At 48.6% G+C, this 124,673-nt stretch overlaps 4 protein-coding genes, 1 long non-coding RNA gene and 1 pseudogene across 8 annotated transcripts in view; 1 reads left to right on the top strand and 5 right to left on the bottom strand.

Annotated features, from left to right (window-relative positions):
* Nucleotides 1-3,265, bottom strand: part of SCGB1A1 (secretoglobin family 1A member 1) — a 3,677-nt gene extending 412 nt beyond the window's left edge. Inside the window, exons 1-2 of the mRNA XM_029209410.1 lie at nt 3,242-3,265; nt 1,029-1,286 (exon numbers count right to left, since the gene is read on the bottom strand). Of these exons, the coding sequence (XP_029065243.1) occupies nt 1,029-1,286; nt 3,242-3,265 (282 nt within the window). The remainder of the gene's footprint in view (nt 1-1,028; nt 1,287-3,241) is intronic.
* A 21,527-nt stretch (nt 3,266-24,792) lies between these two features.
* Nucleotides 24,793-47,419, bottom strand: ASRGL1 (asparaginase like 1). Its single transcript, XM_029207551.1, has 7 exons — nt 46,650-47,419; nt 45,870-46,073; nt 36,498-36,640; nt 35,606-35,751; nt 27,605-27,723; nt 26,697-26,807; nt 24,793-26,296 (listed from the first exon to the last, which is right to left on the bottom strand). Exons 2-7 carry the CDS (start codon nt 46,060-46,062, stop codon nt 26,091-26,093), a joined length of 918 nt encoding a protein of 305 aa, XP_029063384.1. The 5' UTR covers nt 46,063-46,073; nt 46,650-47,419; the 3' UTR covers nt 24,793-26,090.
* A 6,306-nt stretch (nt 47,420-53,725) lies between these two features.
* On the top strand, nt 53,726-79,903 carry LOC114886699. 2 transcript variants are annotated; one of them, XR_003791391.1, is made up of 3 exons: nt 53,726-53,776; nt 71,555-71,660; nt 78,937-79,903. It is a non-coding gene; the product is annotated as an uncharacterized LOC114886699 (long non-coding RNA). The 2 variants fall into 2 exon arrangements; XR_003791390.1 differs by lacking the exon at nt 78,937-79,903 and adding an exon at nt 74,623-74,873.
* On the bottom strand, nt 55,044-55,949 carry LOC114886697 (protein Tob1-like). The gene has a single exon (XM_029207552.1). It carries the CDS (start codon nt 55,927-55,929, stop codon nt 55,312-55,314), a length of 618 nt encoding a protein of 205 aa, XP_029063385.1. The 5' UTR covers nt 55,930-55,949; the 3' UTR covers nt 55,044-55,311.
* On the bottom strand, nt 75,496-78,941 carry LOC114886698 (annotated as a pseudogene).
* An 11,240-nt stretch (nt 79,904-91,143) lies between the features above and the next one.
* Nucleotides 91,144-119,856, bottom strand: INCENP (inner centromere protein). Of its 3 annotated transcripts, none has more exons than XM_029209114.1 (18): nt 119,725-119,856; nt 116,459-116,605; nt 115,946-116,059; nt 114,336-115,132; nt 110,113-110,164; nt 109,219-109,276; nt 109,024-109,141; nt 107,902-107,953; nt 107,342-107,459; nt 107,141-107,272; nt 100,074-100,183; nt 99,883-100,003; nt 99,386-99,508; nt 97,984-98,114; nt 96,279-96,357; nt 95,990-96,097; nt 94,573-94,723; nt 91,144-93,077 (listed from the first exon to the last, which is right to left on the bottom strand). In XM_029209114.1, exons 2-18 carry the CDS (start codon nt 116,596-116,598, stop codon nt 92,863-92,865), a joined length of 2,619 nt encoding a protein of 872 aa, XP_029064947.1. In that variant the 5' UTR covers nt 116,599-116,605; nt 119,725-119,856; the 3' UTR covers nt 91,144-92,862. The 3 variants fall into 3 exon arrangements, with proteins under 3 accessions (XP_029064947.1, XP_029064948.1, XP_029064949.1); XM_029209115.1 differs by having other exon boundaries at nt 114,336-115,129; XM_029209116.1 differs by lacking the exons at nt 91,144-93,077; nt 94,573-94,723; nt 95,990-96,097; nt 96,279-96,357; nt 97,984-98,114 and having other exon boundaries at nt 98,576-99,508.
* Between the last annotated feature and the right edge of the window lie 4,817 nt (nt 119,857-124,673).

The following is a 124,673-nucleotide window of genomic DNA, read 5'->3' as shown; positions in this document are numbered from 1 at the left end:
TAGTGAATGAACGTCAAGGTCAAAAACCCAATACAATAGTGAATGAATGTCAAGGTCAAAAACCCAATACAATAGTGAATGAACGTCAAAGTCAGACCCAGAAACTTTAATGTCACCTAAGAGGTTCAGTGTTTCTTTGAGGAGCTAAGCTTAGACTATTTCTCAGAAGCTTCTTTACTTTTATTTTCTTATTTTCTTTCTTTATTTATTTATTTTTTAACTTTTTGGCCGCACGGCATGCAGGATCTTAATTCCCTGACCAGGGATCGAACCCACACCGCCTGCAGTGAAAACGCCGAGTCTTAACCACTGGGCCGCCAGGAAAGTCCCTCAGTAGCTTCTTTAAAAAAGGTAAGATAGGGCTTCCCTGGTGGCGCAGTGGTTGAGAGTCCACCTGCCGATGCAGGGGACACAGGTTCGTGCCCCAGTCCGGGAAGATCCCACATGCTGCGGAGCGGCTGGGCCCGTGAGCCATGGCCGCTGAGCCTGCGCGTCTGGAGCCTGCGCATCCGGAGCCTGTGCTCTGCAACGGGAGAGGCCACAACAGTGAGAGGCCCCGCGTACGGCAAAAAAATAAATAAACAAAAAACAAAAAAAAAAGGTAAGATGGGGCTTCCCTGGTGGCGCAGTGGTTGAGAATCTGCCTGCTAATGCAGGGGACACGGGTTCGAGCCCTGGTCTGGGAAGATCCCACATGCCACGGAGCAACTAGGCCCGTGAGCCACAACTACTGAGCCTGCGCGTCTGGAGCCTGTGCTCCGCAACAAGAGAGGCCGCGATAGTGAGAGGCCCGCGCACCGCGATGAAGAGTGGTCCCCGCTTGTCACAACTAGAGAAAGCCCTCGCACAGAAACGAAGACCCAACACAGCCAAAAAAAAGGTAAGATGGCTGTGCCTGCTCCCTGGGGATATTTGCACTGTGACTCTCCTCTCTGGATTAGAAAAGGGTCCCCAAAGGGAGTTGACACTGCAGCTGAGGGATGTGGGAAATCCTCCACTGGGCAGTGGGAGTGGAGGGAGCCGTGTACCGTGAGCGTTATCATGCTGTCCTGGGCCTTTTGGGGGAGGGTGTCCACCAGTATCTTCAACTGGGCCCCTGCATTTTTCATGTCTTCCTCAGGGCTGAAGGGTTCAAGGGCAGCCTCATAGCTGGGAAGCGTGCCCATGAAGAGGTTTTCAATGACATGTAGAAAGTTCAGGCAGACCTCTGTAGATCCTGGAGCACAGAAAAGAGAGAGTGTGTGTATCCAGGCCCTTGTCTTCACTGGCCAGCTTCCTGCCTGGGCCTGGCCCAGATGCACACAGCTGGGCCTGTCAGCAAGACATAGCGGCCCTTTCGTTGACGGCCTTGAATGGGAGACCTGGTGGCGCTCCAAGCAGTCGGCTCTTTGACGCCATGTGGATGCCTTCTGGGTTGTGGCCAGCTTTTCGTGGCTTGCCTGAGCCTCCCTTATACTTCCTGGGTTGCGGCGGCAAGGTGCTACTAGCTCTTTCTGATAGAGCTCTAGGCAGGGCACTGAGAATAGAAGCTGCTGATATGATTTGTTTGGTGTGCCGTGCGGGGGCCGGGAAGAGGCCGTCGAGGGTTTTGGCTCCCACTGGAAATATGCCTCTTACCGATGGTTAGTGATGGTCTGAGCCACAGGTGACAAAGTCAGGCTCTGGCAGGAGGAGGCACTTGTACCAGCCAAGCATGAGCCCCAGAGCCTGGCCCAGAAGAGGAATCCACTGTGGGCGCCTGGCCTTGTGGGCTCATCCACACACAGACACATCTCTGCCTCTATTCCTGGCCCCGCCGTGTTCCCTTCACCAGAGTTCTCCCTACCCCGCCTCCGGTTGTGCTCCTTTTTAGGTCCCTGCCCCCAGGAACGTGGGGAGAGTCACCATCCCCTACTCCCTGCTTGCCCATCTTCCTACTGAGTCTCAAATCCCCGTCCTTGAATTTGCTGCCTGGTGTGCAAACTCCCCTGCCTTGGCTCCAGGGCCCCACTCAAAGTGGCCACTCCAAGTCAGACCCTCTCCAGAACTTAGATCCCTGCTTTGCAACTTACTATGTCACCAGCCAAGTTACTTTATCTTTCTTTAGCTCAGTTTTCTCATCTGTAAAATGGGGATAATGTCCCCACTTCATAGGGTTGTGAACGGGGTTCAGCACGGTGATGGGCACATTGTAAGTGCTAAATAAATGTTAGACCTTATTATTGGTATTATCATATGTGCACACACAGGAACATACCAACACATCCCGGCCCCACCTCCTAACGTATTTCAGTCCTGTCTTGCTGAACCACCCCCCTCTGTACCTGGCATTGAGATCTTCTAATTAACATACGTTTCAGTCCAAATGATGTTATTTCCCCTTTAAAATAGACATCTCTGCACCATAGTTGTTCCCACTGCCTGTTGGTCTTGGTTTTCTAACTAATTCCCCTGCCTCGCCAAGGTCATAAAACTTATCTCCATGGTTGTCAGGAAACTTTGAAAGTGAACTATAGGGAATTTGTTTAAAATTTTTTGTTGTAGAAGGAGTAGAAGAGGCTGATATAGAGTAAAAAACAGTTCAGTAACCCAGCTCCCAAGAGATCAGGGGGTTTCCGGGGAGGTGTGATTCACCCCACCCCCATTCTTCTTAGTGACAGCTGCAACTCTTCAGAGACTCCTAACCCTTTTTTTGCAGAGGACAGAAAATGTTTAGAAATCTCCGTTCTGAGTTGGCAGTTTCCCAAAGGGAAGAGCCCTTTCTAGAATATTCCTCTCTGTGCAGAATGGGGGACCTTGCCCTGGGTTGGGTTTTTTTGGAACCCATGAGGCTCTTTCCAGCCCCTTTGGCTGCCAGAGTGGTGTGTTGACCCCAAATCTGGAGGCAGCACCCAGGTCTCTTGGCATCTCGGGGTCTGTCCAGCCCTGGGCTTTGAGAAGCTTGTTTGTTACTCTTATTCTGCCGGTCATTGCATCTAGGTGGGATATTCTCCATCCCTTCCTCCAGTCTGTTCCATTCCCTGCACTTCTGAGGTCGTTGGATATGGAAGATGGGGTCCTTTTCAGGTTTCCCCACAGCCTCGGGGCTCTCCCCAAGTTCCCAAGATGAGATTGCTCGCTAGACCCAGCTTCCTGGCTGGGAGTCAGCTTTCCCAGCCTCTCCCGGCAGCTAAACAGAGGGCATGGACAGCCGTCCCCTCTCCCGAGCAGCACTGGGAGAGTTCTTGAGCTCGGCTTGGGGCAGAGGGCTCTGGACACTCACCAGGGCTGCCAGGGCAAGCTTCATGGTGGGAGGGAGGCTGGTGAGGGAGGCTCTGTCCCTGTCTCTGGATCTGGTGGTCTTGTGGGAGATATGCCCATCCGGGTATTTTCTTATATGCTCCTGGAGCGGGGAGGGCAGGGCGAGGGCTCCACTTATGGGACCACACTGTTTACATGGGCATCAGCTCAGTGGAAAAAATAAACATTCTTCTTTCTCAACCCGGTTTCTGTCCCCATGGAAACTGAGCTCACACAATAGGCCACTTGGGAGGGGGGAACCCAGGGTCTGGTGTGGAGGCAGCAAGGGTTCCCAAGTCAGAGGGTCTGAAGAGCTGGCCGCCTGTGCCACTCGCTCTGAACCTGAGCACTGGGCAGTCCAGATCGACAGACAGAAGCAATTGTAGAGCCCACCTGGGCCCATCACCCTGGGAGAAACTGAGGCTTAAGGCCCCATAGCAGTGGCAGCAACAGGACTAGGACTCGGGACTTCTGATACTTCAATGGGCTCCTCTCCAAGGAAATGGCTGGACCTTAAGCTTCCAGGGTCCCACGGTCCAGAGCATCTCGTGGTCAGACTTGGGGGAGACCCTGGACTGAAGCATGTTGACAGGTGAAGGAGTTCTCCAGAAGGTCCCTGAAACCCAAGCCCCAGGTCAGGCTGGAGGACGCACTGCACCAGCTGTGTCTGGAGTCCTGCCTTCCTGACGGCAAATCTACGGGCACTTTGGGCCTTATTGCACTTGACCTCTTAATGGCCTTTGACCCTCTTGCCGTTTCCTTCTTGAACCGTTCTCTCGCCTGCGCTCCCACGACCCAGTCCTTTGCTGTTTTCCTCCCTGACCGACCTTCTTGTTCTATAGACGTTGATTCTTCACTGATCGAGCTTACGTATTGGTGGTTCCAGGCTGTGGCCGTGGCCCCTTCTGGCCTCCTGACGCTACGTCAGAGGCTGCCTGCTTCTCTCTCCAGCGTCCGTGCCTTAGAACACAGGCCTGCCCGGGTCAAAGTCACCTCCTAAACGGGCTTCTGCCTCCTAACTCGTCCTCCTTGGCCATCCTGGGAAAGGCCACCAGAAGGATCTTTCTAAGCCTGCTGATCACATCCTCCTCCTTCTTGAAACCCTTTTAAAGCTTCCTTGGGCGGATGGGATAAAATTCAAGTGTGATTTATTACAAGGCCCTTGTCCACTGGCCTTTGCTTACCCTTTGAGCCTTATTCCTCTGCTCCCCTGAGTGGGGATTTAACCCTTAGTACTTTTTTTTTTTTTTTTTTTGCGGTACGCGGGCCTCTCACTGCTGTGGCCTCTCCCCTTGAGGAGCACAGGCTCCGGACGCGCAGGCTCAGCGGCCACGGCTCACGGGCCCAGCCGCCCCGCGGCATGTGGGATCTTCCCGGACCGGGGCACGAACCCGTGTCCCCTGCATCGGCAGGCGGACTCTCAACCACTGCGCCACCAGGGAAGCCCTAACCCTTAGTATTTGCCGATTTGGGAACATGCCTCGTTTTTCTTCATGCCTTTTTACCTTTGTACAAGCTGTGCCTCATGCCTGGAACACACATCTGCCTTGTCTCCTCCAAATCCTATCTGTACTTCAAGATTCAATCAAATGTTCATTCATTCATTCATTCAATAAGTGCTGACCACCTGCTAGGAGTTTCAGGCACTGTGCTAGGAGTTAGGCGTTGGCTTAGACATGGAGCAGCCCTGCTCTGGAGCCCCTTCAAGATGAAATTGCCGCTGGGCTTCGAGGAGTGAGGTCAGCAGAGAGCAGCCAGTGACCAGTGCCGGGGGTCTGCCCAGTCCCTGGGGGTCTGCCGCAGCTGCAGGGAGCTACTTGCTCAAGGTCACACCCTCCCCGGGACAGCTCTAGCAGGTGGTCCTTTTACTCCAGAGCGCTGTGCCTGGCTGGCCAAGTCTTTGTCGGGCCTGCGTGGCCTGCAGGCCGGTTTTCCCCTCTGCCCAGCCCAGGTTTTGCCCATTTCCCTTCACAGTTATTGATCCCTAGTAATGATCTTGTCCCCCAGACTCCAACTCAGTATCTACTGTCAGGGCAGCATCAACACACAACAGGGATGCGGGAATGAACCAGGCGGGCCCAGGCCCCTGCTGCCGTGGAACTTCACTCTGGTGGGGAGACAGCAAGCGGCCGGTGAAACAAATGAAGCACTCGCAGGTGTGCCAAGCGCTACGGGAGAACGAAGCGGGGACCCTATGGTGGAAAAGGAGAGTGAGACTAAGTGGGGGGATGGGGCGGTCCTCTCTGAGCAGGTGACTCGGTGCTGAGATCTACAGGGGAGGGGCCTGCGCAGAGGGGGTGCCCAGCACTGAGGGCCCTCAGGTGGGAAGGACCTGGGCTTGTCCGGAGCACTGAGGGGCATTGTGCCTGGATTGGGGAGTGGGGACCAGATCCCGAAGGGCCTCCAATTAAGGTCTTTATGCTCTGGAAGGGGGTTTCCTTTTTCATTGCTTTAAAAAAATTGTGTTACAATGCACATAACGTAAAATTTACTGTCTGAGCCGTTTTTAAGTGTCCTGCTCAGTGGTATTAAATACTTTCACATTGATGGGCACCCATCACCACCATCCACCCCCATAACTCTTTTCATCTTGTAAAACTGAAACTCTATACCTGCTAAACACCAACTCCGCACCCCGCTTCCTTCAGCCCCTGGCAACCACCGTTCTACTGTCCATCTCCATGATTCTGACAAGTCTAAGAACCTTATAAAAGTGGAATCGTGCCATAATTGTCCCTTTGTGACTGGCTCATTTCGCTCAGCATAATGTCCTCAAGGTTCATCCATGTAGCATATTGCAGGATTCTTTCCTCTTTAAGGCAGAGTAAGATTCCATTTTATGTCTAGATCACATTTTTCTTATCCATTCATCCGTTGATGGACACTACAGTCGTGTCTGCATTTTCGCTATCGTGAATGATGCTGCTGTGAACAGGGGTGTACAGCCTGGAAGGTGTTGATAGGGAGTGATGGGGTCTGATTTCCCTTTTGATGAGATGTCTCTGACTACTGCTCTGAGGGGAAAGGATGGGGTGGGGTGGGAGTGACTGAGCGGCTCAGCAGAAGGGATAGTGGGTTTGGACCAGCTGATGGCAGTGGGGTGAGGATGTGAGAGACCCAGGGACAGGCTTGACGTTGGATAGAATAAGACGGGCTGGGGAGGGAAGCATCAGGCTGGGGCAGCCAGGGGCCTGGGGTGCTATTTCCTGACCTAGAAAAGACTCAGGGGCTTCCCTGGTGGTGCAGTGGTTGAGAGTCCGCCTGCCGATGCAGTGGACACGGGTTCGTGCCCCGGTCCGGGAAGATCCCACATGCCGCGGAGCGGCTGGGCCTGTGGGCCATGGCCGCTGAGCCTGCACGTCCGGAGCCTGTGCTCCTCAAGGGGAGAGGCCGCAACAGTGAGAGCCCTCGTACGCAAAAAAAAAAAAAAGAAAAGACTCGGGAGGAATAGGATGGGGGTGGGATCAGAGCGAAGCGTTCTTCAACCTGCGGTGCCCGTCAGCCATCGCTCTCGCTGTCAGCCTCTACGGCCCTCTGTTTCGTGCTTTAACTTTGCAATTCTTTAATTGTTCTAACCTCTTACATAATGTTTGCTAAAAAGGAATCTGTGTGGCATTAATCGATGAATGTGAGAGTTGGATGCTCAGAGCCGCCTTAACACGGTTAAAAGCACAGGTTCTGAAGTTGCCATCGTGTGGACTCATGGAGTAAATTACTGTGTAGCTGAAAGATCAGGAGAGGAAGGTCTTCTGAACTGATCATGAAACGATCTCCGAGGCAGGCTGCAAAGGGGGAAAACAAACAAACAAACAGACAGACAAACAGGGGACTTCCCTGGTGGCTCAGTGGTTAAGAATCCGCCTGCCAGTGCAGGGGATACAAGTTGAAGTCCTGGTCCGAGAAGATCGCAGCTAAGCCCGTGTGCCACAACTACTGAGCCCGCGTGCCACAGCTACTGACGTCCGTGCACCTAGAGCCCGTGCTCCACAACAAGAGAAGCCACCACAATGAGAAGCCCACGCACCGCAACAAAGAGTAGCCCCTGCTCGCCACAACTAGAGAAAGCCCGCGCACAGCAACGAAGACCCAATGCAGCCAGAAATAAATAAAATAAGATAAAAGAAAGAAAGAAACAAAAAAAAAAAAGAAAATGCATGGTATTAAAAAATTTTTTTTGAGTTTCCTTTTTCAAATGCACACACGTGACTCCGGGGGATGCAGAGGATCTTGGGTAAACTACGCTGCTTTCACGCTGGGCCTGGGCCCCCAGGATGAGGGTTTCCTTTGTTCCTTCTACACTGCTGTGTCCGTCACATACACCTGTGAGCTTAGCTGACTCCCACGTTCCTGACCTGACCCCAGGGCAGGGCTTGATAGGCAGGGTTACATGAACAAAGAGTAGTTCTGAGGTCCCCCGGTAGGTAAGCCACGTAAAGAGGCTTAGTTCCCTCTTATCCTCATCCTGAGTCATAGAACTAGGGTGTCTCCATGAAGCCTCCCCCAAACTGGCTGTCAGACAGGGAGGGCCTTCTGGGCACATGGCCTGTCTCCTTAGTGACACCACCCAGGGGCTGTGCAGAGAAGGGCCCTATGAGTGTCATCAAGACAGTTCATCAGGTCAAAAACCTTCAGCCTTCATGAAGAACCTTGGGCTAATCCCCCCAGAGCGGTCTGTGTGCTGTTCTCCAGGGCTGTGTCGTGCGGAATCGTGAATGTACTGTTCCTGCTTCTGTTCCTCTCTCTGGATACTCCATTCCTGGTTCCAAGTGTCCCAAGACGGGCTCTTCCATCCTGGCCCTTGGTGGGATGGTGGGAGGGGCATTTCTCTCCCCCGCCCGGGAGTCTGCAGAGCAGCTGCTTCTCTGCCTTGTCCTGTGGGCAGTTAGGCAAAAAGGGTCAGTCAAGGCTCAGAGCCCAGAGCTTCTTAGACCCTAACAACTGCTCCTCAAACCTTAAACACCCCCGCACTGCGAATTCCAGGCCAGCACCTGCAGCCCACTGTAGCACATGGTGAGAGCCGGGAGCCACTGATTCTGGCCGCATGTGGGCAGTCACCTGGTCACTGTGCAAAGACAAACTGTCTGCAGGAAGATAAGACTCTTGGTTATTAGCACCATGGGTGTGGCAGTGAGTTGGCACAGTTCCTGCTGGGTCCTCCTAGCAAAAAACTGTACCCTGTGTTTCCTGGGCCTGGCTCTGGAGCTTCAGGGAGAGGGCCTGGCCACAGCTAGGGCAGTGGCCAAGGAGCCTGTCCTGGGCGCAACCTTCCCCAGGCTCCAGCTCGGAGGGTGAGAGCACCTTGTGCCTGGCTCCAGCATCCGCTGGGGCCCGAGGGTGGGAGGGACCCAGGGGATCTAGAAGCCCTGCTTGGGGATCTGGATTTTAAGGTGTGCCTATCCCTCTCGCCTGCATGCGGCGTGTGTGTGTGTGTGTGTGTGTGCACGTGGCTGCCAGCTTGATGAGCTCTGTTCAATGCCCCCTGGGGAGCCTGCCCAGGTCCCCACTTAGAGGGCCGGTAGGGATGGTGGTGGGAAAGCCTGGGCCAGAGGCAGCCCAGGGAAGGTATTGACTGAGACCTGCTGTTGGCCCCTGGGCTTGGTGTCGACTCTGAGCCAGAGGCTGGGGTGCAGCCTGGGCTGGCATCTGGCCTATTGCAAGTCCCAGCCTGGCCCAGAAAACAGGTTGGAGGCTGTGGGAGGGCCATGCTGATCCTATCCATCTGGCTGGGCCAGCAGACTGGGGTTGGTCAGGCCATAGGCTCGCGGGGTCAGCTCATGGGGCAAGCTGTAGAGTGTTCAGCCTCCTCCCTCCCCCCTCGGCTTCTGGCTCCATGCCCGTTCAGGAAACGGCCCCTGAGCAGAGCAGAATTTCCCTTGTGGGTTTGCTTCATTCTTTTCTGCCTCAGTGGCTCCTGGGGATGGCCCCTGCTTTGACCCAGCCCTACCAGGTGGGGTCTGGCAACTTCTGGACATTTCAGCCAGAATGAGCAAAACTCCACTGGCCGTGATGCCTGGGGCCTGTGAGCTTTCAGAAGACCTAAAAATTTGTCATGTATCTGTTGGATTCCAAGTATAAAAAGAAAATCAAAATTGTAATTAATGAATATTTATCTAGGTAACATTATTTCCACTGGTTTACTGGGACTCTGTTCAACTATGATATAGTTATATGTGGACGCAGTAAAGTTTAAGTTGTATGAACCCAATGCATAATCTATTCTTAGGGTCAGAATTATTAAATTTATACAAGCCTCTTTCAACAGTTTATGGCCCAAATTATATTTATTGTGGGAAGCGTATGTATTTGAATGTGTTTGATATGATATGGGATAGAAACATCAAAACTCATAGGCCCTCACAATATCTCCAGCTGTGGCCATAGCAGAACACAGCCACCATCCAAACAGGCAGGGAGGGACCAGAGAGAAGAAATACCCCAGCTTCTCTCTTGTCCTGTCCTCTGATCTATAGCCAGAGCCTTCCATTGGCCTAACCAAGTGGCATCAGCCAGCAAGGAAGCCCCGGTTTTGTGGCCCTTAGAGGTCAGCTTCCAGGGACACGGAGTAGATCATGAAAAGGTGGAGAATGAATGGGGGGAGGGGGTGAGTGTCAAATATAAGAAAACCAGCCTTGGGACTTCTCTGGGGGACCAGTGGTTAAGAATCCATGCTTCCAATGCGGGGGGCTTAGGTTCGACCCCTGGTCAGGTAACTAAGATCCTGCATGCCATGCGGCGTGGCAAAAAAAAAAGAAAAAAGAAAGAAAGAAAAACGAGCCCATAATAGTATCATTCTACATACGCAGCTCTGGATCTCTCTTTTCCCACTTAATATATGTCTTGGATGTCTTTCTAAACCTTGGCACTTACAGATTTTGATTTTTTTCATACTGCAGAGTACGCATTTGCAGGATGTAATAAAATTTAAGTTACCAGTACCTTTTTGATGGACACTTGTATTGTTTCCAGTTTTTCTGCCATTATAAACCACTCGGCAACTACATACCTCTTTCTGCCCAACGCCTGGATAAGATGTGCTTCTCTCCCCACCGGTATTGACGTTCTCTGCGGAGGGGTTGTTGTTGGTGAATGACAGGGCTGGGGAGGTGGGAGTGGGAGGGCGTCGGGGTGGGTGAGAAATGGGGGATCTGATTTGTGCAGGGATCTTGATCACCTTCCCAGGGGCAAGTTGTCCCTCAACCCGCAGAAGAGGGCAGTAGCCAACCGAGATGCTCACGTGGGCTGCCGAGCGGCATCCTGTGAGCGCGTTACCCATCCATCAGTTGGGGGTTGTACCCAGGTATAAAGTGACCTGGCTTTTGCTGTTTCTGGAGTTTCAGGGAGGGGTAGGCTGCGGCAGGTTTCAACCCGCTGAGGATCTGAGCCTTTTCTTGGCTCCCCAGCCAGGCAGGCTCCTGGAGCTGAAACCTGGGGGCTGGGAGCTGGGGATGGGCCTTCCTGAGACCGGGGGCCTGGCAGCACCAGCAGGTTCTTGGCTCTGGGGGAAGCTCCCTCCAAGGGTGGGGACAATAAAGGTGATGGAAGGCCCTGTTCTGCAGGGTGGAAACTGGTTTCCCCTCCGTTTTACTGGCAGCTCTGGGGATTTGGGTAGCAGATTTGCGTTGACAGCATGTGACACGATTCACTTCCTGACCTTTCCCAGGGAGCTTGTGCACTTGGTTGCTGAATTCTGCAGGCTCTCTGTTCTGCAGTGAGTCACCAGGTCCTGCCCTCCACGTCTGTCCTGCCCTGGGCTTCTGCCCACTGTGGACTTGGCAGGTCACTGCCAAGGTCCCTCTGCCCAGCGCCTGACGGCCCTGCCCTCACCCATCAGGGGGGACATAAGCCCACGTGGTCAGCAGACGGGGGTCAGGGCCCAGCTCTGCTGCTGGCCGGCCGAGAGGCTCTGCAGGGCTGCGGTGGTCCCACAAGCACAGGGAAGGGGAGAGAAGACCACCACGGGCTCCTTCAGGCTCGTAGTCTGAGACCCAGCGATGTCTCACCCAGAGGAGCCTGGTGAGCCCCTGGCCTGCGTCCTCCACCCACGGCCTACGCTGTCCCCTCTGGGACCCACATCACTTTCCGTCCATCAGGGTGATGCAGCGTCCTCAAACACAGGTGTTCACGAAACGAACTAGAACTTTATTTATCATCTATCTCTATTTTTATAACTAAAATAGTTACAGTTTATATCTATATATTTTACATGTAATGTGTTTTATCACATATACATATAAACATACATAATACATATGATAATAATATATAATATTTATATGATAACTAAAATAACGAAAATAAAATGTAATTTCAGTCTCAAGCCTTCACTCTGCTAAGGGGGTGGAAACCTAGTCTCAGCCCCCTTGGGGCTTCTCCTGTCCAGAGCTGTGCCTAACTTCCAGGGGGGCTTGTTCAGAACCAAGGCTTTGGTGGGGTTTGTGTGGTGAGAGCGTCTGGTGCTTGATGTCACCTGTCACCAGCTCATCTCTTGTTGCTGGCCGTCAGCCTGTGCAGGCCTCCAGTTCACTGGCTTTCTCTGCCACCTCGGGGCCACTCCTGGGTGCACAGAATCCCACTGCTGCTCCCACGTGGTGCGGGGCTGGGAGATTCTGCTGTGACACCACCTCAGATGTTATCACACAACCATTTCTTCTTTGGGGGGTTTTGCTCTCTGCTCTCAGATTCTTCAGACCCACCTGAGCACTTTGCCATCTCACTAAGGCTTGGTCTCTCCGGTGGCTTACCTGGTGGATTTGATAACCAGAGAGGATCCGTTTTTAACGCCTCCCTACTATAGACAACAAAACTTATTCTCATTAATAATTGTGAAATGAAGTGAAGAAAAGAAATGAAACACAGAAAAGAAATGCAGACAGTGATCACTGATTTATTTATCTGTCAAGATCATTTTCTTTTATTGAAATACACACACGCTGCTGGCAAATATAAATATAAGAGCACACAAATATTCACACATTAAAACACAGCTCTTCAGCACTATTTACAATAGCCAAGCAACCTAAATGTCCATCGACAGATGAATGGATAAAGAAGACGTGGTACATATACACAACAAAATATTACTTAGCCATAAAAAAGAATGAAACAATGCCATTTGCAGCAACATGGACTAGCCTAGAGATTATCATACTAAGTGAAGTAAGTCAGAAAGAGAGACAAATACCATAGGATATCACTTACATGTGGAATCTAAAATATGACACAAATGAACTTATTTATGAAGCAGAAACAGACTCATAGACATAGAAAACAAACTTATGGGGACTTCCCTTGTGGTCCAGCGGTAAAGAATCCACTTTCCAATGCAGGGGACACACGTTCGATCCCTGGTCGGGGAACTAAGATCCCACATGCTGAGGGGCAACTAAACCCACACGCCACAACTACTGAGCCTGCACGCCTCAAGTAGAGAGCCTGCGTGCCGCAAACCACAGAGCCCGCGCGCCACAGTTACAGAGAGGAAAACCCGCACTCCACAACTAGAGAGAAGCCCCCGCGCCGCAACGAAAGATCCCACATGCTGCAACAAAGATCCCGCGTGCCACAACTAAGACCAGATACACCCCCCGCCAAAAAAGAAAACAAACGTATGGTTACCAAAGGGAAAAGGGGGTGGGGGAGGAATAAATTAGGAGTTTGGAATTAGCAGATACAAACTACTATATATAAAATAGATAAACAACAAGGCCCTACTGTATAGCCCAGGGAACTACATTCCATATCCTGTGATAAACTATAATGGTAAAGAATATGAAAAAGAATATATATGTGTATATATCTGAATCACTTTGCTGTACACCAAAAACTAACACAACATTGTAAATCAACTATAATAGAAAAAAAACCCACAAAAAAACAAAAGCACAGCTATTTATTCAATAGTTTGTATATTTACCTAATGAACTCTGATCCTTTGGTTATAATCTGCTATATTAATTTCTTATGTAAATAATTATCCAATTAAAATTTAGCCAGAAGTAAAGTTTTATAAAACTGAAATATGTACCTGCAAAAGGTAAAATGAGGCAACTACTAAATTGTACCACTGATGTACTGTTTTATTTATTTGATTTGTTCTTTAGTTTTAAAACAATCAGCAGTTGAAAAAAGAATACATTTCAACTTTAAAGATATTAAAATTCAGTCCAATATTTCATGTATGAACGAAAATGTTCACTTCCTAAACAAAAAGATTATACCTTACACTGTTTTACTGTTTAAAATTTTAAACCCAAAGAAAAGCTCAAGTGGCCTAAGATGACAGAAATGAAGCAATTCAAGTTCTCTTTCTTGCTTTTTACAAGCACAGCACTTTGGTTGTTTACTTTGAATTTGCTGTTTGGGCACAGCAGTACGTAGCACACAGGAGCTGGAGATGAACTGAATCTGAAGCCAGCTCCAAGGATTCTGCCCCTTCACAAACTTACTCTTTTTTTTTTGAGCCACTGATAAAATAATGTTCTTTATTACAACAGAATATAGCATACAGATTTATAGCAAAACAATATAAAAAAACTAGATAAATGAAAGAAAACAAACTGTAAAATTGACTCAAGTAAACTTAAAGATATGCTAGCACAGTAACCAAAGAAATCATAGAACCCTAAGAATCAGAAGGTCCAGTTGATTTTACAGGCAAGTTTTACTAAACTTTTAGGTAATAATAATAGGAATAGGAATAGTAGATAATGTATATTGAGCTGTATCTATGTTCCAGACAGTTTGAAGTGCTTTACGTAGTAAATCTAAGGGATAGTCAGTGGCTTCTATGTGAAAACTTTCAACGATGGCAAGCTTTCTACTTTGTACTTAGCCTGTTCTTTAGTTGAATAGCTTTAACCAACAATTTTCTTTTTACATATATGCAAATATCCTCTATTATTCCCACCTATTAGCTCTAGTTCTGCCTTTTAGAGCTATATGACATAAGTGAACCTCTTTTTTCACGTGGCAATCCTCTTTATCCTGGAAAGCCATTATCATGTCTGCTTTCTCTTGTTTAAGAGACTTCATTTAAGATCTGTACAGGGACTTCCCTGGCAGTCCAGTGGTTAAGACTCTGTGCTTCCACTGCAGGGGGTACAGGTTTGGTCCCTGGTTGGGGAACTAAGATCCTGCATGCCACGTGATGTGGCCAGAAAAGAAAACAAAAGAAACGTTTTGGGTTTCCCTGGTGGTGCAGTGGATAAGAATCTGCCTGCCAATGCAGAGGACACGGGTTCGATCCCTGGTCCGGGAAGATCCCACATGCCATGGAGCAACTAAGCCCGTGCGCCACAACTACTGAGCCTGCGCTCTAGGGCCCACGAGCCACAACTACCGAGGCCGCGTGCCACAACTACTGAAGCCTGCACACCTAGAGCCCGTGCTCCGCAATAAGAGGCACGCATGCAGCAATGAAGAGTAGCCCCCGCTCGCCACAACTAGAGAAAGCCCGCGTGCAGCAACAAAGACCCAACGCAGCCAAAAATAAATAAATAAAAAGAAACGTTTTGCATAAATTATTTAATATCCATATTTTCCCACTTTCTAGTCCTGTAGCCCTCCTAATTTCCTGCATAGGTTTACAAAGATTGCTATTAGTAGTTTTGTGTTCCTGTCTTCACGACAAACTTACTCTTGACATGAGCCCATTGGAGACCACTGTATAACTGGGAGTTCTTAGAAATAATTTCCACATAGAATACAATGCCTGTTAAAAGATAAGCAATAAACATGTGCTAATTTGGAGCTTACGTATATATTATGAAAACTCTACATTACCTGTATCAGATGCTTGCAACTTGGACTTAGGAGAATATTCCAGGTAGGAGGATTTTATCACTGACATTGTTTAGAATTGCTGGTGCATGGTGTTAGTATATAGACATAGAGAATGGACTTGAGGACCCGGGGTGGGAGGGGGAAGCTGGGGCAAAGTGAGAGTAGCATCGACATATATACACTACCGAATGTTCAATAGCTAGCGGGAAGCAGCCGCATAGCGCACCTTCCTCCCTGCAGGGCACATGGAGGGCAAGCCCACCTCTGGGGCTTCGCTTTCGCTCTCCCTCTGCCTGGATGCTTCATCCCAGATTATTTCCTGATTGCGGCTCTCACAGCCCCTCTGTGGATAAGCCTTCCCTGATCACTGCGGCCCCTCTCCCCAGTCGCTCTGGATTTCGGAATCCGGCTTTCTTTCCTTTAGAGCCTTCATTACCATCTGAAATGATCTCATTTACGTGTTTGTCTATTATTTGCCTTCCCCTCCCTCCCCCAACGTAAGCTCCATGCTCGCCCATGATTCTCCAGGGCCGTGCACATTGTAGGTGCTTATTTAGTATTTGTTGAATGAATGGATGGGGCTCTTAGCCTCTCACCGCCCCAGCCTCAGGACCGGGTGTTCTGTGAGCGTCGGTGGTGAGGAGGACGAGGATGGCACTCAGAGCAGGGCCTGGCACATACTAAATACCAAAATACTCAGTGTTTTCTGGGACAGTTATTGCACCCAGGCCCTGGGGCTTGGCCTCAGTAATTTCCCCATTTCCTGAGATGTCCCCATGTTTACCTGCTGAGATCTCCCTGCGTACACCGACCTTCCATTCCCATCTCCACTTGCTGAAATCCTTCTCACCTTCGAGACTCAGGCCAAAGGCAACCTTCCACTAAGACTTCTCTCACCTCTTCAGGGAGAATGTGGCATCAGCAGTGACGACAGCAGCAATAACTCCCACCCGCCCTCTGCCCGGCACCGCGCTCAACTCCACCTCTCATTTTGGCCTTACAACAGTCCTACGAGGTAGGTTCTGCTCCCATCCCCATTTCAAAGATGGAGAAACTGAGGCTCAGGAAGTTGCCGGAAGTCTTGCAGTCACAAGTAAAGGAAGGAGTGAGTCAGACAGAGAAAGACAAGTATCATGTGATATTGCTTATGTGTGAATCTAAAAAAAAATGGTGAAAATGGACTTATTTACACAACAGAAATAGAGTCACAGATGTAGAAAACAAACCTATAGTTACCAGGGAGGAAACAGGGGAGGGAGGGATAAATTGAAAGATTGGGATTGACATATACACACTACTATATATAAAATAGATAACTAATAAGGACCTACTGTGTAGCACAGGGAACTCTACTCAACACTCTGTAAGGACCTATATGGGAAAGAATCTAAAAAAAGAGTGGATTCATGTATATGTATAACTGAATCGCTTTGCTGTACACCTGAAACTAACACAACATTGTAAATCAACTATACTCTAATAAAAATTTTTAAAAAAATCAAAGTTTAAACAAAACAAAACAAGTAGAGGAGGGAGGATCTAAACCCTGGGATGCTGACCCTGGCCACGATCTCCAGCCCTTGTGCTGAGGGTCCCCACCCTGCCCCCGCCATTGACCATCCCATCTCCAGCCCTGTGTTCTGGAACCTGGGACATCGCTGGGCGGGGGGGCGGGGATTAAACCTAATTCTGGCCCTTCATCCCTCACCCCAAGCACCTGCTGTTTTTGTTGCCAAGAAAAATTGGTTCCATAGAACTATTGTGAAAATTTTGAAGGAAAAGAAGTTCAGGTGCGGGGAAGGGACTAACGGAACTTGGCAAATAGAAGGTAATTACTGTAAATCGCATTTTAAAATTTTTGTGTAATTACATACTTCTCTGTGGTTCAAACTGCTCAAGAGTTAGTTTTAAAATACAATCCTGGGACTTCCCTGGCGGTCCAATGGTTAAGACCCGGCACTCCCAATGCAGGGGGGCTGGGGTTGATCCCTGGTCAGGGAACTAGATCCCACATGCTGCAACGAAGATCCTGGATGCCGCAACTAAGACCCGGCGCAGCCAAATAAATAAATGAGTAAATAAATAAATATTTTAAAAATAAAATAAAATAAAATACAATGCTGACTGAAGTAATTAAGTTCTCCCCCCCTGCCCCCATCTCCCCTCTGGAAGGCTGGGCCTCTGTGAGGAAAGGCCCATGACCTGAAGCTGGCCGTCCTCCCAACAGGCGACACAGCGCCCAGCACAGGGATGTTTGGAGCGATGCAGGACTTTGAGTTTTTTTTCTCTTAGCCTCAGAGGTGTCATCTGTAAATTGGGGTCAGTGGAGGCCGCCAGCCGTCCCTCTCAGAGGGGCTGTCAGAGTTCAGCAAGTGACGGGAGGAAGTCCATGCATTCCAGAGGCCTCGGCTTGAGTGGTTTGAGGGGAGCGTGTGGGGAAGAGACAGTGGTTGGCCGGGGCCCAGGGCTTGGCCCTGCTTCAAGGGTCTCATAAGCATATGGGGAGGCAGACGGACAAGGTGACCATGGTTCATGGACTGTTCCCTAGGAGCTGCTCAGAGGAGGAAAAGACAGAAAGGCTTCCTGGAGGAGGTGTCTTTGAGTTGGGTGGGTGGGTGGGTGGGAGCTGGAAGGAAGCGAGGTCAGAGCTGGGAGAGGCCGGCCCCTCCATCGGCTGTTCTCCACATGCCGAGCCTGGGGCTGGTACTGAGGGACACCGTTTAGAGTGGGAGACAGATGCTAATCGCAACAGTGACGGTTTCCATGAAGGAGAGATTCCGGCATGGAGGAGGGATCACTGGACCTGGGTGTTGGAGCAAGGGTCCCTTGGGTGGGCTCTGAGACCAGCAGGCGCTGTCTAGTGGGGGGAGGAAAGGGGGCTCTGAGCAGAGGGAAGAGTGTGTGAAGCTTGGTGGCCGGAGGGAGCGGGGCCCTGTAAGAAGCCGGCATGGCCGAGGCCCACGAGCTCGATGAGCTGGAGACCTCTGGGCAGGGGCCTGTGCACACAGAGCCTAGAGTGACAAAGGGGCATTTGCGTTTAACTTGGTCACAGGACACCTAGAAAGGTACTAAAGTGGGGTGCAGGGCACGCTGGAGCAGGGGCAGGGGGCACAGGCGGGGGACGTGCATCTGGTGGATGGAGGAGAATGGGACTTGTTGGGGTGGGGGAGGGCAGGTGCGCACAGCTCAGTTCATGGAGTCTTCTAGAAGCACCACTCTGGAGGGCGGGCTGGGATTGGGGTGGAGTTTGAGTTCATTGTTATTTCGACTCTGTGGTCATGGCTGTTATGTTTGTTAAATGAATGTAAACAATCCCCCTGATTGGGCTCATGAACTTGGATACAGAGAGGGACACTGCCCACACATCCACACCCACGCAGGCCTGGGGCTGGGCCTGAGCCTGACTCTGCCCTCAGCCCCACAAGCAGTCCTATCAGGCAGATGGGGAGTTGGCTGTAGAAATGGCCCTCCAGGGGCGATTCCAGGCTGGTGACCTGGGCGCCCTAGCCGTGGACCCGCGTTCTGCCTGTTCCCTGCCCCTCTCACGTTCTCATGGAGCCCAGCCCCACTTCCCCACCCAGGCCCTGACCTGCTGGAGCCACTGCCAATAGGGCCTTCACCTCACCTGGGAGCTGACATCTCTCCTGCAACAGCAAGGGGGCCCGTGACCCTGAGCCCACGGACGGTGGGGCCTGGGACCTCGTGGTGGGCCCGCCTCTGGGCTGGGGTTAGGGGGGGTGATGGGCAGCGCTGGCTCTGTTTCCCCAAGTCTTGGGTGGGTTTGCCCCTGCCGGGTGCCGTTGTGACTAGGGCTGAGGCTTGGGCTGTCATCCAGCCTCCTCAGGCATCCCTGCTTGCTTGCCTGGGCAGTCCCATCTCCCCTGGCCTCGCTTTTCCCATCTGAAAAATGGGCATAGCACCAGGTGGGCAAGGTTGTTGGGGTTAGGGAGGGTGAGTGGCATCACGGGTGGCCTTGGACATTTCTTGTTCCAACCCCGGAGATGAGCGGCCCTGCAGTCTGGCCCAGCTCTGGGGAGAGGCTTTCTCAGGCCCGGGGGGCTCCAGGCCCTTTCTCAGGGAGGCTCCCTCTGCCAGGAGATGAGCTCACAGGGCGGGCCGGGCCTTGGGGGCCACACATCCGTTGTCCTCCCTTTCCTGGGAGTTGGTCCAGAGACAAGGGGCAGGGCGTCTGGTTTCCATCGGGTGCCTGTTTCTAATTCCTTTGGCCTCTGAGCTCCTTTTCAGAAGGAGGAAGATGCACTTAACTGATTGTGACCCAGCACGGTGCTGAGGAAAATGTGCTGGGCTTGGCATCAAGGAGAACAGGATCCGGGGCCTAACCGGGCCACTTACTGGTGTGTGGCCTCGGTGAGGTGTTCACTACCCCTCGGCATCGGGGGCCCCATTTGGAAAATGGGGATAATGATTTCTGCCCTGTCTACTCCACAAAGTAGAGAGAGATGGGAAAGTGCTTTGTAAACTGCAAAATATGAAACTTCCCCTCTGCGGCGGCATGGTTGTAGGTGGGGTCCTGCCCAGGGGCCTTGCCCCACACGGGGGCAGCCAGGCCTGCTGGCCGAGCCCCGGGTCTGTGTCTCCAAAAGGTCAAAGCAACTTTAGGTTCAAGGAATGGAGACCCATTTTAGGAGCTGCTGGCTGGGGACCCTAAGCATGGCAGGGGCTCAGAAAAGGAAGAGTTCAGTCTGGTTGGCGTGGCCTGGGAACAAAGTAACACACTAAGGAGAGCTAACGCTTACTGAGTGCCCGGCACACTTCTACGACTTTTCTGTGTATTAATTGATTAAGCATCACAACCGCCCTCAGAGGGAGGTTACTGTTTTCCTCCCCGTAAACCCTTCAAGGGCGGAAAGGCATTTTGGGAGAGGGAAAGGGGTGGGCAGAGGCTGGGGAGCCCCTCGCACGCAGGGGCAGCGGAAGGAGAGGGCCCAGGGGTAGGGGTCTGACACCACAGCAGCAGGAACCCTCGGAGGCTCCTGGGTGACCTAATCCTTGAGGGTGGGCAGGAGGGGGCTCTTGGGAGGACTGGCTGTGGGCCTTCCTTATTCCTCTGGCTTCACACTTGAGCACAGGTCCAGCGGCCACCCATGCGGCCCCTCCGGGAATCCTCGACACCAAGAAGGGCCGAGAAACCGGGCAGTGCTGGCGCACGGGCTGAGGCTCTCGGAGCCGGGTTGGCTAGCGTGGTGGCCAAGGGGCCTGCAGAAGGGCCTGCGGGTGCCAGGCCGCACCCCATCCTGGGATCTGACCCCGGGAAGGGCAGGGCAGCACCGCCTGCCGGGTTTTAGAGGAGCCACGAGCACTCCGCCCACGCGGACAGGACAATGGTGCCCTCCCGGTCTGAGCCCCACATGCAGCCTGGTCAGGGGACTGGCCCAGCTAGGGAGGGGGTGGTAGGGCCATGGCCCCAGTGGTCAGAGACAGGAGACAGCGCTGGAATCTTTCCTCTCAAAGAAAATGAAACCCCTTCCAAGGGAGGCCACCCCGGAGTGCCAGTGTGGAGGCCCTCGGCCTGAGACCTGGGGTGCAACAAGGTAGGCGCATCGCCCTCCCCAGGACAGCCGCCCACTTGCTGCCGTGCATCCACGTAAGGCCTTGGGGCTGGGAGTGGGGAGTGTGTGTGGGGAGGTTGGCTCTGCAGGGCACCCCGCCCTGGGTCCCAACCATTTCTGCTTGAGAGCAGTTGACAAACATGCAGAAATTTAAGACAAAGAAGGGGACAGGGTGTGAAAGGGCTTGGCGGGGAGCGGCAGAGTCTTGAGTCTGAGGCATCCAGGGTGTGTTATCTGTGCAAGAGCCAGAGATAAGATGAGCAGAGATGGATGGGAAGATTGGGGAAGCGCAAGGCAGAAAGGCTGGATCCAGGGCGGGGTCACCAGGGAAGCAGGGGCCACAGTGAGCTGTGTGGGCTGAGTGGGCCCAGGGAAGGGAGGGGGCGGACAGGCGGGAAGGAGGGAGGGACTCGCCTGGGTCTTCCTTACTTTTTCAAAGATTTAAATACTCGGCGTCTCAATAGAACATTGGGAGGCAGCGTCCAAGTTCAAAGCCCCAGGGATTTGGCACCAGTGGACAGGAGAGTGTTGTTCTCAAGGCAAGAGCAGCCCAGCCTTTGTTCTCATCCCACAGAAATATTCCTGCCTTTGGTGAGACGGCACCCAGCGGGGCCCATCCTTAAAGACTTCGGAGGATGCCCTTTGCCCAAGAGGCACTTGGCGCAGCTCCTGCTTACTGTGTGGACGGCAGGCCAGGCCTTCCCCGGGGGCTGCATGGGGCGAACCCGCTCCCCACCTGCTCGACCCACTCCAAGTCACTCTTGGTCACATTTCTGGGTGGGGCCCTGTGCCCTGGCACAACCCACGCTTCCCTTTCCAAACCTTAAGCCCGGTCCTGTTCCCACAGCCCAGCACTGAGGGCTTCCACTGCAGAAGCAGAGGAGGGAACCTGAACGGCCGGGCAGGTGTGGCGGGGCTCCTGACTACCCAACGAGCCAGAGCCGTTAAGACGGGGTAGGACCTGTGAGGAGAGACCGAGGGCACAGTCACCCATCCAGGCTAGGGACAGGCTTTGGACACAACTGCTGTTGGTGACGTTTTCTGAGTAAACTGGAGTCATCTGAATGTTGACTGAGTATTATAAAAGGTGAAAGTTTATTGACATGGAAAGGTGGATTGTTAACTGAAAGAAACATTTAAAAAGCACATGGAGTGGCCTCATCTTGGACAAAATACTAATGAATACACAGTAGGTGTTAATAGTGATACTGACTGGGGTGCTAAGAAGTTTTTCCCCTTATTTTTTTCTTATTTTTGTGGATCTATGTTTTCTCACCCTTAAAATTTTTTTTGTCAATTTTTTCCAACTTCTACAATGAACATATACCCCCTTTTATTATATTAATTTATTATATAATAATATTATTATTATATTAAAAGGTTATTTTTAACTAAAAAGTGTTTGGTAAAAATTGCTACCCTGAAAAATAACAACCCTGGGGCTGCCTGAGTCATGGATGGAGCCACGGCCTACAGGACAGGAAGAACTAACCTCTCTGCTCCTTTGCTCCCAGCCAGAGCTTAGAACCCAAACCCCATCTGAGTTCGGCCTAGGATCCAGAAAGTACTGATAATTGCAGAGCAAAAAACAGACTTGACTCTGAGATGATCTGTGATTTAAAAAAAAAAAAGGATCCCAGCCTGGTCTCCTTTACCAACCCAGTCCAGGCCTGGCCCAAACGTCTCTTTGTATGAAAATCCAAGTCCATTTTAATCGTGGGTTGGGGAAGAAAAGCAGAATTTGAAAGATAAAGTTGTTACGTGTGCTGTTCTTTTCTGCTCGTCACCCGGAGCGCTCATGGGACGGCCCCTACTTGCATCTGGGGGCGCTGGGTGCCGCGCACGACGTGAGAAGTCCATCGTCACCCAGGGACAGAGGGTTTGGGACCAGGGAGGCCAATACAAACCGCGGTTTAACTGGAATGCAACGAACGCCCCGGGAAACCTGTTTCTCTGGGCCTTACTTCATCTGTCAGCAGAGCCCTGTCGTCCCTGAGCCTCCCCTGGCACGCTAACCCCTCACAAGAGACGAGCTGCATGCCTGTGGCCCAGCTCTTCTGGGTCACACGTGTTGGGTGGATGAGCTGGACGGGCGGCCTGCCTCTCTAATGGCACATGTGCCCCAGAGGGAACCACCGCTGGGCACCGCGCCCACCACCAGCCCAGCCCCGTCCCAGCCCCATTCCTTCCTGGGTCCCTCGCACACAGTGCAAGAGGGGGCGGAGGGCACCACACGCCCTTCAGCTGGCCGCCCTGCGGGCTGCCCCCCGCCCCCTCAGAGCTGCCACCGCCTGTCCAAACGCAGCCACGGTTCTGGGCGAGGGTGAAGGCAGAGGTGGGGCAGGAGGGCCGGTGTCCCCGCGGGCTCCCCACGCCTCCCACTTCTCAGGAGAGGACGACACAGCCCGCTCCCTCCCCCTCTGCCCTCAGAGTCCATAATCTCTCATGCTAGAGAGGAACACGGCTGGAACGGACATTACTTGAAAGAAACATTTATTGTCCAACAGCTCCACAGTTAAGGCCCTTCCTTCCCTGGACGGGGGCCCAGCTGCCCCCCGCAGACACCCACCCGCTCCGGGCTCCCATATTCTCCTTATGACCGTGTAACCCTCTTCCTGGCTGGAAGGGGCGGCCGGCCGCGGCAGCAGGTGCAGAGCAGGCTTCACTGATTTAAGAGTCAGAGACGTGTCGATGCGTTCTGTGGGGCATTTGCTAGCATTTGTTTTTCTGGACAACTGTGCTCTAAAATAATAGTATTTAGATGAAATGAAGGTCAGAACAGGAACCCCCTCGCGGTTCCAAAATTTCTGAGTAGATTGATTTGATTCAGAGTGGAGATGAGTTTTCTCCCCTTTGGGCTGAAAGCGGTGGACAGTGTGTGGTTTGCTGCCCTCCTGTGGCAGAGAAGGGGTAAAAGGCTGTCGTTCCCCTTCAGACGCTACGGTGAGCCTACATTTGTTGGACAGTTAGGGAGCTGCCCCCTGGCAACGTGGGGGGCGGGAGAGACCCACGGTGGTCTCCACATATGGGATCCCAGGCTAGTGGAGTGACCGTTCACTGAACCGAGGTCCGAGGGCAACAACACGCACCTGGGCTCACACAGAGGGGCTGGGGACCCTTCCCTAAGTGGGTTGCCCGACCAAAGAGGGCAGGTGGCCCGAGCTGAGGCCCCAGCGGCCCCTGGTGACTAGATCCACTTCCCTCGTGAACAGAAACGAGAAGCGCAAAACCAGCCTCTGCTCCCCGCTCCTCCCTTCTCCCTTCTCCACTCCCCTCAGAATCCCTATGTTGAAGCCCTAAGCCCCAGGTATTTGGTGACAGGGCCTTTGAAGAGGTGAAAGTGAGACCATTAGGTGGCCCTGATCCCATGTGGCTGGTGTCCTTAGAAGAGGAGGAGATTTGGCCACAGACTCGTATAAAGAACAGGCTGCGTGCAAGCCAGAGAGAGCGACCTCAGAAGAAGCTACCCTGCTGACACCTGCACCTGGGGCTTCCCGCCTCTGAAACGTCTGTCGTGTGAGCCACCGCATGTGCAGCCCTAGCAAACGAATACACCTGCTAACAAAGTACTTATTTCTAAAGGACGATTGCTGCATCTGAGGCGTTCAAGGATGGAACCACATGGACTCCCTCCTGGGCCTGGCCACATGTCCTCTATTTGTCCAGAGGATCTGGAGATAAACACTGAGCAGCTGTCCTTTGTTTTCATTTAATCTTCATAGTGACCTATTCTATAGATGACAAAATTCTCAGAAGTTAACCTGCCCCGGGTCACCCAGGTCGTGGGGAGAAGCAGGATCCATCCTGCCTCCAAGCGCCACCTCTCTCTCCCTCTCTCAGGCTCAGGGCAGCTGACACGGGCACGGGGAAGGTCAGGGGACAGGGGCCCGGACTGCGTGACTGTCTCGTGCAATGGACGGCCAGCGCGAGAAGCTGGATCCATAAGCTGTGCTGATTCCTGCAACGGTGGTTTGGCTTCTTCCTTAACCCATCCCGAAAAAACTCAATTCCTCTGAAAACTCTCGAGTATTCTCCATGAGGCAGGCAGTCTTATCACATCCACACACCACACTTTTATGCTGAAAGCTCTCTTTAACGAGTTTACCTGTCTGAACTGACAGACCAAGGGAGTTACTGTACATTCTGGTCTTTGTCAACAGTGACTCCTAACCACGCTGTTATTCTTTCAAAATACATTTTATTAGTGGCACATGGAATTTAAAGTGAAGCAATTTCTTTCCAGAGAGAAGGTAAGCCCTGACAGACTAAAAAATTGAGCAGATATGTCACAGCAAAAATACCATTTCCAGCGTAAAGAGGTTAGTAGGAATACTCTCCACCAAGGAAATGCCTTTCTTCACTGTGCTGACCACAGTGGACACTTGGTTCAGCTGGGGGAACCCACAGCACTGGACAGTCATGGACGCCATTAAGTCAGGGTCATCTCGACACTGACTGGCCCTTCCCTGTCGTAGCAGAGGCGGAGAGGTCACGACCCCCATCGCTCATCATGGGGACCCGGGGGTCTGGGAGGTGGAGGATGGCTGGGGGGAAACACGAGGTGAGCAGGCTCGTGTGTGAGCCTGAGAAAACCCTCAGACTTGGAGGGCCTCCAGAGTCTCCATGACGACCCTTCATCAGCAGATTAGAGCCAGGGGTTACCAGAGGGTCCTTTTAAAGCATCTGGAAACACGCCTATGTTAGTAAGTCAGAGAAGATCTGCACTTTCTTAAAAAAATCAGTTTCTCGGGGCTTCCCTGGTGGCGCAGTGGTTGAGAGTCCGCCTGCGCGATGCAGGGGACACGGGTTCGTGCCCCGGTCCGGGAAGATCCCACATGTCGCAGAGCGGCCGGGCCCGTGAGCCATGGCCGCTGAGCCTGCGCGTCCGGAGCCTGTGCTCTGCAAGGGGAGGGGCCCCGACGGTGAGAGGCCCGCGTACCGCAAAAAAAAAAAAAAAAAAAAATCAGTTTCTCTCTCAGAGATTCTTTTACCTAATGTTCTTCTGGCTCAGAACGAGCTCTGCAATGTTCACGTGCATCACTCACCAATCCGTTAGCTCTGCTGCCCTGTCTCCCCTTCACTGTCCCCCCACCTCATCCCAGCACTGGGTCCTGCCCCAGAGCGCTGCTCTCCTCCGGGCCCCCCGCACCCTCGCGCCTACAGCCTCTGTCACTGCAGTGGGTCCCCCAATTCCAAAAGGCACTCCCTGCACTGAGGCTGTTTCTGTCCTGTTAAGATCATGCTGTTTCTTCTTTCTAACCTCAGATGATGGGGAGTATTCACGAGGAAGGCTCAGCGGGTTTGTCATCTTCACTAGTCTTATTTGATCCTAACATGGGCATGTCGCACATCACTTCGGAATCTGTCCCCAACCAAACACTGATCAAGGCAACAAAACGAGTGACAGACTGCAGAATTTTCCATTTCTAGATCTAATTGATTAAGCTAAGTCTTAGCTTCTAGAATACAGCTTCCGGGGACTTAGGGCAGGTCAGTGATGCTGGTGTCGCCAAGATCAATTCCAGAGTACAGCTTGCCGTCCTTTGCGGCCCCCCAGGGCATGGATGTGGAGGTCCACTTCACCGCCCAGTCTCCTGCTTTGTTGACCAAGATGACGCCACCTACACCTTTGACCTTTGACTTCATATAACCCAACGACGCGTCAGCGGCCTCTTCTAACGTCTTTCCTGAAAACAATGAGAGGTTGAGAAACAACACAAGTTACTGAAAGGAATCTGATGGGAAAATTATTTACAGTATGAAAAACCAAAGCGTCTTAACGAAGATTCCTAGTAAGTGATTTCTACTTCAACGTCTCAAACAAGGACTCTCACCCTACAAGGCCCTCCCTGTGCTGGATGAAGCTGCCTTTTCTCCCACACGCAGGCTCAGAGTCTCTCTACCGCCCCCAGGAGGCAGAAGGCAACCAGTATTCCAAATGCTCTTCTTTCCTGACCCTAACAGAAGGGGCGTTAACCTGAAAGCAACGTCTGCAGCAAACAAGAAAGGGTTTCCCAACCCTCTCCGTCGATTTATAAACAGCTCCTATCCCCTCACAGTCAGACGGCACGGCCTTGTTCCACGTACCCTGTTCCATGTGGAAGAGGGTGAGTCTGGCCAGATTCACCTTCAGGATGCTCTCTCCGTGCCCTGTTGTTGAAACGGCTCCAATATCATTGTCAGCATAACCTCCAGATCCTGCTCAAGGAAGGGAATTGTTTCTAACTGAGCGGCAACCGTCAAGAAATTCAAACACTTATTACGAGTCTAACGCTACATAAATATTAAAGGCCAAGGTGCACTGGTGAGCGCCGTGTGAATAAGACGCTGAGATGGGGATGGAGGGCATGTTGGGGAGGCAGGCCTAGCCTTCCCAGGGCAGCGACACCAGGGCAGCCCCTCCTCTGCCCCCAGCACATCCACCCAGGGTAAGACATATACACCCCTCCCCTCCCCCCACCACCGGGAATTAAGCCAATGTGCTCCGAGGTTAACGCGAAGAACACTTTGACGTGCAGGTGCAGTATCTCGTAGCGGTGGTGTGTCACCCTCATGCCACTCAGTTCTAACAACTGCAAACTTAAATTCTCAGCTTTCTTAGTTTGCTCATTGGAGCCCATGCCTGGGAAAAGGTTTCGTGTACTTAACCCTTTGGGAATAGTCTGCAGCTCCTGAAACGGATCAGAGAGAAGACAGAGGCACCGGGGGTGCTGCGGCGGCTTCAGTACCCCAGCTCCACCTCCCTCCCGAGTCCTCCACGCCCTCCCCAAAAACACAGCATCTAGGAAACAGGTGCCTGCTGGACACGCCACCTTCTGCACATGCCCTGGGCGACCCCCTCCGACCCACCGCCACTCCCAGAAATTCTAAAGCTGCCACCAGGAGGAGGAGGAAAGGAAGGAAGAAAGAAGTGGGTGTGGGGGTGAGGCGAAGACCAGAGAAAGAGGACGAGAGGACGGGGGAGGGCAGGGGCAGTGATCATCCGTCCATCCCACCTATACACGGCGTGTCCCCGACGCGGCCCAGCATCTTGTTGACGATGCCCCCCGTCGAGGTCGCATAAGCCACATTTCCTCGGCAGTCCACGGCAACGGCACCCACGGTCCCCAAGTTTCTGCCAAAAAACCAACAAAGAGTGGCTGAAGATGAGAGACACTCCCACAGGTGACAGGGTAGCTTAATACATTTCTATATTAATGGCACATGGGACACGCTTTGATTCCAGCATTCCCCACTCACGGAAACGGCAAAGAAAGCCTGTTCGCATTACATTCTACATGTCCGTTAGACTGCTGGACATACCTTTAGCCCTCAGCTCTAAGGGTCCATCCAATCCCAGCACCACCATTTTCTAGCTGGGTGATTGAGTTAAGTTTGATCGTGCCTCATTTTTCCCATCTATAAAATGGGGATACAAATAACTGAGTGCATCTCAGACTTCCGTGTGCATCAGCATCCCTTGGATCCTCAGCACCTCCATCCAGAGACCCCGAGTTGGCAGGTACAGGATGGGACCCAACATCGTGTACTTCTGACAACCACCCGGGTGACGCTGCTGCTGCCTGTCCGCACACCCCTTTGCCCGTTTCATGGGGCTTGCTATGAAGATGAAATAAGTTGACTTTTTCTCTAACATTTTATTATAAATTTGCAAGTAAAAAAAGTTGAAGCAATTGTACGCTAACAGCCGTATACCCACCACCCCGGTTCTACAGTGAACTATATCTCAGGCACTGTTCTAAATGCTGGGACACAGCAGAGAACTAAATGGACAAAGTACCTTCTCCCACGGAGCTTGCATTTGGGGCACAGGGTGACAGAGCAATAAAGAATGTCAGGCTTTACTGAACAGCAATAAACTATAGCCTATAGCAGCACGTGGGACACGTGATGGTGGAGAGGTGCTGCTTTCTAAGGGCCTCTCTGAAGGACTGAGGGTAAGCCATGCTGATTGCTGGGGAAGAACATTCCTGAAGCAGGACATGCTTGCCAAGTTCAAGGAACTTCAAGGAGGCCACTGTGGTTGGAGAGAATAAAGCCAGGGAGAGTGTGCAGCAGGGTCAGAGGGACGGCCAGCAGGCAGACCATGAGGCTTTGACAAGTGGGGTGACTACACATCCTGGTTTCCCAGGACCGTCCTGACTTATGCCTGTTGTCCCGGCTTAACTAATAGAGCCCCTTTCACTCTCAAAACGAAGTTCCAGTTTGAATACTGAATCACATGGTCATCCTACTTACAGGCCATTGGAAGGGCGTTTAGTCTGAGTGAGGTGGGAAGACGCTGGAGAGCTTGAACCGAGAAGTGTCACGAGATGAGTTGAGTTTAAAAAATAACCATTCTTACCACCACGCCCATCACCGGCACGGCTAACATGAAACAGACACGGTATCGAGGATGGGCACAGAGGTGCGGGCACCACGACCCTCACCCGCTGCTGCTGGGCATGTGGACTGGCAAGGCCACTTTGGGAGGCCACCCACGGGGTCTCCTAAAGCCGACTCAGCCATTTTATGCCCACATTTCTGTCCAACAGAAACGTGGAGGTAAGTTCACCACGAAGGTGTACAGAATGTTCACAGCACCACTACTTGTAATAACAGCGAACTGCAAATGACACAAACATCTACCCAAGTAAATGACTTGTGATACATTATGCTTCAGTGAAGGCGGACTCTGCTACACACGACAGACAGATCTCAGAAACGTAAGGAGAGGCACCCAGAAAAGCACGTACTGCACAGTCCCACTCAGATAAAGTTCCAAAACAGGCACCACTAGCCCACGGTGCTGGAAGCCGGGCAGGCGGTTTCCTTGCGGGGAGGGCAGTGACGGAGGGGGGGGGTGTGTGTCGGGCTTTGTGCCGATTACATGTGTGTCCACCCCGTGAAAGCGCATCCAGGGCTCCAGATAGGATCTATGCACCCGGAATGTGTGCTATACTTCTACAGAGAGTCATCTTAGGGAAACCGTTCCGGCCATTGTGTGTGGACTGAGGGAGATGAGAGAGGAAACAGAGACCCCTTAAGAGGCTTGAGAGGCAGTGGTTTGTGTCGGGGTGTTTCCAGAGGAGAGGGTGGGAAGGAGGCTGGACCTGGGACATTTTGAAGGCAGAGCTGACAGAATTTGCAGGTGGACCGGATGTGAGAGAGAGAAATCTAAGGCAGAAACTGAAAGGATGCAAGAAACACTTATTGAAAGGTGGAAGACTGGGAAGACGTTTTTTGCTTTGTGGTGTGTGTGGTGTGTGGGGTTGGGTAGGGAAACAAGTTTAGTTTTGGACAAAAGCTTGAGGTATCTGTTGGGCAATCACATGGAGAGGCTAAATTGTAGCTAGAGATGTAGCCTGGCATTCAAAGGACTAGAAAGAGAAAGCTGGTATCCTATTAGAAGGAAACGGGAACCCTATCTCCTATCACTCACAAAAGCCAACCCAGATAGCTAAGGACCTAAATATAAAACACAAAATTCTTCAAGGAAATCTAGGCAGCTGTATGTCTCAGGGCGGGGATGGCTCCTAAGTTTCTGGTCTTACAAACTACACAAGGAGAGGGAGAGTACTACTAATTACAAAAAACGTTCAAATGACAAAAATACCATAAGCAAAGTAAAAGCAAATAAAAACAACAGATTTGGGAATTTTGTTTTTAGCAGAGAAGACAGCCTTAAGATTGATAAGAAGAGGACAAAACAACTAAAGAGAAAAAATGATCACAGGACAAATATAGGCAAATTCCCGGAAAAGAATGACCCATAAACAAATGCAAAGTATCCAAGCTGGTGGTTGTCAGGGAGGAGCAACGGCAGTGACGCGAGCCCCTCCCGCCACATAAGGCAAGAGGTACCCTGTCACTGCTGGTGGCAGCCCCCCAACACATACAAGGAAGGGGTTGAGGCAAAAATACAAAGGCAAATGGAGGCCCACACACATGCAATATTTAGAAATAATAAAGATGTTCTATCCTCTTACCGTGATAAATGTATCTTGAGAAATACTGTAAAGCTATGGTTTTCATTTGACTGGAAGCTGACAAACTACCAACGATGACAATTTATTAACATGCACATTTGTATCCTTTGTTGATCAGCTGGTGATGGCTGGATGAGTGGGGAACAAACCACACACAGACACATATACAATCATAAATTATTATGTATTTATTCCATAAAATTAATTTTCATTGCCTTCATCTCAAGGGGCATTGATCACGTTCTTATGATCAACATTTCCATGTAGCATGCATTCTACTGGCAATGTGACAAATAACACAACTTTTCTTTTCTTTTCTTTTTTTTTTTGCGGTACGCGGGCCTCTCACTGTTGCGGCCTCTCCCGTTGCGGAGCACAGGCTCCGGACGCGCAGGCTCAGTGGCCATGGCCCACGGGCCCAGCCGCTCCGTGGCATGTGGGATCCTCCCGGACCGGGGCACGAACCCGTGTCCCCTTCATCGGCAGGCGGACTCTCAACCACTGCGCCACCAGGGAAGCCCAACACAACTTTTCTTGAGTGATGTAGTTCTTAGGAAGTTTTTAATTAATTTTAACTTGGAGAAGTTTCACTCTGCTGAGGCAGTAACATTGGAACTATATATAAAACTCTTAAAGCAATACTTAGATTTGGAAATGAATCTTGATTTTTACATTACCACACTCAAATGTTACACGGGGTTACGTTTGATAAATTGTTATCACAGAAGATTTTACTAAATATTTTAATTTGATCATTTAAATCACAATCACTTACTATAGTCATTTTTGTCATCTCTTAAGCAGTGTTTAAATCAATGCAGAGTATCTTAAATTCTTCTTTCAAATTTCATTGCTGGTATATTACAAAGAAAATGGAAGATAGCAGTACGTTGCTCGATTTTGTTCAAATCTCTCTACAAATGATACTTATACTTCGATTTATAATGAACAGAAAAACAGCCTCTAAAGAAACTGGTTTCAGGATCATCTGTACATGACTCTTGTCCTTCAAGTCAGGCAAATCTTTTTGTTTCCTTTGTTTCAATTTCCTTATATTTTCTGCAGATGTCACTTTTCTTGCGTATTTCCCATGCACTTTTGGCTTTGTTTCTCTAAATTAAAAAAAAACATTTTTAATCCTTTAAAAAATGTTAATAGCCAAACTTAGATTTTTTTTAAAGCTTCTGTTAAGCTTATCAATGGAGAGGAATAGTTCAGACTAAGTAACTGTAAATAGTGCAAATTCAAAATTAATGTCACTTTCTGTCAAAGTCCGTGATTTGTTCTTTAAGGAACTTCTGCGATTTTTGCTGAACTCTTCTTATCTAAATTCGATTTCATTACTTCAACAGCATTTAGTTGGAATTCCCCCCCCCGTCTCTCTGAGGTCTGTGATAAGGTCAGATGTGAGTCTAATTAAGCTGTTCCACCTTCGGCCACATCTAGAGTATCTTGCAGTGGACCCTCTACTGTCTCACAGCATCATCAGTATTGGCGCAGCTGAGGGCATGTCTCCTCGAAACAAACTCACGGTGAGCTGGCCGTGTCACACAGGATACTTCTGGACTCTTGGCCAAAGATCGTGCTTACATACCTTTTATTTACCTACCATGTTAGCTCCATTATCAAGGGCTTCCCTTTTAAATGTTAGTTTTTCAACATGTTTTCTGATCATGGTACACTCTAGCTGAACTGAGTTTTTTAAACTTCATTATGATTGCACGTCTTGCTTTATTACCCATTAAACTAACCTATTTGAATTCTCTCTCCTAGATACTTATCATTAGGTTTTTTTCCTAATTACGTTTTGGCATTTTATCAAAACTTGAAATAATTTTTATTAACCCTAGAAATTTCCCATTGTTTTCCGTAAACATTGTGTTGATGGGGTCATGAAAAGTACCATTACACTTGTCCAAATGTTATTATTCTTTCAAGAACATTACATCTACGTTTTCTACCTGTGTCTTTTCTGGTTATCAACTGTTGATTGTTTATTCAGCCTTTTCCCAGCGCTTCTAATAATTGCACGTGTCCTTTTTTTGGTGTATGGTTACACAAAATTGCTTTATGATTAGCAATTAAATCTTCCTTTAGTAAAGAACATGAAGTTGTCGGGATTTCATCTGAATTGTTCAAGTTGTGGATTTGGTGAGAATACTATTCCTACTAATTTTCATTGTTTTGATAAGTAATTAAATCTTCATTGAACAAAGAATCTGTAATGTTCTCTTTGTGAATTTTATGTGGGTCATCCTGGAAGAAGACTGCTTACTTTTTTTTTTCTCTAATTTTTATTCATTTATTTATTTTTTGGCTGCATTGGGTCTTTGTTGTTGCTCGTGGGCTTTCTTAGTTGTAGCGAGCAGGGCTTCTCTTCATTTCGGCGCACAGGCTTCTCATTGTGGTGGCTTCTCTCGGTCTGGAGCACAGGCTCTAGGCGCATGGGCTTTGGTAGTTGTGGCGTGCGGGTTCGGCAGGTGTGGCTCGCGGGCTCTAGAGCTCAGGCTCAGTAGTTGTGGCACATGGGCTTAGTTGCTCCGCGGCATGTGGGATCTTCCCGGACCAGGGATTGAACCTGTGTCCCCTGCGTTGGCAGGTGGATTCTTTACCACTGAGCCACCAGGGAAGTCTAAGAGTGCTTACTTTTAAAGCAGACTGTTTCTTTGAAGATCTTTTACTTCTTTTCTTCCTTTTAGCTTTTTTTTCTTTTGTGAATTCCACTTTAGTATTCTTTTTCTATCAAAATCTTGACTTGTACACATTTTCAGTAATCTAGGAATTAGAAAGTGAAATGTAACTATACTGAGAGTGTACAAAATTAGAATATATTTTCATCAAAGTTAAGGGCAAATCCCCCCAAAAAGAATAAAAGTAATTTGCAGTTATAATTTCAAAAGTTAGTTTTTTCCTAAAATTTACAAAACTATTAATATTAAAGTCTAAACATCAACTATAATTAATGAATATAACATTTTAAATAAAAATTACTTAAAAATTTCAACATTTAAAAAAATTTAACTCAACCTTAAGTATTTTTATGAGAATAAAACCATTCATAAGTCTGATATTCAGTGTCCATTTAGTTGCCAGCATAAAAAATTGGTTCCTCATGCAGGTTCTGTCTATACCTGTGATGTCCAATACAGCAGCCACTGTCTGCATGTGGCTGAGCACTGGAAATGCAGGCAGTCTACAGTGAGACGTGCGGTCAGTGTAAAATACACGGCAGATTTGGAAGATCTAGCATGAAAAGATGTAAAGTATCTCATAAATAAATTCTTACATTGATTACATGTTGAAATGATAATATTTGGGGTATACTGGGTTAAATATATTATTAATTTCACTCATTTCTTTTTACTTTTTTTTTAATGTGGCTACTAGAAAATGTTGAATTACATATATGGCTCTCAGATTTCTATTGGACAGTGCTGGTCTAGACCTACATATCTACAAATTTAAGAGTAACAGGAATCAGCCCTCATGTGCAAGTCTTGCAGATATCGTACTAATTCATGAATAACTCTAGAACCACAAACTGAAACATGCAGAAAGAAAAAGGACACTGTGCACTACTGGGAAACAACACTTCGTTATGCAAGAATTTGTTTGACAAATTATTGTCTTTTTCTCTTACCTAAGTCCTTCTGCTGTTCAAGTCTTCCCCACACTCCAAAACAGGGTCTATTTCTGACGTCAGCAGTGGCATATTCCACAAACCTTTTGACTCAGGTGGTCTTTACTTCCAAGACATAGAGCAAGAGATGCAGAGAAGCACTTCCCTGGGGGCTGAATGATATTTGTCACAAGAGTGGATGATGAGGGCTATGGGTAATGCTGTGTCACTGCTGAGTGACAGAGATGCCCCATGGATCTGCAATAAGCCAACTGTTTTGTGTAACTGTGATATGAGGGTCATCTAAAGTGCAGGGCCCAGGGCAGGAGCCCCTCTTGCTTATATCGAAGAGCAGTACTGGCTGGTGGAGATGTGTGTTGTTGCAGAATTTTTGGAAAGCAATGTGGCAACATCTATTAAAATGTACATGAACCACTGATAAAGCAACCCCATTCCTGTGACTTTAGCCTATAGACACAACAGCACACTCTGTAAAGATCATCAACAGCTACCAACATATGGCCAATCTCGTAAAACAGATTCCTAACCTGGGGACACACTAGAATTACCTGGGGAACTTTTTTCTAATGGACTTGCCTGGCCTCTCCACCTCAGCTCTACTCAATTAGATTTTTTTTTTTGGCCATGCCATGCGTCATGCGGGATCTTCGTTCCTCAACCAGGGATCGAACCCACGCCCCCTGCAGTGGAAGCCTGGAGTCTTAACCGCTGGACCACGCGGGAAGTCCCTAAATTAGATTCTGTAGGGAAGGGGCTCAGACATGTAGATTTTGAAAAAGCTCCCTAAGTGATACGAAAGTATACCTCTGGTTAAACATTACAAATCTAAAAGGGTATGTGGAGTTAATAGATTATATTCCATTATAAACCTCCAGGCCACATTCAAATTTTATTTTTCAAATTTTGCTTTAAATTAAGGTCCTTTTATTTGGTATTTTTGAATTGGTAACACAGAAAACCATAATTCAGAACACATGATGAATTCACTTATAAGGGCTGTACTGATTTCTCTGCCCTGTGAAAGGGCGCCTAAGGAAGTTCATAGGGTGGTCTACATCACAGAGAACCTGTGCAGTGTACCGAAGATAACAAACTGATCAAGAAGTATGCAGGTAATTAATACCTTTACACACGGCATTCATCTATTAAATCATGTTGGAGAAGGAACTCTTAGCTGAATTTGAGTTACTATTCATAGGAGTAATAAGGGAGGTTAAATTTCAGAGTCAAAAGAGCAGTTTTTCCATTACTTAGTGTGAACTATTTTGTACAAAAACTGAAACGACCAAGTGATATTTGACTTATTTAAGAAACGTGGATAAGCAGACATGAGTCCCACCTTCACATCTGAATAACTCGCAAAAATATGAGCCACAGATGATACTTACTTTTGGTAGTCTGATTTCTGAAGCTTTTCGTTCTCTAGACGCTTTTTGTTTCTTTCTGTAACCAGCTGTTCTCCAGGAATTGTTGGAATCCCACTGGCTGCTGCAAATTTTGCTGCGCCCTGGTCAGTCAGAAAGCAGTGCGGTGTCTTGAGCCAAAAAGAAATGGGAAAATAGTTAGTTTCGTGAAAAAGTTCAAATCTTTTCAACGGTTCCTACTGTGTGGAAATCATTATTCTCTCCGGGTACAAAGCCTCAAAAATGCAAATTCCACTGGCTTGCTTTTCTGAATGATGAGAAAAGCCGAGCTCTCCGAGTTTTTGTATTTTCAGAAAAACCCAGATGATGGAATATTACTAGGAATTCAACTTACATAGGATCTTAAATTTAGAGAATTTAATCCATTTTTATTTCGTACATGCTATTTATTTATCTACATATCTATGTATGTAGGTATATATGTATTTGCTGCACCACACAGCTTGCAGGATCTTAGTTTCCCAGCCAGGGATCAAACCTGGGCCCCCTGCAGTGGAAGCGTGGAGTCCTAACCACTGGATCGCCAGGGAATTCCCCCATACATGCTATTTAAACAGTTGGTCTGTTCAGTGTGTATGTGTTGTGTTACATGTGTTGAAAGCAGGCTGAAGAAAATACAGGAAGATAACATGAAGATAACGTGAAATGTAATCACTGGTTAAGTGATCATGAGTCAAATTACATCAACAGAGTCAGAATCTTGGTTTCCTTGAGACACTTAAATAACATTGTTTTTGTTCTTTCAATTTCAGGAGAACAGTGATCTCAAGTATTTCCCTACAAGTCAGAGCCCTTTTAGTCACTGAAGTGCAGCAGTGACAATTCCTTAGGAAAACGGTGCTTTAGTCCCACATACCTTTTCCATAACAAGGCGCGCAACTTTAATGGGATTTGCGACACAGCGGACTGCAGACACCGCTCCTGCAGACAGGTCTTTCCCATTCATGATACTTGCATCCATTTCAACTTCACCATTTTCGTTCAAGACAGATCCACAACCTAAAATCAAAAAGAAGCCGAAAAGCAAGAATTAAGAATTTAGAAATGGCTTCAGAGTTTCCCCTAAGCTGCCTACTTTAATTCATCCTCTACTCCATTGTCAAAGGAACGTTTTTAAAAACACAGATCTGACTTGATACCCCATGACCTACACAATAAACGGTATGAAGCCCTTCCTGATCTGGCCTCTGACTTACTTTTCCAGCTTCATCTCTTCTCCTTGGCAACATTTTACTGAAATATTAGGTTTCCCTGAATGTACCATTACCTCTCATTACTCTGTTCTCTTTACCACTAGCAACTTTTCTCCAACTTTCTCTGCCTAGATAATACTTGTAAGCCTAGCTATTGTTTTTTTTTTTCTTTTTTTTGCGGTACGCGGGCCTCTCACTGTTACGGCCTCTCCCGTTGCGGAGCACAGGCTCCGGACGCGCAGGCTCAGCGGCCATGGCTCATGGGCCCAGCCGCTCCGTGGCATGTGGGATCTTCCCGGACCGGGACACGAACCCGCGTCCCCTGCATCGGCAGGCGGACTCTCAACCACTGCGCCACCAGGGAAGCCCCCTAGCTATTCTTAAACTCTATGTGACTCAGTTTCCTCAGAGGGATAAGAACAAAGGGATAAGAAGAAAACTCAAGAATATTTAAAGGAGTATAAAAATATCCAGCAACTAACAAGTGTTTGGTATCTAATAAGAAATTATCAGGCTCACGAAGAAACAGGAAAATATGACCCATAATGAGGAGGAACAACAACAAAAAAATCAATTAATAGCAACAGACTCAGAAATGACATAAATGATAGAATTATTAGACAAAAATGTTAAAACGCCTGTCATATGTACCAGAACATGGAAGAAAATATGATAAGGACCCAGAGAGAACTTCTAGAAACGAAAAAAGAAGTCTGAAATGAAAAATACACCGGATAGGATTAACACCAAAGTAGACACTGCACAAAAGATGAATGAACTTGAAGACACAGCAAACAAAAAGACTGAAAAAAAAATTGAACAGAGTTTATCACTGAGCTCAGGGACAGTTTCAAGCAGCCAGTATATGTGTAATTGGAGTCCCCAAAAGGAGAGGTGAGATAGAGGTACAAAAAAAATATTTAAGGAAATGATGAATTTTCAAATTTGGTGAATACTATAAATTCACAGATCCGAAAAGCACAGCAAACTCCAAGGAAAAGAAACATGAACAAAGCTACACTCAGGCACATCATGATCAAACAGCTTAGTGCTAATGAGAAAGAGAAAATCTTAAAAGCAGCCAGAGAAAGACACATTAGGTACAGAGGAAAAAAGAAAAACGATAGCATACTTCTTGTCAGAAACAATGCAAACCGGAAGACAGAGGAGCAAGATCTTTGAAGCCCTCAAAGAAAAAAAACCCGTCAAGTTGGAATTCTACACCCAGTGAAAGCATCTTTCAAAAACCCAAAACAAAGACGTTTATAGACATAACAAAAGTTAAAAAAAAGTCATCAATAGCAGATGTGCAATATAAGAAATGTTAAAGGAAGTCTTTCAGGCAGAAGGAAAATGATAGCAAAGAGCAATCAGGATTCCCCCAAAGAATGAACACTGGATATGGCTAATATGTGGATAAACAGAAATACCTTTTCCCTTTATTTTTACAATATCTTTAAAATATAACTGTTTAAAGGAAAAATAATAACAATGCATTAGGCAACTTATACACATAAGTAAAACATATGACGACAGTAGTACAAAGGCTAGGAAAGGGGAAACAGGTGTATGCTGTAAAAGGTTCTTATATTATGCATGAAGCGTGATATTACTTAAGGTAGACTGTGACAAGTGAGAGGTATATACTATAAACCCTAAAACAACCTTTAAAAAAAGAAGTCGAGCTACTAGGCCAACAAAGGAGATAACATGGAATTATGAACATTCAATTGTTCCAAAAGAAGGCAGAAAAAAGCAGAAAAAGAGGAAACAGGGAACAATGAATAGACTGGACAAATAGAAAACAAACAGCAAGATGACAAAGTTATGCCTAACCATATTAATGATCACATTAAATGTAAATGGTCTAAACACCCCAATAAAAAGCAGAGATTGTCAGGACTTCCCTGGTGGTCCAGTGGTAAAGAATCTGCCTTACAATGCAGGGGACACGGTTCGATCCCTGGTCAGGGAACTAAGATCCCTGAGAAGAGAAAACCCACAAGCCACAACTAGAGAGAAGCCTGCACACCACGACGACGAGCCCGCACGCTGCAACGAAAGATCCTGCATGCCTCAGTGAAGATCCTGAGTGCCGCAACTAAGACCCGATGCAGCCAAAAATAAATAACAAAATAAATAAATAAAAAATAAATAAATCTTAAAAAAAGCAGAGATTGTCAAATTGCACAAAAAGATAGGACACAATTACATGCTGCCAATTAAAAAAAATCCACTTTAAATATAAAGATGCAAATAGGTTAAAAGTAAAAATGGACAAATTATACCATGCCAAAATGAATCAAATGAAAACTGGAGGCAAAGTATACTTCACAATAAGGAACATTAAATAATAATAAGGACATTAAGTAATGATATAGGGGTCAGTTCACCAGAAGACAACAATCTATATTGTAAACAACAGTTTCGAAATACATGAAGCAAACACTGACAGAACCCAAAGGAGAGATAGACGAATCCAGTTACAATTAAAGACTTCAATACTCCTCTCTCATTAATTAGAAATGGACAATCAAGATACAGAAGGTATGAACATTAACAATGAACTTGAGCTTATTGAGATTTATAGATCTTTCCATCCAACAAGAGCAGAGTACATAGTCTTTTTAAGTGCAAATGGCCAAGGTAGAACACATTCTGAGCCAAAAACCAAACCTTACGAAGTTTAAAAGAATACAAATCACACAAAGTATGTCCTCTGATCATAACAGAATTAAACTAAAAATCATTAACAGAGAGGTATTTAGAAAATCCACAAATATTTGGAAATTAAGCATCACACTTCTAACTAACCCATGATTCAGTGAGGAAGTCACAAGGAAAATGAGAACACATTTTGAACAGAATGAAAATTAAGGCAACCTGTAAAAACATGTAAAAATCAAAGCAGTGCTAGAGTAAAATTTTAAACATTAAATGCTTGTATTAGAAAAGAATAGTCTCAAATTAATGATCTAACAGGAAAAGAACAGTAAATTATTTCCAAAGCAAGCTGAATGAATAAAGGAAACAATAAAGATAAGTCAATAAAATTCAGAACAGAAAAAGAACAAAAGAAAAAACAGAAAAAGGGACCTCCCTGGTGGCACAGTGGTTAAGAATCTGCCTGCCAATGCAGAGGACGTGGGTTCGATCCCTGGTCCGGGAAGATCCCACATACCGCAGAGCAACTAAGCCCGTGTACCACAGCTACTGAGCCTGTGCTCTAGAGCCTGCGAGCCACAACTACTGAGCCCATGTGCTGCAACTACTGAAGCCCAAGTGCCTAGAGCCCATGCTCTGCAACAAGAGAAGCCGCCGCAACGAAAAGCCTGCGTACTGCAACAAAGAGTAGCCCCTGCTTGCTGCAACTAGAGAAAGCCCATGCAGCAACAAAGACCCAACGCAGCCGCAAACAAACAAATAAATAAGAAAAGAAAAAAACAGAAAAATTCACCAAATCCACCCCCCGAAACTAAAACTAGTTCTCTGAAAAGAACAATAAACTTGATAAACTCTAGACTGACAAAGAAAAAAAAGACACGTTACAAAAATCAGGAATGAAAGAGGGGACCTCTCTACAGACCACAGAGACATCAAAAGCATAACACAGAAATGTTGCAAATTCAGCAACTTAAACCAAATAGAAACATTTCTTGAAGGACAACTGACAAAACTCACTCAAAGAAGAAACAGATAACCTGAATAGTGCCATGCCTATTAAAGAATTTCATTTCTTAAAAACTTTCCATCAAAACAAACAAAAAAACCAATCTACCAAATATTTACAAAGAAATAATAGCAACCTTATATAAACTTCGAGAAAAACAGAAGAGGGAACACTTGCCAATTCATCATATGAAGCCAGCATCACCTTCATTACAAAACCAGACAGGTGTTATGAGAAAATAAAACTATAGACCCGTATCTCTCATGAACATTGATGCAAAATCCTCAAGAAAACACCATCGAATCAAACCCAGCATTCACATATGTAAAAAATAACATGTCACAACAAAGTGGTGTTAATCCCAGAGAAGAAAACCTGGTTCAAAATTCAAAAATCAATCAATCAATATTCACCATATCAAAAGACAAAAGAAAAACCACATGGTCATCTCAATAGATGCAGCAAAAGGATTTGATAAAACTCAACATGCACAGGTGATTAAAAATCTCAAAAAACAAAGAATAAGGGAACTTCTCAACCTGGTAAAGGGCACCTATAAAACCCTACCACCAACATCATACCTAACGGTGAAAGACAGTGCCTTCCCCCTAAGACTGGGAAAAATGCAAGAATTTCTGCTCTAACCACCCCTATTCAACATAATATTCGATGGCCCAGCCAATGTTAGAAAAGAAAGAAGAGGCATAAAGTTTGGAAAAGAAGAAATAAAATAGTCTCTATTTGCAGCTGACATTACTAAAAGTTACAGTAAGCAAGACAGTGTGGTGTTGGTGAAAGAATTTGACAAATAGATCAATGGAACAGAATAAAAAGTCCAAAACAGATCCACATAAATATATAAACTGATCTTTGACAAAGGAGGTGTGATACTTTGATTTATCATAATTACATATTTTGGTCTTCATCCAGGTACGGTTCACAGCTGCCAAACCCTTTGGAATTTCCTAAGGGATTAGAACAATGGGAGCATCTTTTGTTATAATATTTGGTCTTTTGCCCTCAGTTCCTGAAACCACTTCAGATCCATACAGGTGACCTGGGTGTCCTGTTACTCATAACAAGCAGTTTTCAACCAAAACCAAATTTATGTTAATGAGGTAACTTTTGAAAACCCCCTAAAGGTGGGGGGGGGGGCTGGTTGCCACCGGAACCAACCAGGATTAAAGGGCTGGAACTTTTAGTCCCACCCCCTGATTTCTGGGGAGGGGAGGACTGGAACTTTTAGTCCCACCCCCTGATTTCTGGAGTTGGAGATTGAATCAATCACCAACTGCCAAGGATTTAATCGATGATGCCTAAGTAATGAAGCCACATTTTGTGTAAGTGTTGAAGAGCACAGAACAGAGGCAAGGGGACAGAACAATTACTAAATACCTGCTGACTAACTGGTTAAGATTTCCCGAAATTCTTTTCTCTGACAGATGTCAGGTAGGTGGTGTAATTCCCTAGAAGCGTCTTAATCCCTAGATCTTAGGTTTTCTACTTCAAAATAAAAAGGAAATGAGTGTCTTCCAGCACGTTAAACTTTTTGTGCCTTAGTTTTCTCATCTGAGAAATGAGCGTAATAATAATTACACCTAACTCATAGGACTATGGTGCAGATTAAATGAGTTAATCATGCAAGTTTCTTAGACCACTGTTTGGTACATAGTAGACACTCGTGGTAGCTATGATGATTATTACTCTACAAACGGACTGATTTGAGTGAAAGAAGCCAAACACAAAAGAATACACTCTTTGTGACTGCATTTATATGAAATTCTAGAGAATGCAAATTTATGACAAAAACAGATCAGTGGATGCCTGGTGCTGGGGCTGGGAGGGGGGATTAACTGCAAAGTGGCAGGAAGGAATGTTTGGGGGTGATGGAAATTTATTTTTTTATTTATTTTTATTTATTTATTTTTTGCGGTACGCGGGCCTCTCACTGTTGCAGCCTCCCCCGTTGCGGAGCACAGGCTCCGGACGCGCAGGCCCAGCGGCCATGGCTCACGGGCCCAGCCGCTCCGCGGCATGTGGGATCTTCCCGGACCGGGGCACGAACCTGCGTCCCCTGCATCGGCAGGCGGACTCTCAGCCACTGCGCCACCAGGGGAGCCCCCGGGTGGTGGAAATTTTAACATCTTGGTTGCAGTGTGGTTACACAGGTGTGTACATTTCCAAAACTTAAAATGGGTACGGTTTTTGGTGCGTCGTAAAGAAAGGGCATGTGTGGGACTGGGGATCAGAGTAGCAAGCTGCCTTTGAGAAGGCAAAAGCACTAGTGAAGCACATTGCAGCTCTGGGCGTCTCCCAAGCAGGGCTACCATTTGAGTTAGATGTGTCTGTGACCCTGGTAGGTATAGGGCAGGCGCTGTGGCAGAGAAAACAGAAGGGGAGAGTGCTCCTGGGATTTGGTCTCAGCTCTGGAAGGGGGCAGGAACCCCACGTACTTCCCCGAGAGCAACAGCTCCTAGCAGTGGTATACACAGAGCTCCAGGTGGAGCCTCTCAGGAGGGATGAACTGCAGCGGTCAGCGGGCTGAACTCAGAGCCCTTTGGCTGGTTACTACTCCTGGTCCCTGGCCGTTAACCCCTTGCACTGACAGCTGGGCTGTTCTAAAGAGATTAACCCTATGGCTCTGACAACAGGAAGCTGAAGGGTGGATGATTAACGAGCGGGCCTTTGTGGGGTCAGGATGTGTGGAGGTGACATTTGGGTTTGCCTGCAAGAGCCTGAGGCAATCCTCACTGTCGTCCATGTCCTGGCTCATGAGGCACTGACACCCCCTGGCAATCAGGGAGCTGATGCCCTAGCTTGGGTTCAATCCCTAGCAACTGACCCTTCAGTAGATTCAGCGGATTGGATGCATGGAAAGAGTGGCCACCACAGAGCTCGGGTGGGATGGCATATTGCCCAAGATGTCGCATTGCCCTTGAAACACAGTGACTGGGTTAATGCAATCACAGCATGTCCTGTGTGTTCTAAACAATGCCCATGGCAACTGCCAAAGGAGTCTGAGGCCACCCACCAGAGCTCCTAACTGGTAAGGGATTGGCAAACCGACTATACTGGCCTCCTCCCTCTGAGACAGGGCTCTAACGTTCCCTGGTTTGTGTGGTCTCCACATCCGGCTTAACCCAAGCTTTCCCCTGTCCCCATGCAAACCAGGCCGCCACTGTTAGGGGATTAGAGAAGCTAAGTACCATGTAGGGGTACACTCATCAAATAGATAGTGACTGGGGTCACATTTCAAAGACTGTGGATTGTGATATGCAAGACTGGGCAAAAGAACATGGCACTGAATGCAGGTTCCATCTCCTCTATAACCCACAAGCAGCAGGGCTGAGAGAAAGGAAAAATGGAATATTAAAGCAGTACCTTAAATTACTAACAGATAAAGCCACTGTGGCTGGGTGTACTAAAGTACTGTCCAAGGCTTTCACACATCTGAATGATCAACGAGTAGGGCTGTTGCCCCATGTCCCAGACTGGGGACCCCTACGGAAGCACCGATACCAAAAAGGTATGTCAGGAAACAGCCGTTGCCCTGACTTTCACCATGGATCAACGTGCTACGTGCTACCAAACTGCATCACACCTGGGAAAGGAGATTATCTACTGGAATTTGCACTGGGACACTCTACCAGGATGGGTGAGGGGGAACTACTCCATCTCCACTGGGTTCCTGTTGTCCTGCCACAAGCTGGGCCTGTTGAAATGCATTATACCTGGAATGGAATGCGCACCACTGGAAAAGAGGAGAAGGTGAGGGTTCTGGTCTCATGTATCCTGCCACCAGTCCACCTCCTCAAGCCTGACAGCACTACCTCCCCTGGCTAACATGTACGGTATATAAAACCAGGTCAAATTCCTAAGGCTGCTGACCTCCCTCTCCTCAAGGCCAGGTGGGCATGTTCTGTTTCCCACTGGAATGATCTTTTGGCTGCTGTCTTTGAGCCCTCCATTGGCCTGCAGCACATGACCGCACACACAGAGCCTCCTACTAAATGCACTCACCAAGCCTTGAATGACAGCCAACAAAGCCTGTTCTTCCAGGACACTGAAATGTCTCTAATGAGACAAGCTCTCCTCCAAAACAGAAAGACCTTGGCCATTATTACTGCCTTGCAAAGAGGCACCTAGGCCATTATCCAAACAGGATGTTGTGTGCTCATACCCGATGAGTCTGTTAATGTGTTGCCTTTATTAAATCATAGGACACAAGTGAACGCTCTTGAGTGATCTGGCTCCCAGCCTAGGGGACTTAGTAACAATGGTCTGAATCATGAGGCTCTCAGTGGAGAAAGGTATCCGTGGTCTGGGGAATTATTGTCTTAACCCGTGTTTTCTTCTGTATGTGCCTGATGCTGTGGCATCTGCCTCCAATGCAGCCAGACAGCCGCCAAATGAGCCACCCGTTATTGCCCGCTCAGGGCACACTGTGGAAGAGAAAGTGTGTGAGACGGTAAGAGCCGGTCGCGAGGGGTGGAGCGCTGGGGCAATCGGAGTCCCCTCACCCCTTCCTCTTTCCTTGGAGTGCGCTCTCCGCTTGTCTTCTTGCACCAGAAGCTGCCCAGGACACAGCCTTGAGATGTAGTGTTGAGACCATCTGGATGGTATATGTGACTGAGCCCAGATAAGGCCACTATATAAACTTTTAAGATTCTGGTGGGCATGGACAGAGGTCTATTTATCCTGCAAGGCAAGCCTCTTGTGTAAGTTCCCATGCTTATTAAACCTGCCACCTACCAATCTGGAGAGATCTGCCTTTTTCCTGTGGTCTCTCCCTGCCCTCCCTGTATGGGGGACCGATTCAAATTACACCCTGAAGCTCCCAAGGTTGCCACCCAACAGTAGTCTACCCTTTTCCCCCACAAAAGGATGTAATTAAAAAAAAGCCTCTTGGGGCTTCCCTGGTGGCACAGTGGTTGAGAGTCCGCCTGTCGATGCAGGGGACGCGGGTCTGTGCCCAGGTCCGGGAAGATCCCACATGCCGCGGAGCGGCTGGGCCCGTGAGCCAAGGCCAATGAGCCTGCGCGTCCGGAGCCTGTGCTCCGCAACGGGAGAGGCCACAACAGTGACAGGCCCGCATACCACAAAAAAAACACAGAAAACCAAAAAAAGCCTCTTGGTATGTGAATTCTAGAAAGCAGATTAAAGAAAAAAGGGGGAATAATGAATTTTAAAATTCTTTAGAGCAGCTTGGTCAACAGGTAAAGAGAGAAAAACTAAATCTTTTCAGCATATTAGATTTTACCATAAAGCTGAAGAGATTCATTGACACTTTAGAGAGGTTCTATTTATCTGGGGGTAGAAGCTTAACCCGGTTTGGCATCAGTTACCAGCTGCAGTGCAAATTTACCTGCGTTGAACTCGGGATCATCTTCCAGGACGGTCACGGCTCCTTCCACAGCGTCAACTGCGCTCCCTCCCTCCTTGAGGATGTTGTAACCCACGGTGGCGGCTTTGACGATGCCCTGGCGCACCCGCTCCTTGCGGTCCTTGGAGATATTGCTGGCTCCGCCACCGTGGACCACGACGACGGCGGGGTTCATGGCGACGGATTCTAGGGATCAGGAAGACGAAAGCGCCCTTTCGAGCGGGTCCAAGAAAACCGCACGGGGCTTAAGTCTCCCGTTGGGGACAAAGTCCAGTTTCTACGCAGGGAGGGAAAAGCCCTCAGAGTTTACAGCCTCAGGCAAATTCCTGAGACCCAGGGAGTAAGGAGGACAGAGGCGGCTGGGTTTGAACTTTGCAAGTAAAGCCCAGAGCGCCCGCCCCCGGCCCGGGGCACCTGCTGACTTCGCGGGGCCGGTGGGATGCTCTGCACCCCAGAGCCCGCGCCCCCTCCTCGCCCACTGACATCAGGCTTCCGTTTCCCTGGGGAACCCCGGTTCCTGTCCCGTGCTGAGCCCCCGGCCGGGATGGCATCTGGGGTCGCAGCTCCAGCCTTCCTCCCCGGCCCCACGTCGGGCCTCGGTTTCCCTGGGACTTGTTCCCGGCTCCCACCCCCACCGCGGGGCCAGGGGCGGCCTGAGTGAGGGCTGGATCTCGCCAGTGCCCTCCCGCCTCCAGTCCCCGGCACCGGGGAGTGTGCCTTTCGGGGTCTCGGGTGGCGACTCCCTCAGGACCGTCGACTTACCGAGGATGCCGCAGGAGGCGGACGCCGGGGCTTCGGGCTTGGCCGAGCCTCCCGGTCGGCCTCGGAACCTGCACAGTCCAGTCTCTCCGGTCGAAGCCACTCTGGAAACCGCTGTGCCCGCAACCTCTCTGCCAGCAACGGCTCCGCGCCTGCGCACGAGGGCGGGGCAGCGCGCCGCGGAGAATTACCGTAAAGCCCCAACGCACCACCGCGGCGCAACCCCTCTACCGGCTTCGCCACTGCGGATCCGACTCTCGCTGCCCGGCTCCTAGGACAGGGCCTATGCTGGCCTTCTGTGCACGCGAGCTTCCTCGTGGGATGCGGGGAACTCCTCCTCCTCCTCACGAGGCGGAGGGGTGGTGTTGATGGCGACATGCAAGAAGGGATGTAACGCGGTTTTGTAACTGAAAATTGAAAAGCACCGCTGCACGCACTGAAGTCCTTCCTCTGCCCGAGATGTTTCGCAGACTTGCTAGTTATTCTCTTCCTTTTAATTGTGTCTCCCCGTAACGTTTGGTAAAGAACAGAAAGATAACCTCCGTAATCGGTCTGGTTCTGTGCCTGGGGCGCACTGAAGGGTCTGAAAACCCCTCCTCTGAGTCTCAGGATCTCAGCTCTAAATTCCTTCAACCACAAGTGACCTAATTTTTTTGTGACAATTTTCCTCCTCCCTGCCCCAGAGCCTGAAAGGCTCTGAACCCCCTAGATGATTGATTGTATTCCCCCGGAGCTGCCCTAGATTACTGTTACCATAGTGACCTTCAAATAGAAGTTTGCACTTCTACCCAGTAAAACAACTGCAAGATACTAGATTAGTGACATGAACCAAAGGATATATTATTCTGTTATGTAGAATAGCGGCAAAAACTCACGGGGCCTGAAGCTTTGAATTAGAGGAAATAAGCAGCGGGCATTGTGCAGAGAGAACTCAGTCCTTTTCTAAGTCCTGCCTTTTCTCCGAGACCACAGAGATGCGGGCCAGAAGACATCAGCAACCAAAGTTATCTCACTGACTTTCTGACCGCTCTGACTAACACAGCCCTACATCCGGCAATCGCTATTTATGAAATTTCCCCTAGACAGCTATTAAGCTACGAAAGTTCTCTCAACACTGGACTGTTGTACACAAAAGTCACTCTAGAAACATCTTCCTATCTCTTCTCCGGGTAGTAGAATGTGTGTGTCATATTCAAGCTGTGTTCACTGCAGCTACTTTTTTTTTTTTTTTTTTTTGTGGTACGCGGGCCTTTCACTGTTGTGGCCTCTCCCGTTGTGGAGCACAGGCTCCGGACACACAGGCTCAGTGGCCATGGCTCACGGGCCCAGCCGCTCCACGGCATGTGGGATCTTCCCGGACCGGGGCACGAACCCGTGTCCCCTGCATCAGCAGGCGGACTCTCAACCACTGCGCCACCAGGGAAGCCCAAGAATTTGCATTTCTAATGAGTTCTTAGGTGATGCTGCTGTTGCTCCTCTGGGGACCACTCGTTGAGAGCCACTTATCTAGAAGGAGCTATTGAGATCTTGTCCTTTGAAAACTCATCCAAACCGACGTTTGTGACAGTCTTCTTCATGGGATCTAGAGTAGGGGATTAGGAGGTTGGGAAATTTGTGCCAGTTTTGGTTTTCCTTTTTTTCCATTCAAGTGTTGCATGAATGATGAATGAGCTTTTGTTTCAGTGCCCAGTGTTAGAGTGCTCTTGGCTCAGTCCATCTGGGAGGGTAGGCTGGGGGGGAACTGAATTTGCAGCACTGATAGCAGTTCTTGGTGAAGAGGCAGCTATTCCAAGAGGTGTCTATCAGCCAAGCTTCCTGCCGCAGCACCACCCACATCTTTCCCAGGGAAATTCCCAGTGCTGATTATAGCCCTTTGGTGGGCTTTTCTGTCCACAGACTAAGTGATGAGCATCTTACGGGCAGGAACCTTGACAGTTCTATTTGCAACACAAGGCCAGACCAGTGCCTGGCTCTCTGAAGATTTTCATAAATGTTTGTTGGATAAAGAACAAATGGTTCAGAAACTCAAAAAAGCAAATTCCCGGAAGTCTGGGGCAATAGCTCTTGGGAAGAATGAAACTGGAGTGGCCTGGATGTTTGTGAGCTGATCAGTGAGCACAACGTATTGCTACGGGAGAAAAACCCTGGATTTCAGATAGAGGTGCCTGGAATCCATTTTCCTGGCAGAGTCACATTGGTGCCTACTTGAGGGTTGTGGCTTAGAGGGTGGCAACAGCCCCATGATGGGCACCATCTGGGCTGTGGTGTTCAGTGCTTTATGCTCTGGGCCTGGCACAGAGCCTGGTACACAGTAACTGCTCAAAATGTTTTTTTTTTTTACTTTAAAAAAATTATTTAATTTACTTTTGGCTGAGTTGGTGTGCGTGGGCTTTCTTTAGTTGCAGCGAGCGCGGGCTACTCTTCGTTGCAACGTGCGGGCTTCTCATTGCGGTAGCTTCTCTTGTTGTGGAGCACAGGCTCTAGGTGCACAAGCTTCAGTAGCTGTGGCTCGCGGGCTCTAGAGCGCAGGCTCAGTAGTTGTGGCGCACGGGCTTAGTTGCTCCGCGGCCTGAGGGATCTTCCGGGAACAGGGCTAACCCGTGTCCCCTGAATTGGCAGCCGTATTCTTAACCACTGTGCCACCAAGGAAGCCCTCAAAATGCTTATTGAATAAAAAATGGACGAACTTCATTCAGATGGGGGAGCTTCAGCATCGGACAGGGGTTGGGCTGAAGTTTGGGGGTCCTGAGGATACTGATGGATAGTAATTATAATTCAAAGCTCAACATCTGAATAAGAGAACATACTTATATAAGGAAAGATCCTTCTCTAGATTAATCAACCCTAAGAAGTCTAAGCTGGATACATTTTCAGCTGAAAAATACATTTTCAGGTAAGGGGTGTATTTGTTATAGACAAAGCATGGCAAAGTATAAAGGACAAAATAAAAATGGCTATAATTCTGCCATTGGAGATACTCACAGCTAAATTTTTTGGTATATTTCTCCCTTTCACTATTAAGATGCTCTATTTCTTACTTTTTCACCCCAGGTAGCATTATTTGTGAGCATTTCCATGCTATTAAATGTTGTACTACTAGAAATAATACTTCAGGGAACATTTTTATACATAAGTCCTTATTTGCATTTTTTGATTAATCCTCTAAGAAAAATCCATAAAGTAGATTTTTTAGGTCAAAGTTTATGCATGATATATGTTGGAGGTGGAGCAGGAAATAAGTTATGTTTCAAGAGTATCGATGAATTATGACTTTCCTCCTACCAAGAGTTCACAAAAAATATGAGAATTGTTTCTAAAATAGTTTCGGAGAGCCACAGATTTTTAATGGAGTCGATCGCTGTGTTACTGCCTTGGACAGGATTCCAGTCATCGGTCCCTTTGAAATGTTTCCCTGCATAATAAGCACATAGCATGCAAATTTCTAAATCCAGAAAGGAAAGAGCAAATAAATAAGCTTCTAAAATGTGAGGCCCTTTAAGAAACCAAGTAAGCTACACAATGCTTACTGGAATTAGGCAACTCTGCAAGGCAGGCTGGGTAAATTCTCAAGATGACAGGCCACTAAACTGTTTCTCTAGGGACAATAAGGGACCCTGCTTGGCACCCATTTTGGGAGAAGTGGAGAAAGCACATAGGCAGCCAGCCAAAAGCTTTAGTGCCTCATTGGAATTCATCTGGGGTCCGGTGGGCATCTGTCTTTGGACTGTTTTGTTCACTGTTTGTCCCTGTGCCTGGCAAGGAGCCACAACACCACACTGTAGGCTTCACAACCACACACTCTCCCCTGAATATGTTTCCCTAATTTCACTGGGCACAACCTGATGTAGCATTGTCGTGCTGGGAGGTGCTTAGAGGAATATGAAAGCTCTCAAAAATCCAAGGTGACTGTAGGGAGATTATCAACTAGCTGTAGACACCGGACAGATTGTATTAGTCAGAGTTTCTGGTTGCATACATTGGTACCCATCTGGCTAGATGAGGCTTGTGAAATAAAAAATAATATATATATATATATATATATATGTGTGTGTGTGTGTGTGTGTTCCTGACACAGGGCTCCTAAAACCCTTGTAAATCCCTAAGTGATAAGAACACTAGGAACATCTTTTGTTCCAATGAGGTGACTCTAGGTGGGCTCCTGGGTGAACCCTGGATGGGGGCTGCTCACCAGAAAGACCAAGCCGTGATTTGAAGTGTGGAATTTTCAGCCCCATCCATCATCCTCCAGAGAGGGGAGAGGGGTGGGAAATGGAGCTAATAATTGATCATGCCTACAAGAGGAAGCCTCCATAAAATCCCAATAGTATGGGGTTCAGTGAGCTTTCAAGTTGGTGAATACATCCACATACTGGGAGGGTGGCGCACCCCAACTCCACAAGGACAGAAGCCCCTGCACTCGGGACCCCTCCCCACCCCCCAGACCTCGCCCTATGTACTCTTCATCTGTCTCTTCATCTATATCCTTTATCGTATCCTTTAATAAACTGGTAAATACATTTCCCTGAGTTCTATGAGCCACTCTAGCAAAGTAATTGAACCTTATGGCGGCGGGGGTGGGGGGAGGGTGTGTGGATCATGGGAACCCCTGATTTGTCCCCATGTTTGACAGAAGTTGTGGGTAACCTGGGGTCCTACACCTGCGATTGGCATTGGAAGTGGGGTGGGAGCAGTCTTGTGGGACTGAGCCCTTAACCTGTGGCAGAGTGTCAGAACTGAGTTAAATTGTAGGACACCCAGCTGGTGTTGTGGAGAATGGCTTGGGGCAGGGACCATCCCTCCACACACACATCTGGTATAGAAGTATTGTGAAAGTGGTAATAGTATGAGAGCAAAGGAGACATACAGGAGCAAAGGACAGAAGGAGACATACAGAGCAAAGACCTGTAGGTTTTTCCAATACAAAGGTGCAAAAGGACTTATCAGAGAATATTAAGAACCTCTGGGATGCTCTAAATCCACGCAGATGGGAAAAATAACCAACCACGTGATGGGGCTTACTCTAGGCTCCAGAGAATATACCTTCACCAACTTGCTAGGCACCCTCAGTCACCTTCCCTTGGGACTGGACACCTGTCTCTCCAGCTCTGCTCCCCCTGGCCACCAGGGACCTTGGCTACTTGGCTACCAGGAGCACATTCCCCCCGCCACTTCTTCACCTTGCTCATTTGTGAAGCCACAACTCACGTGGATGCATCTGGTTGGTGGAACCCAGGTCATGGGCCCCCACCTTAGCTGCAAGGAAGTCTAGGAATGCCCAGTTTGGAGTTTCTACTGTGGGAAGGCATGCTTCATATAAAAATATTGCCAAGGGCTTCCCTGGTGGCACGGTGGTTGAGAGCCCGCCTGCCGATGCAGGGGACAAGGTTTGTGCCCTGCTCCGGGAAGATCCCACATGCCGCGGAGCGGCTGGGCCCGTGAGCCGTGGCTGCTGAGCTGCGCGTCCGGAGCCTGTGCTCCGCAACGGAAGAGGCCACAACAGTGAGAGGCCCACGTACCGCAAAAAAAAAAAAAAAAAAAAAAAATATTGCCAAAATGTAGGGGGAATCTTGAAAAGATTGGGTAGCTGCAAATGACAAATATCCATTATCCAATGAATGAAAACTACTGGGGCAAAAAAAAGCAACACAGTCAAAGATTTTGTGGCATAAATTATTTGGGTATTAGAGGATTTCAGAGAAAGGAAAGGAACTTGTGAGCAGTGGTTTGGCACAGACAATCTTGAATTTGGTACAAAGGAAATAAAGGATTTGAATTGGAAGAGGAAACAGAAACAGAGGGCATTTCAGGTGGGAAATTCAGCTTGGGCAAAGGCATGGAGAAGGAGGGGGCTGTATAATTTGTTGTCCAAACCAGCACACTTGAGGGTAAAAGTGTAACTGAGCAGGACCCTATGAGGCCTTCCCAGGACAGATCCCCCCATGTCCTGTGCCTGCCTTTTGTTTTCATAAAAACTTTAGATTCCTAGGTCTTCCCGAGTTCCAAAGAATAGATTTAATCAAAGTGTGAAAATGCAGAAACAAAGGAAAACATTCAAGCAAGACAAAAAAATAATAGTTTAACCATTAAACAAAGTCGGGGACCTTTGGTTCCTCCTCAAGGGCTAAGATAATATTCTGAGCCATGTCCTTTGAGCTGTTTTGCAAATACAGAAACCCCCACCAGGTGGAAGAAGTTAACTGTATGCTGACCATGAACACGTGGACCCCAGACTGGTTGGAACCAGAAGGTTGATGATGTTGACTCCTGATTGCCTCACCACCAACCAATCGGAAGAATGTCCAGGAGCCGATTGTGTACCCTGCAACCCTCTCCCTCACCCAGTCTTTAAAAACCTTTCTCTGAAAGCCATTGGATAGTTCAGGCCTTTTGAGTGTTAGCTGCCTGGACTCCTTGCTTGGCGTCCTGCAATAAACCTTACACTTTCCTTCACCACAACCCAGTGTCAGTAGATTGGCTTTACTGCAAGTGGATGAGTGGACCCAAGTTTTGTTTGCTAACAAAATAAGGCACTCTAAAAAATTATACTGGGACAGGGCTTCCCTGGTGGCGCAGTGGTTGAGAGTCAGCCTGCCGATGCAGGGGACACGGGTTCGTGCCCTGGTCCGGGAAGATCCCATATGCCAAGGAGCGGCTAGGCCCATGAGCCATGGCCACTGAGCCTGCGCGTCCGGAGCCTGTGCTCCGCAACGGGAGAGGCCACAACAGTGAGAGGCCTGTGTATCGCAAAAAAAAAAAAAGGGGGGAACAAGCCAAAAGGAGCAGAACAATAGCAAAGTATAAGATAAAATTAGAAAAATAAAAGATTAGAAAAAATATATATAAATGAATCAGCAACAACAAGGTAAAACAAAACCCCAACCTAAAAGAAGAAAAAAGAAAAAAAAAAGGCCTTGGCTATGGGGGGAGGAGTTTGGGGGGGTGGAACTTAGGCAGGGGTGGGGTTTAGGGTGGGGCAGGGCCTGGGTAGGGTGACGCTAGAACGTAGGGCGGGGCCTAGGCTCGGCGGGGGGGGGGGGGGGGCGTTCAAGTGTGGGGCGGGGCCTCTGCTTAGGACCTGCGTGGAAGGGGAGAGGCAGCACCTATGGAGTGTGGAGTTCCGGAGTTTGGAGGTAAGCCCTGGGTGAGGGTGTGTGGGTGGGGTTTTGCCCAGCGGTTGGAGGGAGTCTCAGAAGGGGTCTCCGAGTGTAGAGGTGGGGCCCTGGGTGGTGTGTAGGGGCGGGGCTTGGGCTCTGCACTGTAGGAGGGAGGCTCTGAGGGCAGAGGATTAGGACCAGGAGCCCAAGAGGCTCCCCGGTGCCTGAGTGGACAGGGAAAGCACTGCCATGTTCCCTTCCTGTCCTCTGCGCCACCCCCTCTTGGTCTCCCCCAGGGTCTCCCCTGTCATCGCTGGACCCCTAACTGTGGGTGGGTCCCCCTGGGTGCAGGAACTCCTCCCCTCCCCCAGCCGCCCTTCAGGGGTGCTGGTCCCGTCCTGCCTCCACTTCTCCTCCCCCCCTCACTCTCCCCCACACCCCACGTCCTACCCAGTCGCTGGGGGTTCCTCCCGTCCCCTTAGGTGTCCGTGGTCCCCCACCGGTGCCTGGTTGGTACCCTAGTTGTGCGGAGACGTTAATTCTGCGTCCTCCTAGTCCGCCATCTTGACTCCACCCCCTATACTCATTCTTTTTTTTTTTAATTTTAAAGAATTTTAATACATACTTAATATGAACTATTTCAGTCCCTCTTAACATGTAAGACCCTGACTCAAAGTACTTTTATACCGTTATTTTCAAGTATTGCACAATATTGGTACAAAATTAATATTTATGATTACATTTTCTTCCACAATATATAGCAAAAATCTTTAAACCTTTAACAGAAAATACATTTTTTCAAAAAGCAAATATTCATACATTTTAATTCCACCACTAAAGGAATATCCTGTACACAATTTAGAATAGTTGATGTCTTTAAAATGGGTATTTTACAATTTCAGTAAAAACAATACAGCATGAAGCTGCTGCTGTCACGGATCCCTGTAGTAAAAAGATATAAATGCAATACCATGTCGTAGAAACAATATATATATAACCTTAGATATTTTACAAACTTTGTACTAAAGTAAATTATACAATTAGAAGAGACCAATAAACCCACTTATTAGTGCCAATTTTTTTTTTTCTTTTTTTTGCGGTACACGGGCCTCTCACTGTTGTGGCCTCTCCCGTTGCAGAGCACAGGCTCCGGACGCGCAGGCTCAGCGGCCATGGCTCACGGGCCCAGCCGCTCCGCGGCACGTGGGATCCTCCCGGACCGGGGCACGAACCCGTGTCCCCTGCATCGGCAGGCGGACTCTCAACCACTGCGCCACCAGGGAAGCCCTGTGCCAATTTTTTATAAAGGAAAAAAAATCAGCCATATCCTTGCTATATCTTAAATACTATAAGAGGCCATATCTGAGAGTATAATTTAAAATATACAGTCAGTATAAAATAACTTTGTGCTTGGTTCGCAGTGAAAAATGATGCATGTTTTATTTTTGTAACCAAGCTTGAATGTATCCTTACTATAAGCTTAAAAAAAAAATCTCAAGGAGGTTATAAAAAAGAAAAATCCCCCTTGGGCCTGAGCATTTTAACTTGTACGATACATCTTTTCTTTTTTTTTAGTTAGCCATAACAGGCTGGAATGGCTGGTTGGAATACTGCATGTTATTTAAGCTAAAATTCAAGCCATCTACAAAAGACTTCTCATGGAGGCCTCCATAGGCCATAAACACATCAAAGGCATTACTGTACTGGAGAGGGCTGAGGTTAAGGGGGCTGTCACCTGGGGACATTATATTGGTACTACTACCTTGAGCCTTTATATTAGGAAAAATAAATTCCTTGGCCTTAGGAGAAAGAGCGGAGGTTTTCTGCTGTTGCTGCTGCTGCGGTGGTGGTGACGGCGGTGGCTGGGATGGCTGTTGCTGTGGCCGTGGCTTCTGCTGGCTACCCGGGCCAAGCCCATGCCAAGAGTGCACTGAGGAAGAGATGGCTTTCTGCTTCAAGAGGTCATTCACGTTCAAGCCGAGGTTGATAGGGGAAGTACGTGCAACCTTGTTGATTCGGCCACTATTCTTCATTTTGGTAGAGCCGAACTTGGTGGCAGCAAAAGTGGCAGTGGTAGAGGTTAAAGGCTGAGTGGACCGGGGCATGAAGGGAGGGCTTACAGCAGCAGAGTGACCAAAGGGAGGAGACGGAGAGCTGGACGCTGATGAGGCTGGGTCACTTGTGGGCATAAAAACCGGGACCTGGGCTTCCCTGGTGGCGCAGCGGTTGAGAGGCCGCCTGCCGATGCAGGGGACACGGGTTCGTGCCCTGGTCCGGGAAGATCCCACATGCCGCGGAGCGGCTGGGCCCGTGAGCCATGGCCGCTGAGCCTGCGCGTCCGGAGCCTGTGCTCCGCAAAGGGAGAGGCCACAACAGTGAGAGGCCCGCGTACCGCAAAAACAACAACAACAACAACAAAAAACCCGGGGCCTCTGGGTTAAAGCTGTTTTTGAGCTCCTTTTCCAACTCACATCCATTTTCATTATTATCATCCACATAAAACACCTTCACTGGTCCCTTTTCACCAGTTTGGTAGGAAACCTCAAATGGGTCGATCCAAACACTAGGATCCTACGGCAGATTGCCACGAACACCATCAGTGCCCAAACCACTCTCTTTGGAGGCTTGTTCAATCACTGGGTCCACTTTCTCCCCTGCGTGTATACATCTAAACCCTGATCCTTCGTATGGCTTTTCAGGATACCAGTGCCCTTCATATTTCTTCTTAAGAAATCTTCCAAGCTCTTCACCAAAACTGTTGACACGTCTCCTGGGAGGGGGCTGCTTCCACCACAGACCCGGCAGCTGGGCAGGGGCACGGGAGGGTAGGCGGCGGTGAGCCGGCCGGGCCGAGGGCACGCCGACGCTGCCAGACGGCGCTCGCCCCTTCTGGCTTGGGGTGGCGAGGACGAGGTCAGGGGAGCGCGCTCACTTCTCCGCACAGCCCGGTGCCTGGCCCAGCGTCCCCGTAGAGCGCCCACTCCGCGCCGCGCCGGGGCTTTCCTCCTTCTCCCCTACACTCATTCTTTAAAGACTAAACTTCTGGCCTCTGAGGAGGGGGAGGAAGGGGCTTTTTGTCTGACTGTGGGATCAGAGAAGCGATGTAGCTGTTTAACTTGGTATATAATGGTCAACCAACAACAATTGCTTGGGTTACGGATTGGGTTCAAAAGCCCCCAACAAAACCTGACCAAGTGGTTTCGCAGGGTAAGTGTTGATCTTTAAAAAGAGTATAACACGAAATCTAGTGGGAGTGATCCAGGCTGGTGCAGCGGTGGTGCCCCCCATTTTCTGCCGTTCTCAGCATGTGACTTTCCTGTTTCTGGCATCCTTCTGGGCACTTTGATCACTACTGGGCAGGAGGAATGGGGAAGGGCAAAGGGGAAAGCTCATGCCTACTAGGTTTGTCCCCTTAATTCAAGAAGGCATCCTTAGAAGTCCCCAAGTGGACTTTTCATTGGCCAGAAATGGGTCCCATGGCTGCCCCTAGTGGCAAGAGTCTCAGGGTGGAGTTTTTGTTTGTTTGTTTGTTTTCAGATGGCCTTTATTTAATTCAAAAAGGAGTTTTTATTTTTAACAGGGCACCCTGTATCCCTGAATAAAACCAAGTTCTCTGGGTAGGAAAGAAGGGTGACAGGATACTAGGTAGACAGCCTGAAGCTGCTGTCACCCCTGTCTCCCCACCTTTGGTAATTCCTGTGCTCCAAGTACGGAGCTTCTCAGGGCTTCACCTGAGTAAATTGATTCACCTCTAGGTAGATTGTAACTTCCTTTCATCTGCCGTTTGCTTTCCATCTTCCAAAGTGACCTTTTTTACCTGCCAGGGCCTTCTCTCCCTTTCTCCCTGTCCTTGTGGCTAATATACTTTTTAACATCGTCTGTTATCATTTTAGTAGGATTCGGAAGGGAGGGACGACCAATTTGTGTGACTGATAACACCATTTAAAATCAGAGGTTGTCTAGAGCTCCAAGGAGGTGATTCTAAACACAGTGGCTCTTGGTTTTCTAGGAGGAGAGGAAGTGGGAGGGCTCCCAGGGGCAGAGTGAGGAGGTGGGACCAGAGCAGGAGGAAGTGGGCGGGGCAGGGTGGGGCGAGTTAGCAGGACAGAGGAAGGGATTGAAGGGGAGGGAGGGAAGGAGGAAGAGAAGAAGAAACGGAAGGAACAACTAACATTTCCTGAAGGTTCACGAGGAGGAGCCACCAGCGCACTGCTTTACAGCCTTCATCTCTTCTAACCTCAGCCACTCTGCGGATAACCCAACTCCCCCCTGGTCTTTGGCCGTAGTGGCCAGAGTGTGTCTGTTTCATCCTCTTGTCTATGGCTTTAGGTCCTCCCAGGGTCACTGGGTAGCAACTCCCCAGCTCCACCACTCTCAGCCACGTGGGGAAAAGGCTTTCCCACAGGTCCCACTGGGGCAGAGTGGGAATCGGTGAGCTCCCTCCAGACCTTCTAGGGTGTGCAGAAGTCTTGGGGGGGACTTCCCTAGTGGTCCAGTGGCTAAGACTCTGTGCTCCCAATGCAGGGAGCCTGGGTTAGATCCCTGCTCGGGAAACTAGGTCCCGCATGCCACAACTAAAGGTCCTGCATGCCGCAATGAAGATTCCACACGCAGCAATGAGATCCTGTGTGCCACAACTGAGAACTGGTGCAGCCAATAAAAACAAAACAAAACACAAAAACGTCTTGGGGTTGCTGCCCCCCCTCCCCCCAGGACTTTCATACAAGAAATGGGACTCAGACCTCTCTATTCTGAGATTCCCGAACTCATTTAGGAGTTCGAGTACCCCTGACTCCAGGAGATGAATTTGTTGAGAAACAGGTCATGAGGCAGTTTTTTGGACCTCCACATAAACATGTCCCGTGATTGTTCTTAGAAGATCTTAGATCCAGCTTTCTCCTCTTCCCTGCTGACCAGAGGATTTTTAATCAGTCAGGATGGGAAATGTGTGAGTGCAGATAGATTCTGCCTGCGGTTGGATTCCTAGAAATAGTTATTTATATCTGGACTGTGGTTTTTAAACTCAAAAGCCAAAAATTTGAGGTCTGCAAGTCTCATTGGTAGTGCAGTCATGCTATAAAGAGAAATACGGGAGAGGGAAAGAAGGCACATAAATTTATTCCACGCTGTACAGTTAAAAAAAAAAGATACAGAAGAATTTAAAGTGAAAAGTAATAGTCTTCTGTCCCCCTGCCCCCTCCACTTCTCCAGTCCCTGGCATTACTGCCAGGAGGCAACCCTTTAAAATTTTTCTTTATTTTACTTTATTTTTATTGAAGTGTAGTTGATTCAAAATATTATGCTAGTTTCAGATGTACAGCAAAGCGATTCCATTATATATAATACATATATATGTAAATTCTTCAGATTCTTTTCCATTATAGGTTATTACAAGATATTGGATATAGTTTCCTGTGCTATGCAGTAGGACCTTGTTGTTTATCTAATTTATATCTGTTTTGTGTCTGTTAATCCCATACTCCTAATTTATCCCTCTCTCCCCTTCCCCCTTTGGTAACCATAAATTTGTTCTCCATGTCAGTGAGCCTGTTTCTGTTTTGTAAATAAGTTCACTTGTATTGTACCCTGGATTCCACATGTAAGTGATATCATATAATATTTGCCTTTTCTGACTTAGTTCACTTAGTATGATAATCTCTATGTCCATCCAAGTTGCTGCAAATGGCATTATTTCATTCTTTTTTTTTTTTTTTTGCGGTACGCGGGCCTCTCACTGTTGTGGCCTCACCCGTTGCGGAGCACAGGCTCCGGACGCGCAGGCTCAGCGGCCATGGCTCACGGGCCCAGCCGCTCCACGGCATGTGGGATCTTCCCGGACTGGGGCACGAACCCGTGTGCCCTGCGTCGGCAGGCGGACTCTCAACCACTGTGCCACCAGGGAAGCCCTATTTCATTCTTTTTTAATGGTTGAGTAATATTCCATTCTATATGTATATATCACATTTTCTTTATCCATTGCTCTGTTGATGGACATTTAGGTTGCTTCCATGTCTTGGCTATTGTAAACAGTGCTGCAGTGAACATTGGGGGTATGTGTGTATCCTTTCGGACCATGTTTTTCTCTGGGTATATGCCCAGGCATGGGATTGCAGGATGATACAATAGGTAACTCTATTTTTAGTTTTCTAAGGCACCTCCATACTGTTCTCCACAGTGGCTATACCAATTTACATTCCCACCAACAGTGTTCCCTTTTCTCCACACCCTCTCCAGCATTTATTGTTTGTAGATTTTTTGATGATGGCCATTCTGACTGGTATGAGGTGATATCGTATTATAGTTTTGATTTACATTTCTCTAATAATTAACGATGTTGAACATCTTTTCATGTGCCCCTTGCCATCTGTATGTCTTTGGAGAAATGTCTATTTTAGGTCTGCTGCCCATTTTTTGATTGGGTTGTTTGTTTCTATGATATTAAGCTGCATGAGCTGTTTGTAAATTTTGGAGATTAATCCCTTGTCAGTCTCATCGTTTGCAAATATTTTCTCCCATTCTGTGGGTTGTCTTTTTGGTTTGTTTATGGTTTCCTTTGCTGTGCAAAACCTTTTGAGTTTAATTAGGTCCCATTTGTTTATTTTTGTTTTTGTTTCCATTACTCTGGGAGACGGATCGAAAAAGATATTGCTGCAATTCATGTCAGAGAGTGTTCTGCCTATGTTTTCCTCTAAGAGTTTTATAGTGTCCAGTCTTACATTTAGGTCTTTAATCCATTTTGAGGTTATTTTTGTGTATGGTGTTAAAGAGTGTTCTAATTTCATTTTTTTACATGTAGCTGTATCAGAGTGGCTGCGGGTGGAGAAAGCTCCCCCCAGTGGCCAACATTATAATCGCAAGTCCTCTACCAGGGGATCCTTAAGGGAACAGTGCCGGATTGTGGCCGTAACCGCGTCCTGTACCTCTGGACTGGGGTGGATGGCAGAAGCTGGCCTGGAGGACACCTGCTTAATTTCATCTACCCCTGGGAAGGGCAGTGAGAAATGATGCCTCTCTGAAAGAAGTCCTTTCAGCCTAGGCTGTAAATTCCCAGCCAAAGGAGTGTCTCATTTATCCCATTAGAAAAGGCTGAGATTCAAACCCTGCTATCACCATGTTCCTCACCCTCCTTTATCAGCCACGGCACAAACGTTATTAATAAACTGCTTGGCAAAAAGCCTGCGACAAAGAGGGAGGGGGTGCCAGACACAATCGCTGCGCCTGGAGAACTACAGTCTAGGATGAGAAGATGGTAGATAAAAAGATATTGATATTGACAAATTTAAAGCATAGGGTTAGTAATACATTAATAGAACAAACAGTTCAAATGGCATAGAAATTATCTGATCCTTGCAGGTTAGTGAAAATTATTTAGTAAATCCATCTGGTCTGGGGGCTTTTTGTGAGTTAGATCAGGGGTCAGGAAGTCATGGCCCATGGGTCACATCTGGCCCTACACCTGTTTTTGCATGGCCTGAAAGCTAAGAATAGATTATACATTTTTTAAATGATTGAAAAAATCAAAGGAGGAATAATATTATTCATTTATTTATCTTGGAAAACTATTTTTTTATTGAAGTATATCTGATGTATAACATTGTGTAAATTTAAGGTGTACAACAGGTTAATTTGATACATTTATATGTTGTAATATGATCGCCAGTGTAGCAATAATTAGCATGTCTGTCACGTCATATAATTATCATTTCTTTTTAGTGGTTGGAATGGTTAAGTTCTAGTCTCTTAGCAGGTCTGATTATTACAATATAATATTGTTGTCTATATTCATTATACTGTGCATTAGATCTCTAGGGCTTATTTACTACTTGTTGCAAGTTTGTGCCCTTAAACAACATCTGTCTTATACCCCCATCCCCCATCCCCTGGTAGCCACCATTTTACTTTCTGTTTCTACACGTTTGACTTTTTTAGATTTAGCGTATGAAGATATCATACAGTATTTGTTTCTCTCTGTCTGACTGATCTCACTCAGCATACTGTCTCAAGCTCCATTCACGTTGTCGCAAATGGCAGGATGTCCTTTCTCATGACTGAATAATATTCTGTGGTATATAAATATGTACCACATCTCCTTTCTCCAGTCGTCCACTGATGGGCACTTAGGTTGTTTCCATAGCTTGGCTCTTGTGAATGATGCTGCAATGAACCATGGGAGTGCAGATATTTCCAAAAGAAGAAGAATACATTGTGACACTTGGAGATTATGTGAAAATCCAATTTCAGTGTCCATAAATAAAGATTCACTGGGAGATGACCATGCTCATTTGTTACAGACTGTTTTCACGTTACAATGGCCGAGTTGAGGAGTTGCAGCAGAGACCTATGTGTCCCATCAAGCCTAGAATATTTACTACCTGGCCCCTTACGGAAGAAGTTTGCTGACCCTGAGGCAGACGACTGACACCTTTTAATTTCTTCTATGCTTATTATCCTATTCGGAAACATAGTAAGAGTAAGAGAGGAGGATTTTCTCCTTTGCCATGTTGAGCAGACAGTGCTGATGGCATAGCCAATGAGAGATGGTATGTAGATAGCAAATATCTCAATGAGATTGTCATTAGATTCCCATTAATGGAGAGCAGGAAAATCTTAAAATGAAGCCTGAGTTTTCCATTGCTGTGCGTTACAAGGTCAAGGGCCCGCACTGAAATCCCGTAGTGTGTGTCTGCTTAGGGCAATCCTGGCAACCTTACTTGTTTCTTCTGAGCTGGACTATTGCCTCCCTCTGCTCAAATAAATCCAGACCATTCTCTTCCAGGAGCCACTTCAGAATATGTTCCTTGTCATCGATCAATGGAAAGAAATGATGTATGTGAGAGTATTGTGTGAAATGTGGACTAGAATAAAATGTTGACTATTGTTATTTTACACAAATGCGATTGTCTGGGTTTGTCTGGTTTGCTTGATCAACCCTGGCACAGCCTTTCCTGCTGCTTGCTGAAGTCCTATTTCTGGTTATCCTGGGTTTCATCTCTGCTGCTGATGTCGGGTTCTGTCCTTTGGGTGGAGGAGAGGATGCCTGCAGACCCAGAGCTGCTGTTTATAATCAACATTACTGTTGTTTTATTTTTGTTAACAGAGCTCATCCTCTTTGTCTGATGGAACTCAGCTACCTTCCATCAATGTACAATGACCAAGGACATTGTGATGCCTTTGGGAAAGGGTTGATAGGGGGACGCAACAGCAACTAGGGTGTCAACGACAAAGTCCCAGGTTCCCATCCTCCTATATCCAGGCTAACTGCCAAGCCTCCGGGTAAATGTCTAAGTGTCCTAGACAAGGCATCCTGTATTTCCCTTTTGGTTTTGGATTCTGTCATCGCTGCTCCAGGCAATTCTGTTAATCATTTCCTTTGTCAAGTTTACCCAGGGTTGGGCAGATCCCATGAGCAGATTCCCTTAAACTCACACGCCCCTGACTTGTAAGCCAGAACCATCAACTTTCAGTGGGAACTGTGCAGGCTGGAGTGCCTCAAACCAGCGGACACTCTCCGTAGCTGTATGGTCTAGTGGGAGTTTAACACTGGCCTATTTTATGCTTGGGCAATGAGGCTTTGTGCCCAAATTCATAATTTTATATTATCCCTATGTCTGTCATTGTGGGGGGACCCAGAAGTTATAGTAACAATCTCTAAAGGCAACACCCTGATAAAGTCCAGAGAATTTGCCAACGATGTTCTCTCCTTCTGCCCCATTCCGTCACCCACTCACTCCTCCACGCACTCCATTCCAGCCACTGCCACAGTCGACCACTGGAACTCTTCTCTCCAAGGTCGACAGTGTCCACTCAACCACTAAGTTTAAAAGACAGTTTTTCATTCTTACCTTGCATTTCATATCTGTCCTCAAAACCTCCTCTTCCTTACCTCCTGTGATCTTGCACCCGGGAGGATTAGAACACCCATCTCCAGATGCTGCAGGGTCAGTGTTAGGTGTGACCCTCACTCTGGAATTCTGGTGTGTCTGAAGCAACCTCCACATTAGCCAACGGAAGGAGTAATACTCAGTAGAAACCCCACCGCCAGATCCTGTAGGAAGGAAGGCAGAGGAGCTGAAGCCTTTGTGATGTGGCCTTGGTTAGTTAGTCAGATTACAACCTGAACTCACACCTGCATGAGAATGCCTGCCCTCTCTCTCAGCAGACATGTTCACTTCCTGTTTCAGAGGAGACAGAAGCCACAGGCTGGATTCCAAGCGGTCACGTCTAATGAGCCCTTTTCCTGCTTTATCTTGCTTTACTCTGCAGATTTTACTTCACCCCTCCTTTCCACTGTGACCCCTCTTGTGTCTCTGCCCTTATTTATTTATTTAAAGAAGATGTTGTGGGTAGGAATTTACTAATTAATTAGTTTATTTTTGCTGTGTTGTGTCTTCGCTTCTGTGCAAGGGCTTTCTCTAGTTGCGGCGAGCGGGGGCCACTCTTCATCACGGTGCGTGGGCCTCTCACTATGGCGGCCTCTCTTGTTGCGGAGCACAGGCTCCAGACGCGCAGGCTCAGGAGCTGTGGCTCACGGGCCCAGCTGCTCCGCGCCATGTGGGATCCTCCCAGACCAGGGCTCGAACCCGTGTCCCCTGCATTAGCAGGCACATTCTCAACCACTGCGCCACCAGGGAAGCCCTCCGCCCTTATTTTATAAGTCTTCTTGGTGGCTTCCCTTCCTTCTGTTTGTCTAGACTTTTCTGACAGTCAGTTCTCTTCTCTCTTCATGAGCTTGGTAATTTAAACCATACTCATGGCTTCACTTACAACTTTTATGATCACCAAAGCCCTGTCTCCAGCCCAGCCCTCTCTTGATAGCTCCACATCTGCTTGTTGGATGTTCACGGGCCTATTCTAGGTGCTTCCAGCTTGACAGATGGAACTCTGGTTCCTTCCTCCAGGCATCTTGTAGCACTCTGCCCCAGGCCCGACGTTTGTGCAGACACACGGTACTACCTGCAGCTCCCAGACACGTCATTCTCACCACTCCCTAGTGGCAATTATGCTGCTGCGTGTTTCCTCCACCTGGACCTCCCTTCTCTTCCTTATTCCCCATCCCCCAGTCTTCTCAAGATTAAGTTCAGAAGTCATTCCATCCAGGGTCGCCTTCCTTGAGTCCCTTTGCTGTTACCCTGTGTGCACACCAGTGTGGAACTCATTACACAGAATTCTAACTGTGTGCTTCTCTTCTTCTTTCCTTGCTGGCTTGTGGTGAGCTCTCTGGGGACAGAATCCCAACGATAGCACAGCCCCACTCTCTTGCCATTCTGCTGTTGACTGAAGGAAAAACGCACAACATAAGAGCTGTGAGTTTGGGTTTTATTTGGGCACCTTACTGAGGACTCTAGCCTCTCAGGAGCTCTGAGAGAACCGCTCTGAAGAGGCAGGGGAGAAGCCAGTATACATATATGATTTTTGGCTGTGGAATACGTGCAGGCAAGCATACATCTCGGTAAGAGATTACGCGTAGTCACAAGGATCAGATATCTCAGTTAATGGTTTGGTATTTTTGTGTGTGTGTGTATGGGAAGGTGCAGGAATCTGGGTTCATTAAAATTCTTCCCGAGATGTCTCTATCTAAGGGGACTGCTTCTCCAAAGCACAGAGTATCCTGTTATTGTTCTAATTTCCTCAGTGACTTAATCCTTGTAGGACTGGGTGGTGAGCAACACCCTTTGTTCCTCTTTGTTTACATTGCTCTGTGTGAGGGAGAAGCTTTTTTATTTTATTTTTAATTTTTTTGCGGTACGCGGGCCTCTCACTGTTGTGGCCTCTCCCGTTGCGGAGCACAGGCTCCAGATGCGCAGGCTCAGCGGCCATGGCTCACAGGCCCAGCCGCTTCACGGCATGTGGGATCTTCCCAGACCGGGGCACGAACCCGCGCCCCCCGCATCGGCAGGCGGACTCTCAACCACTGCGCCACCAGGGAAGCCCGAGAAGCTTTTTTAAAATCACAAATTATCCACTGATGTTAAAGTATATTTGAGAGTTCTGGCCAGAGGTTTGCTGTCTTGCTTGTGCAATCAAATCACTCGGGAGCATTTAAAGAAATACAGATTCCCCATGCTCCCCTTTCTGGAGATTTTGACTCAATAGATCTGAGGTAAATCCCAGACACTTGGACTAGTTAAACTCCACTAGTGACTCTGTGGGGCAGCAGGACCGGGAACCACCGAGAAGGTCCTTTACTAACGAGGGACACATTTATGAACTGCATTATCAGTGAGCACATTGGCAGGGTTTGGTAAGTCCCAACCAGAGGGCGGCAGTGGTGCTCTCCTCAATCCCACAGGATGCTGGGGAGGTCCTGCGGCCAGCTCCCCCTCCGTCCCCAGGGAGCGGCGGGCACAGTAATGAGAACCATGGAGACCTGGGTTCATATTGTTTGCAGTCTCATATCGTACGACAGTTACTCTGTCTATATAAGTTAATGCAGTTTTCTCATTTGTAAAAGATGGCTAATAAAAGTGCCACACCATAGGTTTTATATGATGAATAAATTGTGTGTGTTTGTGTGTAAAATTTACCAGTCTGACACAAACTTAACTCTCAGTAAAAGTTGACTACTATTTTCTTGTCCTTTTTGTCAAAAAACGTGTCATAGGCTCTTCCTAGTTTAGAGCACTGATGAAAGCCACATAATCACCAATTTTCAGAACTAGAAGGAAACCTAGATTCACTTCCTCTCTCTGAACTAGATGGAGAAGCAAACACAGCTCATGGTTTCTGAGTCTGTAGACCCATGGACCCAAGTATGCAGTCAAATCTCTCTTACAGCACTTGGAGCTGTGAGGAATTCTGCTGAACAGAGCTTGTGCTGGTGCAAGTATATTCCGTTACGAGGACGGGTATCTCTCAAAGAGGACTGTGTCCACACATTTTTATTACTCCAAAAGCTTTTCCCACCGGCTCGGGGTTTTTTCAGCTCATAGCTTATCCTTTCTCGTGTCTGCCTTCCTCCTTGCCTAGCTGGCTCTCCATTTCAGTTCAGCCTTCCCATCCTTGGGGAATTGGTCCCTCACTCCCAATGACTTGGTCAGTGTTCTCTTTTATGGCTGGGCTGGTACCATGCGTATCTTTGGCAGCAAAGACGAGGTTGTGGTTTACAAAAGTAAACTCAGTTAATGGATGCGAGCCCCGTTGGACTTTAGCTCCGTAACTGCAGGGGCAAGATCTGGTTTTCTCTTCCTTGCTTAGAACAGTGCCTGGCCCAGAGAAGAGGAACAGCAGACATTCTTTGCTGGAAACATACAGTTGTCACCTTCCATACATGCTCTTGGATTGCAAAGATATCTGCAGCCAATAACAATGGTGGTAATAGAAAGAGTAGCAACATTTGATTGCTAACCATGGCCAGACACTGTAGAAACACAGTTTATTACATTTAATCCTTGCTACAAATGTATAAGCTATAAACGATTACAATTTCCATTGTATAGTTGAGGCAGCCGAGTGTAGAAAGCAAGAAACTTGCTCAAAATTGTACATTTTCAAAGCCAGAAAGTCCACCTCCAGCACTGATGATCTGTGCATTGTAAAGAAAGTGGTACTTTCAGGTTGGATGTCTAGTAGCGGTGACATGTCAGATGGACTGGAGGTGGATGCAAGTTAATTTCCATCTCAGTTGCCCCTTGCGCCTCAGTTTCTGATCAAATAAATTTTTCTAGTGGAGGACTCCTCACTGTAGTTCCTTCATCTGTCCCTCTTTAATTCTTTTTTCCTTCTTTTGTTTTTTAGACAAGATTATATATTAACAACAGCAAACACCGGCATGGATGTAGGCACCAGAAATTCTCATTCAGTGGGAATGCAAAACAGCACAGCCACCTTCGAAGGCACTTCGTTAGTCTCTAAAAAATGAAACATACTCTCACCATATAAGCCAGCAATTAGGCTCTCTGCTATTTACCCCAAAGAGTTGACAACCTATGTCCACATGAAAACCAGACAAGGATGTTTGTACCTGCTTTATTCATAGTTGCCCAACTTGGAAACAATCAAGATTTTTAAGTAAGTGAGTGGATAAATAAACCACGGCACATCAGACAATGGACTGTTATTCAGTACTAAAAAGAAATGAGCTATCAAACCTTGAAAAGACACGGAGGAATCTAAATGCATATCACTAAGTGAAAGAAGCCCATCTGGAAAAGGATGCATGCTGTATGATCCCCACTGTATGATATCCTGTAAAGGGTAAAACTGTGGAGACAGTAAAAAGATCAGTGGTTTCCACAGGTTAAGAAGGAGGAAGAGAGGGTTTCCCTGGTGGCGCAGTGGTTGAGAGTCCGCCTGCCGATGCAGGGGACACGGGTTCGTGCCCCGGTCCGGGAAGATCCCACATGCCGCGGAGCGGCTGGCCCGTGAGCCGTGACCGCTGAGCCTGCCTGTCCGGAGCCTGTGCTCCGCAGCGGGAGAGGCCGCAACAGTGAGAGGCCTGCGTACCGCAAAAAAAAAAAAAAGAAAAAAAGGGGGTCTACCATGAGGTTTTTGTATAGCAGTCTAAATATATATATACACACACACACATATAATATATATATGATTGTTTTAAGTTGCTGATCTCCTAATTTCAAATGGATTTTAAAAACCCTGCATCTGTACTCTCCTCCCATTACAATTACTGCTTTTTGACGTCATATTTTACATCTAATTGTTTTGCGTATCCCTTAACGGCTTATTGCGGATACAGACGATTTTACTACTTCTGTCTTGTAACCTCCCTACTAGCCTTGTGTGTGGATGGTTTCCTACCTTTACTGTATGTTGCCTTCACTGGTGAGCTTTCTCACTTCATAATTTTGTTTCTAGTTGTAGCCAAGAAAGGGGTCTAAATAAATGGAGGCACCCACCTTACTTTCAAGGAAATACGAAAGCATTTAATGATATCAACTGTTCTCAAACTACTCTATCAGTGCAGCCCCCATTAGAATCCTAATATGGTAGCTGTGGGCTTATTTTAAATTCTAAAGTGCTGTTTGGATGTCTCAAAATTAGCACGTACTCACTTACGGGGTTGAGAGGAGGAGCCCGACTTTGGTCCCACGTTCAAGCCCAGCTCTGGTACTTTCTACTTGTGGGGACACCAGCAAGGTGCTCACCCTCCCAGCCTCAGTTTCCCCATCTGTAAAATAAGGTGACATAATCCTGCCTACTTCATGGGATTTGTCTTAGGATAAATAAATTAATACAGGAAAAAATGTCCAGCACAGTATCTGGCAGTAAAAGTAGCTATGACACTTAAGTAACCAAAAGGAAAAGAATACAAGTACTAAGTCAAACAAAGTAAATCACCTCTCTCCCAAAGTCAAATAACAAACTGAGTCTGCCTGACTTTGCCTATGAGGAATGTTTATTTATCCTAAATGCTAACAAATTGTGCTTCAAAATTTGACTCTGGTTCCATTGGGATTTCTCTCAGTTAAGAAGAGACCATTCCTTTTTCAATCACTTTGTTTTATGGCGAGTTCTAAGTGACTGTTATTGTGGTTTTAATATTCTTAGTACTGACTATAGGAACGAGGGTATAGGAAGGTGGTGGGTGGAGATAGATATTATTTATCCCAAGACAGACAGGGACTCTGGGGACTCATGTCTTCAGCGGGATGCTCTGGTCACTCGTGTCCTTTTGGCTGAGGCTGGAAATCCCAGAGATTCTTTAGGTCTTGCAACTGATGAACATATGTCCCACCTCCCCTTTCATAATCCCTCTTGTTCCAATTTACCAAAGACAGTAGGTTTCTGCGTCATCCACCAGAATCTTAACACAGAGCCTTGACTCTGCGTTTAGAAATCCCTGGACCTCAAAGAAACAGTTTAAAGTCTTATTTGGTGATACAGAAAAATTTTTCTATATCAAGTGATTTCTACTTCTTTCCTCTAATAAAATCAAAAGAGGACCTAATTTAGCTGACTGATAAATTATTAAAAATCATTTTGAGTGATAAATTACGATGCCATTTTTAGCCTGTAGTTCAGAATGATTGAAAAAATTGAATGGCATCGCTATCACAAAACTCATTCTGCAACCGCAAATTCATGTGACAAGTGTTTTCAGAGTTTACATCCATGAAGATGAAAAACATGAATAAAAGTACCTCATTTTAGCAATAATTCACAGTATCCATGTATATGTAAAATCAAGAGTCCTCATTCAGTTCATGAAGAGATACATTTATCAATAACGTTTTACATCATGTGTTTAAAAAGAATCAACAATTGAAATAAATGTCTGGTCTTCATGCAAAGTTGCAAGCATCTCTGCTGGTGCCCAAATCACCAATACACCTTATCTTACAAACTCCTTGAAGCCATTTTATCCCTTCTTCCCATGCCTTTCTGCATTGTGGAACCTATGAGATTTATGCCCTGAGGTTCCTCAGGGAAACGTGTGAGTGATGTAGCCACTCCTTACTACTCCCACAGACCACCTGCCAGCCCCACTCCTACCCCTAATGCAGCTCAGACTTTGGGCCAAGGATGTGAGCTGCAGAGGGAGGTATATAACATGGAAAAATCCACTGGGCATCAGAGGTTGTTTCCTTCACCTTGTTCACCAACTCTTGCCGTGAAGTGATGGCCTTGTGATGTTTAAATCTCTTTTCTGTGTCATACCTTAGGCAGAAGGAGGTAAGAAAATATCAGAAATGCTTGATTTGCTCCGGAATTCTCCATAACAGTTACTCATTGTGTGCACTGGGCTACCTGTGCTGTTCATAGTGCTGGGGATCCAGCCCAGGTACCAGTTGAGACACAACCTACAGTTTGGGGACCATCATCCACTTGTAAATTGACTTCATCCACCATGTGGCATCAGTGGGGTACTCCCATGAGCCAGTGCTATCAGGTACACTATTTGGATGGCCCAAGGCCTCCTCTCCTGAGAAGGCAGAGCTGTGTTCATCACAATACATTTTGCCTCAATAATACAATTTTTAACTTTGTATTTGGGATTAACTTCAAACGCGCGGAAACACTCTAATGATATGTGTAGTAGAACACCATCATGCCGTTACCCAGACGCACTTTCTTAAAATTGAAGTATAGTTGGTGTACAATATTTTATAAGTTGCAAGTGTACAATAGATTCAAAATTTTTAAAGATTTTATTCCATTTAAAGTTATTATAAAATATTGGATATATTCCCTGTGTTGTACAATATATCCCTTGTAGCTTATACATAATAGTTTTAATTCCCTACCCCTATATTTACCCTCCCACCCTCCCTATCCCCACTGGTAACCGCTAGTTTGTTCTCTGTACCTGTGAGTCTGTTTGTTTTTTGTTATATTCACTAATTTGTCGTATTTTTAAGATTCCACATATAAGTGATACCATACAATATCTGTCTTTCTCTGTCTGACTTATTTCACTGAGCATAATACCCTCCAAGTCCATACATGGGGTTGCAAATGGCAAAATGTCATTCTTTTCTATGGCTGAGTAGTATTCCATTATATAGATATACACCAGATGCACTTATTGTTGATGCATTGCTTGATTTACTTTATATACGTTCTTTTGGAGACTTCTTCTCACAGAGACACAGGCCAAACATTTCAATACATGGAAGAAAAATTCCAACAGACACGCATAGCCTTTAACATGAAATTATACCCATATATTCCACTGGCCCCAAAGCTGTGGCAAGGCCATACATACATAAGGTCAGGGATGATGTAGGGACTAAAGAAACTACAATAAGCAGATCTTTTGTGGATGCGAACCCTCCCATGTCAAGAAGAACATGTAGGCTGCATTTGAAAGATTGGAGGAGCACTGCATTAATGAAACTGTCATGGGCTCCTGATTTCCAGGCAGTGTTCCAGAGGTTTCCCTTACCATGCAGAAGACACTTGAATGTCAAGGACTCTCCCTCCATCCGAAGCCCTTTTCTGCAGGAGTCAAGACTGCCAGACCAAGGTGAGGCACTGTTCCAATACGTCTGTTCTACCTGGGGAACGGATGTTACCGAAAGCAATTCCGAGGGAGAGCTGCCTTGTAGCAGTGAAGCCAGGTGTTAACAACTCTTCCTGCCCCTCCCACAGTAAGGTGAGCTGGCGTGTCCTTGAGATACACGTTCTCATTGTAGGGCAGCCCCACAGGTGCAGGAGACCCCTGAGGACAGCAAGTCACAACCCCTTCACTGGTCCTTTCCTGAATAGGGGAGTTTGAGTCCTCTGCAAACACAAGTGCCACTTATAATAATGGAAATAGCAGATTTTCGCCACCTTTCCCCTTGAGAAGAAAGGAGTAACTCTATGGTGTCCATGACAGGTTGAATGAAAATGAAGGTTTTAAAAAAATTTTACTTATTTATTTGTTTGTTTTGGCTGTGTTGGGTCTTCGTTGCTGTGTGCGGGCTTTCTCTAGTTGCGGTGAGCAGGGGCTACTCTTCGGTACGTGGGCTCCTCATTGCAGGAGAAGCAGTGGGCTCAGTAGTTATGGTTCGTGGGCTCTAGAGCTCAGGCTCAGTAGTTGTGGAGCACGGGCTTAGTTGCTCCACGGCATATGGGGTCTTCCCGGACCAGGGATTGAACCCGTGTCCCCTGCATTGGCAGGCGGATTCTTAACCACTTCGCCAGAGGGAAGTCCCAATCTCAGAGTCTCTTGCCAGCTGCCTTCTCATTAAGTTCTCTAACGGAAGGCACTGATGAAGATAGGAAGGTGGGAAGAGGGCAGTAGTCATGTGCTGCAGTATTGTTTAAGGGAGAAAAGCTTTCTAGAATCCAGTTTAGAATTTGTCTATCTGTGGCAGACCACTAATTGGGGACCTGATGCCTTCCCACGATCAACAGAGAGAGAGGCAGAGAAACCAATCAATAAAATAAAGAATTTGAGGTGTGGCCCTGACTTGCCAGCCCTGGGCTATATGGACTATGTCAGCGTGAGAGAACCAATTCATCTTAAGTCCCAGTAAATGGAGATGCACTTCCTTCTTTACATGAGAGTCCGTATTGTGCTCATCTGGTGTATTGAAACTTTTTAACGGGAATCTGGACCTCTCATAAAGGTGTTTTGGTCCATGTATCGTTGTTTTTTTTTGTTTTTTAAAAAATATTTATTTATTTATCTTTGGCTGCATTGGGTCTTCGTTGCTGTGCGCGGGCTTTCTCTATTTGCAGTGAGCGGGGGCTACTCTTCGTTGCAGTGGCTTCTCTTGTTGTGGAGCACGGGCTCTAGGCGTGCAGGCTTCAGTAGTTATGGCACGTGGGCTCAGTAATTGTGGCTCTCCCGGCTCTAGAGTGCAGACTCAGTAGTTGTGGTGCACGGGCTTAGTTGCTCCGCGGCATGTGGGATCTTCCCGGACCAGGGATCGAACCCGTATCCCCTGCATTGGAAGGCGGATTTTTAACCACTGTGCCACCAGGGAAGCCCCATGTATCATTATTAAATCAGTCTTTCTGTGAGGGAATAAAGGCTGGGACTTCGCCATCTTGCTGATTTCACTCTGGGGATATCCTAGTTCCTCTCTAATTTCCAGCAGCTATCACGGAGAGCATATAAAAGCTGCTGTATTTTTACATATTGTTGATACATCTAGCCACCTTACAAAGTATCTCATCTTACTATCTTAATACTGCTTGTTGCATTTCAAGAGCCTGTCTCATGTTTCCTGGCAAAACAATCATGCTCTCTGCAAATGAATGCGTTTTCTGTCTTCTTTGGAAATATTTAGGATTGGTCCATTTTATTATTTTTGTCGCTACTTAGGGGGTTGACACAAAGCAAGGTTGACTGACTGCATGTCACAGGCATATTTTTGTTTATCTTGGATTTTAATGGAAATGTCATTAGCATCCATTATTTTATTTTATTTTAATTTTTTTAAATGATTTTCTTTGTTTTGGCCGTGCCACGCGGCTTGTGGGATCTTAGTTCCCCAAACAGGGATGGAACCCAGGCTCTCGGCAGTGACATCAGCAAGTCCTAACCACTGGACCGCCAGGGAATTCCTGCAGCCATTATTTTAGAACTGCACTTGCTCTTGGCATTGTAAATTATTTTTTTGTACCTAAATAGTTTCTTCTGTACTTATTTTACTTTAAATTTTTATTAAGAATGGTCATTGAGTTTCATTAAATAACCTTCATCTAGTCGTATAATAGGGAGATTTCTTTTTTTCAGTTGTTGAGATGTGTATGATATTGAACTGCACCCTTGGTTTTGGAATCCCCTGTGTATGTTTCACATTTTAATCCAAGGCCACCTCTGGCCTATATTTAATGATTTCAGAGGAGAACTTTTATACACACACACACACACACACACACACATTGACATAATACTGTGGTTCTCAAAGCATGGTCCATGGGCCACTGTGGAGCTCTGAGATTCTTACAAGGGGTCCTGGGAGATCAAACTCTTTTAATAATAATACTAAGTTATTATTTTTCAGGTCACTCTCATTCTCTTACAATTGTTCTTTAGAGTTTTCCAGAGGCTATGTGATATGTGACACAGCAACAGATTTAATGCAGAAGAAAATATATTTCAGCAGTTTTCTATCAGTCATATGTTAAAGAGACTTGCAAAAATCTAAACATTGGTAATCCCAATGCAACGCAATTTTTTTTGTCCTTTTGGAAAATATAAACTTTTTAATAAAGATATGCTATATATTAAAATATATGAATTTATTATTATGATTAAATAAAAAATAAATATTTTATAAATGTCTCCATTTTAAACTCTGTGTAAATGTAGATATTATAAGCCACTTAAACAGAAGCTCTTTTTTGTGGTCCTTAATCGTTTTTACAGTTATAATGGATTCCCTTTTCTGAGAACCATTGACATAATATAACCACAGACATGTAAGTACATTTTATATACGTATCATTTAAATAATACTAAGTACCCTACTTATTATTTTCACTCCTAGCTATCAATACTCATAAAAACAAGGAAGGTTGAGGGACCTCCCTAGTGGTCCAATGGTAAAGAATCCACCTTTCAAGATCCCACATGCCTCAGGGCAACTAAGCCCCCGCACCACAACTACTGAGCTCACGCCTCAACTAGAGATCCTGCGTGCCGCAAACTACTGAGCCCAAGCACTCTGGAACCCACGCACTGCAACTAGAGAAGAGAAAACCTACACTCTGCAACTAGAGAGAAGCCTGCGCGCCACAACGAAGAGCCTGCATGCCTCGGTGAAGATCCCGTGTGCCGCAACTAAGACCTGACACAGACAAAAATAATAATAATAATAATAATTATAATAATAATATAATATAATATAATAATAATATAATAATATAATATAATAATAATATATTATATATATAATATATTATATATAATATATAATATATATAATATATAATAATATATAATATATAATAATATTATTAAAATAATAATTTTAAAAAAAACAACAAGGACGGTTGAGAAGAAGTGGAAGTTGACAAAAGGATGATCAAGGAAGATCTCACTGAGAAGGAGACATTTGAGTAGAGACCAAGGAAACAAGAGAAATTGAAATGAGATTAAAACAGGATTGGTGTGCACTGCATATTCCTATATGTGTTCAAAGGCAAATAATAATAATAATAAATTTTAAAATAGTATTCAGTTGTTAGATTGTGTATATTTGGCAAATACACTGCTCAGAGACAGGACTAAGTGGGCAATTAATAGATATTTTTTAAGATTTTTTTTTTGGATGTGGACCATTTTTTAAAGTCTTTGTTGAATTTGTTACAATATTGCTTCTGTTTTATGTTTTGTTTTGTTTTTCTTGCTGCGAGGCACGTGGGATCTTAGCTCCGTGACCAGGGATGGAACCCGTACCCCCCGCATTGGAAGGTGAAGTCTAAACCACTGGATCACCAGGGAAGTCCCAATAGATCTGAATCCAGTAATTCTTTCAGTCTCTGATATTCTTTCTTTACCTCCAAAACACATATATATCTTCATCCTTCTACTTATTTATTTATTTATTTTTTGCGGTACGCGGGCCTCTCACTGTCGTGGCCTCTCCCGCTGCGGAGCACAGGCTCCGGACGCGCGGGCTCAGCGGCCACGGCTCACGGGCCCAGCCGCTCCGCGGCATGTGGGATCTTCCCGGACCGGGGCACGAACCCGCGTCCCCTGCATCGGCAGGTGGACTCCCAACCACTGCGCCACCAGGGAAGCCCCCTTCTACTTATTCTTATATTATCTCAGTGGCTTCTCTAAAAATGGTTATTACTGTTACATATGAGTCCAAGCTGGGGCACTGGAGCTGGGGGTGCTCCTCAGAACCCAGTGGATGCTGAGAGTGGGCGGTGGGAGTATTTGCACTGGGCGTGGGCGTAAAGAGATGCAGTGCCTGTGGAGCATTTGAAAGTGATGAGTGAAAGTGAAGCTTCCCCGGAACCTACTTTTCTAAATAACATCAGTGATAAAGTCCACCTCCCTGAAGAGATATCAGTATAAGTTTTAATACTCGTTCTACCTTCCATTGCCCTGGAACAGACCACTCCCAGAGCCCTGTCCTCGATACTCCCCCGACTCCATGCGGTCAGTCAGGCACCCAGGCTGTTCTGATGAAGGCCTCAAGCATCTCTTAGGGCCTCAGGACTCTACTGGATCTTGGCGTTAGGTGGCAGATGAGGGAATAGGGAAGGGACTTTCTGAGACATGTCTGGAGGTGGTTTCCCATGACTCCCCCATTCCATTGACCTGAACTCAGGGACGTGGCCACACCCCAGGGAAACAAAGCCAGCTGTGTGTCCTGGCGGCAGAGGAAAATGGCTTGGTAAATAGCTCTCTAGTATCTGTTTGTTTTGCTTTTTTAAACTGCTTTATTGACTTCACAATATATAATGAACATCTCTCCATGCAACAGGTAAAACTCTCCTGCTGATAGAAACTTACAGATTGGGTCAGAAACACAACATTCAATTAGAAGCTGGTAATAGGAGACCCACAAGAAACAAGTAACACCAAAAGGTTTACAACAAAGGTACATCACAAACATGTAAGTTTAGGAAACGGTGTGTCTCCCTACTACCTTCAGAGAAGACATCAGGATTCAAGGCATAAGGCAAAACTCATCATGATGGTCCTGGTGAGGGGGGTCAGGGCTAACTGCCCGCAGACTATGACTCACTGCTTTTCCCTCAGCTGCCTCACCTCCTCCTCAATCCTTTCCATATTCTCTTCTCTCATCCTTAGCTGTGGCTCTCTAAGACTCTGAGTCATGCCCCATCTACACTGCAGGATGGGCTGCCTAATGCAGAACCGCCTACGATTTCCTCTAGGTACACAATATTCACCAGCCTCCAAAGGGCCACGGGCTCTCCTTTATCAGCATCTCGCCCCTTTTCATCCTTGTTTTCATTCTCCTGGTTGGCATGTTCCATGTTGAGAATGTTACTGCCTGTTCCTCTTTGGACGCCATTGCTCCTGGGCCTGTCCTCGCTGTCTCCTGCTTCTCCCGATTCTTGCTGCATGTGCGCCGCCGCCACACTTCGACTCGCAGACCGTTTTCTGTGGCCAAACGCCATGCCACGGGGGGCATGGGGGCTGCCGTCTCTGCCCCAGGACCCCTGGGGAGGGGTCCACAGGCCGTGTCCGCTTGCCCACGCCGTCTCTGGGGACCCCCCTCCGGGTCCCTTACCTGTTCTCCCTGCACCTCCTACTCTTGGGGGCCGACCCCGGCCCGCACCCCCTCAGGGCCACCAGGAGCAGGGAGCGGAGAAGTGAGCGAGCGTCGGCCGGGCTGATATCTGTTTTTAATATCCTTACTGTCTAGAGCATAAACTATTTTGTAAATTGTTGATCTTGGTAGGCAAACACTATATTTCATTTCTTTTCCTTAAATTCTGTTTTTAAAAATAATATTTTAAAAATTTATTTTTATGTATTTTATTTTTTGGCCCTGTTGCGCAGCATGTGGGATCTTAGTGCCCCGACCAGGGATGGAACCTGTGCTCCCTGCATTGGAAGCGTGAAGTCTTAACCACTGGACTGCCAGGGAGGTCCCAATATTTCACTTCTAATCCTGTCACCCTCAGCAAGATCTATAAACAAAACACATTTTTTCAACAGCTTTATTGAGATATAACTCACATATCATAGAATGCATGCATTTAAAGGGTACATTTCAGTGGTTTTCAATATATTCAGGGTTGTGCAATCATCCCCACAGTCCATTGTAGAACATTTTTCATAACCCCCCAAAAGAACCCCCCAGACAGCAGACATTCCCCATTCCCAATAACTCCCTCAGCCTTAGGCAATAAGTAATCTACTTTCTGTCTCCATTCTCTTTTAATGCTGCCGATGAAAAGTCTGTTGTGAATTCTAGTTATTTTGTGGGAAAAGTTTAGAGTTTTCTTTTCAACGTTGATTTTCTGAAAGTTCACGGAAACTAGGATTTATTCAGACATCAGTCTTTTTCACTCATCTATCTTAGCCCTCACTGAGCCCTTTTAGTCAGAAACTGACGAAACACATTTATCTTTACTACCATCCCCAGGCAATTGCCATCCTGTTCTTTTTTTTTTTTTTTAACTGAAATATAGTTAATTTACAATATTGTGTTAGTTTCAGGTGTACAGCAAAGTGATTCAGTTATATATACATATTTTTTTTTCAGATTATTTTCCATTCTGTTCATGTATTTTGTGAGAAGTGTTTTAACTTGAGTGTTTACTTCCAGGAGACACAATATTTGCTTTAGTCTAAGACACGTGTTAGAAGTGCAGCTAGAACGATGCACTTCTGCCTGGACAGATGTTACTATCCTGTCTCCAACTCCAAGTAATAAGAGTCCTACAGAGTGTACTTAGAAGGAAAACTACGAGCAATATTTCCATGAGGTCTTTTTCTCCATCCTCATTTCGCCATAAACTTCTAACACGACACTAAGGATTCTAGCCTCCTCCCTGGTCTGTGATTCCTGTTTCTTTCCATCCGAGTTTGTTACCAGTGCATTTTCCGCAGGGCATGTAGCCCTCACGTACCTACCGTCTGCTCTCCGTTCCCTATCCCCTGAGTGCTGAAGCTACTTATTAGGTAATGAGGATGCCAGGTTGAACCCTTTTCCGCTCCACAGAGCGACAGCCCAGTGCTGGAGAAAGACACCTAAAATAAATACATTGGGTATGTATTTGACAATTCATTGATTTATATTTTCTAGGAGCGTGGTGTTCTTTTACCGAGTGATTGGAGATTTTCCTATGATCATTCTCTTCTTGATTTTCAGTTTGATTCCACGATGGTCAGAGAACATACTTTGTACGATTGCACTTATTTTGCCATTGTCAAGGTTAGTCGAATGACGTGTTGGCGTGGACATCCTTTGCTCCCGTCTCCAGTGTTCCTGCTACACTCCCATCCTCTGGACATCTGGTAGTTGCTGGCGCTGTTGGCACGGTCCACTGTCATTCTCTTGAACTCCGCGTGGATTTCCAGGCACAAGTCCCTTGAACAGACACTCTTCGGCTATATCATTGGCCAGGTGGTGCGCCTGGCAAACACGTGACCATGGAGAATGGGTACCCTCACTCCACTGGGGCAGCTCTGTGATGTCCTGAGGCAGATGGAGGCCCAAGCTGTCCAGGTGCTGAGACTGGGGCTAGGAAGGGGCTTTCTGGGCCTGCCCTGTCTAGAGGCTGACATCAGGTTCTGCAGTCCTAGGAGGGTACCTCCTGGGAGCTGCCATTGCTCGGAATCCTGAGACCTCCTCCCTTCCAAGCCGGTCACCGGTCTGACTGGGAGATGGGAATTTCACTGACTACAGTCCCATTTGGTCTTCTGGCACCGCAGGGCAGGACCTTCTCTTGTGTTTCATTCCTGTCCGTGTTACACCTGACAGAAGAGTTGAACCTGGTGGGAGCTGAATTGTCCTGAGAAAGGGCCAGAGGTCTACCTGGTGGAGGGGATGGCCCAGGAAGGAAGAGGGACCCTCGGAGGTGTGAGCAGAAGTGGCAATAACTTATCCCTTGTTACAGGATTGTGGGGACTGGTAAAAGTAAGGGGAGCTAAGGTTTGATTTAAAAATCTCTTGCTTTGGGACTTCCCTGGTGGTCCAGTGGGTAAGACTCTGCACTCCCAATGCAGGGGGCCCAGATTCGAGCCCTGGTCAGGGAACTAGATCCCGCGTGCATGTGGCAACTAAGAAGTCCATATGCCGCAACTAAGAAGTCCACATGCCGCAACAAAGACCCGGCGCAGCCTAAATAAATAAATAAATATTTTTAAAAAATCTCTTGCTTTGCTTTATTCCGATGTAGTGCACACTTTTCCCTTGACCTTCCTGACTTTGTAGGTCATTGTGTGAATGAGCGGATGGACCATGTTGCCACTCGAGGGACACGACTAGGGAGATTCACACAATTGAAGGGGGCACCAAACATCTCAGGAAGTGGGATAAATAATACTTTTGTGAACTATTTTTAAAAGTCAAGATCAGTGCCATAAATCAAATTTTAAAATCAAGACAGGATTCACCCTGGCTTTTGCCTGAGTCACCTGTCTCACTGGCTCTGTTCCCAGCCCTGCACACTTGGGGCAGAGACAGAGAGAGCTGAGAAAAGTGCCCGGCCGTGGCCAGCAGAGGTCAGAATGAAGATGAAGACTGTGGCGGATCAGGGAATTGGGGCAGGACCCAACTGCCAGAACCTCCCCTCTGGTTCCTGGGGAGATGGGGGTGGGTGGGGAGGGGAGGAAAACCAGTTTCCAGACAAGGGATTAATTTTTTTTTGTTAATATCTTTACTGGAGTATAATTGCTTTACAATGGTGTGTTAGTTTCTGCTGTATCACGAAGTGAATCAGCTATACGTATACATATATCCCCTCCCTCTTGCGCCTCCCTCCCTCCCACCCTCCCTATCCCACCCCTCTAGGTGGTCACAAAGCACCGAGCTGATTTCCCTGTGCTATGCGGCTGCTTCCCACTAGCTATCTCACCCATGAGTTCTTTAATGAATAATTGTGTGTGTGTGAGAGAGAGAGAGATATGAAGCTCTCTGAAGCCTCTATTTTAATCAGACAACAAAAAAGAACTTCAGGTTTGCAGATACTTTGTTGAAATGAAAATGTATTTGAGGTTTCAACAATTGTGTTGCAGTGTGTAGATCAAAAGACAAAGACAAACACACACACACACACACACACACACACACACACAAAGAAAGACAGCTTGTGGTTTATACTCATCGCCAGTCGACGTCTTCTGAGTCAAAGATCTTATGGAAAGTTAAAATGGTTCACAGAAATTACTATTATATATGATTTCCTGGAAAACAAAAATAAACATCACTTAGATTTTCAACTCTTTCTTGTAAAGTAAAATCTTGCAGAATAAACATTTCTTATTGTTTTCCTGAATCTGTCCACACACATCTGTCATGCAAGAGAATTAGTGCTGGGAGTAAAATCAGAATGATCTCATCATTTATTTGATCATTCAGGAGACATTTATTAATGTCAAAGAAGTTCTGGTATTTCCAGATCTTTTCTCCACCAGGGATCCCTTGAGTAAGTTTTTTTCTGCACATTTCTTGTTCCTTGAAATAACTTATCCGTAACTCTGCTGCATGTATTATCATTTTTCCACACAGAATTGTGAAAATCTCAGCTCCATGACATTTTTGAGTTCCTGTATGGCCTTACTGTCAGAAATATAGAAAGTAGCCTGCTGCCTTTTACCTTTGACTTTGTGGCCTACAAAATCTTGAGGCTGTGCACTAAGAATGATTTGTCTGAGCTACGTTTTTAAAGGAAAAAACCCCATCATCCTTAATTGTAAGGATTATTCAGTAAATTTTTTAAAAATTTTAGTAAATACATATAACATCTAATTTACCATTTTAAATATGCCTAACACCATATTCACTCTGCAGTCAGTGCAACCAATCTCCAGACTGTCTTCATCTTGCAAAAAAGAAACTCTATAGCTGTTAAATAACTCCCATTTTCCTCACCATCCAACCCCTGGAAACCGCGATTCTACCTTCTACTGCTATTCTACACCAAAACCTGTACAGGAATGTCCATAGCAGCGTTACTCATAATAGCCCCAAATTGGAAACAACCCAATTGTCCACCAGCTTATGAGTAAGATTAAAAATATGGTATGTCCATACAGTGGAATATTGATACAGGCTATCACATGGATGAATCTTGAAAACATTACATAGGTGAGAGAAGTTGGACACGAGAGGCCACATATTGTGTGACTGCACTGATGTCCAGAACAGGCAAATTCATAGAGACAGAAAGCGAAGTAGTGGTTGCCAGAGCTTGAGGGCAGAGGGAAGTGGAGAGAGACTGCTTAATGAGGTTTCTTTTGGGGGTGATGAAAATGTTTTGAAACTAGAGAGTGGCGATGGTTGCACAACATTGTAATAAATGTACTAAAAGCGGCCGAATTGCACAATTTTGATGGGTTAATTGTGGAGCGTGTGATTTGTATCTTCCCCCAAATAAGCTGTTTAAAAAGAAAGAAAAAGGGAACTCGTGAAGGGGAGGGAGGACTAGGTTTAACATGCCGGAACAAGCGAGGCCGGGCAGATCTGGGATCCAGCCACAGGAACCATCTTCTTAGGATGTGCCCCTGGGGCTGGCACCTTCAGATGCTGGTGGCCACACCAGTGGAGTCTGTGGGCACTGGGTTCCCATGTTCACCCTGGCTGCCGTGATTAATCATGATTGCTCTGGAACATTCTTGTCATTCCCTCAAAATTGAAAGTCTTGGATACGAACACGCCTTTGGTCAACCCGGGCCGCCTGCTGCACGTCCAAGCTCTCTGTGCCGGAGAGCTGGAAATGTGACTGTGTCCCCTCTCAGCCTCTACAGTGTGAGGTGGGGTCCTGTCTCCCACCTGCCTTCAGATTCCCATCAAATAGGAAGGGTCCAGATGCTGAGCAGCCAAAAGGGGACAATGGTCCATGACACATGGCAGCTCTTCTGAGAACCTGGAGATGCTCCAGTCCCAGCAAGCCCAAGCCCGGGCTCCTCAGATGGAGACAGGCTGGGACCTGGGACACTTTGCCGCAGCGTTTGCACCTGGATAAACGTCTCCTCGAGCAACAAAATACAAAGAAACTATAAGGGACTAAAAATAACTGCATGCAGTTGGGGCAAATTATGGACAAGATACAAAGAGACCAAAAACCCAAATGCCACTTCTGAAGAACCGGGAGCAAAAGCAGGGGGTCGGGAGAAAAGCTGGGTACCGCGCATGCCCCCTGCACACAGCACCACCAAAGGGGTGGGCAAAACACCTAAGCCACCCCTCCGGCCCGACCCCTGGACACACCCCTACCCTCACCCCATAGAAGGAACCAGCTTGCCCCCCTTGGGAAGCAAGCAGGCAAGCAAGCCCTAACTAGAATCCCCTCGGGAACTCTTAAAGCTCCTGTGATCCAGCGGTATCCCATGCTGACATCAGAATGCCCGGGGTGCCACTGGGCAGCAGAGTTTGGGAACCTCTAGCACACAGCATCTGGCACGGGGCTCCCATAAGGTTGGCAGGACGGTGTGCTCACAGCAACATAGCAGATGAAGAACCCGGGGTCAAAGAGGGAAATGTCATCTTGCAGGTTGACGGCCAGGCTGAGGCAGGACCGGCCCCCTGACCACTGGAATCTCCACACGCAGTGGACACATGTCTGCGGGGATGAGCTCTGCTCTGAGCCTCGGATCTGCATCAGGCTTCCCCACCTGACCACGCTCCCCCAGCACAGCCCCTTTCCTCCCAGCCAGACTCCCACACGGAAGGGAGGAGTGACCACCAGATTCCGGATGTCACAGGCCCAGGGCCCAATGGCCATCGGGAAAATATCTGTGACTTCCGTCTAGAAGGCTTGGAACCCACACAAAAGCCTCAGCTGCCTCAGTACAGGGATCTGGTCCAAGGGAAATAGACTTGCCTCACAAAACACTGTCTCGTTAATGATTTCTTACTATAAAGGCTTTTTGCTATAATGGCTTTTTGCTACATTGCCACTTTTTGAAAAATTACTTTTTTAATAAATTAATTTGCTTATTTTTGGCTGTGTTGGGTCTTCATTGCTGCCCGCGGGCTTTCTCTAGTTGTGGCGAGTGGGGGCTACTCTCCCTTGCGGTGTGCAGACTTCTCATTGTGGTGGCTTCTCTTGTTGCGGAGCACGGGCTCTAGGCGCGGGGGCTTCAATAATTGTGGCGTGTGGGCTCAATCCCACGAGGCACGTGGGATCTTCCCGGACCAGGGCTCGAACCCATGTCCCCTGCATTGGCAGGCGGATTCTTAACCACTGCGCCACCAGGGAAGCCCCGCAGCACTATTTACAATAGCCAGGACATGGAAGCAACCTAAATGCCCACTGACAGACGAATGGATAAAGAAGATGTGGTACATATATACAATGGAATATCACTCAGCCATAAAAAGGAACGAAATTGGGTCCTTTGTAGAGACATGGATGGACCTAGAGACCGTCATACAGAGTGAAGTAAGCCAGAAAGAGAAAAACAAGTATTGTATATTAACGCATATATGTGGAATCTGAAAAAATTGGTATAGACGATCTTATTTACAAAGCAGAAATAGAGACACAGAGAACAAACATATGGATACCAAGGGGGAAAGGGAGGTGGGTGGGATGAACTGGGAGGTTGGGATGGACATATATACACTATTGATACTATGTATAAACTAGATAACTAATGAGAACCTACTGTATAGCACAGGGAACTCTACTCAGTGCTCTGTGGTGACCTAAATGGGAAGGAAATCCAAAAAAGAGGGGATATATGTATACATACGGCTGATTCACTTTGCTGTACGGTAGAAACGAACACAATATTGTAAAACAACTATACTCCAGTGGGTGCACAGGTACACACTGCTCTGTTTAGAAAGGAAAACCAACAAGGACTTACTGTACAGCACAGGGAACTCTGCTCAGTGTCATGCGGCAGCCTGGATGGGAGGGGAGTCTGGGGGAGAACGGATACATGCATACGTACGGCTGAGGCCCTTGGCTGTGCACCTGAAGCCCTCACATCATTGTTAATCAGCTGTACTCCAACGTCAGATGAAAAGTAAAAGAAATCCAGCCCGGCAAGTCTTCACGTCCCCGCACTTCCAGGCTATGTCATCTGCCAGCCCTGTGGGTGACACCAGATACCACGCCCTGCTGCCCACGGGCGTCAGGAAGTCTGGGTGAGCCACAGCAGCCTGGGGCCAGGGCTCAACACTGCTGGGCGAGGACTGGGCGGTCGGCAGCGGCATCAGAAAAGTCTGGGTGCCAACTAGAGGCCATGGGGGGGCCTCCCCTTACCTTCCTTCCTCATGTCTGCACAGCGGTGCAGCAGAGCTGACCTAGAGCAACACCTTCTGAGTCAGATTCCGACCTAACTGCACACCCTACATGACCTTGGGTAATGACTTTGAGGCTCACTTTCCATAAACTTAAAACGAAGATGAAAATAACACCACCGCCACCCCCTCCCCTGGCACAGAGAGCCGGTGTGATTGAGAAGCACAGCCAAGGCAGAGACCTTGCACGGTGCCTCGCACACAGTAGGTGATTTGTAATTGACAGTTAACATCCCTGTTTCCAACTAGTTCCCCGGGGAGCAGTTATCTGGGGCTGGATACAAAGCCCACACCCTTGACCCTGACACAGTAAGAGTTTACTGCCCTGTTGTGGTATCTGCCTGAGTCAGTCTTCTTGATCTGTTTCAGCAAAACACAAGACACAACTGCCAAAGGGCCAGCGGCACGTGGTCCTGAGGACGGCAGCGCAAGAGACAGTGCTCTTCCCGGTGCAGCCCGCTGGGCTGGGCCAGAGAGGGGACGGGTTCCTGCTCCCAGGAGTGTAACCAGATGCATCTGGACTCTCCCCCCTCCTGGCGCTGCCACCTCGTCTTGGCCCCTCTCAATAAAATCACTGCAACTGCCTTCGTGGTGAGGGTCCTCCCTGCTGGGGTCTCCTGCAGAGCTGGATGCTGCAGAGGCAGACCCAGCAAGGGCTGGGTGCTGGGGGTGGAAGAGGGTGGCATGGCAGCCAGGGGTAAGGGGCACCGGGTAAGAGGGACAGGTTTGGGGGCCACAAAAGGTGTCCATCCAGGAAGCGTGATGGTCACCTAGATCAAACCAGGGCTTCTCAAGTGGCTACTGTCAGGTCCTTTTCAGCCCTGAAGGGATCTCTGATGAAACGCTGACCACACAGAACTACCGTCTCTGCCCTGAGCTTATATTTTTCCTGCATCGTCTCAAATCTCTGTCTCCCTCTCTCTGCCATTGTGTCTGCTCTCAATCAATTTAGTCCAGTGGGATCACAAACATTCTAATAACATCATGACCAAGATACCTGGGGCAGGAATCTTCTAGGCTGGCGTGTTTCCCTGCCATTCCTGCAGTGCTGACTGCACCCTCCCAAGCCCTTCCTGCTGCTCCCAGCACCCCCATGAGGTTTCTGAGTACAAGCAATCCCTTACAGGAGGTGATCCTGTACTTGTTTTTGGGGTTTTTTTTTGCGGTACGCAGGCCTCTCACTGCTGTGGCCTCTCCCGTTGCGGAGCACAGGCTCCGGACGCGCAGGCTTAGCGGCCATGGCTCACGGGCCCAGCCGCTCCGCGGCATGTGGGATCTTCCCAGACCGGGGCACGAACCCGTGTCCCCTGCATCGGCAGGCGGACTCTCAACCACTGCGCCACCAAGGAAGCCCCTGTACTTGTTTTGTTACAGAATCCCGGGGGCCCCTACCTCTGTTATTCTCAAATCACAATTCAAAGACACAAATATACCCCTCAAATTCTCCTGCTCTGATTCTGTGGGATGAATCCCCATCCCTCACCAATCCCTCCAGGCCAGAGGCAGGGCTGGCAGGGACAACAGAGGCCCAAAGAAATGTTACAGCTCTCATGGGTTATTATCTCCTCTCCCTTGACATGTAACCCTAGACTCGTTATCTTGAAATTAATCTGATAGGATCAGCTTTCCTATATCTTAATAGCAGAGGAATGGGGAATGTTTAAAGAGGAAAGTAATGTAGGCAGTTGTGTGTTTGTGTGTGTGTGTGTGTGTATCTGTAGGCAAATAAGATTAAAGGCTCGTGGATTTAGGCAACTAAATCTGAATGAAAGTGTTGGACCTTCATGTCCCCTTTTCTAGGCTTAATAAATTGCAATCAAGGCAAGTACCAAACAAAGGTGTGACGGTTTTCAAAGCTCCCCATTATAAGAAAATGAGTTCACTTCCTCTTTGCAGCATGCAGGACAGATGGCTTTGGTCGAGAAAGTTCAAAGTTATTGGCAGGAGTGGAGCTTTGGTTGGGGCGGGCCATGGAACTTATTTTCTGCTTTGCTGATTGGGGGCAACCAAGGTTGCATTCCTCAGTAAGGATACAAAGCAGGTGCCTCAGGCCTCGAGTAACTCAGCTTCTCTAGTTCTGGCTGCTGCTGCCTGCTCTATATGTATCCACGAGAAGCTCAGAATTGAGCTCCAAAAGGACAGACAGGACAGTAACCTGAGATCAAGTTTGCAAACCTTTGGAACACAGGCTATGGCCAGTTTCCCTTCTGATGCCTGCTCTTCCTTCTTTCCCGAAGCTTCTGGGGGGAGCCCAGAGGGAGCAGAGGCTGCTGTGGCTCTTCCCCAAGCAGAGCTTACCCAGCGTTCACTGCTGCTCGGCGGACTGAGCTGCAGGGGCACCCGTGGCATCGCCATCCTGGATGGAGCCAGAAAGCAGCTGTGCCTTAGTCTACCTGAGGGAGATGGGGAAAGTCTCACAGGGCAGGGAACCACATGGGGCCAGACCAGAGGAAGAGTGTCAAGGAGGTGAGATGGAGGGCTCCAACGAGGGGTGGGATTGGCACGCATGGATGGGTCCTACGGAAGCAAGTGAGAGCCTAGATAAACCTGTTCTGTTCATCTTTACTCTGACTAGGTGTTGAGGACCTTTCCCAGCTCTGTTCCTGGGAATATGGTAGGATAGGCTATTTGCACCACCTCACGCATGGGGGCAGGGGAATGGTTAGCAGCAGTGACTTTTAAAAGGCAAAAAGTTTGAAATTTTGACTTTTTTTATAGTTCATACTTTTTGTGTCGTGTAAGAAATCTGTGCCAAATACAAAGATAATAAGATTTTGTCCCATTTTTTTCCTAGTTTTATATTTTTAGTTTTTACATTTAGGCCTATGATCCATCAAGAATTAACCTGATAGATGGTATGAGAAGGGTGGGAGATTTTTAAATATATCCAATTGTTCCAAGACAATTTTTTGAAAAACATTATCCTTCCCACACTGAAGTGCCTTTCCACCTTTGTCAAAAACCAAGTGACTATACATATGTAGTTCTATTTCTGGACTCTATACAGTTCCACGGATCTACTCCATGGATCTATGTGTCTATCTTTACACTAATACAATACTATCCTGATTACTGCAGCTTTGTAATAGTCTCGAAGTTATGCAGTGTAGCCCCGTCAAATTTGTTCTTATTGACATCTTAAGAACATTGGGTTTCCAGTTCATGAACATTGTATATACATATCCCTTTTAGGTCTTCATTAGTTTCTCTCAGCAATTTTTTTTTTTACTATACAGGTCTTTCACATCTTTTGTCAAATTTACTAAGATTTTGATAATTTTGGACATTATCCATTGCATTGTTTTTTAATTTCAACTTCTGATTGTGCAAGGCAGGTGTATAGAAATACAATCGGTTTTCCTATATTAATCTTGTACCCTGCATCCATGCTAAACTCACTTATTAATCCTTTTGTAGACACTGTGAGATTTTCTACAAGTCACCTCTGAATATAATTTTAATTCTTTCTTTCTCATACCTTTTTTCCTTACTGCCCTCTTGCACTGGCTAGAACCTCCAGTAAAATGTTCAGAAGTAATGACAGTGGGCATCCTTGCAGTGGACCTGTTAGTAGGAGGAATGCATCCAGACATTCACCATGCTTGCTGAAGATTTTTTGGTAGAAGGGCTTTTTCAAACTGGGGAAATTCCCTTAAGATTCTTACTTGCTTAAAGCTTTTATCATGAATCAGTGTTAAACTGTCCAGCTCACTTTCTGTATCTATCAATTTAATCACACGATTTTCCCCCTGTATTAATATGGTGAATTACATTGACTTTCAAATGTTAAACCTACTTTGCAATGCTGGGATAAACCCTATTTGGTTAAGATATATTATGCTCTTTATATGAGTCATTTGTTGGATTTCATTTGCTAAAACTCGAAGAACCTTGATGTTCATGGCAGGTTATCTTCTAGCTTTCCTTTTTTGCAACATCTTTTGTCTGGTTTGGGGATCAGAGCAATGTTGGCCACATAGATGGAGCAGGAAAATATTTTTTCCTCTGATTTCTTGGGAGAGGTTGTGTAGAATTGGTGTTATTTCCTCCTTGAACATTTACCGCTAAAATGATCTAAGCCTAGAGGGTTCTTTGTGAAATTTTATTTATTTTTAAAATTTATTTATTTTTGTCTGCACTGGGTCTTTGTTGCTGTGCGCAGGCTTTCTCTAGTTGTGGCGAGCGGGGTCTACTCTTCGTTGTGGTGCGAGGGCTCCTCATTTTGGTGGCGTCTCTTGTTGCAGAGCACGGGCTCTAGGCGCACGGGCTTCAGTAGTTGTGGTGCGCGGGCTCAGTAGTTGTGGCACATGGGCTTAGTTGCTCCGCGGCATGTGAGATCTTCCCGGACTGGGGATCGAACCCATGTCCCCTGAGTTGGCAGGTGGATTCTTAACCACTGTACCACCAGGGAAGACCCTTTTTGTGAGATTTTAAACTACAAATTAAACTTCTGTCATAGATAGGGCTGTTTAGATTTTATATTTTTTCTTGAGTGAACTAATTTTTATCTTCCAAGGAATTTGTGTCCATGTCATTTAAATTGTCAAATTACCATAAGTTGTTCATAATATTCTCTTTTAGTTTTAGTATCTGTAGAATCTGTGGTGGTGTTTCCTCTCATTCCTGACACAGGTCATTTGTTTACTCTTTTTCTCCTTATCAGTCTCAACAGAGGTTTACATTTTCTTTTTTTTTGAGCTTCTTCAAGAACCAGCTTTGGATTTAATAAAATTTTCTCTATCATTTTTCTCTTTCCAGTGTCACTGACTTCTGCTCTACCTTTGTTATTTCCCTTATTCTGTTTATATTTTTGTTTGCTCTTCTTTTTCTAGTTTATTAAAGTGGAAGCTAGGGTCATTGATTTGACACTGTTTTTCTAACATAGGCATTTTAGTGCTGTAAATTTCCCTCTAAGTACTGCTTTAGTTGCATCACAAGGTCAATACATCAAAGTATAGAAACTGCATTTCTATATACTAGCAATGAACAAGTAGAAACCAAAATTAGAAGGACAATACCATTTATAACAGTTCCAAGAAAATAAATACTTAGCTTTAAATCTAACAAATCTTATACAGGATCTGCATGCTGAAACTGCAAAATGCTGATAAAAGAAACCAAAGATGTAAATAAATGAGGAGAGATGTCATGTTCATGGATTAGTAGACTCGCTAGCATAAACATGTGAATTCTCCCCAAACTTATAATATATAGATTTAATGTAATTTCAATCAAAATCCCAGCAGTGTTTTTGTATAGATAAGCTGATTCTAAAATTTATACAGAAAGGCAAAATTGATAGAAAAGCCAAAATAATTTTGCAAAGAATAAAGATGGAGAAATCACACTACCAGATTTTTAAGACTTATAAAAGCTACAGTAATCTTGACCATGTGGTACTGGTAAAAGGACAGACACATAGATCAACGAAAGAGAATACAAAGTCTGGAAATAGACCCATACAAATATGGCTGATTGACTCTTGACAAAGATACAAAAGAAATTCAGTGAAAAAGAATAGTCTTTTAAACAAATGGTTCTAGAACAACTGGACATCCATCTATATGCTCCCCAAAACAAAAAACATAAACCTCACATTAAAAAAAAATTAACTCAAAACAGATCATAAGCCTAAATGTAATATATAAATCTACAAACTATTTAGAAGAAAATATAGGAGAAAATCTTTGAGAACTGGGGCTAGACAAAGATTTCTTAGACATGAAGCCAAAAAAGCACAATCCATAAAAAGGAAAAAAAGCTGATAAACTGGATTTCATCAAAATTAAAATTTTTGCTCTATGAAAAATACTGTTAAGTGAATGAAAAGACAAGTTGCAGACTAGGAGAAAATACTGCAAAGCACGTATCTGACATCACATTTGTACCCATAATATGTAGAGATTCTAAACACAACAGTAAGAAAACTAACAACTCAATTTAAAAATGAACAAATGAGGGACTTCCCTGGTGGCCCAGTGGTTAAGACTGTGCTTCCACTGCAGGGGGGCATGGGTTTGATACCTGGTCCCCTGGTTGAGGAACTAAAATCTCACATGCCATGTGGCATGGCAAAAAAAAAAAAAAAAAAAAACCCCACAAGGCACATGAAGAAAGAAATCGTGGCCCAGTAAAAAAGGAACCAAAAAAAAAAAAAGAACAAATGAGTTGAACAAACACTTTGCCAGAGAAGATACACAGATGGCAAGTAAGCATGTGAGCAGATGTTCACCATCACCAGCTATTATGGAAATGCAAATTAAAACCACAATGAGAATTCACTACGCGTCTATTAGGATGGCTAAAATAAGAAGCACTGACAATATCAAGTACTAGTGAAGACGCAGTGCAACCTGTAACTACCTTTTGGCTGAATAACAATTTTTTTCTCAAACACACTATGTAAATATGCTTTTATAAGAGGTAATATTTTGACATTGTGGTTTCAGGCAAAGACACATTCACCAGTTGACTCAACACAACAGTTTCTCATCAGAGAACATATGGAACAAATTTAAATTCGCACCGTATTTGAATGAACTGTAAAATGTTTTTCTTTGCGTGGTGGAATCTTCTAGATTTCATTCTGTTGTGTGCATTCACTCTTTACTCATTTTAAAAAGCTCTCATATTCAGCCTTGATTTTGTCCTAAAGCAGGGTCAGCAAACATCTTCTGTAAAGGTTCATAGTAAATATTCTCAGCTTTGCGAACCATAAGTCCTCTGTTGTAACTACTTAACTCTGCCCTCAGCAGAGCAGCCGGAGACAAGAGGCATTCATTTCTACTGGGCGGGTTCCAATGAAACTTTACAAAAATGGACTGCAACTTGATTTGGCCCATAGGCCTAAATTCACCAACCCCCATCCCAGGGGCTGGAGTAGGAGATGATGAAGCTGTGGCACGTTTAGAACATGGTTGGCAGTGATGGGGCAGGGCCAGCTTCCATGGACACTAAGCATTTAATTAGCAGCTGCCTGGATTTGTTGGAGAAACATCTCAACTACTTGCACGTACTGGTCCCGAGGTAGTTTCAAGAGACGGCCCCTTCCTAACCCAGATCTCCTGCTTCAGCAGCACGTCCACGTTCTCAAGTCCTTTCACCATCCGTGCAGCAAGGGTGGGTGGAGCCTGAGGCGTGGAGGGGCTGAGGGCCTCTCTTAAGCGGCGGAGCTGTGTCAAGAGCCCAATTCCCCCGACCTCAACTCCAGGTCTTACCCACTGAATGAGCCCCCCTCTACAGGCAGGGCGCTCCCCAGAAAAACAGGAAGTAGCGTCACCTGCCCCAACATGAAAATAACTGAAGTGTTTCTCAGGGTTGTCCAGGGTGGCATCAGAATCACCCACTCCGTCGGCATCTCTGGGGGTGGGACCCAGGTGGCCTTGACGCACACCCCAGGAGAAAAAGCAGGTCCTATTCCTCCAGCCCATCCAGCGGCCCGAGACGGGGCCAGGGTCCGGGGCTTTCTGCAGAGAAGCGCAGTCTTCATGATACTCACAGCAGGCATGAAGGAACAGACTTTATTAATCTAGCTCTGAAACACTAGAGGCTAAAATTCAGTTGAACTCTAACAATCTATTTACAGAGTGCTGTCAGCAGACCAGGCAAGGCTGGCCCTGGGTCTTCCCCGAACACCCAACAAGTTCGGCCTCCCAACAGGCCTGAGCCGCCTTCCCCCTGTAGCCCACAGAGGACGTCTATATACACTTGACCGAACCCTCAGCGACAGGATACAAGGCAGGATGGCACCAGACCAACAGAGACACAGACATACAGACACAGATGAAGGCTGAGGCTGCCGAGCAGGCCCGAGGGCCTGGCTCAGTGCTTCTTCAGGCTGTAGGCCAGGCTGCCAGGGACCCTGGTGCCCTGCAGGGGCGGCGAGTTCCACACGGCGGAGCTGGTGCGCTTATGGTAGCGGGGCTTGCTTTTCTTGAAGATGTCCTCCAAGTCCAGTGGCAGAATGGTTCCGAAGAGTTCCAGAAGGTTCGGGGGGTGGTAGTACTGGTGGATGATGGCCTGGCTAAGCTGGGTGCCTGCAGGAGGACACCAAGGGCTGGGTCACTACCCTGGGGCTCCCCCTGCCCCCCACAAAGAGCCCTCGGCACCCTCTCCACCTCAGCATTCCTTCACCTCCTGTCAAATCAGCTCCTCTCAGGGCCCTCCTCCAGCCGCCGCCCCCCCCCCCAACCAAACACGGATAACCTCTCACTGCGCGCTCCTACAGCTGCTCTCCAGCAACTCACGTGAGCCAGGCGCTCGGCTGAGGTCACTGCATGACCCCCTCATCCCCACAGCCACCTCGGAGGCAGGCCCTCTACCCGCCCCTGTTTACAAGGGTGAGATCTGCCCAGAGGCACACAGCTAGAGACTGGCAGAGCCAGGATTTGAAGACAAGTCCAGCTCCAGAGCCAAAGCATCTGATGCCATCCTCGGCTGCCTTGCTTGGCTACTCATCTCGTCAGCACCACAGCCCCGCGATGCCTGGTGCAGGCTGACACTGCTGGTGGCTCAGAGCCTGGCCAGCGAGGCTGAGGAGGACCCCGGGGGGGTCAGGAAGCAGAATGTGTGCCCGGCACTTGCCCTGCACCAGGCCTTCCTACGCTAACTCACTTCATCCTCGATAGCCCTTCTAAGCTGGGTGCTCTAAGCACCCCAATTCCACAGATGGGAAAACTAAGTGAGAGTTTAAGTAGGCTGGTAAAGGTCAAGGGCTCCCCGGCCACGCTGACCCCTGCCCGCTGCCACCTCTGGAATGACTGGACGTTAAGGAGACGAAGTCGGATTCCAGTCACTGTGGGGTTCAGATGAGGTGAAACTCACAAAGCAAGCTCTCTTCTGTACAGCGCTGATCCCCTCCAGGGTTCTGGCCCTTCCTCCAGGGAGTGAGACTGCAGCCCGCCCCGACCCCAGCTCGGCCAACTCTGTAAGGCAGCCGCTGCATGCACTGGCCCTGCTCACTCCCCGCAGGCCTTCCACCCAGGCCTGAGGTGGCACCTTCACACTTACCCACACTCCTGTTTAGAGGCCTGTAAACTCAGCGTCCCATCCTGCTGGGCCTCAAGTACCCCCATCCCCATCTCCAACTCCCCCAGCTGGCTGGAACCCCTTGCTCCAGCTCTGTGCGCTGCTGAAACCCCACTACCCTTAGCTCTATTCCCACCCCCAGGCAGCATATTTGGGTCCCTGTGGCCTGCTGCGCGGGACTCCAAAGGGGCAGCCAGATAGAGTCTGAGGTGGAACACCCAGCACCACGCCTGCCAGCAGCCAGCTGAAATCTAATGTATCTGTTGAGAATGGAAGCGCCCAACGTCCAGGTCTGGTCCTCAGATGAGCCCGCTGGCCACAGGGCGCCCACCCTTTCCCAGGCGCATCCCGAGGCCCGATGCAGACTTGTCGGCCAACAACTCAAGCTGCCAGCCCATGGGTACAACGGGCTCCTGAACCCCGCAGCCGCTGAGCCACCCCCTCCAGGGCTCGAAGTCACAAGTGGGGACCCAGCTCTCCTGGGGAGCTCCGGGCCCTGCACACCTCTGGCCCAGTTGGGGATGGGTTTCCGGGGATGGGCCTCGTCATCGGTGGAGTCATCGCTGTTCAGATCCATCCCGTAGTTATCTGGGTTGATCTTGGGGGGCGCCCTGTGTCCCTGTGGGGTCATTTGATACGAGGTACAAGCTGGAGACTGGAAAAGATGAACAAGGCCTTCAGCTGCCTGCCCTGCAGGCTGGCACCTCCCGCCACTGAGGAGCATGGGGCCCTGGCCACCTCCCCTCATTTCACGGGAAAAAAGAAAAAGGTTCAGGGGTCGCTTTTTAATTTAAAAAAAAAAAAAAAAAAAAAATCACACCATATACATGGCTCCATGTCTTCCTTTTTCATGTGAAAGTATGTTGTAAACATCCTTCTAGGTTAGTGCGTCAGTGTGTGTCCTGTGACCCGCAGCAGGGCACTTCGCTGGGAACCCCACGATTTGTAATTTAACCATGTGGTTCAGCTAACTTCCAAGTTTTCAACGTCTTAAATGGTGTTGCAATGAAAACCTTATATTACATTTTGTTTGTAACAGCATTAACAGGCTAAATGCTTGTCATTAGGGACTGGTTAAAGACCTTCTGGTACCACTAACTGGAACACAGCGGTCAAAAGTAAGAGATTTACAAGCGGTGAAACAGACAGACGTCTAGGATACATTAAATGAAAGGAAAAAAAATGAGAAAAAATCAAACTGTCAAATGGTATGTGTTGTGGACTAAATGTATTCCCCCCCAAATTCCCATGTTAAATCCTAACCCACGATGTGATGGTATTTGGAGGTGGGGCCTTTGGGAGGTACTCAGGTCATGAGGGCAGAGCCCTCAAAAATGGGATTAGTTCCCTTAGAAAAGAGAGCTCCCTCTCCCCTTTGGCCATGTGGGGACACAGCGAGAAGACGGCCATCTGTGAACCAGAGGAGGGCTCTCATCAGACACTGGATCTGCCAGCGCCTTGACCCTGGACTTCCCAGTGTGTCTGTCATTTAAGCCACCCAGTCTAGGGTAATTTGTTGTAGCAGCACGAACAGACTAAGACAGTATGGATAGTCTGTGCCCATTTAAAACTATGTATATGTGTGTGTGAGAGAAAGTGTGTGTATAAAATGTATTTACACATAAAATATAGAAAGATATACACCAGACTTAGACTTTCCCTCTGGGGGTACCTTTCTTTTGCTTTATATCCTTTTATAAAGTTTAGTTTCTTTTCTTTTTTCTTTTTTTTTTTTACAACAAATTCTTCTTTCAGAATAAGGAAGAAGATATATTTCAAATATAGTAAAAAAACAATTGGGCCAACTGTATCCTTCCACTTTCTTATGGTCCTAATACATACAACAGCCTGTGCCTCCGGCTACCGGGAAGAGAATAATGAGAGCCAGGGGGCCCTCTCCACCCTGATGCCCGGGCCTCACCTGCACGTCCACGGTCACGTTCAGGCTTTTGCTGGCCGCCGCGGCCTCCCTGGCTTTCTTCTCCTGCTCCTCCTGCAGCCGCTGCTCAGCCAGGCGCTGCTGTTCTTCCTGGGACCCCGGCGGAGGGCGGGATGTCACAGACCACGTGTGCGTTCTCCCCTCCCCCCCCCACCAACGCCGCGCAGCGAGGCAGGCAGGGCGGCTCCTGCACCAGGGCCCCTGGACCAGGCCTCCCAGCCCAAAGCTCAGGGCAGACCCCGTGGGAGCCACAGGCCCGGCTCCCCTTTACCTTTTTCTTCTTCTCCTCCAGCTCCCTCTGCAGCCGCTCCTTCTGTAGCCGCAGGGCCTTCTCCCTCTCCTGCAGCTCCCTGAGGACCGAGCAAGAGCCTGTCAGGGTAGGAAGCCGAGGCCCGGCCCCGTTCCACCCTTGCCAGGGAAGCCAGAGCCCTGGCACACGCCGCAGAAGAGGGAATGGCAGGACGGTCACGCCAGCGAAGAGCCAGCAGCTGTGTTCGCGCCCAAGGGGCTAGGAGCGCTCAGCCGAGGGTCTGGGAGCACTCAGCCCCGAGGCCCGCCAAACTGGGCCCCGCACCTCCACACCACTTAGACCTCCGTGCCTCAGTCTTGCCTGCTGAACAATGGGGAACATAACACCTTTCCTCCAGAGCTACCACGAGAACAAAATGAGGTCATCTGAGCTACCGCCACTCGTCCTGACCCACAGGCCAACACCCGGCCCCAAGCCTGACACGAAGCAGGGAGGGGCCGTTCACGGCTCAGAGCCACCTGCACTCACTCGCTCATGACCCTGAACAAGTCACGGAACCTCTCTGGACCTGTGTCCCCCTCCGGGAAGTGGAGCAGCTGGTACCCACGCTGCAGGTGTCTTCAGGTGAGGATTAAACAAGGAAATGTGTGGAAAGCGTGTGGCTCGGTACCCGCCCAAGCTGCCAAAACGTCATGACGGTCGCCGCCCGCTGAAGCCCCTGGCGCTGCCCGGCACACGTCCAATTCTAAAGCTACATCAGATGCCGCCCTCTGTGCCCTCCCAGACTCCCGTCTCCGACTCTGCCCACAGGGCCAGGGACCCCTTTGTGCCAAACGACACGATGGCCCTGACGCAGTCAGCCCCCTGGTTGTGACCCACCTCCTTCTGCACTGGGCCTGTAGCCACCCACAAAGACGGGCACGGAAGGAAGTGCTGCCTGGTGTTTCCCAGCGGGTAGAAGCAGGAGAGAAGCCAGGCCTGGGCCTGGGCCCACCCGAGAGTCTACACGCACACGGGCGGAGTCTGCGTCTGCACCCAGGCATAGGATCCCACATATCTCCTGGCCAGTGGTGACGGAGGCTTATCCTCCTCGGCATCCCCAGGACCCAGCACAACCTGGCACAGGGACTGGCCTTGGATAAATGCTTGTGGAACTAAACGCTTGTGGAACCACTGCCTCTGCGAGGGCTCATCTGCCACGATCCCCAGTTGGAGGGAGGCGGGACAGTAGGGAAATGTTGGTGGGGGGGCAGCCCGAGTCATCACCAGCCCCAGAGGAGCACGAGCGGTGGGCACGAGCCAGGGGTGCCGAAGGCCCTGCAGTGAATCACAGCACGTGGTGGCCTGACTCTGCCACCCAAAGGCCCTCAGTGGCTGCTGAGAAATGCTGGCTCGTCCTGCGGTCCCCCATCCCCCTTATGTCAGCTGAGAAAAGAACAAACTCAGCTCATCCGGTTGGAAGCAGAACAGAGACACAATCCCGAGCGACCCTGCCCGTTACTCCTTGAATCTCCAGCAGCCAACACACCACGTTCGGGGGGTTCGCCTTGTCTGGAGCCAGGAAGAAAGCCTGTCCTTCTTTTCCAAACTCCCGAGCGAAGGCGGGAGCTGCCTCTAGGTGACGGCTACATCTGTGTGGCAGCCACACATGTGCACAGGAGGACGGCTGACGTGACGGCAAGGCGCCGCAAGGTCACCTGGGCGCCGGGCCTCCGCGACGCCTCACCTCTCGGCCTGCAGCCGCTCCAGCTCGCGCTGCTCCGCCAGCCTCTTGGCCTCGGCCGCCTTCCGCAGCCGCTCCTGCTCTTCCTCCCTCCTCCTCTGCAGCAGCTCCTGGTGGCGCCTCTCCTCCTCCTCCTGTGACCAGAGAGCAAGGTCAGGGTTCGCAGGCCAGCCCGGGCTGGAGAGGCAAGAGCGGGTCTGGGAGGAAGGGGGGGTGGGGGGAGGAGCGGCTGGCCGGAGGGCCTGTCCTTCCCAGAAGCTCCTCTCGTGTCAAGAACAGCAGGGGCCGACTTCCCTGGTGGCGCAGTGGTTGAGAATCCGTCTGCCAATGCAGGGGACACGGGTTCGAGCCCTGGTCCGGGAAGATCCCACATGCACGGAGCAACTAAAGCCTGTGCAGCAAAACTACTGAGCCCACACGCCACAACTACTGAGGCTGTGTGCCACAACTACTGAAGCCCGTGCACCTAGACCCCGGGCTCCGCAACAAGAGAAGCCACCGCAATGAGAAGCCCGTGCACTGCAACGAAGAGTAGCCCCCAATCGCCGCAACTAGAGAAAGCCCGTGCAGCAAGAAGACCCAACGCAGCCCAAAATTTAAAGAAATAAATATAAATAAATAAATTTAAAAAAAGAACAGCAGGGGCTGAGCGCAGGGACACCCCATACGAGGCTCCATCCACGAGGACCACTGCAGCCGGCTTGAGGAGTGTCTTGCGACAACTCCTTTTGCCGCAGCAGCAGATTTAGTAGTTAAGGGTACAGACCGGACGGAGCCAAACTCATGAGCTGGGTGACACGAGGCGAGTCACAGAAGCCTTCTGGCCTCGGTTTTACCCTCATTGATAAAATGGGGACAACAGTCACGCCCACGCCTCCTAAGACTGCTGAGTTTATACACATGACGCACTTAGAACAGTGCCTGGCACAATGTAAATACTCCATAAATTTTAGCCATTAGTCTTATAACCCCCTCATGCCAGATTTGTGCTCCCTAGAGTCATAAGACCGACAGTTCCCAGGAAGAGGTGGGCCCGTAATCTTAAGAGGCAGAACGTTTAATCCTCGCAACAACCCTATCGAGTAGATACCACTGCTACCTGAAGGAACCAAAGCACAGAGAGGTCAAATAACCCACCCAGGGTCACACAGCTAATAGATGGCAGAACTGAGATTGGAAGTCTGGCTCCAGAGTCCATGCACTTAACCCTCAAACTGCTGCCTCTACAGAAAACACAAGGCGGGTCACCGTCCCCGTCCCCACCTCCATGACCTTTGTTAAACCTCCTTGTGAGCTCAAGGCAGCAAGACCCACCAAGATCAACCCGACACAGGGGGGTGAGCCCAGCGCTCCAGGGGCACGGAGGCAGTGCCGTCCTCCTGCTGCGTGAGCCCGGCGTGCATACCTGCTGTAGCCACCTGAGCCTCCGCGCCTCGTCCTCCTGCCTCCTGCGCGCCTCCACCTCCCCCATCTTCTTGGCCGCCGCCTTCTTCTTGGCCTTCTCCTCGGCCAGCCGCTCCTCCTTGGCCTGCGGAGCCCACCCACAGACGCCCATTGGAGCAGCCCCCCGCCACTCAGCCGTACAGGGTGGGGCCCAGTACGCAGCAGGGCAGATACTCCATGTCCCTGGGGCCCCGGCTAGCTCCCCACAGCCCGGGGGAGGGGGTACCCGGGAGTCAGACCTGCCAGGAGCGCAGGGCTGTGCTCGGTCCCGGGCAGACCTTCCACCCTCCACGTGGCTCAGAACAGACCCCACGGACGGCCACGAGAGGGATACAGGGCATCAAACCCGTAACTTCCCGACGGGTCCAGTCCTAACCCTCGGGCCACCCAGTGTGATGGGCCTGGGTCCCGCCAGGGCACAGCCCGCGGAAGCTGTTGCCCACAGCCCGAGGCCTGCACCTTCTCCGTCTTCTCGTCGATCTGAGCAAACTTCTGCTCGATCTGCTTCTTCTTCTCCTCCTTCATCTGCTCCACCCGTTCCCGGGCCTGCAGCACCTTACGGAGGCGCTCTTCACGCTTCCTGCGGGCACAGGGTGGTCATGGGGGCCCAGCAAGGCCGGGGGAGCCGGAGGGGGGGCGCGGGCACTTACAGCTTCACCTCCTCCAGCCGGCGCCGCTTGTCCTCCTCCACCTTCTGCCTGCGGAGCTGCTCGGCCTCCTCCTTCCGCCGCAGGTTCTCAAGGCGCTGCCGCTCCTTCGCCTGGGGGGGTGGCGGTGGGGGAGTGAGGGCAGCCCCGCACTGGGCCAGGACGACCCCACAGGCCTCCCAAGGGCCTGAGTCACGAGTGCCCTCACCTGAGCCCTGCCAAGGTGTGGGCAACACAAAAGTCAGGCTCAAGACTGGATGATTCAGATTGATCTGCTGAACCAACTAGTACTTTTCTCGTTTGTTTGTTTTTTGCGGTACGCGGGCCTCTCACTGTTGTGGCCTCTCCCGTTGCGGAGCACAGGCTCCGGACGCGCAGGCTCAGCGGCCATGGCTCACGGGCCCAGCTGCTCCGCGGCACGTGGGATCCTCCCGGACCGGGGCACGAACCCGTGTGCCCTGCATCGGCAGGCGGACTCTCAACCACTGCGCCACCAGGGAAGCCCCCAACTAGTACTTTTAAAAAGTTGTTTTTGAAATTATTATATAGCCACATCACAAGAAGTTTGGAAAATAAAGGAAAAAAATGCCATCCCTAATCTACTTCACCAGCCTATAGTAACCTCTGTTAGCAGAGGTTATAACTATATAAAAAGTTATATTTGATAAAAGAGTTAAGAACGAGGGACTTCCCTGGTGGCGCAGTGGCTGAGAATCCGCCTGCCAATGCAGGGGACATGGGTTCAAGCCCTGGTCCGGGAAGATCCCACACGCTGCGGAGCGGCTGGGTCCGCTCGCCACAACTACCGAGCCTGCGCTCTAGAGCCCGCGAGCCACAACTACTGACCCCGCGTGCCTAAAGCCTGTGCTCTGCAACAAGAGGAGCCATCGCAATGAGAAGCCCACGCACCGCAAGGAAGAGTAGCCCCTGCTCGCCACAAGTAGAAAATGCCCGCATGCAACAACAAAGACCCAACGCAGCCAAAAGTAATAATAATAAGAAAAAAAGAACCAGATTGGGAAGGGACAGAAAGGCAGCTTTGAAAGTTACGGTTAATGTTCTATTTATGGGGGTGGATGGGTACACATGTGTTAATTTTTTATTATTATGCTTTATAACTTTTACGAGTGTATACACACACACACACACACACACACACACACACACACACAGTGTATCGACTCTTTCCTAACAGCTGAAAAAAAAAGAAAATACTGTCAAATGCTAACAGAGGTTACTATATAGGCTGGTGACACTGATTAGGTATGGCATTTTTTTCCCCTTCATTTTCCAAACTTCTTGTGATACGGCTACATACAAATTTCAAAGACAACTTTTTAAAAGTCCTAGTTGCTTCAGCAGATCGATGCTGGTACCCTCCTCCTCCACAGGCCCAGAAAGCCCCAGGGGCATGGCCATAGCAGTAGGCAACCAGCAGGACAGGTGGGGCCTCCAAGCCCTCCCTGGCCAAGGACGAGACTGGTGCTTTACCAGTAACGGTCAGGGGATAAGGGTAGAAGCTGGGACCTGGACTAGAGGCCCACCCCTCACCCCAACCTGGCTCCCATTAGACACCACCTCTGGGCTAAGCCACCCATCGGCCTTACTGTCCATTTCTCCTTGGCCACTAACCTTGACTACAGATTTCCCACCTAGAAATCTGGCCCCGAGGTAATACCATCCTAAAGATGGAGAGAAGGGCTCCGGTTCTGGGTGAGATGGAGTAGACACTCCCATCTGTCTCTCCCACTACATGTGGTTGTATAACCTAACAGAATGCACGGAGCAGTTATTTGAGGCCTCTGCAAGGTAAATAGCCGCAGGCAGACTGGGGAAGGAGACCAAACTTTGAAGCATCACCGAACCAGCAATGAGCTGAATGCTTTTTTTTCCCTCCAGCACTAACTCAGTGAAGCCTGAGACCCCAAAGAGATCACCGAGGTGCTGACAGAACTCCGGGAAGAGCCCTCTGGTTCTGACTCAAAACACTATGGTTTTTTCCCTCTTTTCTCCCTTCTCTCATGCTCTGGCCCACAAGCAATCCTGTGGCAACGGGGACAGCAGCAGTTACTGGAACCTGCAGAGTCAAAACTCAAGGAGGAGAACCTTCCATGCCACACTATGGAGCTGTGATCCCAAAATGCTGGGAAACACTGTTGCCTTTCTTTCTGTCTCCCAGCCGGAGGCCCTCCACGTGGTTAGGGGAGCACACAGCAGAGCAAAACAACTAAGGCCCCAGCTTCCTGGCTGGGGGGCAGAAAGGGGGAGCCCCAGAGAAGAGGAAAGTACTGGATAGATTGAGAAAGTAATACCATAAGGTTTTTATGAACTCCCGGGCGCAGCACCAAACTGGAGATGTTTGGATTTGACCCGAACTATCACACCTGAAACTTTGAGAACTAAACTCACGGGCCACCTGCCAGATCCCAGACGGACCGCTGACTGGCACACCCACGACAGATCCAAAGAGCACTGTAAAGGCTTTGAAATCTGAATGGACATTGGAACCACAGGCCACAGAAAGCAGGTTGGAACCACAGCCAGAACCAGTGGGTTACTGCTAAAGCAAACTATCAACAGTCTCCATAAGATTTAAACAAGACCCAGAGTCTCCTAACATCATATTCAAAATGTGCAGGCTGCAATCCAGAATTACTAAGCATACAAGGACCAGGAAAATCTCAACTCCCACGGGAAAAGGCAATCAACAGACACCAATGCCAAGATGTCGGGTTGGAATTCTCTGACAAAAATGCCCCAACAAATAATCACAGCACTCTTAAGACAACTGGAAAAACAGAAAATCTCAGCAACTAGAAGATCTAAAGAAGAAGCAAATGGCGATTTGGAACTAAAAATACAATAACTGAAAAAAAAAATTCAGTGGACAGATCCAAGAGCAGAATGGAGAAAACATGAAGATAAATCAAAATTTATCCAATCTAAACACAGAGAGAAAATATACGGAAGAAAAATTAACAGAGCCTGAGGGAACTGTGAGATGACAACAAAAGTTCTATGAGGACTTCCCTGGTGACCTAGTGGTTAGGATCCTGGGCTTTCACTGCGGTGGCCTGGGTTTAATCCCTGGTTGGGGAAGATCCCGCAAGCCGTGTGGTGTGGGAAAAAAAAAAAAAAAGTCTATGAAGTACTGAAAAAAAACCCAAAACCTTGAAGAAATAATGGCTGAAGATGTCCAGCTTTGCTGAAAGATATAAATATACAGATTCAAGAAGGTCATCAAAACCCAAACAGGATAAACCCAAGGAAACCCATGTCCAGCCACAAAAGAATCAAACTGCTAAAAACTTAATATTAAAACAAAGGAAAAAAAATTCTGAAAAGCAGGCACCAGAAGAAAAAAGACACATTATCTATCAGGGAGCAATGATTTGAATGACTGGGGATTTCTCATCAGAAAGTTTGGAGGCCAGACGGAAGGAGCACATTTTAAGATTGCTAAAAGGAAAGAACTGTTAATCCGGAACTCTACCTATATTCAGTGGAAATATCCTTCAGAAATGAAGGGAAATAAACTTTCTCAAATAAAGGAAAACTAAAGAATTTGTTGCCAGCAGACTTCTCAAAGAATTGCTAAAGGAAGTTTTTCAGACAGAAGAGAAATAATACCAGAAGGAAAGGTGAAGCTTCAAGAATGAAGAACAGAAATGACAAATACCTGGGTAAATATCAAGACTTCTTTTCCTCTTGAGTTTCTTTAAAATGTTTGACAGTTGAAAGCAAAAATTATTCTGCTGGAGTCATCGATGTATGGAGATGGAATATGTAAGACAAGGATCACACACAGTGGGAAGTCAAGGCATCTATAGGTGGTAAGGTTTCTACATTCCAATTCAACTGATAAGATACTGATGCTTGGGCTTCCCTGGTGGCGCAGTGGTTGAGAGTCCGCCTGCCGATGCAGGGGACACGGGTTCATGCCCCGGTCCGGGAAGATCCCACATGCCGCGGAGCAGCTAGGCCCGTGAGCCATGGCCGCTGAACCTCTGCGTCTGGAGCCTGTGCTCCGCAATGGGAGAGGCCACAACAGTGAGAGGCCCACGTAATGCAAAAAAAAAAAAGATACTGATGCTAAAGTAATTGTGAAAGTTAAGTATGTAATGCCTCAAAGCAACCATTAAAAACCCTAAAAATGATATAGTCCAAATCGCAAGAGACAAATTAAAATGGAATACTAAAAAACGTTACGGGACCCCAAAAAAGGCAAGAAAGGGGAGACAGAAGAAAAAAACAAAGGTAACAGCCAATAATAATAAAACAGTAGACATAAATTGAAACATACCACTAAATATATCAAATAAGACACTGTTAGATTTTAAAAAGAAACAAAACAACCACCCTGACTCAATTATATGCTGTCTACAAGAAACTGAATTCAAATGTAACGACTGAGTTCAGAAGCATTATGCTGAGTAAGCCAATCTCAAGAGGTCACCTGTTGCATGATTACACTCATGTGACATTCTCAAAAAGACAAAACTATAGTGATGAAGAACACGCGGTAGGGGTGGGGGAGGGAGTCTTGTGGGGTGATGGAACTGCTCTGCATCCCAACTGTTGTAGTGGTTACATAAACCTATGCTTTCACAAAGTATAGATTTCACTGTATGATCATTTTTAACATAAATTTTACTGTAAAATGTTTTTTAATATAAAATTTTTTTTTTTAAAGATGGAAAGAGAAATGGAGAGAGATGATCATGAGTCATAGAAGCCAAGCTGGGGTAGGAAGCCAGGCTGGAGGAGGATGCTGGCCTTTGGGAGGACCCCTCAGGGAGGGAGCAGGTGGCTTTGTGCTCTCCAACCACACGGACCCAGGGAAACCCAGCAAGAGGCCACACCGCCCGCTGGCCTATGAGGAAAGCACCTGGGGAACAAAGGCCACGTGGCACCCAGAGCGCTCACCACCCTCTCGTCCTGCCCCCAGATTCCTACTCTCAGCAGGGCTCAGCAAAACAGGCTTTTGTCCTGAAGCTTGACTATTAGGATTTCCCAGCCCAGGTCAGAGAATTTATCCTGTTGCACCGTGAATTTTATAGAAGAAAACAAGAGTTTCTTAGGTCGTAGAATCCGTGCTTCCTCTCTGCCCCAACCTTGGAAGGTGGGCTGCTCCCCAGGGGCCACCATCAAGCCCAAAGCAGAGGGTGGGAGGGATCCAAAAGCTTGTGCAGCCCCTTCTGCCTCCAGGGGTCTCAAATGAGCAGCCTCTCTGCCATCCATCAGACAACCACTTCATGCCAATCCACGTGCTGGGTGCTTGACACTCGCTACTACTACCTGGTTCATCCAATCTCCCTGAATGAACCTCTGTCTCCACGCTTTGTAGCCAAGGAAATTTAGGCCCAAAGGTTAGGAAACCAGTCCAATGCCACAGCGACCTACCTAGGCAGGTCCCCTGGCCTCCTGAGGACTGTCCCACCCACGCAGATGTCGCATGCAGGGACCTGGGCTCCCCAAAGCAGGAAAGGGCAGCTTCCTGAACCTCTTGGTCATTCCTGAAAGGCCCCAATCAGTCTGGGTGGGGCACAGGTAGTTCCTTGTAGGAGGAAAAAGTCCAAGGCTGGTTCACTGCTGTGGGCCCAGGTGCCTAGTAGGGCCCTGGCACAAAGACAGGTACATAAGAACCACACAGCCTGCTTGCTGGCATGTTGGATGACACGCCATGGCCCTGTCCACCCAGATGGGACCAGCCTTCTTGCAGGAGAGGCCAGTTCAGGACCTGCCTGTCCAGCTGCTGGGCAGCCTCTTGATTTGTCAAGCTCCACGGCAGTGCTCCTGGGGCCCTAAGACCCCTGGTTGGAGGCAGAAGCCCTCCAGGTAGGTGGCCCTTCAAAGTGCCAGTGGACACTAAAGGACTCAGGGGGATGCAACCTTGCAGCTGCTCGGGAGACCCTGGGAGCTGGGACTGTGGGCCGAGCAGGTCCCAGGCCCCCATGGCTCCTTGCACGCAGCCGGTGGTCCAGCTCAGCTCTGGGGTATCTGAGAAGAGAACAGCTTCTGTGGCCTTCTTTCTGGAGGATGGCACTGACAGTTCCACCATTACCCAGCAGACCCAGATCTCCTTTCCCCACTGCCCCACCCCTCAAGGCAGCAGCTTAGGTCTGCGATCCTGTAAATCTCGGTGGCCTGGGATCAGAGATGCCTTGTCTATTCTCTTTGCAGCCCCAGACCCTGAGGGCAAGCCCGGCACCGGGGAGGTGGGAGGGACGTGGCTGGGGGGGAACACTGCAAGATGTGGCCCTGGTGACCCATCGCAGGTCACACCCCCTCTGCTTCCTCCTGCCTGGGGAACACACCCCCTCTCATCCTCCTGGGCAGGCTCTGCAGAGGGAGGACATCGGCTCCAGAACTGCAGGGCCGGCGGGCCAGCTAGCCAGCAACTCTAGCTCACCTCCCACCTCCCGGCCCCCTTAACGCTCCCACTGATGATGTTAGTGCCTCTACAAGTGCTGTCAGTTTTGCAGGGACAGGGCTATGGCGGGTAAGTGCTGGGTGGAGCTAGGTTACAGGACAGGGAAAGGCTTTACTTACAACAAAGCTGCACTGTGGAGGAGAGGAGACAAGGAAAAAGCCAAGAGTTAATGCCAGGTGGAGGGCATCCTGGAAAGCAGGCCGCGCTCCTGAAGACGCCAGTGAGTCTGCTTGGGGCCTGCGCCCTCTCCCAGCGCCACCACTCCTCTCACGTCACCCAGGCCTCATCCCCAGGTCAGCGTCCACGTGAGTCCCTCACCTTAACTACTCAGGCCGCCGGGAGGGAATGGGGGCAGTGCCTGGGGATGGGTGGCCACGGCGGTGGCCAGCCAGGCCAATTCTGCCACTTCCCAGTCCCGGATCCCAGACCCGGGAGGTCACCCTGAGCCGGCCGAGCCTCTAGGCTGCAGTGCAGAGCCCAAGGAGTCAGGACAGTCTCCAGATGTCGAGGTAGCCCAGGGCCACAGAGGCTCAAGCTGGTTCTTGACCAGTGCCAGGTCACACCCGCCTTGGCCCAGGCCCCCGCTGCTCCCAGCAGCCTGGGGACATGCTGCAGCCTTCAGCCAGGCCGCCCTCACCTTGGGGTCCACGCGCAGGGGAGTGTTGCGCTTCATGAAGGATTTCACGCTGCTGTGAGGGGTCGAGGTCGGGGTCATGAGCGTCTGGTTCCTCTGCACGGTGTGCAGGAAGGTCCGGAGGGGCCGCACCACCTGCAGAGGGACCAGGGTCAGAGCCCGTGGGCGGGGCAGGGGGCGGAGGGAGGGCAGACGCACACTCACCTTGCTGGCGGGACAGGGCGGGGAAGGGGTCTTGCTCCTGGGGGGCTGCAGCTCTTCATCCTCCAGCTGCTGCTCTTCATCCAGCTCACTCACGGCCTGCTTGTAGCTGCGCTTCCTCCTGCCGACGTGCGGGTGCAGCAGTGTCACAGGGCCCGCCCTCGCGTCCCCCCCAGCGCCCCCTGTCACGCCCCAGAAAAGGTCCCCCTTGTGAATGGAACTGGGCCCAGCCCCCGGGGCTCCAGATTGAAAGGCACTGCAGAGGTGGGGGCTCCCTGACCAACCCTCTGCCGCCCAGTCAGAGGAAGGGGAGTGACCAGTCCAAGGTCACACGGCCAGGACACAGGAGGATGGGGGTCTGGGATCCCGTGGCCCACCCCCAGGCCAGGCTCCTCCCACAGCCTGCAGCCACCTCTGTTATTGAGAGCGCCAGTCCCCACCCCTGCTGAGAGGACACGGAGGTCCCTGACCACATGCCAACCCTTCCCGAGGGAGGACTCAAGGTTCGTGCCCCTCTGGGCCCCTCAAAATGGTCGCCTGCACACGCCTTCCCGCATGCGAACCTGACACTCTGAGGCGGCTCCTTGGGGCCATCTGCTTGGTCAGTCTTGGCCTCTGTGGAGAAAGCGGTTTCAGGGGGGCGATCGGGAGAGCACGGAGGGGTCAGGGGAACACGCCCACCAGCAGTGGCCGTGGCAGGGGCGAGGCTCTCTTCCCGGCAGACCCCAGGGTAGCCAGGAGCAGAAGCATCAGGCTTAGCACTGCCCGGCTGTGACCCCTCTGTGGACGCGCAGAGCTGGCACGCTGCCCGCAGCCCGCAGATCCCTCGCCCCCAGGCCTGGCCTCTGGGGCGAGAACAGCAGGACAGTCCCATGGAGGTGGCCCTAACCACATCCCACCCACCTCTAACACTGAGAGCCGGGGGCAGAAACCTACAGAAGCTGCAAGCTCTTACAGGCCCCTTGAGTGGCTTCGAAATCCCACTCCTCCCGGCCCTTTCAGCTGGGGCTGGCACGGGGGTGGGGCCTCCTGAGCAGGGTCAACATGTGCGGTGCGGGTCTGTACATTTCAATTTGCCGCCAGGAGGAAGCGCCGATCTCTTCCCCGGCTCTCCAACACTCTTTACTCCAAAGGGTCCCGGCAGCCCCTGGGGCCTATGGGGCTGGCATGGCCATTGTGCTAACCCTGTCCAGCAGCTGGGGGAGCCGTGTTCAAGCTCTCACGGCTACGCTGCTCCTCCCACCAGGGAGATGCAGGCCAGGCCCCAGAGCCCACAGCTCTCATGCCCTTTAGCCAGGAGACCCACAGAGGAGAGAAGTGAGCCAGCGACAGAGACAGAACACGAGGCCAGGTGTTCACACCCCAGGACACAGTTCCTCCTGTCCCCCCTGGATTGAGGCTCCAGGCCTTGACCTGGCATGTTCACAGTTAATGCCCCAATTCAGGTCCCACCCCCAGCTTCCTGCACCAACCAGCCATGGCCACCCAGTGGCACTCAGCAGTGGCTCCAGCCAAAAGGTGGGAGATGAAACGTGCAGACTCGAAGGAGATCGCTGCACCCTGGGTCTCACTTTCCCTCGGCCTATCAGCCCAGAAAACCAGGCTTGCCTCTCCTCCAAGAGAAAGTCAGGCCAAGGCTATCACGGCCTGCGTGGCCCTGACGGTCTGTAGGTCAGGAGACTCACCCGGCCGCCCTTCAGAGGGCGTTCCCTGGCCACCGGCTGCAGGCTGCGAGCCGGGCGTGCTAATGGCGATCTTGGTGGCACTGCGGAGCTGCAAGGCGCTGCCACTGTTCTTGGGGACCTAAGGGAAGAGCCATGGCTTTAGGGGTCTGCACATGGGACTCACAGGCCCGCCCCTCCCTGGCCTGCCCATCTCACCTCCGGCTCAGCTGCCTCCTCTGGCTCAGCTTCCTTGCTGGGCTCCTCCGCCGTGGGGCTGGAAGCAGAGCAGGGGGCACTGTGGGAGCCGCCCAGCCCAAGCCTCCCCGCAGAAGCCCCTCCCCTACGCCCTGGGGTAGCGACCTAGGAGGGACGGGAGGATGGGCAGCCGGAGCCAGTGGCCCCGTGGTTTAAGTCTGCGGCCTGGGCAGACGAGCGGTGCCAGCTTCTGAATTTGGCTTCGCTTGTATTCCACCAGGGCCTTGATTCGGGAGGTCGGCCCTTTCCCAGCTCCGTCTCGACCCTTTGGGCCTGAATGAGCCACGTCTCTTTTGAGGCCCGTTCTCCATTCACCGCCGGCAAAGTCACCGGTCTCCCTGTCCCAAGCACTGCCCCTCTGCTCCAGAGCAGGGAGTCGTGGTGGTGGTGGAATAGTTTTAGTGACAGCAGGACGTGGCCTCCAGGAAAAGGAGCGCTGGCTCAAAGCAGTGCTGGGGTGTAAGCCTGGAGCAGGAAGCACCCCACCAACCCCCATGCCACCCACCCCAGTCTGAACTGGCTCCTCACGGCTGCACTGGCTCATCCACAGGCCTCTGGATTTGACAAAGCAATGAAACCCAGGCCCCAGGGTAAGGCTTGGAGGGGTCAAGGCGAGGCCAGGACTGACAAGCGATGTTGACAAGCAATTCGGGAAGACCTGACACCCGGGTGGCACTGCCTGGTAAGACTGGGGCAGGGGCAGGGGGCAGCGGTGGGCAGCCCAGGGGCAGTCCCTGTGATGAGGGAAGGCTTGAGCACAGGAAACGCCTCCACCTGTGGGGCTCACCTAGAAAGGGCCCCCCGTGTGCCCTGCCCAGCCCTGGGAAGGTCCCCAAGCCCTGGAACTGAACTCACCTCACTTTCTGAGGCACCTCGACATTCAGGAGCCTCTCCAGGTAACTGTGGCCTGACAGGAAAACAAAGGAACAAGAGATGCCCTGAGAATCAGCCAGGTGCCCCTCCAAGAGGTCCAGGGAGCCAGGCTCTGATGGGGCTCCGCCGCTTCTCATCTGCAACCAGACCCTCTCCACCTGCAGACCCCTCCTTTCACGAGACATAGACCCTCTCGACCCCAGAGACCTCTCCCCCTTCCCTGGGTGCAGATCCCTGCCGTCAGCACTCCCTCGACTCCTAACACCCTCAACAGAGCAGCTGGCTTGATGTCTCCTGCTACCCCCTAGAGGGCAACATGCCCATCTGAGGGCACGTCTTGGCTCCTTCACTGGGTTGGGAGTATCCTGGGAAGAGGGACGATGTCCAGCTCTGAGCCTCCAACTCCCAGCACAGGCCGACGCAAAGCAGCTTATTCATTCAACAAACATACGTCGAGGGTCTATACCATGCACAGGCCCTGGGGACCCAATGGAGAGCAAACCAGACTGGGCCACGACCTGGTCTAGATAATCATCAGATAATCCTGTAACCGACATGTGACATGTGCCATGACAGAAACAAGCAGAGGACTTGAAAAGCCTATTGGGAAGCCGAGCTGGTCTGGAGGCTGGAACGTAAAGGGTAAGAAGGTAAGAAGGTCGCAAAGGAGGAAGGGGAGGGAGGAGGATGTCCTGGACAGTGGTTCTCAAAGTGTACTCTGGGGTTCTTGAAGTCGAGTGTCCAAGAGGACCCTTTTGGGGGACCCACGAGGTCCTAACTATTTCCACCATAACACCAAAATGTTATCTTCCCTTTTCATGGTGTTGAGATTTGCCCTGAGACAGTGAAAGCAATGGAGGTAAAGTACGAAGCCTGGGTACCAAACTGCACCCCACACTCGGGACGGAAACGTCTGGTTTCACTTAAGAATGTCCTTGGTGAAGGAATGAAAACTATTAATTTTATTAAATCTAAACTTAAGTACATGTCTTTCTAATACACTATGTGATAAAGTAGGAAGTATGCAAAAATGCCCTTGGGCTGCATAGCCAAGTCTCTGAAAAGCACAGGGGTCTGAGGTCTCAGCTGAACTGGCCCCTTTTTTAACGGAATGCTGTTTTTAAGTCAAAGAACAACTGACAAACTATGGCTAATCAAGCTTGGGTATTTGGCAGACATTTTCTTAAAAATGAACAAAGGGGGCTTCCCTGGTGGCGCAGTGGTTGAGAGTCCACCTGCCGATGCAGGGGACACGGGTTCGTGCCCCGGTCCGGGAAGATCCCACATGCCGCGGAGCGGCTGGGCCCGTGAGCCATGGCCGCTGGGCCTGCGCGTCCGGAGCCTGTGCTCCGCAACGGGGGAGGCCACAGCAGTGAGAGGCCCGCGTACCGCAAAAAAAAAAATAAAAAAACAAAGGGAGTCTGTCCCTTCAAATAAAACGAACAGTATTTGTTGCCAAGAATAAAAAACTGAGCCCACAAAAAAGCCAAAAATAGAATTTTGGACCTCGTATCCACCACCATGAACTTCATAGCTTCCCGATACCTAAAGATGTTTCTGAGGAGACCAGAAAGCAAATGTGCTCCTTGAAAAAATACATAATGAAGTGTGTCGACATCTGGAAGATGTGCATAACGCCACATATTTGTGAGTATGCACAAATTATCTGGAAAAAAAAAAAAAAGAATATGCACCATTATCTGAAAAGGCTTGTAAAGTACTCTTCCCTTTTCCAACTACGTATCTGTGTAAGGCCAGATTTTCTTCATATACTTGAACCCAAACAACACAATGCAACAGAGTGAATGCAGAACCCAGCTGTCTTCTTTTAAGCCACACATGAATGGGATCTGCAAACTGCAGAATAACGCCAGTCTCCTCGTCACATTTTTGTTTGGAAAAGTTATTTTTTCTTAAAAAAAAAAACCAACAAAAATAAACACAACTAACCTTAACAGGTAATTGGCTTGTTACTTTTATATTAAAGTATTAAATAATACTTTTAATATCAAACAGTAAGTAGTATTAATATAAAAAATAAAATATTAATGAATATTAAGAATTTTTTAATCCTTCAAGTTAATTTCTAATACAGTAACTGTCAATAGATGGCGCCCTCATAATCCAAAGCTCTTTGGGGTCCTCAGTAATTTTGAAGTCTGGAAGCAGGGGCTGAGGCCAAAAGTTGAGAGGTGCCAGTCTAGGCAGAAGGAACCGCATCTGCAAAGGCCATGAGGCAGGAAGGAGCAGGCTTTGCTGGGCACAGAAGAAGCCTGGCTCGGCTGGAGCATCTGGGCCACAGGTGCGTGGCCAGAGGTTAAGGCTGAGGGAGCCGAGGTTGGAAGCAGGGACCTTCCTGGGGTGAGGCAGGCAGGCCTGGAGGTGTGGGAGGGCCAGCTCCCACCTGAGGGGTCTGTAGCCAGGAGACAGCTCACATCCCCTGCCTCCCATCCCAGCTCAGGGCTCGCTGATGAGGGGGCAGAAGGGTGAGAAGATGCCCATGTGACCGCACAACTATTCCACCAGCGCAAAGAATGCTCTGGAATGTTAAGTGCCACCTGCATGCCATTCAGGCTTCAGAACAGGTCTGGGGGCAGGGAGGAGGACTGGAAGGGGGTCGAGGGGCACCACACTGGCTCCAGAGACTCCCCCGAGGCCCCAGGCCCGTTATGGGCGTCACTGGCGGTCCTCTCTCCCCAGCTCACGTCCCCGCTCCCCTGCTGCAGGTGCTTCCTTCCCCTCCCACAGTAACAAGTTACACTCAAATCCTGATATCAAGGGCTGCTTCTGGGGTAACCCAAACTAAAATCCAACCTCTGAGTTGCCCACCCAGCCAAGCCCCAGGGCCTGGGTGTCAGGAAGGCCTCCAGGAAGCCCCCTCTCCCCTCCCTGCTCCACACCCTTGAGCGCCCCGGAGGGTCACCCAGGCCACACCTCCACTGAGCTTCAGGGACCCAGGCCGTCTGCAGTTTTATCATCCAGTTTTGTTTTGATTTAGATGGACTGAGCTGTACCATAGCCAAGCACTAAGATGGGTCCTCTACCCACATTCAAGGCAGGTGTTCTTACCATTTAACACATGGGGAAACTGAGGTTCGGAGAAGGGTGTGCCCCAGGCCCCCCAGGCTCTGTGTGACTCCAAGCCTTAACCACTGTGTTTGACTGTCTTCCTTCCACAGGACTGGGTCAAAGGCGAATCAAATCAGAAGCCCACCCGTGTGCAGGGCAGGGGGCCGAGCAAACGGACTGGCTTAAGAAGAGCTTCTGGATGTCTGACCAGAAGCATGGGGAGGGCCTCTAGGGTCTCTCCCCAAACCTCCCTCTAGAGTTCCAGGCTTGCCCGCCCCCTTGGGCCCCTGCCCAGGATCAGATTCACACCTGAGGAAATCTCCAAGGCAGGTCAGAATCACTGGGGCCCTTCTGAGAATCCAAAAATGAACAGTGTGCCAGATCGCATGTCTGCACAGGCCCCCGGCTGTGTGTCCTTGAGCCCCAGGCCCTGGAGCAAACCCTTCCCCAGGCGGGGAAGAAACCGGGCCCAGGGAGGTGCCCTCACCTGCCTGACAAGCCCGCCCTGTGGCTTTCCACCTGGCCTCCTCAGCAAGCGGCCACCATCCCAGAAGGGACGAAACATGTGGGGCTCTTCCCAATTTACAGACTTGGTAGCCTCCTTAAGACTCAGTTTAAATGTACAGCTGGGGCCAGACCAAACAGTTACGTTAACAGGAGGTGGCCCACAAACATGGTGAATCTAAGTGAGCCTCCACAGGAAGGAAGGGGAACACGCGGGCCCTGGGGAAGAGGCCCAGGTTCAAGCTCAGCATGGCATTAACCACAGGGACACTGCGGCCAACGGCCCCGGACCTCAGTTTCCTCATTTGTAAAACAAGAGCGTTGGACTAGATCTGCCCTGTCCAACGTGGTAGCCGCTAGGTACGTGTGGCAACTTAAATCTGAACTATGTAAAATGTAATAAAACTAAAAATTCAGTTCCTCGATCAAACGAGCCACATTTTGAGGGCTCAATAGCCATTCGTGGCTAGCTAGTGGCTACAGTGTAGGACGGCACAGATCTGGAACACTTACACCACTGCAGAAAGTTCTGTGGACAGCTCCTTGCTAAATGGTCCCCAGAGCCCTTAGGCTGAGCCGGGCATGAAGGACCACCCTCCACAGCCTTGCCCAGAGCTGAGCCCCACACTCACAGATGATGCGGGCGGAGGCGGCCGGCTCTTTGGTGGCCTTCCTGGCAATCCTTCTGCTTGATCTTCGGACGGTGCTCTCCTCTTTGGAAACCAGGGAGTAATTCTGGGCCAGCGAGACCTGGGGACCCGGGGAGGACGGGGCGATCAGGCTGCGCCGCACTGACCTGCGGTCCACACGGGAGCCCGTGGGTGTGGAGAAGTTATCCGGCAGGATGGGAGCCAGCACCCGCTCCCGCCACGGGGAGGCCGGAGAGCTGGGCGAGTCCTGCGGGCCTGGGGAGGTCGCGGCAATTCTGAGCTTGGAGGCGGATCTTCCTGCTCCAAACCCTCGGCCCTTGGGGTCCTGGGGTGTAGTTATCAGGGAGCTCACGGTGACAGACTCCAGTCTCCCGGCCTCTGGCTTCTGGGGTGTAGAGTCCTCCTCCGAGGTCAAGGTGATCTGGGAGGCCAGAGCAGCGGCCGGAGCCGGGGTAGGGGGTGGAGCCTGGGCAGACTGGAGCTGGCTAAGGTGCTGCTCAGCGCTCCGGCGCTCGCTGATGCCAATCTCCACCATGGGTACCAGCTGGCACTGGGCCAGGCTCTCCTTGGGCTTCTCGGTCAGCACTGTGGGAGACTCAGGGGTGGGCGAAGGCGTGGCTGCCGTGGAGGTTGCTGCAGCTGCGGCCGCAGCACGGGTCACCCGCCGCAGGACGGAGCCGTTCTCCCCCACCACTGTGGCCAGCCTCTCCACCTTGTCCTTGCTGCGGAGGTGCCGGGAGCTCTGATGGCTGCTCCGCGTCTTTCTGCGGGACAACCTGCTGGAGGAGGTGGAGCAGAAGCTGAGATGACCCAGCAGGGCGGGGAGGCTCCCCAAAATTCCAGCTGCAGGCAGCGGCCTCCCCAGGAGCCGCCAGCTCAAGTGGAGTCTGAAGCGGAGGGCTAGGAGGCAGAAGACCGGGGTTCTGGTCCAGGCTCTGCAGCCTCTAGCCGTGACACCCCGGCTGCCCCTCTCTGGGCCTCAGTCTCCCTATCTGTAAATTGGGATAATGCCTGTCCTCTCAGAACCACTGGGAAGATTAAATTCCCCTAAACCTCCCACTGACCGGGGTCACACTGGGCCAAACACCTTGCTGGAGGCATTACTCATGCTGTCGCCTAAACCACCAGACAGCCCTGAGAGGCAGGGACCATTGTCCTCACTTTAGACTCCAGAAACTTGAGGCTTAGAGACGTGGAAAATTAACCCAAGGACATACAGTTGCTAAGGGGCAGAGCTGGGGTGTGCACCCAAGACCACCTGACCCCCAAGACCCAGCCTCTTTCCCCTGGTACTTCGCAGCCCATGGTCGTTACCAGGGTAGTTATAACCAGCACAGCAACAGGGGGTTAGGGAACAGCGCCCGGTCTACACCTCTGGTCACTCTCCCCCAAGCAGAAGGTCAGGTTCTCTTGCTTCTCCTACCTCTGGAAGGAGAGGCCCAGATCAAACACCATCCCCACCTCCAACACACACAAGCTCTGGACTCCACGGCCTCAGGTCACGCTTCATTTCCCCTGGGCGGCTCCTCATGTCAGTTAATACCTGCGAATCAAGCTCTCCACGTGGGCCCCAAGCCTCCGGCCCCTCCTACCTTCTCCGGACGGGGTCTCTGTTTTCATCCTGAACATAAGAAATCCGTCTCTTTTTCCGTCGGTTCTTCTGAGAAGGTGTTTTGGGCATCAGCTCGGGCTCCTTGCTGAATTCTCTGTTTGGTACAAAGAGGGTGATGTTCGAGGCTGCCTGGAAACCATGGGTCCCCCTTCCCCACCCAGCCCGACCCCTGCCCCCTTCCTGGCAGTGCCTGGTCAAGCTGGGGTGACCAGCACCAAGCGAGCTCTCCAAGGCTGCAAGTGAGTCACCGCAGGCACTCAGGGGTCCGCCCGCCCCCCTCCTGCCCCCGAGACATGGCAGGGGAGCAAGGTTGCCAGGCAGCCCCACCCTCTGAGGTGCAGCCCAACACTTCTCCCCCTGCTTCCCATCACCCTAGTCCTGAGCATCCTGCGCACTCAGCAGGGACTGCTGGCAGCCTGCCTGTTCTGCCTGTCAGGTGGGGAAGCGGCCCCCGCTGAGGCCTCAGGCAGCCCCGGGTCCGTCCCTCCCGCACCTGGTGAACATGCGCTCGGCCTCCTCCTCGATCTCCTCCAGCCACACCATGTCCTTATTGTCCACGTTGCAGACAAACTCCATAAGCTTCTGGTCACAGAGCTCCAGCAGGTGAATGGGCCCTGGGGCTGTCGTCCCCATGATGGCTCTGTCGGGAGAAAGCAGAGATAAGAGGCATGAGGGCTCAGGGCTGGAATCTTCACACTCTTCAATGCCGCCCCATCCCCACCCCACACAGCACGTTGTCCCCAGAAGCCCACAATGACCAGCCAATTGTGGTGTCAATGGACCTCCTTACAAATGGCTGTCTCTGGGGCTTAAAATGACAGGGCACGGCCAACTGCCTTCCTGGATCAGGAGAAACTGTGGTCCCACCAGGTAGGACCCCTTGACCTGCCCAAAGCCCTGCTCTTACCCTCCTAAGGGCTCCTCTCCTACTGTCGGAGGGTGAGTTACCCATGAGCTGACCCCAGGCATCAGGCCAGGGAACATCAAATCCAACTGCCTCTTCGGGAGGCCAGTGGCTGGAAGGGGTTCTGCGTCCCAAAGTAGTGGGTAAGAAAGCGGGGTCTACAGACAGGCTCTTCTCTAAGGGGCCCCTACAACCCTCTCCCTTGAGCTGAAATGCCCTTGAGACGCATGAGGGAGCACGAGGGGAGCGGATAAGCAATGTCTTGTTTTTAGGAAAACTTGTCTAGAAATATCAGGCAGTGGAAAATACAAAATTAGTTTGCTCTTAATTTCCTTTAAAAAATTTTTTATTGAAGTATAGTTGATTTACCATGCTGTGTTAGTTTCAGGTGTATGGCAAAGTGATTCAGTTATACATATATATTTATGTTTTTAAGATTCTTTTTTATTACAGGTTATTATAAGATGTTGAGCACAATTCCCTGTGCTATACAGTAGGTTATCTATTTTATATATAGCAGTGTGTATATCTTAATCCCAAACTCCTAATTTATCCCTTCCCCCTCTTCCCCCTCTTCCCCCTTGGTAACTATATTTGTTCTATGTCTTCACTTAATTTCTTAAAAAACTAGGAACTCAAAAAAGCAAACAAATAAACAAACAAAAACAAAAAAACAACTGGCAACTCAGATATTCTCCTCAAAACTCAGTTATAAAATCATCACCAAAGCCCCAGGCAAGGAAGAAGTGTTCTATTCTGGTCATAGCAGGGGCTCAATAAATATCCCGACTGGTAGAATGAATGAAAGAACAAATGAATGGGTGACAGTGGTTAGCCACAATAACAGACTGCATGTCTCATGCCATGGCAGTAATCCACCACCCTGATCTACAACTTCAAAACCAAGAACCACGCATAGCTCAGCCTCCCACCTAAGATGGGAACTCCTGGAAGGAGGGGCTAAGTCACCCCTTACAGAGCTTAATGCCAGGTCCTGTTGCAGCCTCATAGGACTTCCTGGGGGCTGATTTCCAGGGCACACGAGCCTTTGTTCCTTGAGCAAGCTCTGCCCTCTGTCTGGAACCTTCTGTCTCCTATTTTGTGCAGCTCATTCCTCAGCACTTGGCTCTCAGCAACTCAGGGAGGACCTGACCACCAGCTACCATCCTATCCATCAATTTCAATTCTCCGCATGGCACTTGGGTGACTGTATCTGTTTGCTTGCTGCCTGTCTCTGACCACTAAGCGTTTGTTCCCTGAGGACAAGCCTTTGTCTGTCTTGCTCGCAGCTTTGAAAGCCCAGAGTATGGCACAGTGCCTGGCACAAAAGGGATACTTGTTAAATGAATTCATCCATCTATCAACTCTATACCTAGAAATAAACATTCTACAGGTACTCCCACCCCAACACATACACACGTACAGGGACACCAAATGAACTCATTCTACACAGGTTAGGGCATGCCTTACTCATCCAAAGGCCTACTCCTAGATGCCAAAGGCAGCACTCATCGGGGCAGGGCCAATCGGGCAGGACTGCAGAGGCTTTGGGCAGAGACAGCTCTGCAGCCAGCCAGTCATCGACACAGCCTCTCGGCTGCCATCCTTCTGGATCCCCCCAGTCCCTCTGTCCCAGAGCTCAGCCCTGGCTAAGGGCAGGAACACAGTTTGAGGCTAGGAAAGAGAAAAATGTTAAAGGAAGACAAAACACTTTGTTGCTATGGAAATCAACAACTTGCTCTTTTTTTTTAAAGTATTTGTTCAAAATGGCAAAATGGGCGAAAGCTTCTTTCACAAAGTGCAAAAAGGTGTTTGGGCTTCTTCCATGAGGAAGTTTGTTTTCAGCAGCCTCAGCCTGGGTATTTAAAAAGGGTCATTGTCATTAGATCAGAGGTGACCCTGTGAAAGGAGGGATCAGTGTAAGAATGAGGGTCCTGGGAAAAGCAGCAAAAATCTCTTCAGCCCCTGCAAGAACCTGGGCACAAACCCAGAGCACTCTACATCCCACCAAGGGTGAAGGGTGCTTGTTCATTTTCGTCTCCCAATACTTCTCTCACATCATACACCAGACTAGGGCCCCACGGCCCTCCTTCACAATACCTGTTCTTTTGAGGGTGCAGGAAGTCGGGCACCTAACTGTGACCTCGCCTCAGCAAAGAAGGGTCACAACAGTTGCTTTCTTTAAAGAGTCCTACTCCGTGCTTGGATGGAGCATCATCTCATTTAATTCTCACCACAACCTCAAGGAGACCCTTGTGCAGATGAGCAAATTGAGGCAAAGAGAAGTTAAGTCAAGGGCAAGGCCTGGATGTAAATTGTGCTCTTAACCACAAGCTTTGCCGCCTACTCCATTTCAACCTCGGGAAGGCAGGGGCCAAGTTCTGGCTCTGGGCGCCCCAGAGAAGGCCACTGTCAGTGAACGTGCTTGGGAAATGACAAGATCAGGGGTAGCAGTGGACTCCAGAAATGGTCACTTAAAAATGTTGCTCAGCCGATGGGGGAGGTGTTGAGCGAGAGTTAACTGTACAGAAATGCCATCTGGCATAATTCCGTCACACAACCCGGTCGGTGTGCGCTTCCTGCGCGTCCAGATCAACAAAGGGCCTCCTGGGCACAAAAGAAGGTGCTAGGCACCGGGAGGGGGAAGGGACGGGGTTATTCTCTAGGATGGAGGGTGGGGGTCATCTCTGGCCCCAGGACCAAGGCAGGTCACCTCGTCACTTGGAAGAGGTGATCCATCCACTGCCAGGCCGCAACGGGGGGTAGAGGGTCACGCCCCCGGTCCGGGGCTGGAGGAAGGGGTAACAAATCGCTAACTACCCCCCCACCCCCGCCGGCCGCCCGCGCGCACTCACTCGACTGCACCGCGTCTCCTAAGTGCTGCTCCGATCCAAGTCCGACGACCTTCCCAGCACAAATCTCAGCCCGCCCAAGTCCCACCGCTCCCGGCCTCCAAAGCTCGCGGCTGCAAGGAAGCAACGGGGCGGTGCAGCGCGGGCCAAACCTACGATTTTCAAAACTGAAAGCTCGACCAATCCCCGGCAAGTTTGTCTGTGCGGCTGCAGAAACCTAAGCCAATCAAGTAAAAGGAAGCACCAGTCCGGCCATCTATTGGCTACTTGGATTGGCAATCTGCGTGACTAAGAGGCGGGGAAAGGAAGCTTTGAAACTTTAACCCGAACAGCTTCCGGGAACGGTGGCGCGCGGCCTAGAGAGTAAGTCGCCCGCGGTGGGGGTTGCGCGCGCAGGACCTCGCACGCCGGAACTACACGTCCCAGCGTGCACTGCGAGTGCCCTAGGGGACGTGGGAAGTGCGTGGGGCCTTAAGTCGTGGACCTGGAGGTCGTGCTCTTTCTGGGAGTCTTATGCTTTGCCATTGCCATTACTTCACCCAATTTGTCCTCTATACGAGACTCTGACACTTTTGAGAAATAATACTTGCTATAGACTTGATAATGTTTCTTAATGATTTCAACTTAAAATTACAAACTGAAACAGCACTTACATGCAAAATTTATGATACAGTGAAATCATTTCGATGACAATTAACAATGTTTGAGTCACAGGTAAAGCCAAGTTGCTTATATGCTTCCCACGCTGTCAAATGTTAAAACAAGAATCCAGATCTCTGCTCCCACACAAATTTGCAGCAGGTATATTTTCCAAGCTCAAACTGCAGTTCCAGCATAGTTTTTCAGACTTTGATGCAAATGCAAAGGAAATTTCCATTACTTCAAAATCCATTTAACTGTGCGATCCAGGAGTTTCCACCTAATCTCCAGTTGGGAGTGATTAATCTGCAATGTGATGACCTGCTAAAACACAAATATCAAGAAAAGAATATAACAGATTCTACAAATGTCTTCCTGCTGGTGAATATGATAGATTGAAAGCATCTGCTCAGGGGCGGATATCAGCATCTGGCAGTACATATCTGTGTGAAAAGACATTTCAAAAGGGAAGTGGGTAAAAATCTCACTGTAGATCTGCATTAACAGATGAACATCGCAATCGAGTTTTAATGATAGGGAACACTAACTGAGCCAAAATTAAGAAAATATTATCCTCCACGCCTCACCCTTATCCCCAAAATAGAATTCTATTGTTATTAGTAGGCATATACCTTTAAAAATTATATTCAATTATTATTACTATATTTTGAATTACATCAAATTTTAAAACTGTAGATATTTTTTTCCTCTCTTGTTAGGTAAGTACCTACGTAATATCCGAGATTTTGCCTCTTGGCCCACAAAAGCTGAAAGTATTTACTGTCTAGACTTTATAGAAGTTTGCTTATCCCTACGCAAGGACAACATTTCTGGAACTAAACACGGGTACCCCCTTAGGAACGTGCAACTCAGTCCAGGGGACACGTGACCGCAGCTCCTAGCCACGTAATGATACTTTGCCCACCGGGCAGCTGCCAACGAGGTGCTGCTGGACTGGAGTTAAAGCCCAGCGGGGCAGACAGCGCACGCGCAGCCGAGTCTCCCGCAGGCATGTCAGCGCAGGCGCAGGTGGTGAGAAGCCGCTGACTGGGAGCCTGACTGCTGAGCTGCCAAGAGCACGTTCCAGGCACTCTAGTTTCCAGGCAGTTTAGTTTCCAGGCTGTTTGTGCCGGAGGATCTAGCGACCAGCGAAGGACGGGCTACCCTTGATGGGTCTTCATGCTGCGGGTGGTGGATGGACCTGGGGGCAGGCCCTGGCTTCTTGGACACCTCAGATTATTCTGAATGAGGGTTTCTTTTTCTTTTCTCTCCCTCCCAACCTCCCTCCCTCCCTCCCTTCTTTCCAACATTTAATTGTGAAATATAGCACACATCTAGAAAAAGGCACAAAACTGAGATATACAGCTTATTAGTTTGTCAAAATCATTCCTTAAAAACCACCTCCCACGTCAAGAAATAGAGCTTGGCCAGCTTCCCAGAAACCCCCCTGCTCCCTCCCCCAAAGTAAAACCTTTAAAAAAGTATGGTAATCATTGTATTGTATTGCTTGTACAGTAGTCTCCCCTTATCCATGGTTTCACTTTCCGTGTTTCAATTACTGGGGTCAAATGCAGTCTAAAAATATTACATGGAAAATTCCAGAAGTAAATAATTCATAAGTTTTAAATTGTGCTGTGTTCAGAGCGGGGTGTTGAAATCTCACACCACCTGCTCTATCCAGCTGGTGACAAGAATCAACCCTTGTCCTGTGTATCCCACCCATTAGTCACTGTCTTGGTTAGAGGATCAACTGTCGAGGTATCGCAGTGCTTGTGTTCAAGTGACCCTTATTTTACTTAATAATGGCCCCAAAGAGTAGTGATGCGAGCAATTCGGATATGACAAAGAGAAGCCATAAAGTGCTTCCTTTAAGTGAAAGGTGAAAGTTCTCAATTTAATAAGGCAAAAAAATCGTATACTAAGATTACTAAGATCTATGGTAAGAATGAATCTTCTATCTGTGAAGTTGTGAAGAAGGAAAAAGGAACTCGTGCTTGTTTTGCTGTCACACCTCAAAGTGCAAATGTTACAGCCACAGTGCCCAATAACTGCTTAGTTAGGTTGGAAAAAGCATTAAATTTGTACAATAAGATATTTTGAGAGACCACATTCACATAGCTTTTATTACAGTATATTGTTATAATTGTTCTATTTTATTATTGTCAGTCTCTTACAGTGCCTAATTTATAAATTAAACTTTATCATAGGTATGTATGTATAGGAAAAAACTTGGTATATATAGAGTTTGGTACTGTCTGAGGTTTTAGGCATCCACTGGGGATCTTGGAAGGTATCCCCCATGGATAAGGGGGACTACCGTATAGATTTACCACCCAGAAACATGCATCTCTCAACATTATAGTTTCGTTTGTGTTTAAAAAAAAAATAAAGTGTTACACAGTTTGCTCTTGTGTCTGACATCTTTTGCTCAATATTACGTGAGATTCATCCATGCTGTTGTTCGTGGCTCTAGTTCCTTCATTCTTATTGCTGCTGTATAAAAGTACAATTTATGAGTATTTTGCAATTTTGATTCATTCTACTGATGATGGATATTTGGGATACGGATTTTTCCCCCCACATTTCTGCTATTATGAATAGCGCTGCTATAAATCTTTTAACATTCTCAACAGCTCTTGGGAAAAAAAAATAGCATTATCCCTTTTTAGGGTTGAGGAAAGCCATCTCAGAAAGGTTAAGTCATTTCCTCAAGACTATGACACTAGTGAGTGGGGGAGTCAGATTTTAACTGCAGACTCTGCCTCCTGAGAAGTTTCCAGAATCTTTCCGTGTAGAGGTTACTAGAGGAGTGTGGAAGTTAGCAGCACCTCTCAGGGCGGACCCCTGATCAGCTACCAATGCCAGAGGCTAGCTCTCCTTGTTCTTTTGTTTTAACCAACTTTATTGAGGTATAATTATATATGACTATATTTTATTTTTTAATTTTATTATTTATTGAGGTATAGTTGATTTACAATGTTGTGTTAGTTTCTGGTGTACAGCAAAGTGATTCAGTTATACATATACATTCTTTTTTGTACTCTTTTCCATTATTGTTTATTACAGAACACTGAATATAGTTCCCTCTGCTATACAGTAGGACCTTGTTTATATGACTATATTTTAAAAGTCCAGCTCAGTGAATTTGGGCAAATGTAGGCACCTGTGATCAAACTAAGCGCACTTCCAGCCCCTCAGAAATGTCCCCCCTGCCGCTTTGTACTGCAAAATGGGCTTTGTGTCTCACTCCTTCCATTCAGCTCTATATTTTGGGGAATCACCCATATTGTGGGTCTCAGTATTTGGTTCCCTTTTTATTGCTGAATAATATTAAGTTGTGTAAATATACCACAACGTGTCTATTCATTCATCATTTTGGCTGTTTCCAGTGTGGGGCTATTATGAAGACAGCTGCTACGAACATTCATAGAGAACTCTTTGTGGATTTATGTTTACGTTTGTCTTGTGTAAATATGTAGGAGTTGAATTGCTGAGGCGTATAGCTAACGTATGTGTAACTTTATAAGATACAGTTTTCCAAAGTTGTTGCGCCATTTCACACTTCCACAACCAGTCGATGCATATTCCACTTGCTCCCCATCTTCCCTACTTCGTAGAAGACCCCACAGTTTTCTGACCCTGCTCTGAAATTCCAGTCGCTCCAGCTGCCCCTAGGTCTGATACCTGCCTGTTCAGCTCAGTGGGGCTCCAGCTGGCTGCACCCCAAGGAGACAGAGGCTGAGTGGTCCTGGGGCTCAACCCCAGGTGTGCCCCTTCTCTCCAGGACTACAGTCTGCCTTCTCCTGTGGTCTAACACCTCAAAAGAGTTGCTTATATTTTTGACTCCAGCTTTACTGCTGTTTACCATAGCAGGGCTTATTCGGTACTAGTTCCTCCGTCATAGCTGGACGCTGAAGCCCTCCATGCTGTGTTTTTTTTCGGGGGGGGGGCTATATATTAAAGTCTCAAAGAATCAGTCTTTTTTGTTGTTGCTCTCTGATCCTGATGGCTGAGAAACTCATTTATATGAAATAAGAAATGTGCAGACCAAAACTTATTGAAAGAGTACCTCTCAATTAACGTGCAGTGAAGAATAAATATCACCAAACAAAATCCTTGTGTAAGTGTTATCTGTGCAGTCTCCCTCCTAGCAGGGCACTGAGTGAAATCACAATCAGAAGCTCTTTTATTGAGGATTTAGTATGAGGAATCGGGGTCTTGGGTAGCCAGCTTTAGTCTGGAGGTAATCGAGTGCGTTCTCTCTCTAAGGTACAGCAGAAGCCACGTTGTAACCTGAAGGTTGTCCTGCTAAT

This window comes from Monodon monoceros, unplaced genomic scaffold (assembly GCF_005190385.1).
Source record: "Monodon monoceros isolate NGI ecotype Baffin Bay Population unplaced genomic scaffold, NGI_Narwhal_1 Super_Scaffold_7, whole genome shotgun sequence".
Lineage (NCBI taxonomy): Eukaryota > Metazoa > Chordata > Mammalia > Artiodactyla > Monodontidae > Monodon > Monodon monoceros.
The sequence above is the reverse complement of the archived record's forward strand: the minus strand, read 5'-3'. Positions and strand labels throughout refer to the sequence as shown.

Bases quoted from the DNA above. Each gene is read 5' to 3' on its own strand.
- LOC114886697 (XM_029207552.1), bottom strand. From the start codon at position 55,929: ATGCCCACAAGTGACCCAGCCTCATCAGCGTCCAGCTCTCCGTCTCCT.
- INCENP (XM_029209114.1), bottom strand. From the start codon at position 116,598: ATGGGGACGACAGCCCCAGGGCCCATTCACCTGCTGGAGCTCTGTGAC. The intron at 115,133-115,945 runs GTAGGAGGGGCC...CACCTCCTCCAG, and splicing joins AGAGACCCCGTCCGGAGAAG to CAGGTTGTCCCGCAGAAAGA. The intron at 110,165-114,335 runs GTGAGTGTGGGG...TTTTCCTGTCAG, and splicing joins CGCCTCCGCCCGCATCATCT to GCCACAGTTACCTGGAGAGG.
- ASRGL1 (XM_029207551.1), bottom strand. From the start codon at position 46,062: ATGAACCCCGCCGTCGTCGTGGTCCACGGTGGCGGAGCCAGCAATATC. The intron at 27,724-35,605 runs GTAAGTATCATC...GTTTTTTGGCAG, and splicing joins CAGAAATCAGACTACCAAAA to AAACTTGGGGACCGTGGGTG. The intron at 26,297-26,696 runs GTACGTGGAACA...CATTGTTTTCAG, and splicing joins CCTCTTCCACATGGAACAGG to GAAAGACGTTAGAAGAGGCC.